The following is a 135,178-nucleotide window of genomic DNA, read 5'->3' as shown; positions in this document are numbered from 1 at the left end:
CGCCAAGAATGCTTTATAAAGCATCGACTCGAGCAAGAGAATGCCATGGAAGGGAAACTTAATTACTGCCACGTCCTTTCTTAATTAAGAGAAAATGTTTGGCGTATCTCGCGGAGATTACCGCGAGCGAAGCGAACTTCCGTTTGCATTACCATCGCGCTTGTTTTCTCACGATCGAAAACCCGATCCAAAACTAATCTTGGCATTTTTTGCAAGAATGTGCTTGTTGATTATGCCAATTGAATGCAATCACAGAAAGACCCAGCATTACCATGTAATTTTCATTATTTCAGTGTAAAGTAATAATAAATATTTTGTGTGTGTATGTGCAATACCACACGAACTAAGTGCAACAAACAGATATTGTTGCGATCTAGATATTGATCACGATAAAGAAACAATCATTTTTATTCTTCATGTATCACTGACTCGAAAGCTTTGCTTTTTTTGAAAAAAAAAAAAAAAAACGGAGTATTTACCGTAAGTGAAGTCAGTGCGCGAAAATGCATTATCCCGAAGAAAGGTTCTCGAAGACGGAAGAAGAAAGGGACAGGGAATAGCACAGAAAACATTGCCCCACGGGGCAGTAAACATAGTGACAGGACGTGGCAATATTATCAACGTGGCGGTGCACGTGGATTGACATTGTTTGAAGAACTTGAAGGCAACTTGCGAGTCGCCGGTTGTAAGGAGCGACGTGAGGTTTGCAAGGAGGTAATACACCGGCCGAGAGGAACGAAGGGCGTAGAGGGGTGAAGGAAGAGAGTGAGAGAGGAGGGGGCGGTAGGGGGCAGTGTGGCGGGTTCGACGGCCGGCTGGTGGCCTAGTGACCGGGACCGGTTCCCTCCGCGGTTCCTCCTTCCGCCTTCCTTGCAAACGCACAACTGCATCATCTCGACTCACCTCGGCTTCGTCCTCTCCCCACCGTCTTCTCTCCCCCATCTTTCTCTTTTCTCTGCGTCTCTCTCTTTCTCTACCAACCCTCCATACTCATCTCTTTCTCGATCCGACCTGGTGCGCGCCTTCGCGCTCGCTCCTCTCTCGTCTCCTCTCTCGTTCGTTCGTCCGACCGCCGTCTCTTCTCTCTCTTCGCCGTCATCCAACTTGGTCTCCTCTCTTCTTTCGCACGAAAGCGTTGCCACACGCGCAAAACGGCCCACCGCCTCTTCATTCCTTGCTGCTTCCCTCCGCCGCGGCGACGATGCAACGCTTTTCTCTCGCTCTCACCATTCCGCGTCTCGCGCTCAACAGTCGGCTCTGTCTCTTTTCCTTTTTCGTTTTTCTCTTTCTCACCTCGCGATGCAGAGGTCATGCCGCGTATTCGCTTCTTCATTCTCTCTCTCTCTCTTTTTTTGCCCTCCTCCTTCTTCTTTCTCCACCCCCTAGCCACCTCGTCGCCGTCTCGTTCTCTTCTCGTTTTCTTTGCGTAGTTCGTTCAGTGATCGGGTTGTGGCCATATTCAACGGGTGGACACGCAACTATTTATCCCACGCGACGAACGTGGGCAGTCGATGGCGAGTAGGAAAAGACGCTTCAGGACGAGCGGACGAGCGTTAGAAGTTCCGAATGGAAGCCGCGATCCATCTCTCGTGCGGCTACCAAAGAGAGATCTTTAAATTTAACATGGGCGCTGGTCTCGAACACCTCAGTCAAGGACTTGAAAGGAAAAGTAGTTCTATGCAGAAGAAAGAAGAGTAGAAAGAGAGAAAGAGAGAGAGAGAAAGAGTGAGAGAGAGAGAGAGAGAGAGAGAGAGAGAGAGAGAAAGACAGACAGACAAACAGACAGAGAGGAAGAGCCGGAGGGAGAGATCGCGAGAGAAAGAGGAAGAGACGATGAGTCTAAGGAGGAGGGGATTAGGGGGGAAGGAAGTGAAAGTACGAAGGCCTGTGTTACCGGCGCTTCCGAGATTTCGTGCTACCGTCTTTCTTCCGTCTTCCTCGTCCTTCCGCGACCTCCCCTCCTGCAACCGTTGCTCTGTCGTCCGCGTCCTCGCGCTTTCCTTCCCCTGTTTACGTTCACACCTACGGTTTACGAGAGGACTTCGCCGATAGTTTGTAGGTTCGCACGTAACGAGCGCCGGCACCCGCGTGCGCGCACCGCAGAATGGAGAGATAACCGGCTGTTACGCTCGCGGAAGGAAAGTGATTTTCCCAAGGGCGCACCGACCTCCACTTAAGAGACTGCGCACCTTTCTCAATACAATTTCTGCGTGTTTTTTAAAGAAATTCTCATACGCGCGTTGATTGTTTTCTTAGCAAAGTACAATCCAGACCATACAAGAAAGAAAAATTACAAAATGCAAAATATAAAAAATACAAGTACACACGTACAATCAGTCACAATATATCTGCGTACAATTGTAATGACGCGAGCGCGCGATGCATCTGTTTATGTTACTTGACATTAATTCTACTGTCGAAGATACGTCGTCATTTATGATTAATTACGGCTGAATAATACTACTGACGGTTGTCTTTTTGCCCATTGATTAACCGTACCGATCGTGATCGTTCATTGCGCGTCCTCTCTCCCGATATCCCGTTCCTTTGGCCTGCTTCCTCGAATGAAAAAGGTAATCAAAGACGACGCGAGCGACGCAGGTCCGTAAAGGAGGGCGTCCGTTAGAAGGAGGATGTCGAAAAATCCGTTGAATCCGTGACCGGGGAGGACGAAGGACAAAGTGACGAGAGAGGTGTGTGTGCGATGTTCCGGGTGAGATGTAGGTGAGGAGGAGAGGTCGAAAAAAAGGAAGAAATGGGCCGTGGTCATTCGCGCAGCCAAACTATTCTTGGGCAACGTCGTAACGGTACATATCCAACTCACGAATACGCTTTAAGGCCCTTGTCCGATCGTCTCGGAACAACTCCATCCGAGCGATTTGCCGAGGCTCAACCTCTGATATGGGCCGTGCACGTTGGCGGTTCATACACATACTCCTTGACCCCCGTGATTCTTTTTCTTTCTCTTTCTTTCTTTCTTTCGTTTCCTTCCCCTCTATATCCCTGCAGTAAAGTCAACATGTGGCGAATTGAACTGCTTCTCAGGACAGTCACGAGACCCTCTCAAACATTCCCGGGCCAAACGAGACGTGACGCGAATAGTACGCGTGCTTGTGTCACGCATATGTACACGTTTGAGTTCGCGGAAACTTAACTTGCTGATAACCGAGCGTTTGCTATAGATAGAAGCGCGCGAGTCGATAACGACGAAGATCGAGATCATTGATCTCGATCGAGCATAATCACTGATGTAGCTTTGCGCGAAGCTTTCGAAGTCGAGTTTGTGATTGAACAAACATTTGACATAATTTCACATTGTGCGAAAGAGTTAAAATCGTCCGTCAGCAGAAATTTCTAATCACTTGATTTGAATGAGAATAAAGGCAGAATCTGCAGATAATCCGTCAATGCTAATGCGCGTGCTTAAGATGACGTGTCTGACTTAGACTTAGAACTGCGTGCTATTGACCTTTACGCTCAATGATTTGCCACAGGCTGGCGTCGGTTGTAAAGTAATTGACTGAATAAATTATTGTGATTCGTGATAGTACAAATTGCGAAGATTGCGCGCATTTGCATTATCCGCGCTGTTGGCCGTCTCCTAACATTTGTCCGACATTGTCCGCCAAAACTTATTTGAAAGACTTTATAAGTAAACATATCTCCGAGCAATTCGGAAAAAAAGTTATTGAAATAAATATTGTTGGAAATACGATTCTACACGCGTGCGTACAAATATATCATAGCGGTAGAATAAAATATAGTTTGATTTTTTTTTTTTTTTTTTTATGGAAACAAACGTTAGCTCGCGCTAAATTATAGTAGATGTTTGTTACAGAAGAGAGGAAATGTTTTTTATACACGAGGAAACTCCATCAAGTCATACGTCACAGTCGCACGGATTCAGCATATGGCAGAATCTTCGTGTGCGCATTGACTGGAAACGCAAGAGCGCGCCGCGATATATCCTTCCACGATCCATCGAGATAAAGTGGCGTACGTCTGAATATCGAAAAGACCGCGTCATCTCGTCGCTATATTACGGCAATAAAGCCTCGTAACGTACAATATATACGTGAACGTGCGGTGAGTTTATACACGGTGAATTATAATCAACATTAATTTTGCGCGTCGCCCGATGCGAAAGTTTATCGAGATTCAGGGATTCAGGAATATTTGTTTTCTCGTGGCTGTGCGTATCGTTAACATTGTTGCGTTCGTCGTTGTGACTTCACCTCCTCTGTACACACGTCTTTTCAATGCAAATGTGAATTTCAGTGATCGTTCGTGCCCGTTTACTCGCGTTCGTTCGCCCGCAGATATAATAATCTGTTCTCATCGAGATTTCCCGCTCTTATTTTTCCGAATGATCCGACTTGTTGCAAAAATGAACGAATGTTGTGCGAGACGAAAAGAAATAGAATTTAGAATCTAGAAATAGAAAACAGAAGATAACAATTTATCGAAACCTGAGAAAAAGAAAAAAATTCGTATTATTCTGCGAAAATTGAGAAATGTGACTCGTTATGATGAAAATCGGACACTATCAAAACGCGAGAGACAAAACGAGAATCGCACGATTCTTCACGATTCGGGCCCGAACGCGCGCTGTTCTGTCACGGGCCAGACCAGGCGAGCGCGCTGGCAGGCAAGCGAGCGAGCGAGCGAGCAAACAAGCGGGCGACCAACAAGCAGGCAAGGCAGCGTCGCGGATTGTCGCTATCCGCGGATCGGTATTCTCAGAGAACAGCGGGAGAGTCTCGGCTGTCTCTCCGTGATCGTTCTCCACGGCGCGGTGTCCGGGCATCCCTGCGCCGCGGAGAGAAAGAAGGTTAACAGATAGACGGAGAAAATAGAAGAAAAGTCGCGGGAGACGAGGATGCGAACGCGCGCGCGAGAGGACAAGCTTCTCTCGCTCCGAAGAGAGCGCCTAGTGTACATTGGCGACGAGGAACCCGGCGAACACGCTCTTCATCTCGTTTTCTCCCTTTCTGCGCCTCCTTGCGTCTGTCTGCCTCCCGCCTGCTGTCCTCTCCTCATCGCGCTTCTTCCCTCGTGGGTCTGTTCTTCGCCTCCTCCCCGCCAACCCCCCTGCGCGTTTCGCTCTCCTGCTCGCTCTGTGCAAAGTAAAGAGGAGCCTTGGGTCGTTGACCGCAACTCGCCGTGACCCAGTGCGAGTGCTAGGACATTGACTCTGCCAACGCCATCGCCATCCGCGATACCAACCAACTTCCCCCGTCCCTGTCTCCCGCCTCCTCCTCCTCCTCCTCTTCCCCTCCTCTTGTCCCCACCGACATGCCACCTCCACCTTCCCTCCTCCTCCTCCGCTGTGCTCGACCTCCCTCGCTCCGTATCGCCTACCGATTCCTCTATACCTCGTTCGGTTTACACGACTCGCACCCTCTCCCTCCCTTCTTGATACCCCTCCTGTCCCTTTCTTCGTCTTCTCCTTCTCCTCCTTCTTTTCCTCCTCTTCCTTCTGTTCCCTCCATCTTCTTCTCGTCTCCTCTTCTGCTGCTCTTTTTGCCCTTTTTATTCATTCGCTTCCTTCTTTACTGTCCCATACCAGGACACCGCCACGATCGATTCGCACGATTCCCAGTCGAAACAAGCGGGACGCGCCGGTGATAGCACGCCGGCTGCATCGGGCTGCATGCGCGGTCGGCGACAATCACGTGTGCATCCGCATACGAGTGTACATACATCGCTATTCGCGCCAGAACCGCGTCCAGCAGTCCCCCGTGTAAATTGGGCTCTATTTATGGCGGAGGGTTCGCCGACGGGGTCGATTCGCGGTTACGGTACCTGAACGGCGCAGGTGACGCGAGACCTCGTAAAAACCGTGACGAGGGTCATACGGATAAATTGATATGGATTTCAACAACTATATATGTATATACATATATATATATCTTATTTTATCAATACAAGCTTAACTATCTTTCTCCCTCTTTCTCTGTCTCTTATACAATGTGGTCACGGAAATCAGAAAAATACAAAAGTACTTTGGAGACCGTGAGGTCCGCGAGAAGACGGTCTCTCAGCTTTGACTGACTTTTAATACAATATTTACTTGAATTCTTATTTACATAGGAATCATACATTATTTCTATCAACTTTCTTAGTTTTACATTTATTTGCATATATAGTGCAAATTTATTCCGTTAAAAAATTAATGAAATAAAAATACCGATAGTAATAAATAATCGTATATCAAGTTGAAAAAAAAAAAAAAATTTCGCGCGGACAGCAAATTCGCAAGTGCGATACGCGACTTATTGAGTCGTCTCGCATCTGGCGTTATTAAGATCTCGCGTTTAGTTCTTTGACTATCCTTAATTAGTCAGATTTGACCAATCGTAACGATCGTTATAAAACGTTTCTTTTATTCGATCGTGACAGTGAACCTGTCCCTGTGAGTTTATAGTCAAGTTCGCTCTGGTAAAACGAAAAATTTTCTCAAGGTGTTCCACGGTTCCGCGGCTCAACAATCCAGAAGTCGAAGCACGGGTCGCGCGCGCGCACGAGTGAGGAACCGGAGAAGGGGGCAAGGAGGAGGGATTGACCCCCGCGTCGGCTACGACTTGCAGTCAGCTGACTCGAGCAATCTCTCAGCTGTGAGGCGGCATATCGAGGCCTTCTGTGAGATATTTATCGGACTCTGGCATAACAACACGCCGACTTGATCGCGATGACGCCTGTACCAAAATATCCCTGTCATTGACCGGATGACTAATGCGCAATCGGCGAGTCCCTGACATTGGCATTATCATAACCGGGCACTATCTAGTATCTCGAAGTATTTAACTATTGAAGCTTTACAGGTAGAAAATACATATACATGTGTGTACGTGTGTGCGCGTGCGTGTGTGTACACTCAGTGGCTAACATAAGAAAGTAAATGTTCGATCATTTGCATATACTCGAAAACTTGTGATATTTCCATGTCACTTAAAAAAGAAAAAATTACAATTAAAATTGTAAAAACATTTCTTGGGACTCAAAAACATATATTTATTTCAAGTAATTAGTGTTTTTATTTGCATTCGTTAAGTTTAATATTTTGTAAAAATAGTTTTGTAAAATACTTTTTGAAGATACAATCGAGGACACGACCATTTGCATTTCAGAAACAGAGATGTCTGTGTGCGTGGTGATTCGTGATATTTTACAATATATAAATTTTCAGGAAGATGAGATAAGAGAGAGAGAGAGAGAGAGAGAGAGAGAGAGAGAGAAAAGACCGTCTAGTATATCGGAATGATTCTTATCCGAAATGATTCTGCTTCGGTAGATATGCGACGCAACTGTAGGCAAAATTTATCTCGCGCGCGAAAGACAATGATCTATCTTCACCTTTGCCTCTCCGTCTGCGTTCAAGGGGAGGTTCGAAGGCTCGTCCTTCGAAACCTGATTTTCTCCGTTTCACTTTCACGGATGCGCGGCGAACGCAGGCCACTCCGAGCTGGCGTTAAACTTCCTCATCGGTGTGTCGGATGAAGAAAGGCGAGAAGGAAGATTGAGAAAAGAACGAGAAACGAAAGAGCAACAAAAGTCGCTTTGTTGGTTCTCGTTGATATTGTCGTCAGCAGAGAAACGGTTTCAGCGACAGAAAACACGAGAAAAAAAAAATAAAAATAAAAAAAGAAATGTACCTAAAACCAAAAGAAATGTTTTTTTTTTTTCCAGTGTTTTTTACCCTACTTTCTGCTAATTCATCTGTCAACAAATCAATCATAAGATTGTCTAGAGTTACGCAGTTGTTTGTTCTTTTTTTTTTTTTAAAAAAAAATTCGTTCAAAGATCCACAGTAATCCGATAGTTCTCAAAACTGAATCTCTTATTTAAAAGTATCATTTTTTATCAAAATAACAGCGATAGTTCTAAATATAGAGTGTAACTTCTCAAGTGTAATCTAGCACAGCCACGCGCAATTATACATATTGCCTAACTCGATTGGAAGAAGTCAGTGGCTCGTACCTTGAATCATACCAGGAAGCGAGGGGCATCCAATTAGGCAAAGCCGCCAACAGGAAGACCCCTACTTCCCGATCGTAAAATATATCCATCCCGATAAGCGGTTGGACCAGACTCTGTCCTAATGAGATGCACGGGGAAAGATCTCGGCTTTCGCGTCACGTTTCTCCAACCCCCGTGCAACGACGGCGTGTTCTCTGCCGGCGCGGACACGGCCGCACATCGCCAACATCGTCGTCGCGCGCAAGATCTGAATTGTGGATTCTCGGGAGACAATCGTGATCTTTTCGTTTTTTTTTTTTTTTTTTTTTTATCGTTTTCTAGCGCACTTCACTGAGAAAGACGATCTAATCCCGTGAGTCAGATCCTGCTCCTCTCTGCTCCCGCGCACATATTTTGAGGATCGAAATGAATCTCGAACCTCAATGCCACGCACGTTCCCCCGAGATCCGTTTCGCGTCCGCGCCATGACGCATACCGTTATGCATTTTCGGCCCGAAAAGGCGGAAAGGACCAAAAAAAAAAAAAAAAAAAGAACCACAGGAGGGTAGACGGAGAAAGAGATCGAGGGAACGAGACGGAAGAAAGAAGCGTTTTCGGCACACATATACGCGGCAAAAAAATTCGTGCATCCTGTGCTCTGACCCCTCGTGGTCCTTTTGGTACCGTCCGGTCGAACGATCGGACATGCTACGAGAGCATGTAAAACGTTCTATCCCGACGGCTTTCTCCGTCGGGGTTGTTTTTTTTTTAAACGTCTCTTTTTGCACATCCCGTCGTGTGTGTGTTTTCGTACGGCCCGCTGCTGTCTCACTCGCATCGCGTATTCGATTACGGGTGTCTCGTGTTACGGCATCGAGCGCGTGCATCGGTTCGCGTTGTGACTACATGTCCCGGATCAAGAGCATCGACAACCTCTCTCCGATGTGTCCTCTCAAGCGTATTGCATTTCATATATTTTAATTCAGAGAATTTTGCGACGCATACGCCACGACGCGATAAATGAGATTACGAGATAAATTGAATTGATGATTCTCTCTCCGTTACAGATGAAATAACTTTAGAGATTTTAATAATACAAACGCGCAAAGTGATTTTACATGCGGTCTCGTGCATCGTAAAAAAAAACGAAATTTGCGTTTATTTCTTATTTTATTTATTTGACAATTTTGTTATGAGAGAGAAACAGATTGTTGAGTTCTGAGCTTACGGTCAGACGCTAGTAATGGTGCGCGACAAAAGAAGCGCCGACACATTCGAGCGAACGTGAATTACTATCGCGACACAAAGAAGGAAGTCAGAAATGCACGAGTCGAGCGAGACAGTTCGGCAACGCATACAGAACGAAGTTTTCTTTTCGATTTTTCGCGCTTCTGGTTGTTCTTCTCGGTTGAAACACGCCCGCGATCCGCCAGGACACGGTGTATTTCGATCCCACTGCCGTTTCTCCGGTAGACGATTAAGTCCACGAATGTCCTCGGTGGACCGTCGGATTCTTATGGTTTCGCGACGATGTTCCATTAAGGCCTTCGTTGTATTAACAATATGCGAAGGTCACCGTGACACGGAATTCGACGGCGAGGTGTACGCCATGCGGCACGGGATGGCCTTCCACGTGCGGTTCAGCGTGGCGAACTGATCGGGGAGCCGGAATATCTCCCGGTACGATCTCGCGTACGGAGTATGACACCCCAGTCCTTCAGCATGATACGCAGTTTCCCGTATCTCGTGTAATCTGAAGGATTTCTCCGTCTCGTGTTATTTTGCCAAAAAACTAATTCGTAAGGTGTATGTCTAGTTGGTGTGCTTCATGTACGCTAGTATTATAATTGTAAGACCTATCCCACTCTGTTTTTGTTCGTTTGCATATTGTTTTAAATATTCACCTAACGCGTGATGCGATCGTTCTAATGATCCGTTAGATTGCGGATGAAAAGCTGTCGTACGGAATTTGCGAATTTGAAATATTTTTGCTCTTTCTTCATTAAATCACTAACGAAATTTCTTCTTTGATTAATTAGAATGGCTTTAGGGGCGCCTAGTACACAAATAAATCTACAAAGGCTTTGGCTATTGTCTCGGCAGTTTGATCTGGAAATGGTATTCCTATGCAAAATTTAGTTAATTGATCTTATGCGAGGTCAGTATGTATAGATTTCCCCCTTCTCGGTTTCCGGCAGAGGTCCTACTATACCCATCGCGACTTTGTCGAAAGCTGATCCTAGTGTATCGATAATTATACCAAGTTGTTTTATTTTTACTCCAACTTTTTCAGTTGACATTGTTGAATACAACGTTGTACATCTAATTTTAAATTTTTCCAGCAGTAATTGTGTTTGATGCGGTTATATGTTTTATTTACTTGGCGAGAAAAGTTTCAATCGATCAGTATCACGCAGCGAAGGCAGATGTATCTGTGTGTGTGTGTCGATCGTTTGCAATTTGTATAGTAATAATTTATCGAAATCGTGATACGTTCGCGCACGACGTATATAAGTAGATATCTGTACGCGCGCACGTCTCGAGGCATCTTTTTCGCGTCCGAGCACGTTCGGACATTGGCAATTCTCGTGCACGCGTAAAAGACTTTTATGTGTTTGCGAATCGCCGAAAATAGCTACACAATCGGAACCGGTTTTGGTAGAATCTTTGCGATTTCCGTAGGACTACGCTTTGGCCGATGTAAGAAATGCAATTATGAATCTCTGCAAATTATCTTGTTGGCATTATTGATCTCGATCTCCCTCTCCCTCTCTCTCTCTCTCTCTCTCTCTCTCTCTTTTTCTCTCTCTCATACCTTCGTAATTTTAAGTCAAGCATTTAAGAATTAAAAACAAATTGTTTTATGCAACGATACGTGATTATTTTAAAGATTAAGATGCTTATAAATTATTACGTCACACAAAAATGCGATTTGATTTTTTCCCAGCGTCTTGTTTATAAATATATATTTGTTTTGTAAAGCTTTTTTTTAAATAAAATTCGACAAGGATATAGGAGCGCAGTCAAGTGACTTGTTAAGAACCTTCTTTCTGAACGCATACCTGCGGAAACATAACGCATCCGCGATCATAAAACACGTGGGGTTAACGACGTCATTAAAGCATGCGGTGAGTTTCGAGCAATCGTTGCTTCTATTATCTCGTTTATGTGACAGTGTGCGCGAATGTGCACGTGCAACACACACATATCGCTCACGTACATCTGCATTTAGCATCGGGTACTTACCGAAACACGCATGTTCCGTCATGCAACGCGATCGTAACTTGTTATTCTAAGAGGATTAACTTTGAGCTTACTTTTTTAATGAGGTTAATCCCGAGAGAATGTAACCTGACGAAGTTTGAAAATTGTCTTTATGCTGTTAACGAATCTTTGACGTCTTTTTTTCTATACAAAATATGTTTTCACGCGTAACGAGAAATGCAAATGTTCCGATCGACGTTTTCGCGAAATATTCCTCGCGTTGTGCAACAAGTGTCGGAAATGTCATAAGTTCATCGCATTAATTAACGCGCTTCGATCATAATTAGTCGTGATTGACCGATATCGGTAATTAGTTGATATTGACGCGCAACGTGGATGGAAGTTCAATAAAGCAATCGCTAAATAGCGGTGGCAAATAGGTCGATGAGTCGTCAATTTAGTCATATTGCACGTATTGTTGTTGATTATTCGGTTATTCTCGCGATATTGTTCATCGCTGTAGAGTGTATGACACGGTTTTTTATACGCAATACGTAATGTAAGCGGAATTTTACACGTTTGTCAAAGTACAAAGAGTTACGTAACGAGAGCGCACGAAAATGCCCTCAAAGTACGTATACACGTATTAAGTACACACGTATTAACCATACACGTATTAAGTTGCATCGAATTTCCGTTAGGTCAATGATAATACAAAGAAAGTAGATAGACACCACACATCGACGGTTACGGTCAAGGACGTGACGTCAACGAAGTGGTGGTGTACAAAGTATTTAGGTCGAAAAGTCACACTGTTGTACGTTCGACCAACGACATGCGAGAACTCGATGACGTCTTTCAGAGTCCGATTTTGCGGTGCCGCCTTCCACGCAAGTCTCTTCCACCGTTTTCGAACGAGAACATAAATTATCCCGTCGGTCATCTCTTTCGTTTGCTCCGCTCGTTTTTCGCTGGGCTCGCTAATTATTTGAATTGCAAATTTTGCGGCACCGAGAACGAAACATCATCCGTTACTGGGGCATTAGGCTCCGCGACTCGAAAATTAAATATGCGAAATGAATCGATATTTCAAACTCGTGTGAATCGACGGGAAGATAAATGTGCTGTGTCATTCTGCGTTACCGTTCGAAAATAAATACGTGGTTAGTTAACCAGAAAATCGTTTGTTCTTTGAATGAAATTTATACTTGCAGTCATACTAACGTCAAAGTGACGTTCAAATAGTTTTTTTTTTTTTTTTCAATATATATACATATAAAAATATAGTATTTACAGAGGAAAATATTTAGAACAACTGCAATGTATTTGAGCAAAAGTTATTTCACTTTATTACGGAAGAACCTTTGCCTCTCCTCCGAGCCTTTCACTCTGGAAAGAAATCGATTTCCCAGTGTGACGTAAAGACAGGAATATAATATCCTCTCTAACTTCTTACACACGCGCTTATTCATTGTAGCCTCGTCACTACGATGGAACGTAATCTTTGTTTGAGGGCGTTAAATTTGCGGCACACATAATTGAAATGCATTTCTTCCGCGTCACTGAAAAAGAAAAAAAAATTGCAGAATTTTTTATTTTTCTATATAACAAAATAGACACGCAAATTTTTATCGCGCAATTAAACTAAATATCAACTGCCTAAACTAATCGAAATTATAATATTTTTTTCATAAATAAAATTCCACGATTTGGAGAGAAAGAAAGAAAACGAATACGAGAGAAAAAAAAAACAAATTAAATTCGCGTATGCGCTCACGCGATTGCTTCCTTCATCGCAAGGGTCATCCAGTATCCTCTCTCCTTTTCTTTTCTTCTGCTTCTTCTTCTTCTTCCTCCAACCCTTGGCTCGCTTCGTGTCGTCACGAACACTCGTGTCGGGCCGTATAACGCGCGAAGCGCAGGTTACATAATTATTCCAGCCGTGCCTCGCGAGTGTTTCTTGGCCAATGGGACTGTGGTTCTATGGGACAGTGGACGGTGTCTCCATAGAAGCCACGCCTCGTGACCCAGACTCCCACATAACTGTTCTCGAAACATCATCGGAATCGACGCAACGCAGAAGGAAGGAAAGTAGCGTTGGTATAGCAAGAGAAACGGGAATGGAAAAAGACACGCGGAGCTCACCACGTAGCGCGCGCCCAGTGTGTTTGCCTGTCCTCTACTTATCGTAATTACGATGATAAAGATACAAAATTAACATTTGCGAATTCCATCATCGTCGTACGGTATATCCGATCGTATGTTATTATCGTAAATATCAGAATTCGCAATAATACGCCGATAATACTGTAACGCAAATATGTCTAAAGAGATTGACGTTTATACCGTGTACGTTTATTAGACGCAACGGTAAATTTCGATATCGGATTATACACAAATTACCGTTCAATTCGAATAGTAGCTTCTAGCAAGAGTGGAAATTCAAAAATTTTCTTTTAAATAAAATATGTTAAATATGTTAAATAAAATATATATAGTGTAGAAATAATTAGTATCTTAACGTTTTAATAAAATTATCATCATTAAGTATCATTTTTAGAGATAGAGGTGGTTGAACGATACGTCAGTGACAAAGAGGGATATAATCCCGGTCGTCTATTTTACGCTCGTAAAAGTGTTTCTTAGGCGGCCGTGCCAAGCATTCGAGTTCCAGTGCCAAGTGGCCGGTTTAATGGCACGTCCAAGGTGTGTCCACGGCAATTCAAGGTCCGTGATATGCTGTCGCGATTCTGTTATCACTTCCCAGGCAACAGTCGCTCCCATTGTTAGACCGACGATATTTCTTCGGTCGCGCACCTACACGTGCGCACAAACGAGATATTACTTTTCCGGTACTTGACCGCGTCTTTTCTCATCGAACGTCAATAAGATCGTGGGCGAACCGGAGACGTAAAACCACAAGCGCGCTCACACAAAATTTTATGTAGTTTTTTACTTTCTCTTTCTTCAAAACAAAAAAAAATAAATTTTGTCGAAAGTTTTTTAAAGAAGATAAAACAAAAGTGTTTTAATATTTCTTACAATAAAATATATCATGAAAAATACAAAATATTGTTCTTGTACTAAAAGGACACGTGCTGGCGCGACAATATCGGAAAACATCGCAAATGTGTCGAAGAATCTTCCGCGCACGGCCATCCGTCAAATTAAGGGATGAAAAATGTACAAAGCCGAGAGATGTTCATCCTTCAATGTCCCATTTTTCTGTCACCCACGCGTGCGCGCGCGTGGTCCTCCTCCTCCTCTGTTCGTCTCCCTTTTTGTTCCTCTTGGCTTCGCGCCACCATGGGTCACTTCGCGCGGCCACTCAATGGAGAATATACGCGCCGGCCACTCAGTTGAATGGAGAAAACGCGTGTCCAGAGGATTATCGAAGAATGCGCGGACCGAACTTTTAGAGCCTTTTTAGTCCTCTCGCCGTCCTTTGAACCCCATTCACAGGAATACTCGAGCGTGCCCACCACAGGCCCACGATCGCCCGCGATTACATGACAGCTGGAAGAGGACGTATGACGCGTCTAATTGCCAATTAAAAAGACATTTTTCGTCGCAGGCAAGCTGACCGCCTGAACGGACAGCTTCTCGTTCTCAATGTATGCCGCCGATCACCGCAAACATTCGGACATCTGCATTTCTGGTCAGTGTGAAACCGCATTCGTGGGGTTAAACGTTTCTTTCATCGCGTTTGGTGATCGCGGACTTCATTCGCCGCAGGCAGCGAAAGAATTGTGATGGAAAGTTTGAGTAACACACAACTCACTATAAATTCAAACGTTTTGCGATTGATACTCGGATTAAAATTAAAAAAAAAAAAAAAACTAACTAACTAAACCAAAACAAATTATAGATCTCGTGGCAATTTGCACAAAGCAGCAAAACTTGCAGTAAGATAAAAACAATAAAATCGTGAGAACATCGCGAGCGCGAATCTCGTGACGTTTCGCCTTCTCGATCAGATATCATCTGTAATTATTCCGCGTTGAGATACGACAATCGAGAGTTCTTCTCTTCGCGGTAGAATGGTCGACGCACGCATTGCAATCCGCGTAACATCGCGTGGGCCGTGCGTGAGTTACGCTGCAACTTCCGGGTCGATTCCAGTCGTCGATCTCGCGGATCAAATTCGATGGTTACCAGGAAGCGATCGATTCGCTCCGGCGGAGGTGCGTGCGGTAGCCTCTCGCTCGTTCTCGTCGAGTCTGCTCGATCGTCGTCAGCGGGTCAGATAGGCGTGGATGGCGTGGCATATGGGCACAAAAGGAGCCGAAAGAGCAGCGGACTCTGCCCGAGAAGAATCTGCCCCCTTTCTTCCTTCTCCGGATCGGCCACCTTCTGATCGCATCTTTTTTTTTTCCCTCATCACTTTTACCCGGTCTCCTCCTACTCTCATTTTTTTTTCACCGGAAAACCAGTTCCGAGGCTAGATGCAATGCGAGATACGACGGGCACCCGGAAGGAGAGGCTGCGGCCAAGAAGCCCGAAATTTCGTAAAAAGGGTTCAGGAAAATAACAAAACGAAGTGGGAACCAGCTGCCCTCATTTCCACGGCTAGAAAGAAGACGAACCCGAGGAAGAAAGGGGTGAATGGACGAAAGAACCGGCGAAAGGGGATACTTTTCTTTCCCCGGAAGAATACGAAGGGGGATATCTTTGCCCGAGTCGCGCGTATACGTTTCCCAATTCTTCTGTTTGCGTCGGGAAAATTGTGAGGATCCGGAGTCATGTGACGCGTGCCGCGGCACGCGAGCGTCCGGAAGCGACGCGACCGATCGTTGCGTAGCGAACGATCGGCGCGCAGGGAAGAAACTTTAGAAAGGAACCGTAGAAAAGGTCGGGTCGGCTCCGTCCGGATCGTTGTCCGACCGTTTCTCGTGAAGCTACGATTTATAGGGATTTACTTTCAATCGCGCGTAATTTACTTTCAGTCTTCGCGTAATTCGCGCCTTTATCGCGCCTTTCGCACGGCGACCACAAATCATTCGGTCTTTTGCGCGTATACTGTACGAAGTCGTCAACGTTCTACCACATCGTAAATCTTGCCAACACCCTTTCCGACCCGCTGTAAAAGCTTGTCTCTTTCGTTCGTCGATATTTTCGAGTTAGCCGATGCGCGTAATTTCCCAAGCGATAATTTTCTGGCTCGCGCGCGCACGCAAACGTTTCTTGAATAATTACGCGCACGACAGAATCCGTCGCGGTTAGACTTGATCAAGACGTTCAACGTTTCCATTCGTGCTCGGATCGCAGAAATATATAGAACGAGCGCAAAACGATCAGTTCTCCGTAATTATTGTTTACAAATTTAAAAGCGAAACGTAAACCTATATTCGATTTCGCGTTCTTTGCCGATGTGACCAAAGAGACGACTGAATCAAGAGCCAGTCATAAAAAAGAAGAAATTTTTACAAAAAATGTTTCGAACTCGTTCGCATTCGATGAAAACAAATCCGATGCTTCGGGGAACGTGCGTGTGTCTTTGAAGAACGCGGCGACCACGGTGAACGCGGAAGAAGAGAGATCGCGACGCCTGGTCGCTAGTCCCTTTCCAAGAGTAGGTTAAGGCCCAAGGTCCTGCTGTCGTCTCGAAGGCGATCCCCCGGATGCGAAGGATATACACGCTCGCGCGTCCCGCGGCTGCGACCTACAGACTCGAGCCCCGGTGGGCACCTTATACCTAACTGTACCTACATTCACGTTTGCAACGCGAACGAACGGACGTACACCGGACGCATACGATGAACCGCCACCGACGACCCTGTCTCTCTCTTTCTTCTCTCTCTTTCTCTCTCTCTCTCTCTCTCCTCTTCTCCTTAACCTTCCTCTCGCTCTCACTCTCTCTTTCTCTCTCCTCTATTTCTTCTTTCCCCTCTTTCTTCTCTCCCGTTCCCTGTTGCGCGTTGCGCATCTGCACGTTATATACCGCGGCTGTTTGGCGATGCACACATACGCCCACTAACCGTATAAGCCGCGTGTGACGTACACATATGTATGTATACGTGAGAGTGCCTTTTATGTAGGAACCTACATGCGTAAAGGCCTGAACTGTGCCTTCGGAGATATGGCCCGTTACTCCAGGGTGTCGCGCACTGGAGCCAGTTACCGTGTTACCGCAATTCAGGCCACAAGTCAAAATACAGTTAGCCGCGGCTGCGTGCGAGAACCGCTCGGTTGCACGAAAAAGAAATCCGACTACCCGTCTTCGTTTGCCGTGTTGTCATCGTCGTCGTCGTCGTCGTCGTCCTCGATGCTCCCCGCTCGTCGTTCATACGGAGAACATCCGGTTGCGAACCTACTTGCACGCCGAGGGCGCACGTCGGTGTTTTCATTCGCATCATGACAAACTGGCTTTGCCAAAATTGACCGCGGAACCTCCCGCATCGGGCTTCCCGACTTAAGCCCGGGGAGATCGTGAGAAATACTCGGTAGAGGCGAGAGAGGCGCAACATTGTAATATGGGATTTTTGCCACTATACCGTTCCTTCGGTGTGGCTTACGAAAAAAAAAAAAAGTAGGTCTCTCGCCCGGGGGTTTTCTTTTCTAGCACACCTTTCGGTACTTTCTTCATGGAGCGCGCGATTCATGGGTCGAGGAGGAGAGTGTTCTCTCTCGAGTATTCAAGTTTATCCGTTATACTGACCTGTAACGAACGGCGTGTATACTCGATACTAAACGAGCACACTTCTTTCGAACACAGCGCGCTCGTAACTGTACTTTATCTTCTTTAAATGTTTAATGTATTTTTTTCTTTTGTTCCGAGAAATACTTTTTAAATGACGGAATATAGCGAAACGGATCGCAATGCATGACCTTTGTGTATATAACATGTAACGCTCAGTTCTCCGACTTTCTCTCTTCGTTTCTTTGCGCGTCCGTATCGTAAGAAACTAGGCCGGTGAAGTTCAATGTTTGCTCTGCAAGCTTTAATAGAGCTATCAGTCTCACCAGCCGCGGACTCCAACACCATAGATCAGTGCCGTGAGTGTTAGTGGCACGTTACGCGGACAACCGAGCTCGTTTCTACTCTGTTCGATGGTGTTACGCACACTAGCATAAAGTAATTCGCACGCTCTCATGTTCTTTTTAAGAAAACGAAGTTAACATACAAGTAGTACAACAAGTTCTAACGATTAAATTTTCAATTCAGACAGTTTTATTTATTTATATTTATTTATATTTCTTTAAGTGGTTTTTTATATATTAAAAAAAGCAATAGTTAAAACGTAACTTAACAAATTGCATCGTATTATGCAATAATTATTAGCCCGACATTTGTTTGCGAAAAGTCGGTAGCAAAAACAATTTCACCGGGCGAAAATTTCTCGTCTCTTCATCAATAAATGTAAATATACGAAAGCATCTCCTCGACGCTATGAAGAGCGGCGCGAGGCGCTTCAACGGGACGAAAGGTGAGAACGAGAAAGGCAGAAAGAAGTATGTTGCAAGATTGCAACACACTATACATGATGCCGGGCCATACACGTGGAGAAGCTCGAATTTTCAAACTATACGAGCGCTCGTTTGTGGCTGGCCTTCTTTCTGCTCTTTGCCGTGCCCATCGTCGCCGAAATTCTTCTCTCTCTCTCCGTATTTTCTTGCTCGCGGGACACGAAAACTTTGTTCGCCGCGGTGGGAGGAAGTAAGATGCTTTCGGTAATCACAACGTCGACGACGCCGACACGCAAGGGCTCGGGCATGGCATTCCACGAACGTCTTTTTGTGGCTTTATATATGTATACGAACAGAGCGAGGAAAAGCAGAGGGCAACGCCCAATTCGCAACCTACGGGACACGGCATTGCTATAGTCCCTCCGGGAGTGGGCGTCCCGGACGAGGTTTACTATTCCTAGACCGGACAATTGTTTCGCCGCTTACGACTTGCGCGGGAGGTTAACGACACTCGCGGTCTGTCGAAACATCCCAGCTGAATATCATTTGTTGGCCCCGCAGAACCGAGTTTACCGCGAGTTCGGACCTCGTCGGGGGCCTCTCCCTACTACCCGAGGATCCCTGTTCGCGCTCGTCTTTTGGTCGTAACGAAACAATCGGGACCCTCTCCGCGTCACCTTGCCTCGCCGCGCATCGCCCTATCCCCACCGAACGCATGGCCCGGCATGCACTCGATGCACCTGCATGCATCGAATTCGTTGCTCGTGACGACGACACCGCGATCATAGACGGTGAAAACCGGCTGGCTTTCGGGACGAGGAAGTGTCTCGCACACAACACAATCCCGCCCACGTACGCGCGTTCTCGCGCAATGTAAAGCAGATGTTGCGCAACCAGACCGATACGATTCTTTCCGCGCGGCACGAAATACTCGTTACCGGTAAGAATTCGGGCCCCCGGTAATTCTCGTTCGAGAGGCGAACAGGAAGAAAGTGGAAATGAGTTTGATACGTTGCAACACGCGACGTGAACAAAAATGTTGCGCGCAAAAAGTTGAATATAGTGGGCTTTTTATTAGTTTATCTAGAAATGGGCGGGACGTTTTTGCAATCTAAAAAACATAGTTAACCAATATATATGTACACGGTAACCGCGAATAAAGTACACGACGAAGAAATGGCGCGCAACTTTCATTTGTTCGCCGGAAATTACAAATGTCACGACGGTCGTATTGCGTTTTCTCCTCAGGATAATCAACTACCGCAAGCGCGTATCTCCGCGCGTTATCTGCGCGAAAAAAATTGCGTCGAAGAAAGCCGCGTGAAAGTCACAGTCAGCGTATAACGCAAAATAATTGCGCTCGGTGATTCGTAAGAGTAAAAGGAGGAAGGAGGGAAAAGGTGACGTGTGTAGAAAAGAGAGCCTTTTCCTCTCGCGTGAGAGCCTTTCATCGCCCGCATCGATGCAAGCAAATGAATCCGCAAGATACACCTTGACACTGTGCTAGTTTCACTATAGACTCCCACATGTGGCTGACTATTTCTATTTTTTTTTTTTTTTTTCGGAAAACATGTGCTTATAATCACCAAAGTCAACAAAACTTTTCTTCACAGAGATGCAAATTTCTGAACCTGTGTCACAAAAGTAAGATCGTGTAACTCTATTGTTCGCAGTATAGAAACGCGTGTTGTTTCAAGTGACGAAAATATTGCCTTTTGTTTTATTGTGTTTCTTACCTAACCTTCTCGTATATATTCTTTCAAATTCGTTTTAGCTTTTTTTTCTAAGAAGCAGCCGGTCTAAAAAGGATCATGACCGAGCGGAAAGTTTTTTTACAAGCGTTTGTTTTTTCATCATCCGTTTCTGTTTCGTTCAGCCTAGAGGTCAAATCTAAACAAAAAGCGGTCAAAACTATGTGTGGACTTTCGTTTCTTTCACTCTCTGCATAATCAGCATCTTTATTGTCGCGAATTGCAAACTACGCTACGTCGACCTCCTCTTTCTCTCTCTCTCTCTCTTACCGATGCTACGCACGCTTGCTTATCCCACATCGCACGCGCGCACCACTCGATCGAGATTCGACTCGCGTGTCGATCACGCGTTAGGGACGAACGCGTGCACCAATACATTACGAGAAAGCGATCCACACGGATTTCTTTGCACGCGACTAAAGCGGCAGTGAAAGCACACACATGCCTGACATGTGTTATTTATATATTTAAAAACAATGTGAGTAAGTGCGTATAATATAATATTTCGAATTTTTTTTTAATGAAAAAAATAGAAGAAAATCTATGAGAAGCCAACGTGCTAAATTAGTGCGTTTGAATTAATTCAATCGATGACATTAGGTGATCTTTTAATTATCGTTCTTTTTTTATTCACGCGACAGGTACACAAGCAGCGAACAAGATGAGCACGCGTGCAAGACGTGCAGGTGACTGATTTCACTTTCTCTGGCGAGGTAGGTAGTTCTCTCTCTTCTACTTTTTTTTTTTTTCTACACGGGGAAAGTAAGAGAGAACCGTGAGAGTGCACTCTAAAGATGTTAAAAGTGTCTCGAGAGCTCCGGATATGCGAGTTTCTTTTATCACAACGCGCGATAACGCGCGGAGTTTCTCCTTTCGCGTCGTTAGATGTGAAAATGTCATTAGATTACGATTAATTTACGTGGAATTTACTTTGACGTTTTATCTTCTCTCTCGTAACTTCGAGAAATTGAAAGGACACAACACAGAAATTCAATGACAAGTAAAAGCGAAACTTGAGAAAAACGTAATTTACATTTATTTGTGACACACAGAGCGTTATAATTACAAACTTTTTAATTGAGCAATTAAGTATTATACATAGCACAAAGCTAGCTCTCTCGTAAAAGATGTCTCAATAAAATAACGACAGGAAAAAATGTTCACGTTTCAATACCAGCAACCACTTTGCGTAATTGAACGTTGAATAAAAAATAATCGTGATTGATGACATTAAATGCGAAATCAATATCGTCTCTAACATATTCTCTCGTTGCAGGTAATCTTCTTAGAAGTGCGATTTCTCTCCCGCAAGATTTCTGCTCGTGACTAATCGATTGGATTACTTTCGTTAAACGACCAATTACTTTCGTAAGATCATACACGATGACTAAGAATCTATGAATAACTAGCTACATTCTTAGTCACATCTTGAAAGAAAAAAAAAAAAACATGTTGATTGATCTGTTCCGCAGCAGCATCTTCTTAAACATGATTTTCCTTTCGATAATTCAAATTATTTTTATCACGAAGTCAACAGAATTTCTATTTCTTTAACTGTAATTGTTTTTTTTTTTTTTTTTTTTTATAAATTATATATTCGGAATCAAAAGAAGTACATACAACGAGATACTCTTCGCGCGCGACGTTTATGTAGATTCTCTATTTGGATATTAAATACATCGAAACGCGATTCTGATTCAGGCATGCGACGCCTCGGCGATCAGACCTTGATCATGACACGATGTTCCCCCGATACTTCGAACATGCTAATCCCACAATGGCCAAATCTGTTCGTGAGCCCGAGTTCAACGATCTCTGCCGATTTTCGGCTGTATTTCGCCAGGCGATTCAAAAAACTGACGGGAACCATCGCGCGAACTTCACATCTCATCTCGCCTCTTCTTCTCTTTTTATCTATCTAAGCATCGTTCCGTCTCTCTCGCTTTCTGCATCCCCTTTGGCTTCTCTCTCTCTTTCTCTTTCTCTTTCTCTCTCTCTCTTCCGCAATTTATCCTTCTCTCTCTTTCTCCTTCGCTTCTATTCCTCGTTTATCTCTCGACCGAGAGGGTCAACGCACTTAGTCTAACGAGCGGTCGACCAACCTATCTATTCTGCCTACCTACCTACCCATCTACCTACTTATCGTCACTTATTCACCGTCGCTCAAGGTGTTCACCTAGCACCTCGAATTGGTGGGTCGCCTGCATGCGGCATAAATGCCACCCGCTTTGGGCCTTGTTACCTTCCTCCTCGCGTGCCGCGCTAGATCCCTCCCGGGAGTAGAACGGACCCTGCGATAATTCGTACGCCCGTATTGGAGGAAAGGAAACGGCGTGGCGCACTGTCAGGTCAGTGATCCAGCTGGAATCGATTCGCAAGAAAGACGGTAGGAGAAGTGCGAAGGAAGTTCTCCGAGAGAGCGCGGGGACAAGCGGGGAGATGACTATCGTGTACACGCGGGCGGTCCTTTTTTTTTTTTTTTTTTTACTCTCGCTAAAAGAATTCATTATTATCAATCAATCTTTCTTCTCCGATGGGAGAATGAAACAGCTGTCACTTATCACCGATCACGAATTTTGAATGAGATCGATCTGTATAATGTAACTTCTTTTATTTTTGACGAAGAGTCGACTTTCGTAAAAAAGAGCCGCCGTTTTTCGAAAGACGCCTAAGTAATGACTGGTAAACTAAGATTTTTTTCCGAATGTCCGATTGTAATTAACAGTTTTTTTTTACAAAACTGTATGATACTCAGTGTTTTTAATTTTGTATAAAATTTAATTAATTTACACATTGCTCGAAAAATACGATATAGATATTATATAAGAGCGCGAAAACATGACGATTTCTGAAAACGAAATCGCGTGCGGTATCAACGAACGAAATTCGCGGTCGGATCAGCATTCGCGAACGCGAGTCTTGGCAGATCGTCTCGGGACAGGGTGAACGGCCGACCTAGAGGCTGCGCATTGCATCGCGCTGAGAGCGGCGAGTTCTCTCGCGGGAGTTTTAACCGAGGCGGGAATGAAACGGAGCAGAGAGCGACGACGAGAAGGCGCGTCGCCGGTAATACGTAAACATGCAACTTGTCTTCTCTTGTGAGACGCCCTCGAGGGCGCGAGAATTAACGCACGATTACAAACGTGCGTATATTGCGCGTGCGTACGAGGTAAGCAGATTTCGAGAGTCACACTAATGTTAAAAAGATTCCTCGAATTTTTGAGGAAGTTCTTTGCTCTCTTTCGAGGCCGTTCTTTTCGGTGAATCCGAGCGAAATCACCGAACGTGACGACGTGTCGTCCGCGATTTACGATGTAAATATTATGTCATTGTGGGAGAGACACACAGTCCTTAGAAAATAGTCGTCTAGTCGCAAGACCGTGAAGTCAACTCGAGTCGCGAGAGGCGGAGTGGTTAGGTCAGGGAGAGCCCGGCGCAAAACTTTGCCACGCACATCGGCACAATCGCCTCGACAACTCGAGCGAGCATCTCTGCTTCTCTCACTTCTTCTCTCGTCTTCTTCTCGACTACTCGCTTGCGCTCTTACCTGGTGTTCTCCGTCCTTTCTGGTTCCTCTCTCCCTCTATTCGTCCGCCTCCCTCTTTATGTATATTCCCTACCTTGTCTCTTTTTCTCTCTTTCTCTCTCTATCCTCGATTCCTCTTGTCCTCCCTCGCCTTCGCACCTTTTCCACCAACGTCACCCTCTTTCGCGTCGTCTCCTCTTCCTCGTTCCCTCTCGCTCTCGATCTCTCTCTCTCCCTCCCTTTCCCGGCGTCGCCCTTCCCTCCGATTCTTTGCCCTGTTTCTTTCACATCCTCCTCTCATAGTGTCTTTCACTTTTTCCCAGCTCGCTAGTGGAGCAACTCGAGCGTCGACTGAGCGTCGTCGCGATGATACCACGCGCGTCTGGAACTTCTGAGTCCTTCGACGACCTAGGGTCGTCTTTAGCTCTATGCCCGATTAAGATCGCCGTTCCTTAACTACGACAGTCGAGATGGCTTTACCGCAGCGCGCTGATAAGGTGACGCATTTCCTGATTAAACTGTGTGAGAGACTGGTTTATTCTGTGAAAGAAAATTGCCGGATGCTGCAAACACGCGCCACATTTCACCGAAGTAAAAACCAATTTATGTTTATAAACTTTCAGCCTGTTACCAATTAATTTCGTTACTTTATATGTGGCGAGATAAAGAGATAAAAGAGGAAGTAATTAAATCGATCTCGGACAAAACCGGCTAAATATAATTTGAAACTGTTCGAAAACTGTGAGAATTCAAAGATTTATTTCATTTTTTACATGCTAAGTAGTTTGGTCACATTCTTCGAACTTTGAAAAAAAAAAAACTTGAAAACCTAACCATTTTCATAAAAAAAAAACTAATCATTTATCGCGGATTAACTAGTGTATGTACATTTAATTAAGCACTAAAATATATAAAGAGAAAATTTACGATCACCGATAAGAGCGTGGACAGAATGTTTCAAGCAGATATTTGCCATTTGCAAGTAAAGCGAATAAGCTGTTTAATTACTAAGACAACAAGCTTAAACGCTTTTAACTAAAGTCAAATGATAGTTGAGTTCTCGAACGAGATATCAAACGACTCGATTGAATTTATCTGAATTTATGGATGTTGTACGTTTAAGAAGAAGTTCACATCAAAAGACGCGCGGTGAATCGAAATTGCCCGAAAGCATAAATTGGACGATCTGACGCGCGAAACGCATCTTCGCGCGTGCGAATATTGACGATGCAAGAAAGCGCGGTTTTCTTAATCTCTGTGGCTATTATTTCATTTCTTAATACCCGACGTAACGTTAATTGATATTCGACCGCACGATCGATCGAAAACTAATCGCAGGAGGAAGTGAGAAGTGCGCGCAAGTGGCGCGGCGCTTCAAGAATCTACATTTCTTCTCGAATGTGACGTCGCGAAGATGCAACGAGGAGGTGCATACGCGGCCGCAAATAAATCGAACCTTGAGAATAATTTGTCAATTGAATGAGTTTGTGAAAAGATAAAATAAGACGTTTAGGCAAATTCGAACCAAAACGCAAGATGTTCGTATAAGTGATTCTTGACATAACACTTTCAAATAAATAAATAAAATGGATCTTACCAAAATTGTATAATATAAACATTATATAAGAAAGCCCACAGACCACTCACATAGTGTGAAGCATTATCTCACTACTTCCCGGCAAACAACCGAGGACAGTAAAACACACGCCGCGAGTTTACAAATTGTACTGATCAAATTTTTCACGAGCTAACATATAAAACAATTCCTCCCCCCTTTCCTCCTTCTCCCCACAAGGTTCCACTGTCAAGTTGCGCAAAGATATGTAAACAAAAGTAGGTTTTCGATGCAACGATTATTATGTTTAAATTTTTTCAATAAAAGAAAATATAGTCTAAGTTTTTCATTATAGAGTATTTCAAAAATCGATCTTTTGAAATAAAAATAGTATCCAGAATTTTCGCATTTTGTCAGTTGAAGTCATGTATTCAATTTGTGTTCAGTATTCAGTAACAACCGAAAAATATTATCACAGTATTTTTATTAATCTGATTTCTATGCTCCGTAACAGTTTTAATTTCTTTTTTATTTGTCTCACATATGTAACGTTACAATTCCTACAATCTTGATAAGCTACATTCTTGTTTTGATCATGATCCAAAGGATCTTTTAGAACATTGATGTATTTGCTTAATCTATTCAAGCTTCCATAAATCAAACGCGTATCTCTTTTCTCCGAATCTCGCAGACACAGTTCGCGAAAACTTATTGATGTAAGGAATAACAAAATAATCTAAATTAGATTGAACCGAAATCTAGTCTGAATTATTTTGTTATTTCTTACATTAACCTTGGTGAGATCCATTTTATTATTTTTTTGAAAGCTATGGTAATGTTTGCGTGTGCTGTATGTCTCTTACATTATAAATTGTGGCTCGTATACTGACGAAGATCTGAACGAAGGAATCGAAACATCTGTAATTTTTTTGAAATTAAATAAAAAATCATTCACACAAACATCTTGTGTTTTGGCTCGGATTTGTTCGAGCATCCTATTTTATCAAGTAATTTATGATCATCGTATTGTTTTTATCTCTTTCTTTCCCGATCCTTCTCTCATCTGAGCTTCTTCTCGCAATGCGCCTTTGGTCTCTCCTTCCTTCCCGTTCCGTCACTCATCTCTATCGCGCTCGGGCATGTAGCAGAAGGACGCGCCACCCCTCCAAACGAAGAAGCGGGATGCTGCTGGTGGGATGAGTACCAAGTAGCAACGAGTCATTCACCTTTTATCCCAGTAACACGAAGTCGTAGCCGCGAGCAACTATACGGACGACAAACTACAATCTGCACAAGCACACCGCGCCGCGCGACGTATCTGGGTATCTTACTCCGGCCTGTAACAGGCCGGACTGTGCTTTAATTTGAATCGGACGATCAGATGTTGGCGCGCGTCTTCTCATTCCGTTAGAAATGTGTCCCCTTCGTTTCTGTATATTGCGGCGCGTGTTGCACGCGCGCGATTTTGCGTCTCGCGACCAATGCGCCGGAAACCAGTTGCTATTAAATCAGCAATCCGCGGATGAAATCTTTAATTTCCCCACTTTTTAGACCGCATTTAGATAAAATAAATCGCGGACGTGAAAAAAATGCATGTCGTTGAAAAATGAAATTCCAATCTAACAAGACGTTACGTGTTTTGCGGAAAGCGCTCATCAAGGATGATGTATCGAGAGATATACGGTCTTGATTGGTCCTCTCTAGATGCTATGTTTAGTAATATTAACAACAACGCGTATTTATTTCACTTGCGACAAGTATAAATTATTTTTAATAAGTTGTATGTAATGTGAAGTTATATGAGATATAAATAAACCTTTGCGCTTAGTTTTTACGTTAGATAAGATTTTGATGTTGCACAGACTTGAGAAATATTTGTAAATTCGAAGACTCGGTTGAGTACCTACTAATTTACTATGCATGAAATTTATAGACTACAGAACCTATATATGTATAGTATACACGAATAGGTTGTTTCGACAAACCGGTCGTATTCGTATAAGAAGAATAAAAAAACGTCGTAGATACTCGCTGCGGAAGCACAAGATTCTCTTTATTCTAAGGCTAGGGCAACATAAACGAAATTTTGTTTGACATATTTTCGTAATATATTGCTTTTAATGATTACATTAAACTATTTTATTGAAATTTTATGTAATACTCTATATTAATGTGTATCTTATTGTTATTTTTGATTAACTCTTCCCCGACCTACTTATAAAAAGATCATTTGGATCATGAATTATTGTTCAATTGTTCTCTTGAATAAATTTTGTACATGAATATTTGCATCTTCGAAAATATTTCGATAGATTCATGTCCAGCTGGTAATCAATACTGATCACTGGCAACTAATGTACATCCGAAAAATTCTTCTGGATCTGTCGACATTGTATCTCCTCTCTTTCGAGCTTCTCCCTTCTTCGTGGATCCGGCAAATCCCACTTTTCCCCACGTGAGGCCCCATACGGACCCTGTGGGGGTTGGGCCTGTAAACCGAACGATATATCGGGGGAAATTTTCCGAAAGCTCGATCCGAGTGCCAATTGCCGCTGTAGCCGGCAGCGATGGCCAATCGGCGTCGTCTTCAGTCGGACAGGTGGGGGGCAGTCGAGACTTAAGCGAGGCCACTCGCTGTAGAGCTGTCAGAGCTCTGTGGGACACGGTCACGCATACAGCAGCCGGTCCCTTCACAGTTTTTCCGGTAGCATCGACCGCCTATCGTCGATTGTCGTCTTACGAATCGTGCGGCATCTTACGCTCGCGCTCGCCATTGTTTTTCCGATCAATCCCGCTGCATTTGAAATTAATTCAGTTCCGCTCGCGTACCCGACTGTACATTTGACGAAATTGTTTTTTTTTTGTCGATATATTTCCGATATTTCAAGACGTGCTTGGAAAAGATCAGCCGTTTCAAAATACTCTAAGTGTCAGAAGTGTGCTGCAACGCTCCGATAGTTTTCGAAGAGGAGGAGAGGAACCGAGATATGGCTTGTCAATTGGATCCTACTGGTCTCTACTAAAAAGAAAGACGGTAATTTATCCACGATCGAGCAACAACACACTTCCGCTTTTAGTGTTGTTCAGAGATCAATACCGTCGACATGGCATTAGAAGGATTGGACCCCACTGGTCTATATTGAAGTGACGATAATTACATCAATATATAAATATCAATATATAATCTGCGTTTCTACTCGTATTTTCGTATCTCTGAAGGTGACATTCGATTGATATTTGATTAAACTTGTGCAACAACAATGGCTGGACTCGATCCGACCGGTCAATATTAAGAAGAGGACGAAAAGAAGTCGAGGAATTTTCCGGAAGAGAGAAAGAAGTTACGCGCACGTGAGAAGATACTTCAAGGTCGCGATATGGCTGCTATTGGAGGTCTCGATCCGACCGGACAGTACTGAAACATCAAAGTCCTCCGCAACTTGGAGGAAGCAGCAACATCTTTGTAGCTCGATGGTGTCGATGATGGACGAAGTGAGAGGGAGAGAGGAGATCTCCTCCACCAATCTTAGGAGACTACGATGGAGCATCCATATTCGCAAAGGACGACATCGGAGGTTTTCCATTAACATGGAACGCCAATGAAAATGCCGAATCTGCCTATACATGGTGAGTTTGTTTAGTTTTTATTTTGTTTTATAAACATACTACGGACTAATTAATTCAACTTGGAAAGGAAGATTATTATCGCACAAGGTTTTTTTTTTTTGGTGGACATATCATTCTGCGTCTCTTCTCGGAATTTTTTTACCGTAGGAGCAGCAGCAACATTGTCGGACTCGATTACGACAGCGTAGCTTCTTGTCTATTCTCGCACGTGATCGCTGTGGCACTTACGTAATCTATAGTAGTGATTCGCCCGTGCTCATGATCGGGCCGCGACTACTCGCGAGCTACTCTTTCGGCGGTCAACCCTCTCCCACTTCTTGTTGAAGTCTCCGCTCTCCTTCTCGCTCCGATACGGCTTCTTCTCTCCTCTTGCCGTCTCGCGACGTAACCGTGGTCGCGCCGAGGTTGCAAAAGAAGGGAGGAAGACCTCTTCGAAGATTCGCTGACCCGCGCATGACCGACGATCCAAAAGGTGGAGAGGGAGACGGTTAAAAGGAACGCTCTGCGGGGTGGAAGGACGGGAGGAGACTTTGCAGAGAGGAGGGACTGTCTGATTCCTTAACATTACGTCACGTCATCCTATCGGCACCTAACACCGCGAACCCATTGGTTACCGCGATCCGATCGAGATCTACGAGATGTAGAGTCCCCTTGGATCCTGAAGTGCTACCGGTTGTCTAATTTTGACTGACGTCAAGTTCAACATTAGAGAACAAGGCTGGAGAAAGAGGGAGAGGAAGAAGGAGGGGACCGATCTCGGGCTCTCGCATAGATACGTGTCTTATCCTCTCTACCCGGTTTTCCTGTCGCGGTTTCAAGCAAGTGCCCCTCCGGGAGTCAGTCTAGACCATTCACCTCGGCAGAACTTGCGGCACGTAGCCCCGAATATGTTCCGGTGTGCAATTAGACGTGCTGTAGCATCGCACGTTTTTACCGATCGCGACTGTTTAACCCAACGTTCCACAGGTGTTTCTTTGTAATTTTTGGAAACAGCACGTACCAACAACTTGCTAGAGCCAGTCACACAAAAATATCTGCTATCTTAAACCCACGATCACGTATCTCGTTTCTTCATCAAATAAAATACGCCGATTGAATTTTGAAATAAGATTCACTTCTCAACAAATAGAAGAAGTTTAAGAAACTTTTACGATCTTGTTTTTGATATTTAACGACGTTACTTGACGATATCTAATCGCGATGAAAAGATAACATCGCAAACACATCGTGAATAATTGTGATGCGAATAAGTTACGGCGCGTTCGCTCTTCGTCGACGAACATCGACGATAATAATTACAAGCGCAACTAGACGTCTTCGGAAAAGCTATTCTAGAAAATCCACGCAATCTGTCGCGCTTCGTGTGTTATCGACTGGCGTTTGTGCATCGCGTCGCTTTCGCAAAGTCACGAAATTAGTCTCGGTCCCATGGGAAAGACAAGACCCCGATATAGTGGGTATATAGCCGAGGAGGAGGTCTCAGCCGACTCCTCACATGGCCGAGTTCATTGACACCACCTGAGCATTTTGGGCATTCACCGTCCCGCTCGCGCGCGCACACCGCTGATCGCGCCATCCTCGTCAGGAATAAGCGATCGTTCTTTCGCTCGTCCGTCCGCTCAGTCAAGTCCGCTCGGTTGGCCACCGTGTGCCTCTTCCTCCTCGATGACCGTTTCGAGGGATCCCCTAGGTTTTCGCGGAAACGGGCCAACGACGACGTGCGATTCGTCATGTCTGCGTGTCGCGCGCCGTTTGCGTCCCGATCGATTTCCGCTAGATTTCTGAACCGGTCGCGGAAAAACAACACTCGATCGAACTCACGGGAGGTAGATTCCTCGAGATTTTCTTCTGCGCACGGTCGTACGCAGAACACTAAACCTCTTCCGGGTGCGTCCCAAACCGTTCGTTAGCTCGGGCGCGCAAAGTATACGAGAGCAGTGCGGCAATTTGCCGTGATTACTCGACGAATATTTGCACGGCGCGCGCGATATGTTTCCGAAATCAATTTTTTTTAAAGAAACATTTTAGTCTTATATTTATTTTCTTAATTAGCGATTATTCACGTATAATTCAAGCATAAATTACTTCCTGAAAAGAGCATCAACACACACGCATGACAAATATTTATTATTTCAAGAATATTTCTTTTTTTCTTTCGCGCTCTTTCTTATACTATCAGGTATCAGCGCGAATGCCTCTAACCGTGCGCGAACTTGAGACAATCGGCGCTACTCTCGTGGTACTCGTAGCACAATAGCATCGCGCGCATCCCGGGAGAAGAACACAACCTCCGTTCCCCTTTACTTAGCGCAACGTACACCGGAGGCGCCGTCGCCGGTTGTAATTTCGAACCGCTTCCGTTTATCCGCCGTCGTAATGTTTGCCTCGCCGTACGATCTTATTACCAGAATAATAGGCAAATAGAAGTTGCGAAGATGTGCGAGTGCCGCTGCTGCCACAGCACAGAAATACCTTGACAGGCGGGGAGAGAAGCAAAAGAAGACGATGGGAAGGGGATAGAATGACAGAAGGAGGAGGGAAGGTGGGAGAAAAGAGAGAGAGAGAGAGAGAGAGAGATATCACGCGTGACCTAGGACAACATACCGCGCGACCTGCATGCCAATCGTCTCTCTCTTGCTCTTGCATATGTGCTCACACATTCTTTCATTTCTCTCTTGCTCGAACGCTCGCGGTTTTCTTCTCTCGTGTGTCGCGGCACACTATCGTCCATATCTCTCTTTCTCCCTTCAAGCTTTCCCCCTCGTTTCCCCGCCGTAATAGGCGTATCGAATTGGACCCCTCGTTCCGCGATCGTGACGCATCGATCGTGGTGGTTTTAGAACGAGGCGCCGCGTGATGGCTATCGAACCCAGCATAGGCAGACGTCGCTCGTGGATTTTGGCAGGCAGACATCTGCGCGGGCAACGCACCTCGAATAACAATGCGCGGTTGGCATCGTTATTTGAATTCGTCAGGACGTTGGTTTCGGACACGCGAAGGTGGCACTCTCGGCCCACGTACGCGCACGTGAACTCGCCTCGACGCGCAGAACGAAAAAAATCAAAGAACGCTTTATTCGACGAGTGATCAGTGATATTAAATATCTCCGTCCTTCTTCGTTATTTCTTACGTGTTTTTCATTTTCATTTCGAAATGGCTGATTAAGTTTCCGGCGAGATCGCGTGCGCGCATTTAAGAGACGTATGATTTATTTCGTGTGTTTATCGCAGTACAAAATAAAACAAACACGAAGTTAAATTTGAAAACAATTTTCTCATTTGTTGATGTACTTATACGTATATATTTACACATGGAATATTTATTGTGTAAATATGTAATAATTTAGTGATCGCGCGCGTTTGATTTTGCACCGATTCTCTTCCACAGACCGCGTCGCATCCCTTGAATAATGCAACCCTTCGAGAATTATCGTCGCACGTGTCCGACACGTGGTCGTCCGGTAACATTGTCGCGTGTGAGAAATGCCGATGGCCGTCGAATACTGTCATTTACTAACGATCGACATTGAACGGCTTAAACGTCGTGCGCATAAACTGCTGCAATAATGGGATAAACTGACTCGGTTACAATTAACATCGCCGCGGGATCGTTAAGTCACGATAGTCTCGTTCAATTGCACCGAACGAGCGCGCAATATCATAGTTTAGCGAGAATATCCCGAGCTACGACGAAGGATAATACATAAAGATGCGTTTCTACGAGAGGAGATCGCGCCGGGCATTACGATCGTAGACACCGGCTGTCCCCCTTTCAAACCTCCCTATCTCTTTCTATAGCGAGCATCCACGATCGTTCTTTTTCTCCTACACCGCCACCTCCTCTTCTCATCTTCCGTCATGTCTTCCTCTTCTTCCTCTTCTTCCTCCTTCTCCCCTTTATTTCTTACTCCAACTTCTCCCGTTGTGGTCGCTTCTTTTTTCAACAGTTCTTCTTCTTTTTTTCCCCGTGTCCAGAAGATTTTTGGAGGTTCGTTCACCTCGTATCTACTTGTTCGGACTCGTCTACTCCTATGGGAGTCTAGTACAGTCGCATACATTAATCGATGTTCCGTACGTTCGCATTCAACGGATGTAACTAATTCAATAGACCGCTTTTTATGGGTTGTATAATTGATTTTGTGAATCACCTGCTTCGCACGCGCGAGGAAACAGAAAGAATCGACGGGTCGCGTGACAAGATATTTTTGAAAAAGCGTATCGAACATCATTAATGTACCTGAGTGTACGAACTACGCCGTTTATAGTTGTATATAGTTGATTCGAATAACACGCGATCAAGCTGTCCTATTACGCAGCGAACCAGACGCCAAGGTTTAATTCGACATTCCTTAAATTCCTCGTAGTTATCTTGCAGTTCACTGCGTTCAATCTCCAAATCTATTGTTCTCTGCTTGTTTCTCTCTCTCTCTCTCTCTCTCTCTCTCTCGCGGCATATAGCACTATCGTGATCGCTACCAAGCCGATTAACAGCGTCGTCCTTCCACCGATCGTCGATGATGGTGACGATCCACGACGACGATTGAAGAAAATGTTATTGCCAGCGCGCGACGCAACGATGGTCGATTTTATCTCTTCTCGATGTTGTCTCATCGTCGTTCGTTCGCGTCGTTGATTCCCGCGTGTTCGCGACGCGTCACAGCCATCCTCGTTCGATTCCCAAGTGCGCTATTCACGCGATAAAGGAATCTTCCCGTTCTTCGATAACCGCCGACCTTTCTCGAGCGAGAACGTGTGCACGCGCGCATTTGTCAGCCCTTTCGCCGTCGTCCATTCGAGCGCGAAAAGAATTTTCGAAAGGCCAATATCGTCCGCGTCTCGTGCAACGACTCAGCCCGGAGGGTAAATGGGCCAGGGCCGTCGCTTCGTTGGCTCGTGCAACACAAAATTCCCTCGGAGCGTCCGGAGAACATCGGCGCCGCCGCGCGCGCGCGCGCGATAGTTCGTCCCATGAAGAAACGATATCACGATTATACCAGGCAGTCATCATCGAGCGGCATCTTAGGATGTGTTCGATGCATCGAAGGTCTGACCAGGCAAGCGGCATAATGCCAACCAGTGGCATTTACGGCTGTAAGACCACCTTTGCCTCGACTCCTTCTCTCCCCGTCTCTGTCTTCTCTCTTTCTCATCCCGCTCGTTCCTTCACGCTCGTGCACTCTCGCGTCTTTATCTTCGTCTTCCTCTCTCCCGCTCTCTTTTTCCTCGTTTCTCTTTCTCTCTCCCTCTCTCCCTCTCTCTTCTCTCTCTCTCTCTCTCTCTCTCTCTCTCTCTCCTCTTCTCTCTCTCTCCTCTTCTCTCTCTTCTTCTCGTTCTCTCGCGGCGCGCACGAGTCTCGAGCAGCAGCAGCAGCTTCTTTAGCGTTCCATTACCGGCATTCTATGGAATGCATCGGTCTCTCGCAACACCTACGAGGACTAATCTTACTAATGTAAGTCCGCGGAATTGGCCTTAAACTTTTGAAGACGAACGAGAAGCGTCGCTCGAATTGTTCGATTTCTTCGGTCGACACACACGTGTGTCGGTCGTTCTACTTGTGAGTTCATCCACAAGAATGTGTCTCGAGTTCTTCTCGGCGCATAATAGAGTCGAGTTACTCCGAGTTTTTTTTACCTTTGTCATACAAATATTTCACCTTGAAGATAAAACGAATCTTATCGAAAATTACTCTGCGAGTATCTTGCTGATTACACGTGACGATAAAAAAAAAGATAGAATATTTGTCACAATTGTCATGTGAGATCTTATTTTCTATGACTAAGAAATGTAAGGTTGTGGAAAATGCAAGCAATCACATCGCGTACTTCCTCAACTATTAGAGCGCGATCCTTGGCAACGATAATTGACGCCGCTATCTAATGCCCAATGACTATGAAAATAGGCCAATCACGACGATATTCCCGACGCGGATATTTCAAGCGGACCTATATAAAGGTTCTTCGTAGCACAATTGTGCTCGTTCGTAGTGTGGCGGTGCTCTATGGTGGTAGAAGTGCCGCCGGCGTTGGTGATGGTGAGCGGATCGCCTTGACGAGAAAATCACGTGACTTGCAGGAAATGACTCGTTATATAAAACACTAACGATTATCTCGCGTGGCGCTTGTGCACCGCCACGTCCGATCCGGCGTGTTTTAACACGACGCGAACCTGGCGCGATAGATAAGCGATTGTGTGTCGCGTTTATCGCGAGTAGAACGGACGCAAGGATAACGCGCAAGGAGATAACGGATAACGCCCCCGCAATTGCGATGTGATACGGCGCCACACGCAGAGGCAAGAATGCACGAGCATCCCCCGCCCGCCGACTCGATCCTTCTCAGTCGGGAAAATTCTGTAGGAGCGACAATCAAGGATAACTAGAGGCGATTATTATTGCGACGTGTTCGGAGAGATTCATTGCTCGCTTGTGTGCTTCCTAGGAGGCACGCACGCGGAGGCGTAAGAACCGCGCGAGTTCGAGATATAACGCGCGCGCGCGATATGGTAAACCGATCGCGCTGCATCCGCGTATATCTGGAACAGCGAAATGCAATCAGAGAGATCTAGGCCTCGGCAACGCGAGAAAATCTACCGGAGCAGCCGGTGTCGGGTGCACGACGAGACGCCAGAGGTGAAGCCGTACGAAAGTAGGTCAACGTCGACTGGGTCCGAGAACCAAGTTCAGGGGCAAATGCAGCGCCATGCCCGGAGCCACGAGCTGCTCTTGTGCCTTAGGTTAAGTTCTCTCTTTCTCTTTCTTTCTTATATATCTTTCCAACATGCACACGATGCGCGCGTGCACGTGGATATCTATATCTCTTGCTCCCTCGTTTGGAGAAGAGAGAACGCAAAGAGAGACAGAGAGAGTCCACGGGAAGAGGCGGACTCTCTAACGGACTCTCTGGTCTGCCTAGTTTTATTTTTTCCGACAGACCCACAGGTCTGTGTGGCCATTCGTTCCGTCCCTCTCTCGTCCGACTTGGACCCTCCCTCGCACGCGTGCACGCGCGTACGTGCGCGCTTGCGACGCTTCGAAGAAAGGAACAAGAGAGAGAAAGGGATCGGTGTATATACCTGCACTTCTCTCGTTTTTTTTTTTTCTTTCTCCGCTTTGGCCGATCTTGGCCTAGGCCTCGTCGACGTTACTTAGAGAGTGCTTTCTCTCGAGCAAACTGGCGGTTCATGACACATTTTCGGCTGTGAACTTGGCCCAGAAATGGCCGAGTTAGAAAGTGTAAGTGAAACCCTTCGCTCTCGAATAACCGTTTCTAGCCTCGGCGATGGTTCGACGCGTCCGCTCAAGACGACTAACGTCCTCCTTCGAACGCCGGAGGCGGACGGTAACTCGGTCGCACAGTCTTCGAGCTACTTTTCCGAGACTAACGGCGGAGACTGTCCGCTTATCCGAGTAAGGGGTTGAGAAAAACGCGTTCTCTTCTGCTTCACATACATTATTTGAAAAATACAAATGATTGTGAACAAATTCGATTAACAAATTTTAGCTTTTCGCGCGATTAAAATTTTAAGCTTTCGGCTCGTCGTGTTCGTGCTGTATTTTCTCTTCTTACGCGCGCGAATTCGTTTGACATGTACGTTGTTTTTTTCTGAAAATCAGCGCAATAAACCACCACGTTTGACTTTTTTGTTCGAGAGTCGTGCGCGCGCGCGTGAATTCGTTTCCCAAATCTTTTGATTGTATTGTCGCTGATACACACACGTATGCATCAAGATTACTCATGACAGTTCCTTCTCTTCGTTCCTCGAATTCTCTTTCGCTCCTCGCGAACGACGGGAGGAGCAAAAAAAGAGGATCAAGCGAGTGAAGTGACCTCGGCAAAATCGTCACGAAGGCCGACGGGCGCGTGTTATGCCTGTAGTAACCAGCTGGGGAAGATATATCATATCGATTAGTAATAAAACGCGCGCCTATCCGCTTAGCAAATATACACAGCCGGCCCGTGACGATGGGTATGGAGTAGATGGTCGGTCTCTCATGTACTCGCGCAGAATATATACACACGTTGCCAGCGGGTCATTCGGATCGTCTGGTTTACGTCTTTGTAGGTGTGTACGTTTTATGTATACACGTGCGCGTTCGCACATTTCAATCCACTTATCGCGCCGCAGCGAGCGCGACTTGAATCGCGTGCTCTCTCGCGAAACGATTATTGCGCACCTTTATGGCGTAACCTCGGTTTCGAGCGCGTGGCTGGTTTTCAATCTTTCTTTCTCTCTCTCTCTCTCTGTCTCTCTCTCTGTCTTGGATACAGGAAGCTGTAGGAAGTGCGCGGACAATGCTAATGAATGAAGGTGTAACGGCAGCGCGGCAGAAAGCTTTTGTAGTGTAGTAGGCAGGAATCGGTGCCGTGAATATTACATACCTGCACATGTTCTTTTCTCGCCCGCCGACGAACTGTCCCTGAGGATACGCGATCGGTTCGCAAGGGCGTGGTTTACCTATGCAGTTTTTGCCCGCCTTAGAACGCACTAGACGGCCTTCGCTCGGATCAAGATATTCCGTTCGATTTTTTTCTTCTTCTTCGTGTCACACTCGGCGTAACTATTTCACGTTGTGCATTGTTCGCGCATTATGTCTGTTACCCTCCGCGAACACGCGTTCGTCACGCTTCGAAATTTTTCTTGCTCGCGTGACGTAAGCGGAGAGATGACTGAGTTTGGTATTTGCGCTCCGATCAGAAAAAAGCATTGAAAGATATGTGTATGTAACAATAGTAAAAAAAAAAACAAAAAGACTATTGCTGTGTTGCCATGGTAATATTCCTACAGTTGACATATAAGTATAGTTGATAAGACGCTTTGCTGACATAATTTTCTGGAACGGATGTTAATCGGCTATGCTAATAGGATTTATATTCTCGCGGCGCAAAATCCTACGTTATTAATGAGCCTTGAATTAATGGCGTCTATTTGTTTCTTTCTCGATTGCTTCAGGAACCGACCAGCAACAACATCACTGCCGATGAGTGGCTTCGTTGTTCCTCGTCGCGAGGACAGCGGGGACAGACTTATTCTTCGAGAACGAAAGGACCAGGAAACTTTACACTGCCATGGAACTTCGCCACCTAGTCGCCTCTTCTTTTCCTTCGTCTCTCGCGGAGATCTACGATCTTGAGAGCAAAAAGTGCGTACATATCATCACCGGGAGGAATCGTCGACACTTCGAGACGACACTCTCACGATTCCGCGAGACGTGCAGTCTCGATGCCCAGGACAAGACGCTATTTTTTTCTTTTTTTTGTATTTATGTGTACGTTGCGTTGTTACATCGCGGCGAATACGGAAATGCAGCCGAAGTCACACAAAGAGAACAACGCTTCAACGTCTCCGTTGAAATCGCCGAAAGAAGAAGAACAGTCTTGTCGTTACTGTTGAACGTTTACTTTATTATCACTATTGCCGCCGCTGCTACTATACTACTACTACTACTACTACTACAGCGGTTACTGTTCCGCCATCGGTCGAGACATTTGCGCGCACGAACATCACGCCATTACCGTTATCGCTACACTATCTCCGTTGTTACGACTAATATGGCTATCTCGTTGCTGCATTTCTTTTCCGCTGCCTCAAGTGTCGATATATCTGTCGAGCACAATTGCATAAATTGGAGAATATAGAGCTGATTATTTATAAATGCAAGCATGATTGTTTCTACTTTTAGCCACGTAGTATATTTGTATTGTATAAACCGACGAGAATTATGCAGGTAAATTTAGAAGAAACGTTACATCGCGTGTGTGTGTGTGTGTGTGTGTGTGCGTGTGCGTGTATGTATGTGTGCGTATTGATCACACAGATCCGCTATAAACTGTTTGCGATGCTAATTACATACATCGCGTTTAAAAACAGAGAAGAGCATATTAACTACTTTGACAACAATAGTAATTTTCAAAGAAATAAAACAAATGTCAAATTATAAATGACGATTTAATTTTGATGTAATATTGATTGCTGCTCATTACTGGAATTATCGAGAATTTCAAACACGTACTTCGTTTTTGCTCCTTCTCAACGCGCAACACGCGTTACTTTTTTTTTTTTTTTCGTCGAAGAAGACATCCTCGTATGAACAAATCTCTGATAATAAAACGGCATCTGTTGGATGGGATGTATTTGACAAGATCGATCCAAAGCTGAATCAACACAATTTAGCATCATACTAATTTTAATAATTTCGTATAAATTGCGAATATACATACATAACATAATTCTCTCACATTATAACATACATATATATATATATTTTTTTTTTTCAATAAAAGTCGAATAGATTTGCAATTAAGTTGTCGAAGGGTTACTTCCGAAAAAAAAAAACATGTACACAACATTCACACAAGACTCACACGAACACCGGAAAATCATTATCCGATCGTTCGCGCTCGCGCGATGCGTGGCGCGACCACGCGCTTCGGAATCGCGATCGCGAAGAAATCGATCAGGCATCTTCGCGCGATCAGGAAGCGATCGTTGCATGCGTCGGTCGCGCATTGTTACACATAACTTCTTTCTCGGTTCTGTGTGTTGTAATGCGCGATCCGCGCGTTTCAAACTACGACGACCGCGTACTTTGCATTCCTCGCATACATCGACTCGCTTGGTGCGCGAGCTCATTGCGAGCTCGGCTCTCTAGCACACGTACGTAAGTACGCGAGTAACACATAGAAACATATAACATATACACACATACCGAGACATAAACCGTGCTTCTCGGCAAGCCGGAGCGCGTGTTTTTCATCCACATATATGTGTACGAGTTACCGTATTTCTCTTAATTACCACACGATCGAGTAGCACGTAGGTAAATGTTTTCGTTCTGTCTCTATTCCCCTTTTATACTCGCTAATGATTATTCTAATAATTTTATTACACTTTTTCTACCACTATTATAGTATTTTTATTATAAAATAATTGTATTATTATTATATCATACTTTTTATTCTATTATTATTATTAATAATATTATTTTTGTTTTCTTGTTACTCGTTAAGTGTGTTTCGGGACTCTTTCTCTCGCGGCTCTTGATCGTTAACGCCGAATTCTGCAGCGTAGGTTCGCGAGTAAGGAAGCGAGAGAGCGATGTAGGAGGTGGTCGAAGAGATGGTGTGTCTGTTTTTTTTTTCTTTTGTTTTAGAGAGAGTGAGAGAAGCGAACGCGCGTGCACTGAGAAGAATGAGAGTGTTTTCTTTTAGTACAAATCCGTGTGCGAGAGACAAGCGGCACTGAAGGAGAAGCGAAGAAAAAGAGATAAGAGATATATATATATATATAATATATATATACACATACAATATAAATAAATATATTTTTGTACCTTTTATTTCGAGAAATATTATCGACACTTCGAACAACAACGGAAAACTCTCGCTAGCCGACGGCGATATACGTCGTGTGTCCGACAGCGAAAGAACTCATTGTACACATCTCTCTTCTCTCTCTTTTTCTCTCTTTCTATCTTTCTCTCTTCTCGTCATGATCCTCGTGACCTTTCTCTATTGGAACGCAACGATCCGTACGGCCGATATGAGTTCGTTACTTGAGGTCACGTTCGGAAGAGCGCGTCAATAGTTTCTATTATTAAATCGCCGCCGATTGTCGCCGTATAAGTATATCTGAACGTCACCCCGACTAAAATTTGCGGTGTGTTATAGTCGGAAGTCTCCAAAAACAAAAAAAAAAACAAACAAACAGAAAACAAAACACTGTCCCTTAAATTAATTAATATTTTCTTTTTTGTTCCCGTGTGAATCTTATAGGTAAAATTGTAACTATTTGTTTTTTCCTCTTTTTTATACGATAAAAATACTAAGTGCGAGAGAAACGAAAAATAAAGAGTATGAAACGCCTTTTAAGCTTGTTGACTAGTTCTTCTTGTTACCTTCTTTTTTCTTTTTCTTTCTCTCTCTCTCTCTCTCTCTTTCTCACCGATTCCTTTACATCGACCTTCAAGGAATTATCCTGCATTAGCAATACAAGTATTTCGCCGTCCGTGAACGACTTCTCGACTTTCTACGATTGAGTCATTTCTTGCGCGCGCGATGATCTTTTTCCGACCTTCTTTCCTTCGCTCCCTCTCCCCCTCTTCCCCGTCTTTTTGACTTTTTCGCGAGCAAGCAAACACACGTCGCGATTCTCTCACTCTCATGTGTTTTACGGTATAATTTCTAAAAATAAATATTTCTTGCATCTTTTTACTCGAACCTTTGCGTAATGTAACGTGACACCGGTGAAATACGAACGAGCGACGTTGCGTCAGAAATAAAAGAAGCGGTGTAAGTATAGCACAAATTGCGATGGCAGCGCAATCGTATTTCACCCGTGAGATGCGGCTGACTTGGCTATCTATAGAAACCAAGATATTTTCATAGGTCAGGAACGTATTTATGGACTTTGTCTGTGTAATCGTTGGTTACCAGCTAAATTGCACAGCGTTAGCCTTAACCTTTAGAAAACGAAGCCTCACTCCAAGTCTTTGCTAACGTTTTTTTTTTTTTGTATGTCTTTTAATTTATCGTTTTTCTTTTTTATGTGTTTTATTTACGATCGCGATCATGCTTTTTTGTCACGGTTTGTGGTTCTATTTTTTTTCCTCCCCCTCCCCATCTTTTTCGTGGCTCAGAAACGTTGTACGCAGAAAACGCTTCGTCGTTACGAGCACCGGCGCTAATCGCAAGATATCGAAGGATCGGCGGCGCATGGGGCACGTGGCACGCACATCTCTTTTGTTTTTGCAGACCTCCAGGCGACTCGGCACTAGGTTACTGGATTCTCTTCTCGGGTTGCTGCTTCCCCTTCTGCCGATGCCCCCACCATCCTACTATAGGCAATCGCCCGGTTCTCTTTCCCTTTAATCCTTTCGTAGACGCCTGGTGTCCGTGAAGTATTCCAGATGCGGAGATGCAGAGTTTCGTTTGCGTCGCGGGATCGATTAATCCGCGTTTTGCGCCTTTGATCAATGTCCGCGATGCGACAGCCAGTGACGCGCAATGAAACTTTTTCACTCACAAAACTATTTAAAACGTTCATTAAAGTAACGAACTTTCATTTAAATTTAATCAAAGTTACACTTTGGAACTGCGAAGTCAACAATTTAGCAACACGTTCGCGTGTATAAAAAGAAAATTACATTGTAAATTAAATAAAACTCACTCTCTCTCGAGCTAAAAACATAGATTCTGAAATTGTAATTTTGCAATCGACGGTGTTGAATATTAAACTCTTTCTAATAAAAGCGTTGCGTTCTAAAGGATGAATTACAAATGCGTGCGGTTGAAGTTTACCGTATTAAGCAGATATTTTTACTTTATTCTTACTTGTACACAGTCAGTATATAAATCGTAATTACCGCGGCGAGTGCAATAATGCGGCGCGTGATTGTTGCAACCAAAGTCGAGGTCACTCCGGCAGCATTTCTTACAAAGAAACTACAAGATTGCAAGATAATAAAGTTCTTTTTTCTCAATTGCGATGAGAAACGATCGCCTCGCAGTTTATTAATGGATCTCCGCACATCGGCGCAATGTTACATGTTTATTTGAGTTGTTTTTGCAAATATTTCTGAACAAGTAAACCGCCGATAGTGTTACGCGATTAGACAAAACCGCTAGATTAATATTCTCGCGGATTTTATGTGTAATATGTACACGAGTCGTGAGCTCTGAATTAACGCGATTCCTGCCTTGAACTTAAAATGAATCAATAGTCTTTAAATCGCCGTTTTTCCCCCGTTCATGGTCGTATGCATTTCTATTCTACGTTTGTTCTCTTTTTCGTGTTATAATATACTTTTAAAGATCCCAGGTAAGTTCGTTGTTTTTTTTTCTCCAAGAGATACCGTTATGGGATTCTGTGAAGAGAAAAACCATCTCGATGACGATCTCGAATAGCGCAGCGAGAAGCATCGTAAAACATAAAAGAACGAAATACATAAAAGAAAACGATAAAAACAAAACAGAAACAACAAAATTTATATGCAAATGATATCTAATCAAATTTTTGTTTTTAGTTCTTTCTTGAAGAAACTTTTATGCACTATCTTACGCTTTTGAACAGCATACTTTTTATTATGTTTTATCTCAATTTTTAATAGAAATACATTACAACAACAATTTATTATGTCAAGTCGATTTATTTGTGACCACATAGTTTTTACAGGATGTTAATCGAGTATAAAAAATGTTTCGAGTTTGTTTAGAAAAAAAAAGTTTTCAAAAAAATTAATCGCAAGCAATTATTTTACTGCACAAAATTACGATTGTAATATGTACGTTGGTTGCACGTGCTCAAAAGTAACGTGATGTAATTTGTCGATCGAAGGCAAACGCGCGCGTGGCTTGTGACCTTATAATCTCAGACTCGCTTGACGCAAACTTGAATAAAATCTTGGAATAACCGGCAAAATGCAATAACCTGGGAAACGTTAATTGGAAACTATTCTTTGCGCAATTGTGCTGAACTCTCTAATGTAATCTTTACATTTCGTCCTCGTAACATAACAGTGAAAAAACAACAACAATAAAACATGATTTCCCATACACGTCGAGATACGAGTATATTGTTGAATGCTATACGGTACGTCAGTTTCTCGCACATTAATTGTTGCACTGTTTCTTGCGCTGTTTTCTAACAATTCTAAAGTTTTATCTTGACGTTAACATCGTGCACATCACGATGCGATAACATTTAACTGAAGTTTATCAATTTGCGATGTAAATGATGTTTGAGGCCTCATTGAGAGAAATATTTTTCTTGTGAATTTAACAAGAGAGAAATTACAGTAATGATTAGAAAAGAAATAGATATATAAAACTTGTGCGTGAAGAATTATATTTTTAACCTTGAACTTTCTTTGTCTATTGGAAAAGCGGTACTTTCGTCATCGAAGACTGTGAGAACGAATCTGTCGAATCTATCGGAAACGATCCCGGTCTTCGAAACGCGGAAGCCGCGCGTAGATTACATGGACCACAGTTAGACGAGGGTTGTGAAGAAGCGGGAGAAATGGGAGGAAGAAGAAAAAAAAAACGGAACGCCGTAACCGCGCCACCGCTCAAGGGGCAGCTTGCCGACGAGCTGGACCTAACGGGACTTCCGTAACCGCCCCTCTCCGCGGAGGGTAGGGGATTAAAAAACCGGAATGAAAAAGAGATTCGGGTACCGTCACAACCCTTCCGCATACCAGTGTTAATCGCGAGCCATTTGGAAAGCATCTTTCTCCGATCCGGTTCTCTTGGCAACCCCCTTCCTTCTGCTTTTCCGGCTGGTCCACGCCGCGCACCCCGGGGATTCAAGGAGAGAGGGAGATCACCGATTTTTTTTTTTTTCATCTTCTTGCCGCCGCCTCGCGTCGCTTCTTCCAGATCGCGACCAGACCACTGAGAAAGACTCTTCCTCCACCAGGTGTCTGAAATTTCGCCAGCTGTGTGCTCCTCGTCACTTCCTGCTCCAAAAAGCAATCGTCTTGAAAATACTTTGACGCCGCGAAACTTTTTAGTTCTCTGACCGCCGCGTGTTTTTTTGCTGCGTTATTCAAGCGCATTTACGCTGGTTTCAAATTTTTTTTCTATAATCACACAATTCGGTAAACTTTGATGACTAAAGATATCTTAAAAATTTTCAAGTAATCTAAATATTCGCACTTGATACATCAGAGAAGATATACAAGTTGCTACATTTGTTAATATTATTTCGAGTACTTTTATATGAGAAAAATTTAATCTGACGAGCTTAAAATCAAGAACTTTATATACGTAAAAGAAGGATAATGTAACAGAATTGATCATATCTTGATAATTACAATAGAGACTCGCAAAAACAAATGACAGTGTAATAATCCAGCGCGATGAACATGTTAATTCATGCCATCACAGAGTGTGCTCATGGCCAGCAAGTTGCATAATATCGACGCTGACGTGAGAGATGTTCAATATTTAAATCATCATCTTACGTCTCCAAATACGGCACGTGTGCCTCGCGTTAATTTGTAAAGTAATGGCACAACATATTAATAAAACCAGATATCCGTATATACATACTGCGTGATGTTTGGCAAATCAACATTCTTTCTCGATGAAACGTCGTTTTTACAAGAATGAAAAAACATGTAATAAAAAAACACAAAAACATTTTACTTTTAAATATTTATATCATAAACATCGAAAAGACATGTACAGATGAAATGTCAGTTTTCAATGTTTTTTCTTGACAAAATAATAATTTAACTTTGAAAACGGATGTTGCAACTATTCAGAATAAAAAGTGCATCAATATATATATATATATATATATATATATATATGTACGTAAATATATAAATTATAATTTTATTTTCACGTGACTTTTTACAATATTGTCTCATATAAGTTGTTTGTAAATATGTGTCTGAATAATTTGCAAAGTTATTCTGTTTAGATATTAAATCTCTCTCACTCTCAGAATATGCATTCTATTTTTAGCGTCACACACATTCATATATTTAATTTCTCCTTTACTATCTGTACGCCGTGAAACACGATGTACGCACAGTCGTTTATCTTCTCTCCGACAGCCGATGAATCTCCCGTATCACTTTCGGTTTTAAGGAAGCCTCCTACAACGCACAGTACATGCACAGGAATGTATAAAATCCGTGACGGCACTACGAAGGAATCTCCTTTCGAATCCACAAGGAGCGAGGACGACGAAGAAAGCTCAAAGGTTGCCGTGCTCGCTCGTCCACGAGCATCTTCCACCTTTAATGACGGAGGTGTTGCCTTTACTGGATCGAATCATCTCGCGAAGACTCGCGGGAGAGAGAGAAAGATTGACACCGTTGAGCGAATATTTAAACCCTATCTCATCTCTCTCGATCTCTTTTAGCTTCCGATCTCCGTCTTTTCCTTTCCTCGTTCGCTCGGTGTTTTTCTTCTCTTCGCTCACCGTCGTCCGTTTTTCCACTGTCTAAACCGCAGATAGACTACGCCGGGGACCGCGCTGCGCCGCGAGCTCACTGACCCCTGAAAATATGCGGATAAGCGGAGGAATCCTCTAGTATCCTAAGCACCTCAACATTTCATGGCGTACCGATGCTCGGGCGCGATGCGTTAATCGTCGAGATGCGAGCGTATCGCGAATATAAACGATATTGTATGGTAATCGCGCCGTTTAGTTATTCGCGATTAATTTGTCTGTCGCGCGGTCGTTGTTGCGGGGAAGCTCGGTTGGAGCACAACGCCGCTTGCGATGAAATAATCGCTGTAACGTTCGATATGTACAACACGCGATGCACATCCCGATCCTTATTTCGCGGCGAGATCGATGCGCCGCGCGTTGACCTCGCGCTCAAATGAAGACGTTCGAGAGACGCTTTTCGAAACAACACAGTCGCGATTCATTCGTTCGATTAATTCGTCCGACCGACGCGCAGGACGAGAACGCGATGCATTACGATGAAGATTCACTTAGGATTTGTAATTTATCATCGGCGAGCGGAAGGATCGAATGCCGCTCGTCGAGGACGAGTTGAACTCGATGAACCAAGCCGGGTGGCTCCTGCGTATCGCCGGTGGTCCACGCAGGGAGACCACGAAAGAGCGCGCGATTCAGAAAGCGCCGATTGCACTTAACGAACACGAAGCCCATTGATCGGTCGGTGGTTACACGGCCATTTCTAATCGTGCGTATCGCCGCGTCTAGACATTAACGAGAAGGGCATCGATGGTCAATTCATTAACGGCGCCGAACCCGCCTGTTTTTTCTTCTCGATTTACCGATATTTAGACAACAAACAATTATGATTTAAATTTGACGAGAGAGAGCTAAGCTTCTCTCTGATTGCGACACTTTTTTAAATTAAATGTAATATATAAAAATAATTAAATGTATATATATAAAAAAATTTTCTCCTCAAATATCAATTAAATTAAATGTTAGCGAAAATAGTTTCTAAAATTAAAATTATAATTCAATAGATTGTAAAATAGATATTATAATTGTAGCTTTCACGTCTGCTCGATTATGTAAGTTGAAGGTCAGGGTTGTGAGGAATTCCGTAGATTTATTGGCTCGCAACGCGCGGCGTGGATTCGAAAAAAGATCCGACAAAAGAAGAATCGAGTCTAGGAAAAAGAAGCACGAGCGGCAACACGTCCGGCAAGGACGATGCCGGCAACAAGTTCCTTTTCTCTCTGTAAGAGATGTCGGAAACATGCACCTTAGCAGCAGTTCGACTTCGCGCTCCCGCGCCAAGGCCGTTACTTATATCAAGAGCTGAGTAAATTTTGTGTCCTTCCGCAAACGTCGACCGGCACAACTTTTTTTTTCGATACCGATCGCGCGCGCGGGTCCTGACGAGATATTTTCCCCGGGACAACAATGTACCTCGGCTCATCTCAAATTCTCGCGTGTTTCTCGCCGTCCATCTCCGTTCAGATAGCGATCGGCCGATCATGAGAGGATTCCGCTCGTTTAGAAACCTTCTCGAGGGGGAAGAGGGGGAGATCGACACGCGTTCTCGTTCTGTCGTTCTATTTGTAAAAACAAGAGAAAGTCAGAGATTGCAAGCTCTTTATGACCAACCCTTCGTCCCAAAAAAAAACCTATCGATCGGACGGTGAAAGAATCGAGAGACAGAATAGAGTCGTTAACGGGTGCCAAAATAAATAACTTAAATCGCTTCCGTCGGACTATTTTACCTGTCTCTTGAAAGTTGCGCACCTTTCTCTCACGCAGGTCCTATTATCCGACACTTCGTCCGCCCCTCGTGCTTTCTCTCTTTCTCTCTTTCTCTCTCTCTCTCTCTCTCTCTCTCTCTCTCTCGAAAAGTCGTTATCGATGGTATTTGAGCGGGCGAAATATTGGCCGTGAATTCGGCGGCCTAGTTCACTGCACATCTGTTACATCTGTGAAAGAAACATGTTGGAACGTGCTTTCCTCGAGGTAAAAATTCGCTACAGCAGCGGACGCACGTCGAAATGCCACGTCGTTCCAGAATTAAATGTCGCCCTGTGCTACATAATTGCATTATGCAACGATGTTATTCCAAGAAAGCATATAATGGGACAAGTTTCTGTTACTTAGCCTCCTTTGTGCTTCTGGCAGTTATTTTTTTTTTTTGTAAAACGCGGACAATGATTTAAAGTAAAATCGTAAAATGTCATAAAGCTTTCGACATGTTGCATATAATATATAGATATTTGTCTCTTCAAGAGTAGAAAAAAAAAAAGAAAGAAAGATATACGTTTATGTGTTTTGAATGAAAGAATTGAAGGACATTAAAAATGAAAAGAAATATTAAGTGTCTTGAAACTATCTTCAAAGAATACAAGCGAGCACAATTCAATGCGCGCAATTGCATCATTTCTAAATTCATGCAATCATTCCTAAAATAAAAAAAATCACATCTGGAAATAGTTGTTGCCAAGAAAAAAAAAATACCTGAACGATGTCACACGGTCGATTGCGACTCGCATGTTATTTCGAAGGTCACGTTGGATATAATTGTTCCGGTATGTCTGGCTTAGGACATTTCTGCGTGAGTCCGCAGTTAAAAAGGCACCGGGAAAGAAAAATTCGCGGCGACGTACATACGTTACGCGTCAAATGTCACATCACGTGCCATTAAATGTCGCCGTGTACGTACGTACGTAAAGTAATGGTATTATTCAAATAACCAGTCATATAATTATGGTAATTACACGATGGGGAGTTTCACAGTAAACGCGTAGCGTTTCAGTAAAACGTGCGAAAAATTTACACGCTTTATTAAAATCCAATCGATCATCGGTGAACACACTCTCTCTCTCCGTTCGCGCAAAAAAAACATTGTTAAATGAGCCGGACGATGTGTACGAAATTGCACAATTTGTTGGCAAGCCGCAAGGCGTCATAAGCGCTGCGTGATGGATCCCGCCGGGTGTCGAGAGACATCGAGTATCAATTTCACGTTACATAATCGAGGGAGAAAGAGAAGCGCGAGATGTGAGAAGAGAGAGGCGGAATCGAAGTACGCGTCCCGTCCCGAGCTAAGCCACACAAACTTTCTTATTCCGCCCCGTAGCTTCGCTTCCGGTTGTGTAACAGGCGCCTACGCTGCGCACGTTGCATCCACCGCCGTGTTGCATCGTCCTCGTCTCTCTTCCGTTTCTCTCTCGTTCTTTTGCGTGCGCGCACTCGAGCACCCTCGTTGCGCGGCTCTGTGTATTACGACAAAAGATCGCCAGTTTTATATGAGCTTTTTTAATAGAACTCGTACAAAAAGGGAGGGCGCGCGCGCAAAAGAGAGAGAGAGAGACAGAGAGAAAGGATCCGCACAGCTTGACAAACGCCGTTCTTTTTTTCAGCCACTAGGCCGACTGTCCATATACCAGAAACAGGGAATGCAGGAAGTAACGTATCCTGCGAGCAATCGTTTAAGGGTCGTCGCGACACGGAGGCACGCTCTCGCCTAAATCAATTTGACCACCTGGAGAGAGAAGGTGACGTAAGGCATCTGTATCGCGATCCGTTTTCGATATCTTTGTGCGACACGTAAAGAAATATCACGTGAAAAATTACAAGAATTTAATTACGCGTGCAAATGGTGCGTTCGCGACTATATAATACATCTATAGCAACAAGCATCTACGTGAACGCCATTGTTGTCAAGTATCGCGACGTGTTCGTGAGAAACGTGCTCGTAGCGATGCAAAGAAAAAAAATTTGTATCCAAAGAAATTGGTCCTCACTGACGAATGTAATCGTTCGTTGCAAAACTATTTATAGTGACGACAGCGGGTTATTCACAGACCTGTGTAATTCAGATCGCAAATGAGTTGGATATACGAAGAAGATGAAACGCGGTTTTCCGGCCGACCGTGAGAATGTGGTTGCGCCGGAGAATATCTTTGAGATCGCTCTCCCTTCGGAGAGTTTCGGGACGTAATAAGGACGATTGTGGAGAACGGAAAGACATTTTTCCAGGAAGGGTTATACGGAAAATCTTCCTCTATTTCGGCTTTTCAGGTAACGCGTTTATCATCCACAAGTTTTGAACTCGATTAGTTTCGGCCTTCATTGTCTGATGTTTTATGGAGGGACAGAGGGAAGTAATTACCACACACACACCATAAAGAAGATAAAAAAACCGTAGAGATAATTATTTTTATAAAAACATTATTTATTTTACATCACAGTAAAAACTATAATTTATGCCCTAATTTACATAAATTTAATTTTTACTTCGACACTTAAAATTTTCCGACGGAAGTTAAAAAGTGCTGTAAAAAATTTTTACTACATTCCATCGGAAATACTATTATTATTTGTTAAAAGTTGATAGATGTTACGTCAAGCATTTGGAAACGGTTTTCCGACAGCTCCGCTTGCGTATAAAAATCGAAAATGTTTTACAACGCGGAAACGTTGGAATCATGAACTAAATTCGCGCGAAAGAAAGATGCCAATATGCATAATGATGCCAATTATCACGCGTAGAACTTGATCACGACGCGAGCAATTCTTTTCTGTGTAATCGCCGTGGAACGTCATATGCGGGTACCCGGAAACTTCGTTCAACACTGCTAGATCCATACTATGATTATTAAAATAATACACGTACTTTCAGCAACATTGTTAGCGTAATGGTGGGTTTCACAATCGTGCACGATCTTGAGGATGCGATAAACACGCTTTCTAAAGTGTATGTGCCCCAGTCGGCGCAGGATATTGGCATGCGCCACAACAGCAGCAAATCACTCACGTAAAAAAGAGATCATGCGAGCAAAATAGATGCATCCTGTTATTGATATCGGTTTTATAGATTCTTTGATCTTGCAGCATTCTCGAGCGATAAGAAATCTGGTTTTCGCTCTTCAATAGGTTTGGAAGTCTTCAGTGAAAGCTTTCATTCGCTTTCACTGACAGCTTTACGAATGCGATTACAAACCGAGATGGTAGAACATACAAAATCGATTTTCTTGTGAAAGAAAGATAATGTGTGAAAAAAAAAGTAAAAACCGAAAAACTTTCACAATTATTTTTAGGCGAGACAATCGAAAAATGCTAAACCGATGTTCTTTTGTTCGAGTATAAAACGTTTAAATCTTTTTTGCTATATTATACACAATATTGCTTGTTTCATTTGTCCTTCTATCTTGCACAATGAAAACATTTTTGTCACAGTAGGTTTTTTCACAAAAAGGATAAAACGTTCCCTAAGGGGAAAGATTACATTAGGTAAAGAAGTTTTCAATCTGTGAATCGAATCTGAAAAGAACGATCTTCTAATGTGAACAAAAGGATTATTGTCCGGTGAACAAAATTAAATTAGGTATAAATGTTTGTGTAATATGCACAAATCGTAAAAGTTTTACTGCATTCTCAACTTTCAGGATACACCGTAGAGAGAGACAACGAATTGGCTTCATATAATATTATAAATCAATCCTGGTAAGAACAGTTCAATAAATAATGTTAATGCAAAATGTTAGTTTGAATATCCTAAGGGCTTGTTAATATTCCAAACCCCGTACATACACATTTTGCACAACTTTGTAATGCAATTAATATAATGTAAAATATTTTTCTACTTGGTGATATTACGAAAGTAATAAGTTATTTGTGAAGTACACATATTAACTTAAAAAATTAAAAATCTTTTATATGATATTTAAACAGATTATCTTTTTTGATATTTAAGCACAAACATGTACTTATTTATGTAAACGTTATTTTTAATAATGTGTGTGACAATATGAAAAAATATTATTTTAATGAATTTAGTTTTTTTTTGTATTTTACAAAAAACACATTACAGTTCTTAGAATAAAAAAAAATAAAATACGTAAAATACGTTAAATTTCAATTAAACTAGTATAACTTATGCATATGTATGAAATTTACAGCAAAGTGCAAAAGATGAAGACAATAAATTGCCTTGTATAGATTGCCGATATTACTAGTATTTATACATGAGCGCCATCTCATGTTTTCTCTCCACAATTGACTACCATATATTTCCACTAATGTTACCAGCTAAAGAACATAGTGCATACACTAACTTTCATTAAATGTTTAATAAAATAATAATTTTAAGTAATTATAATAGTTGCTTTTTTAATTATATAGTTTACGTAAATTTGAAATGTGTTTTAAAAACAATTGATATCGAGATAACAATAGATTTTATATGGTGACATGGTAATCATCTTAAAGGGGCTTGATAGGACATATAACAGAAAAGTTGACTTAAAGAAGTTGTATCTCAGAGAAGCATAAGTGTGTACAGAATATTAAGTTTTTTTATTTATTTTTTTTTATTTTAAGGGATGCTTTTATTAACAAATACATAGATAATAATAAATAATCTCGTCACACGATAAATAAATAGTCGATGATGTCGCATTGTTTCGCGACTGTAATTGACGACATATTTATTTATTTATTTATATTATTATCAACAATTGTGACCGTCGCGATAAAATACACTTACAACAACTGTCTGTACATTCTGATGGAAAGATGATAATTCTAATTATCTTTCGGCGTATGTGATACACTCAAAGAAAGAATTAGCAAATGGCTTTGTCGATTTCACAAAAAATACTTAATTTCTACAAAATAACACACGTTCTACGAAAAAATGTTTTAATTAAAATTTTCAATTTAATTCTACTCGCGCGCCGTAGAAGATACTTCGCTGTCAAACTTGATCAAAAATTTAATTAGCTCAATTAAGTCTTCGATAAGTTTTAGTGTTAGAAATTCGACATCAAGCTCGAGTTTTGCCAAACCGACAAAACGATTCTACGATTATAGCCAACGCGCGGGACGTCGACAGTCTTTGAATGTCAGGCTCTCGTTAACTGACTCGTCTCGTCAGCACCGATCGTGAGATTAGCATTGCATGGTTATTTTTGGCGTGCGTTTCTTTGGTCGTGTCTTAGGTACCGACGTGCGATCGCGGAAATCGCGTTTGAAGGCAACGTTAGACGATCGATGCGTCATTAGTGGGGCATTAGAACGACTTTTAGTTGTAACTTGTTGAGCTGCTTCCGGACGAGGACGACGCAGAGGAGCCTGGCGAGCTGTAAGAACTCGAGCTGCTGCCGGGCGCGTAGTAGCTGTAAGCAAGATTTTGGGCTTCCACACCGTTGGTCGGCGTCCAGACGCGGGAATACGGTCCGTTGCCGTCCCACGTGTTGACGGGATCGTAGCTCGACGGTGTCGAGGACATAGGTGGAGCGCCATATGTCGATGCCGATTCCATAGACATTCCTATATGATCGAGATAAAAGCAAAAATTCAAAATCTTTCTAATTTTTTTTCAAACTTTAATAAAAGAACAATATTTCAAACTTAATTAAGCAAGAAAAAATGATACTTAAAGATATATATACAATTTTAATATATTGTCATATTTATTTAGTATGTGTTTATATTAGTAGTGTATCTATTTATTGTAGAATATTGACACCAACAAACAATTCTGTTATGTACGTACCCATCGGCATCATCATACCGCCTTTCTTGAAGAGCTGCAAAGCGACGAATCCGATTACAATGAGAAGAGCGAGCTTCGACAGAACGAGAGCCTTCAAAGCTTTCAATCCGATAATGGCGACAAAAATGGGCATTAGAGCCTTCAGTTTCAATTTCAGCAGCAACAAAAACGGCAGCAGAAGTTTCTTCTTTAGAAGTCCACGAGCTTGATTCGTGGCTACGTCGTTATTCTTGAACTCGACGTCGAGATCGGCTAAATTCCTGCTGGGTCTGTATTTCAAACTGGCGTCGACGAAGGGCAAGTCAATTCCGTATTCGAAGCTCTTCAGATATTTCATGGTTCTAGCGACGATCGCCTCGTCAATGGTTTCCAGCGACCTGGCCTCCGTGACGGTTCCAAGCTTGTTGTCGAGGTAACCCAGAACATGATGCTTGAAACAGGACGTCCAGGATTCCGCTTTCACGCACTCGTTCAAGGAGCTCGTCAAGAAATCCTGACTGGCCGCGCACGATCCAATCAGCAGAACAATCGCGCTTATCGATGCTGTCGGTCGCATGTCGATTTGTTTTTTTTTCTTCGTCGTCGCACAGAAAATTTTTTAAATCGCTCGCGTTTGTCCTTCTGTCTTCCTGTTTCTTTTGTGAAGACTCGCGTTATACCACGTGGTTAATAAACGCGACCGATTCGTCCACTCGAGACGCGAGCGAGCGATGATCGGCAATCGAACTGCGACTGACAGAGGAGTAGCCCGCGTCTTTTATTTAATTTGTCCCCCTTGAATCTATGTTATTAGGTCGCACATGCCGGGAATAGTCGATCGAAGGGAAATTATTCAAATTTCACTGGCATAGAGTGACATACGTACCTCCATATCTTCCCGAAACCCCCGTGACTTCTCCTTACGTCCATTCACTTAAACGCGCGCATAAGATGCAATGCACGCGTGTACACACGTATTGATTGTCGCGTACGTCGTACACGATGGCATGCGACGGCACACGGGAAACGGAACTTGCGCCTCGGATCTTTTTGTCTTACGCTCTTACTTGGCTCGTCGTAAACTTTCAGGCGTCGGTTTAGCGGTTCGCGCACCTTCTATGATTACGAGAATGATGTCTAACTGTCGCCGCCGTTGTTTCTAGCAAAAACCACCAGGTGTATCGTATGAAAATTAGTTTCCTTGAAACGCACGAGATTTATTATTGATTTGGTCTGTTCTATAAGCTACGGTTTCACGTTAGTAAATGAGTGTGTGAGGATATAGTCAAATACAATTTACATGTTGTGATATGTAAAATGATTAAAGCAAGAAAATATTTCCATGGAAATTACACATGTCACATAATATGTTAAAATAGTGAAATGAGAATTGTTTTGGAACGGCTTCCAATTGACTTTCATAAGAGAGGAAAGTGACACATTTGTATGTAGATTTTTCTTAAGTATCTCATAAAGTCTTGAGATGATGACATATTTATACGTAGGTTTATTTTAAGTATTTTATAAAATCTCAGATCTAATTTATGAAAGAAACAATTTTTTATGAGTTTTTAAAAAGAAATGACAACTTCCGGAAGTACATCTCATATGTAAATAAAAACAATAGTCTTTGTTGAAGCCAGTTTTTGAATATTAAAATATTCAACATGCATGTTATCAAGGTTTAATTGCGAAATATCACATGTATTATATGTAGTTCTACGTGAGCCATTGGATTTTACTTTCTATTTTTATAAACATGTAGAAATTTGGTTTCAGAAAAAAATGCTAATTTTTAAACAACTTACATATTGTAGAGTTTGTATGCATAAAAAGGAGAAAAAAATATAAGATAATAATTGTCTTTTTATTATTGTAAAAAATTAGAAGATATAGGTCGGGATATCACATAGAGTTTCAAATCTTTTATTATACAGGCGACCGCTTTTAAGATCCAGGATCCCGCAAGTGTTTTTCTTGCGCAAAGCATCATTGTTTGTTTACTCAAGAATTGCTGACTCGCCAATTGCTCGTAAAATTCATACAAATTTAATTACTAGCTATGTCACACATGCCTCATAATTAAATTTTTACTAAAAAAGAAAAGTACTAAAAAGAGTGCACTTTTGCAAGGAACCAACTTTAGAGAGAGAGAGAGAGAGAGAGAGAGAGAGAGAGAGAGAGAGAAAGTTTATGGTTTTTTTAATCAAACCATATCATAACTAAAAAACTTTTCAAAGTGCAGGTGTTCTGAAGACATTCTTCTTGCTTTTTGTGTAAGTGACTGTTCTTATCACTACCTAGACCTGTTATTAGCTATTATTATTGTGATAAATTCATGTGTTTAAATAGAAATAAAATTAAATTAAAAGTTGCAAATAAAAAAATTATTACTATTTTATATTGCAAATGACTAAACAATGAGTAATTTTCATTTACATTTTATTATAAGAATATTACTTCCCTCTTTCAAGGTAAATAAAATGTTTCTCTCTTCCGCGTTTATTAATTGTAATAAAATTAATAAAAAAAAAAAATACTAAAATATCTGTATCTTTATATATTTTTTCGACATGGTATATTTTATATATTTATTTATTTTATCATCTATTTTTTTCTTTCTCTAAAAAAAGTAAATTTTGATGTTGATGAAAGACGTCAGAGGCGTTAAACAAACATGGTATATAAAAATGACTTGCGGTAATAATTTATTAAATATACAGCACAAATAGGAAACTAGATATTTTACAAAAGCGTCGATAAGACAATAATGATATTAGGATTGCGCGTGAGCGGAATATGCGAGATTCTGAGCGAATTGCGACGACGACAGCTGATCCTGATCCTGGAAAGACCTGTACTGAGCTTGATATTGCCACGGTCCATGAGCGATGGGTGCAGCGTGACCGTCAGCGGCAATTTTCTTGCAGAGCTGGAAAATGGCCATACCAACGGACACGATGAAGCTGAAGAACGAGAGCTGCAGAGCGTTCCATGCTTTCAAACCGAGCACTCCTATAGCCAGAGGAATCAGAGTCATCGCTTTCAAAAGAACGAACACCAGAATAGGAATGACGACTTTCTTCAGCTTGGATCTGCGGGCCTCATCAACGGCACGGCCCTGGCCGAACTTGAGGTCGAAGGTGAGCTGATCGTCCTCGATGTTGCGCGAGCTCACCTTCACCGTGGAGTCCAATGGCAGTTTGAAGGTCACGTCGTGAGAAGCCAAGTAGGATTGCACGGTGTCGAAAAAGGAAGTCTCTCCGCGAGCGGACACTTCCTCGACGGGGTGCGAGTTGCGTGTGACCTCCATCGTGTCCGACACCTAAAAGTACCGGAGGATGAAAATCGATGTAAATTTATAACAAGAGAATCTTGTTAAAAATTATCAGACGCGTCAGCAGGAAATAAAACTTATAATCGTAAATTGAAAAACAAACGAAAGCTCTTTCAATTATCCTGAAGCGTTACCATAATTTTACACTTGCCTTGAAGTTATCCTTGCTGAAGATCTGGTCGAGCAGATTGAACACTTTGAACTTCATGCACGCGATCTCGTCGTTCTTCTGCGAGCACTCGGACCTGGACTGGCCGACCATTTCGTCCATGGCGCTTTTCCAATTTTCGTTCTTGGCCGGTTGCGCGGCAGCGAACGCGAGCAGGGTACACAAGACGAAGAGCTTCATGTTCGCGAGGGGGGTAGGTTATCCGTTCGTGAAAAAAGGCTCCGCGCTATACACCTGTATGATGAATGAGGACGATCGCGGCACGACGACTGATGCCAATGGGTTGGGCAGTACGGTATTTATACGAAGGCCTATCGTTGAATCGCACGACGCACGTCAAACAGTCGCGAAGAATACGCCCCCACTTCGGACATGAATTTTCTTTTCGTTCAGTATGGTCTTCGATTATTGAGGCCTCGCCACGATTCACGTCGCGACTACTTGATGAGGGAGGATAGACGAGAAACGAGCGTGAGAGGTCGCGCGACACACGCGGCACGCGACATCGCGAATCCGGGGTAGCAGCGCGGCTTCCGTCGATGTGCCAATAGGTCATACTTTTTGGCTCTTGGAAACGCGATGGAATTTGTGCGATATTAATGGGTAGTTTGCTTTCTACAAACGATATCGAAAGACCCACTTATAACGATGGATGTTTGTAGAATATTTTTTCAGAAGCATGACACGGAATTCAATTTTTGATAACGAACGCATCCTGACTTTGTAATCGGATTTAATTCGTTATGACCCGAGCGAACGCGGAATTATTGCCGAGTTAATGATTGGAATTACATTAAAAAGTGAAAAGCGTTTCTTCATTGTTTTGAATTTCTTTTATATGAGAGATATGTATCAACAAATAAATAAATAAAATTACAATTTAACTTTTGTGACGTAATAACTTATTGTAATATTTTTTCTTTTTAGCGTATTTTAACAATATATACATTGAAAATGTAAAAATTAGAATAATATTATAAATATTGAATTTCGCTAAAGCTTTCTTTTGCTAAAACAATATGAAAGTTTTACATTCTTGAAATTTAAAAAAAAACCTGATAGAAAATATTTTATTTGTTTTTTTATTAATTTAATTAATTTTATTTATAGCAAATGATCGGAAATCTTGCATACACTTCTTAAGAGTCTTTCATCCTTGACATCGAAACATTGCCGTAACATTGACATTGAATCGATCATTGATTCACATCACGATCATGACTTTCCACACGAACGCGTCGTTAAAGCTCCTTACTGTCTTCGCTCTCTCCGTGTTTGTTCATACCGTCATCGACAGCTCGATCTTTTGTAGACGCTGCTAATTTCACCCTGTCAGACCTAATTAAATTCTCGCTCCCGATCGAACTCAAAGTAAAACAGCGTACATCAGCGATGCGCGCTGCGTATGAATTTCTCGTGTGAAAACGGACTACTATCGAAGACACTTGAGTCCTCTGCCCGACTTCTTCTTTGTCGTAACAATGAAACGGCAATTGGAATTTTGGGTCGAGTTTGCATAAACATTCAGGCCGTACAGCCGATGAAAAACGTCGCGTTTTCGTAGAATTACTAGTTCTCGTGATTTTACTACGATTTGTTTATTGTTGACAATTTAATTGCTTGGCAACAAAAGCGTGTTAAAAGCCGCAAATCGTATTACACTTTCGTTTCTTCTTCAAAGATGTAGAATTTTGATAGAAAATATTACTGTTTAAGAACTGAAGAATATATATGTTATAAAACGAACAAGCTGCTGAATTGAAGCAACTTTTTTGATAAAAATATGACACTGGTAATATTAAAAAAAAAAAAAAAAAAGTTTACGTGTTCTCTTTTATGACATGCACGTAACTACTACGTTCTAATTATGGTAATTTAAATGTCTTGTTATTCAAACTGCATTGTAATTAAAAAGCGAAAACATAAGACAAGGTAAATAAAAAACACTAATCACTTTCTCAATTTAAAACTAATACTTTTATATTTCTTACAAAATATTACTTTTTACTCTCGTGTTATATTTTTATGTCATTCGCGTCTCTTCGGAAAAAAAAAATAAATTACATTAAATTGGAGAAAATGGAAAGTAATCGACAAGACTCGTTTAATGAAATAATATCAAAAGTTTTATTGTACAAGAACATGCTAAACACACACTAACACGATGAATAAATATTAAATAAAAGATCTACACGACAGAGATGATGAGGCGGTCAATTTCGTTCTATTTCCTATAGGCCCTATAAGGTCCTTGCGGTGCGGTGTCCCAGTGAGGTGGGTGCTCCACCGGCGGGTGTCCATAGTGAACAACCTCGTAAGCGACTTTCGGTTTGGTCAACTTGAAGATCATCATTGCTCCGCTAAGAACCAATGACAGGAGGCCCAAAGTCAGAGCCTTCCACGTCTTCAGAGCGATTAATGCGAGAGCGAGCGGTACCAAAGCGGTCGCTTTGAACTTGAGACCAAGCAGAAACGGTATCATTACCTTCTTGACAAAACCACGACCTGAAAATTTTAAATCAATTTATTTAAATCTCTTTAAAAAATCTCAAAATCTCTGTTTGACGCAAAATTAGATTTGTGATTCTTAGATGTGTGGTTCTAACGCGTGAAACGCGAACGATACACAAGAGAATGTCAAATGAATGTCAAGATGTAACGTGCGATTACCTTGTCCGCTGGAAGAGTCACTTAGGGGAACTGTGAGACTCTTTGGCATACTGTCGACTAAAGATCTAGGAACGATGTTGGATCCGGCAATGGCCTCCGGCAGTTTTGCCTCGAGCTGATGGCTAGACAGATACGCGTCTATTTTCTCGAGCATCAGCGTCCGCAGGAGTTTCCTTTTGGTCGGATTCGCGGCGTCGTATTGCGCGGGATAGCCCTCTTCCGTGTTATCCTCCGATGCGTCACGGGATTTAACCACCGCTAAATCCTTCGTAATTGCCAATCTGTCTTGTTTCACAGCGTCGGTGAGGTAAGCCACCACCTTCGGTTTAACGCACGATAGCATAGATTCGCTATCTGCGCATCTGTGACGTTTACAAATTCGTGTATTCGTGTTATAAACTGTGTTTGTGTTTAAGTTGCAATAGTAATTCGTAAAAGTATTCTTTGATAATTATAAATACTCTAAATATGTGAATATGGTGTGTTACAATAATTATAATGTATGTCTACCTGTGATAAATTTGTCGCAGAACATTGACGGTAGTTTCCGTTTCTTGCGCACTAGTGAGGGTAGCCAGAAGGGCTGCGGACACGATAGTGGTAAAGATCCTCATGGCAGCACCCACCGATTTACCAGGCTAAACACCGAATGCCAGTACGAACGAACTCAACGGGGTTTTATAGCCGATGGCAGCCGCGGACGGCCGATGAATTTTGATCAGAGACGTGTTGTCGGCTTGGAAAGAAGAAAGCCTCATTATATCTAGGGTGTCGATTTTCACGAGCTCCTTCGTCTCTCTAAGACAATTTCGATTTCGAAGTCAGCATGAAATATTTGCCTCCATTTTTGGATTATAACCGCTACATGTATTCAGGTGAACTATGTTCAAAAGAGTTTTTGGTTAAGTCATAAATCATCTAAATATATATTCTACATTTTTTTTCTTGTTTTTTTCTTTTGTAAAATCACGCAAAGAAAATCGATATTAAAAATATTTTAAGAAATTTAATTTATAGTTTTTTCATTCATGTTTCGATTTGTTTTTTTAGATCTAAAACTTTAGGGAATATTAAAATACGAGTTTGTTTTGCTTTCTTCTGTTAATATGTTTCAAGTTTTCTAACATTGTTAATCGTGCGAAGCGAAAAAACATTTTTGACAGCTTTCTCGGATTTTTGTTTCATAAAATAACAGTTTTATTATACACATACAGTTATATTATATGTCAATAAATAATCTACGATAACATATGTATGTTTAATTTGCCACAAGTAAGGCTTGAAATGTCTTTATTTATTAAAATAATCACTATTGACTTCACGCGTGAAAAAAAAAAAACTATTTTCTCAGACATATTTAAAAAAATATCATGTTAATAGATAGGTATTACACAATAAAATATATTATTCAATTTGTTACAAAAGAAGACTCTAAATGTATTTGTTATTTAAAAAATCATAGCAACGATGATGTTAATTATGACATTTGTTACTTGTACGTACGATTTTATAATGCAAACGGTTAGAAAAATAATGCATAAATAACATAAACGTTGATTTATAATATTTTATTACACTTAAATATACACGATCAAAATAAATAATTTAGTATAATATGCTTATTAATTTTTTACACTGTATTTTAATAAAATAAAATTAATAAGATAACATTAAATAATAACATTTGCTGGGTATGGCACCCGAGTATGTAATAATAATAGTAATTCTCTAAAATATTAAGATTAAGAAGTATACAATACTTTTATATAGCTAAATCGCAGATATAATTATTCATCGCGCGTTTGTTTCTTAACTACTTTTTACATTAAATGTCGGACATATTGTGTACACTAATACATACAATATTTATGAGAGAAGAAGTTTCATATATATTTTCATGTGATTGTTCATACGCGAAATCTTATAAAGTTAATAACATCACAAACTGCAGTTAAATAATTCTTCTTACACAAATGGTAAACAACTTTTGCAATGTGTGTAATTACATTTCATGCGTTTACGCTGTATTTGTTCTCTTTTTTTTCATCTTTAAGATATTTGTTTTCAAGAATAATCAAATAAATTAATAATATTTTTGTTAGATTCTTGACACACTCTATATTCGAAGTACATAAATATTATCTAACAAAATGCCACACAATCCAATATTGTATCAATGTTATTATCTATAACTATAGATATACATATATATTGATGATATTTGTAGAGACTTTTTTGACAACGTGTCAACAGTCCATGGAAGCTTTGATCACAAAATCTCACCGATTTCTCTTCAGTGTGTCACTAACTCTGAAGAATTGGCATAAATTATCATAAGTAACAAAATCAATTAACTTTACATTATTATTAAGTATTATTGTAAATTTCTACACAGAATACTTCAATTTCTGTTTTTTTTTTTTTTTTAGTGGAAAGGTTTTAGAGAGTTCTCGCGTGTACGTACATGGCAGTATTACAGTTTTTAAATATTGCATTTATAACAGTAAAACAGTCAGTTTTCTTCTTATCATTCCCTCGGAAGGCTTATTGAGCAAACGTGTAAGTCTAACGACGGACATTTTAAATTCGTCGTATTATAAATATGCGCAAATTACTAGAAAAGTTCTACATTCATTCGATGTTGCTGTGACAGGGATACGTTCTGAGACAATTTCCACCTTCTTGACCTAGTCTGGCCGCGTTTAGATATCTGAGGAATTTTTTCGAACTCTCCGTCACGTCAGAAATAAGCTTCAATTCCTCCGGATCTCTGAAATCATATGCAAATTAAGCTTGGTAAAAAACTTAATGTAATCATAATAAAGTTAATCGTGATTATTGCGCGAGTGACGCGACGCGCGCTAATATCTCTTTGAAAGGCGCAATCATTCCAAGTCTTAATTAACGCGCTCGTTTCAAGCCGACCCGATTCGCGTAGCTTTCTTTGCTTGTTATGTGAATTAATTCCACAATACACAAACATGTTTTCGGAGTCCGCGAAGTAATTTTTGTCCACAAAAAAAAAAACTTATTCTTGGAGATTTGAATCAGTGTAATTGTGCGTAAGTGAGCTATCTGCAGATCGTTCCGGATTTAATAAAACCGTTCTATTTATTTCCGGTTCGTCGAGTAGATGGCACAGTTGAAAATTATTTTTATAATTTGCGCCGATTGCCAGTGAAAGAGAATGTTAAGCGAGACAAAGCTGAATAACGTTACACTAACGTAAGATTTATAATCGGAATGACGAAAAGCAGTAAGAAGAGGAACGATTATTTGAGAAAAAAAAACAAGAGTAGCGGAAATATCGAGCAAAATTGAAGTACAAAGCTGAATAAGTCTGGTTACGATGTGCAATCAGAAGCAGCGATAAAAAGCGGCAAAAAAAGGAACGATGCGACGGGAAAAAGAGAAAGAGAAAGAGAGAAAGACAGAACCAAAGTCGACCGGTGACCCGATTTAACGCGATTCGGAACGCAGGCGGGCGATCTCCACCTTTCTCTTTTGTAATACACGCGGTAACTGAATCAATAATAAGCCACTCCGCTGCATTTTCTTTCGCGTACCTGGAGAGCTCGTTCGACACGATGTTACTGTGCGGCGAGTAGCTCGCTGGGTTTTTGTACATGCTGCACACGAGCAATTCCCGACAGATCTCGTCGTGGAAGCTCAGCTGGTCAAAGATATTTTCCAGCCGGTCGATTATCGGCCCGTAATAGTCATCATCTGTTTCTTGTCGCGAGATCGATATAGTCGAGCTCTTGGAAGACGCGACAGGTGTCAACAGCCTCTGCGGATGAGGAACCGGTCGCGCGTTTGTCGCGAAAATCGTGTTGTACGGCGTCTTCTTCACCGGCGTCTTCGAATTCAACACGGAGATCGTCGGCTGAGCGGGTCGCCGATTGTGCTTGATGTCGTTCACATATCCGGAGTAGGCCAGATTGTGCGCGTTAGCCGAGTTGTCCAGGTGAGATGACGCGATCGGCTTTACGTTCGGCGCGTATTGCGGCAACCCGTACGGACCCGAATATATCGAGTTCGCGAGAGGTGAAACAACGCGGTTCACGATCTGACTGGCCTCTTCGTAAGGTTCGTCGTAAGGCTCGATGCCCCATTCCTTGAGTTCCTCTACGTCCTTCCGGTATTGAATGTGAGGATGATCGTACTCGTCGTAGCCGTCTAAATCGTTGTGATGACGATGATAAAACGCCGGGACCGGAACCGGAACTGGCACGTGATGATGGTGATGCGCTACCTGAAAAAAACAAAATTTTAGTAAAATAGTTTTATGCGAATATATCTAAGAAGGAAGAGAAAAAAAGAGAGAGAACAAAAACTGTGCGCGTACTTGATGATGGTGATGGTGGAACTTGGTGGCGTGGTTCGAATAGTAGCTGGAGCAGAGCTTAAAGATGTGCGCGAACGCCGGGATGAAGAAGAGCAATAACTTGAGGAAGAGTTTCTTCGCGGCGCCAACACCGAACAGGAACGGAATGACGAACAGAAACTTTACTTTGATTAACTTGATAATCAAGAGAAGCGCCAGGAAGCTCGTCAATAATTTATTTTGTAAGAACTTTTCTATAAAATAAAATATTAAATGTATAAAACATTACGCGTTCTCTATTGCTATAAATTAATTGTAGATATCAAAACACACGTTTCTCTCTTACTAAATTTTTTGAACAAGATTCGTCCTTCCTGTACGTCTTGAGTTCCGAAATCCACTCTGAGAAGAGCGCCATGCTCGTCTATCTCGCGCGGGCTTATCTTCACGGTGGCGCCTTCGAAGAAGAATTGCGGAAGTTGAAGTTCGTAATTTCTCGTCGACAAGAACTTAACTGTTTTCCGCCGGAGAGCGTTCGTAACTTCCTCAAGCGGCGATTCCGGTTCTTTAAATTTTCGATCTTCCGTCTCGTCGTCCGCTTTCTTTTCGCAATCTTCTGCGTCGACGTCATCCACGAGGTTCTCGCTAACGTCGTTACGACTTTCCGTTAATTTAGGACACGTGTCGTAGGTGACATTTGTGTTCCTCGTAAGTATCAGACCGTCGAAGACGGTGATATTGTCCTTCTCGATGAAGACGTTGTCGAGATACGTGTACGCGTTTTTCTGTATGCACGAAAATGTCACTTTCTTGTTGCAGTCCCTAAAAAGCCCGTGCCACAGTTCGTTGCCCGTTTCGTTGATGCTAAGCTTGTCGAGATTCAGGAACTTCGCGTACATCCTGAGCTTGTCAGCGCTGAACAGTTCCGAATACGACGACGTTATCGAGAGACACAACAGAAACACCGTCGTTACTCGATACATCTTCGAAATCACTTGATTAAAGTCAAAACTACGTTTACTTTTTTTTTTTTAATATATATATTCTAACTTCGTTTAACTTGTGAATGACCAGAAGTTTGAGGTAAGATCCCGGAAGTAATGCACGCTCTGAATCACCATCTACCGGCGTCACTGATCAACTACTTATCTAGTAACTAGAACAGGTGCACTTTTGATTTCGCGTGAGAATCATCGTCCACGTGCCGCGTCGGATTCTTTGGTTTCTACTCGCGTTCATCATATGTCTTTCCTATTTATCGGAGATCTCGGCTGATCAGCATCGGACCTCTCCCACTTTCTGTCGCCGAAAACTTCTCGACCTTCTCCCACTCCCTTTATCGGCACCGACGGTTCTCTTCTTCTCTTGTGTTAGTTCGTTTTGATCCGGCACATCCGTCGCACAATCGCAGATTGTCGCACTTATGTTTCATCGCAGATTATCAATCATCACGCTATTGATCAGTATTTGTCACTGTCGCGCATCATGTCTTTTGTTTTGACCTTTTGTCTTTTCTTCGTTTGCCTCACTCTTTTTTTTTTTGTCCCTTTCTTTCTCACACTTCCGTCGAGACGCGCTCCGTTCGATCTCCAGCTCCGCACTAACTACGAGTCTCTCCGTTCTCGATTGCAATTCACCTGAGCGTCAAGTGTGTCAAAGGCCCTCCTACTCCGTCGGCAAGCTCCGTGGAAGGTCATTATCGTCTCCTCTCGGACTGCAACCGGACAGGTTACACACGCATGCTTAAGACCGTTCGGCTTCTGGCTCGAATCCTGGCCTACAGTAAATTGGGCAGTGGGGTATGTTTTGAACGAGCAAGTGGATCGGATTGAACACGAGTGTTACATCTGGTTAGATTATCGAGATTGAAAGAGATTATAAAATAATGTGAGGGGAAAATATAAATTTGTATTTTTTTTTAATATAAATATTTAGTCAGAATTAGATGCAACATACTTGAGAAGAAAGTAAAATGTAATTCACACATATGTACGTGTACATGTAAGACCTGTTTTGGTGTATTTTCAATACACAGATGCATACATGCATGATACAATAGATTTTATATCTTCTATCAGATATCTTGATTATGTATACTTATTGTATGTTATCATATAGAGATGATAAAGTGTAATTAAGATTTAGCATGTTATATAGTGTCGCCTTACTTACGAGAAAGCTAATTATGATTGTTCATACGCACACATGATCTGACAGTTAGACTTTGCCTTGTTGAAAAATGATGATGATAAAAAATCTGCCCGCGAGCTAATATGTGGTTGATTCATCGTTAAAAGTAGGTAGTTATTTATGAGAAGTATACGTTAGTCTATTATATTGTTCAATTCTGCTACAAATGTAGATTACTTTTTCTTTATGTTGTGTTTCAATGTTAGTAATTTATATTACTTGTACAAAGTTTATCAAGATAATTAAAATAAAAGTAAAAAAAAACATATAAAAATATATAATTATGTAAATATATTCATATATGTGTGTAAATATATTGTTATATTTATATATTTTTTATATGCGTAAATATAATAAAAATTATAAATAAATCATTTTTGTGTTCTATTTTTTGTCTCTTTTTTAGTTTTTCTTTCACATATTTCTTTTTATACTTATTGTTCATAAAGTAAATATGTGTCATGGCATACATTTTTTCTTTCATCCAAAAACCAGAAAGATCAAAAACAAGAATAAATATACATAAAGATTAGACAGTAAAACTAGATTTCTGCTCAAATGTACACGAAGTAAAAAATTAATAAACTACGTAATATTACAATTTTATGTTTGTTTTTGTATCTATTTAATATATTTCTTGTCTTGCTACCGCATGTCAAAATGTGAACAAGTCAACTGCAAAAATATTGATATGCAGATAATACTCGAGTACTTTACTTTTATCTTTTGTGAGCGAGACGCAATGTTAACATACTTTTACTTTATAAGATATCTTACAGCGTCACTGAAGAATCATTTATTTACTCCGGTTAAAAACTTGCTTACTCTTCATCGTCTCTTGATACGCTTGAACATAAATGAAACAAACAAGCTTTATGTTACCTATACCTGAATAAATCTTTTCATTCACAGATTCCGATAAAGTGTGTTCTCATTATTGCAATCGGCAATTCTTTTTGAAATGCATAGAATATATTTTTCAATTTATTTCTGATTAAATTTGCAATTAGATATGTCTTCTTTTTTTTCATTGAATATTAGAATCTTTGGTGATTTCAAGTATATATCGCAATGACCTAGTAATCTTTTACCGAAATTGTTTTTATAAAAAAAAATGTTTTTATAAAATTTCACGAATATACTTTTGCAATATTACAGAAGTTACTGATTTCTTAAATTTTTAAATGTTTAAGTATATATTATATTATAAAAAAACATACGATAGCAGATAGATTATACTTAAAAGGAAGAGAATACTTGCTTACTTTATTTTTTTCTTAATACTTTTTTTATCTTTCGTAAAAAAACTGATACATGTTTTTTATGATGTTTACTTTGACAATGAATTGACAATGAATATAACTCAATGTTTCGAAAACCATCAATGTCGAAGAACACATAAAGAAACAGGAAAAACACCGTTCAAGGTAATCGGGTGGACCAAGCGTGGACTGACGAGCGCAGTTCGACCGGATGAATTCCATTGACCCACTAATGAAAGGCGCTAGGTAGGTTGAGGCATGTGACCGGCTTACGCCGAAAAGCGACGAATGGATTTTTTTACGCACATGTGCGTGTTTGTCCACACAGAATCGCCGGACACAAGAATTGTAAAAATTTCGTTCCGCCGTGCGGATGTGTCTTGTCTTTGTTCGCGAATGCAATATATAACGACGTGTGCATAAGCACGCGCGCCGATTTTACTTCACTTCTCTTCTTTGAGAGCAGTTCTCGATACCCATGGAGGAACAAGGGGCTCGTTCACAACATTCCAGTGTAACCCAGTTCCGTCCTTACCTATTATTTATCAAGCATAATAATGCAGATGCGCGACAAACGTTGCCAAGATGCTTTTTCTCGGAAATGAAGACAATGTTATGAAAATATTCTCACGCTTTCAGCTTTAAAGCGATATCTGCAATTTAAAACTACTTTCAGTGTAATTATTCAAAGATTCACAAAGCGGTAAATTATGTATGAATAAATGCGACACACATTAGCATATTATTTAAAGTGTTTAACACTGAGCGTTGACCGCTTAGTAGAAATCGGATGTGTTTTTGGAGCCAAAATAATTAGTTTTGCGCTATATATTAAATTGTTGCTATTAAATAAAAATAATTTTGCAAATTCTTTGCAAACATATTTGCTTGTTTTACTTAGATGAGTAAAACCAATTATTCATAAATAAGATAGTTACTGGAAAAACTTAATCGTCACATTCAGATATGAATGACGTGACGTCATTTCAACGCGTTAAGCTGCAGAAAATATATTGATAAAATAATTGGATAAAAGAACTCTGCTTCACAAGTAGTGTACAACGCGTAAGTATAACTCAAATTAATTTTTAGATTGAAACTTAAATTTCGCATTATTATGTTGTACCGATGTATGATTTAAAAGGATTTATAACTTGATGGATTGTTGTGATAGCACTAATTTATAACGTATTGCAACATGTGCGCGCTCTCTTATCTATCTCTTCGTTAATTACTTCTCTTACACTGCTTTACAATCTCAAATGAAAGGAAGCAATTTGTGCCAGTCTAACGGATTAGTCGTACCACACGCAATATATTAGAAAGTATTTCAGTTTACACGTGGTCGAGAAAATTGCCAAACCAGAAACGCAAACTTTGACTTCAATTTTTACGACAAAAAAAAAAAAATATTCGTTTGCGTTGCATCGGAACTGGTTTGTTCACACATGCACGAAGTGAACCAAGCAACTGGGACACGTCACATATTCACGGTGAGTAAAAAAAAAAAGACATAAATCTTTTATTCGAAAAAACTTATTCGCGCCAAAAACATATTGAACGATCTTTAAAATAAAATACCAATTTATGGGGAAATGCTGGGCATACCGAGTTTGATGATTATCTTTTTAATTACTTCAGTCTCTTAGAAGTTCTCTAGATTCTTAATTTTCCTACTTTGATGAAAAGTGATGACAGTGTCTCATTCACTTGCCTACCTACTTCTTTCTACAAAGCACAGAAAAGCATGTAAATACAACATTATCGCACCATCTCAGACGGAACAAATGATATATTGTACACGGTATGTCTGACATACCGAGATCAACGTACAATTTCCGTTACGTCAACTTTGAGAAAGGAATATATCTTTCGTGACAAAAACTTCTACTACTGATAAGGAAAATAGATCAAGATATGCGCAAAAAAAAGTATACTTTCTTGTACTTATATTAGTATAATATTAGTTAACGTTTTAGGAATGTGAGACAGGAAATAGATAATATTCACAAAGTTTCTTTGCACAAAGACCGATTTCTTACAAAAATAAATCATATTTTGCACTTATTATTCTGTTGCAAAAACAAAATCACGTGTTAGGCTTGTTATATTGGTTTTTTACATATCCGAGTGTAAATGTCGGAATAAATTATCACTTAGACTTGAAGCATCTCAGATGAGGTAATGCAAGAAAGTGAACCCATCCTTGCGCACGTTGCACTGTTACTATTTCCGGAACAGTGGGAACCTCTTTTTGTCGAGCGAGAAGAACACTTTCACCAATTTTCCTGATCGGTCGCGAAAGGGAGCGGAGCGACCGATTGTATCCCGTTGATCAGTAGGTTATCTAACGGTGAGACCAACAAACAACCTCGCGGTTTGAAGCGGCCACTTCCTCATCGAAGGAATTAAAAGAGAGCGGGGAGAGAAAATCAAATGCACGGCCATAAATGCTCGCGAACTGTCCGACAACAACGGCTGACGTGAATCGGCTTTTGCCGTTACTCTTTTCAAATCAGATCGCGTTGTCACTGAAAAAACTACGTGTCGCGAGTTTTAAGCAAACGGTCAATAATGTGGGTCGATCATCGTGCGAGTAAAAAGCTCCGGGGTCACTTAAGAATTTGGTCGCGTGTAACGTTTGACATGCAAAATATATTTAAATTTCTGTGGATTTTTAAGTAGTCTCCATTAAACGGTAGAGAATATAGTATATTAATTCAATAATTAATTATGTATACAAACATGTGGAAAAATACAATATCGATAGAATCGTTTTTTTCTTCTTTCACTGCAAATTTAAATTTTAATAGTGGGTCTTTAGCATGATAACTTATATGAATGTGACGTGAATACAATAAGCCATGAAATATATGTACTCGCACATGATCATGAAAAAAAAACAACCGTTAAAAAATTTCAATGTGATTTATAGTATTTTGTTCAAAGATATGGATATATATATATATATATATATATATATACATATATATATATGTTTATTTATTCATATCCAATCTTGAACTTGACTGATTTTAAACATCCTTGGACACCTGGTGTCGACGTTCCTCATGTTGAGGATTTCTCGATCGGTATTACCAGGTGTATGCTCGATAAAATGGGGATTTCGTACATCTCGCACAACATTCAGAAACGTTCACTTGAAAGTTGTAGAGGAAGAAACTTGAAAGACTTATCAAAAGATTGCGCCACTTCTTTGCCGCCAGAATAATAATAATTATTATTATTAGCTAAAAAAAAATTTTTACTACTTTTCTAATGAAATAAACCTTCTGTTTCACATATATTTTATTATTCATTCCTTATTAAAAAAATATACACATATATAAAATACTGATAGCCATAAGTGAGTAATATAATCTAAATTCCACGTATCAAGGGAATGTCTCTGGAGAGTGGTTCAACTTGCTGAGATTCGGTTTTCGCGTTTGAAGGCAATAAAACATTATCGGACTGCACTTTTTCGTCTGTGGCTTGCCACTCGTTCATGTAGGTCATATTTGTGTCGTAAGTAACATCAGGCTGATCTGTACTTGTTGTTAGATCAGCGTTCTTCTTTTCGATCACTTTAACGATGTTGGTAAGCGGATTTTTAAAACCAAAACTCCTGCCCATTGCGTTCACTGACGAGTCTACTTTCAAGTCATTTTTTACCGATTCAAAACTCGAATTGGCTCTTTCATGTTCGATCGCATAGTTCGTTCCGTTCCAATTGGAATTCGCTAAACTCATGTTTGAAATCGGCATTTCTTGATAGTCCTGATAATCGGGATAATCGATGCTTTCTGTGTTCGAAGTAGCTTCTCCTATCATGGGAATGTTATTTGATCCGTCTGCGGCTTCCGCCTTAATCACATTGTCGTACGCTGATGTCATCGGCTTGTGGAAGCTGCGACCCCATCCACCTCCGCCGTAGCCGCCGCCGCCTCCTGAGGGGGGACCATAACTACTTGGTGGAGGTGCACCGTAACTATCACTAGGCCCGCCACCTGAGGGGGGACCATAACTACTTGATGGAGGTGCACCATAACTATCGCTAGGCCCGCCACCGCCACCTCCACCCCCGCCCGAGGCTTTTGTAAGAAGCACGATCTCTTTCAGTTGTCCTAGAAAGTGTCATGAGGTTAGCGATTGTTATCGCACGCATAAGGGTGCTTATTAATTTTGTGTTACTTGTAAGTTTGTCGAATTGTGCATTTGTAAGATTGCCTCGTATTATAGTATTTTTCTACATTGTTAAAAAAAAAAACTAAGTTATGCATTCTGGTAATATTTTGACGTGCTGCAAACGCATTAAGTATTAGTAAGATTATTAAAAGATTAATTATATAATATCAATTTTGATGATTAGGTGCGCAGATTGAAAATTAAGTAATACCTCCTCCTCCGCCGCCTTGCCAAGGTCCACCGCCGCCACCTTTTAATTTCTGCATCAGCATCATCATAGAGACCATCAAGGACATACCGCCCATCATCATACCTTTCATTGCCATCAATCCTGTTAAACGAAATTTGATTACTTCCTATTACAATGGTACGCGCAATTTATAAACTTCAGATGTTTTATTTGAATTATACGAACGTTCTGCGTAACGATCAAATAAATAAACACATTACCTACGAGCTTCATTTTGGCCATCATCATCATGCACATCATCATCATCTTACATCCGCCTTTGCCTTTACCGCCTCCGCCCCCTTTCTTTCCTCGTCCTGTAAAAAAATGTTTTTGAACAATTTAATTTAGACAAACGATAATTTGAAGACTCGTCGAACATCTTCAGAACGACTTTCAACGCTTGTGTTCTAATATCTATCGCGCCAACCTTCTGCCACAGCTGTGTCATCCATCATGACGTCGATTTGATTCTTTTCTCGTTTACTGTTCCATCTGGGTAGCGTGATACGCAGAGTGTAAGAGTCAAAGAAATCATCCACACTACGTTCGATACTGACGTCCGTGTTGTTCATCGAGCGAGCGTTCAATCTGCGTATCGTTCTGCTTTTCACCAATTTTATATCTTGTCCGAGCAACGTAATTTCGTCGAGACTGTTAACCGTCTCCAAATAACGAACCAGACGTTTTCTTATGCAGTCAAGCGAAAATTCGATTATGCATTTCCCGATGTCTTTCACAGGAAAATCTGGAAAGTAATCGTTGTTTTTGTTCTTTGAATTATCTCTGACCAATGGGACCACCTTTACGTCGACTTTGATGCCTCCCTTTCTGAAATTGAATATCTGACGTTCGACCGACGTCTTGTGGAACCCCGTGTCAAGGATGTAATCTTTGACGCTTCGTATATCATTTTTCTCGTACGCATTCGCGTGGATTGCGCACGTGATCAACAACAACAACGGCACGAACATAAGTTCACGCACTTTTACACAAGTGAGAAATTATCGGCACCGACGACAACGACGACGAAGATAACTTTCGGAAGGAATCATCGACTGACACTGACTGTGGGTCATTGCAATCGTTTATATACAATGAGATTTATGTCATTCGTGGTATCCTCCCTCAACGCTTTGTCACGATTGTCATTATTCGCAGCGAGACAAGTAGTCTTCTGATGATAAGCTTGAAAAAGGCGGGTTTCTATTTAATCATTTATTGAGTTTCAACAACGGCGTGCGAAGTAAATAAACAGAACGCTTCCGGATGCAGTAATGAGATGTAGTAGTGAGCTTGTAACACGCTGACACGATTATAAGAAAATTCAAAAAAGAGACACAAGATAGTTCTGTGTTCTACTTGTAAATTAATTACAGATTTAAAGCGAAAACGCGCAGGAAGCATTGAAAAGATTACAGGTTTTGGAAGTAGAATATGAAAAAAGTAAAAAAACGGTGATCACTAATTGCGACTCATAATTTATATTCCGTATATATTAGTTAATCAGTATCTGTAGTATTTAAGTTTTAATAATTGCAATTATTTCATTATTTTTATTTCGTAATTATCTTTCTTTTTTTGATAATAATCATTTACAGAATTCTTTAGTTTTATATATTATTTTTTCACAGATATATTTTTTCATATTGAGTAAAAAGAAAGGCCAATGAAAACCCGAATATGGTTGGTTGTATTTATTGTGTTTAATGATACTGGAGATATTTCGATTAAGGGATGCGGTCTTTATCAGTGTTAATATTCCAACAGAAATAAGATGTCGGCGCGTCATTCGAGTGTAGTTAAAATATTAGCATTGATAAAATACGTATTTTTTTGTCAAAGTATTTGTAGTTGTATTGAACACTATAAACACTTGTAACATATTTTATAACTGTGTTCGAACTTCCTTGGCTTTTGTCTTTATTTAATTTTAGAATTATTTACTATTTATTAGATTAAGAAATTTTTTCATTTTAAAAAACAAAGTATGTACATGTGACAGGTTCTTATTCCAAAAAGTAAAAGTCAATAAATATTATATAATAAACTATATTAAATTTGTTACCAAAGAAAAGACGTTAAAACGTCTCAACTATCATTGAAACTATGCGTGAGAAAACATTGCTTGGCGACCTTCCTAGACTTTTTTTCCCGAAAAGTAAAAGTCTTTTTACATGTCAATAAATATGATAAAAATTTTTTAATTTGTCACAAAGAAAAAGTCTGAAACGTTTTCGTTGAAACACATCTTTTCGCTCGAACATTTCAAACTTCAACGACATTGTGTATACGTATATAGTATACATGTATAGTATACTAACTTATACTTCTATGCATTGCACCTTCAGAATGGCAACACTTCATGATCTGCCGCAGAAGTGATACTCTAATTGGCTATCGCAAGGCGCCGGTCTCTTACATCGTGTTTTTATTTAGTCCGTACATTCACCTTCAGAGGTGAGATGTTTAACCGTGAAAATTAAATTACCGTAACAAAGAGGGAATGCAAGTGCAGACTTTTCAGCGCATGATACACTTATCTACGATGTACTTATGTCGGGCAAAGTGAGAAGTGCTCATTGTAACACACAAAATTCATGATGACTATCGTCGAGATACTTAGCTGAAGATAAATTTCATCCCACACACCACATAATACTCAGTCGTAACGATAATTACAATTAACAACAACAACATACGTATCTTTACAAATCTGTTTTTTATTTATTACAATTTTACAGTAACAAAATAAATATTCAAAAATCATGTACATGATTCTGAGCAATTCTCGTGCAAAACGACGATACGCTTTCTCAACGAGTATTCCGATCGGAACTGCAGTGGCGCGATCGCAATAAATACCTATGTGACTATAAATAATGTGATAACTGTGAATCGATGAAGTGAGACGAGATCTTGAAGAGACGAGTGAGTGAGAAAAATCAGGTAAATGGCAAGGAAAGAGAGATAGAGAGAGAGACAGGCAAAATTAAAAAAAAGAAGATGAGGGAGTAGTGCGAGAGGATGAAGAAAAACGGGAAATTCAGTGAGGTAGAGATGTGCTAAGGTGTTTCGTAGTGTGCCAGCGAGCGCGGACACGTCGTCGGGAGCTGATTGATCGGGGGTGAGATTAATTCTATAGAATTGATCTGCGATCGCGCGCGTTGCCGTACTTAAGTACGGCCTGCTGGAGAGACTCTTGGACGGAATCGAGAGATCTTCCGTATCCGGAGTGTCCGTATCCGTGACCGTGATGTTCCTCCGAGCTGTGCGTGTGCGAGCTCGAGTACACCGGTTTGCTGACAATTTCATACGTGGTCTTTTTTTCGCCGCCGTGCGCCAGGGACTTGAGCCCGATGATAGCCGACAACATCAGCGCCATGAGACCGGTCATCAGAGCCTTACCGGCGAGAAGAGCCAACGCGCCGAATCCCATTGCGCCGAGAGTTCCCTTCATCATCATCAAACCAGCCATCAGGCCGTTGTTGCCGCCTTTATCCTTCTTACGTCCTAAGAACATAAAATACGTTTTAAAGCGTACGATGAAGTGTACAGAAAAATTGTCTCGCATCAAACTGATTATCTGAATGTCTGTATTATTGTTGTTACATAACAGATACATAAACAATAGAAAAAATAAAATTTATCGCTCTCTAACCTGTTTCGACATTTTGATTTCCACCCAAGCCGAGTTGCGCGAGCGCCTCTTCATTGAAGTTCCTGGCGGCTTCGAAGGTCTTCGGATCGAAAAGCTTGATGGAGAGCGAGTGGCTGTTGAGGTAACTGCCGACCTTGTGCACCAGGTAGGCGTCCAATCTCTTCTCGACGTCGTTCGGGAAGTCTCTCGCCAAATTGGCAACTACCTCCGACGTCGGGACATGAGTAGAGCCGTTTTCTTTGACAACAGATACTCCTGGCAGGATTCCGATGTCTTCCTGCTCCGAGAGTTTATCCAGGAAGGATACCACGTCCAATTTGAGACATGTGGCACTATACGATTTCCCGCAATCCTTGTTCAAATTCGGCGCCAGATGTTCCGGCATCTCCTCCACCATTTGTCGCGAGGTGCGTCTTTCGATCTCCGCACTGGCGCATTTCGCAAAAAGAAGCACCAGAAAAAGGAGGTGACAGCGTGATAATTGGGCGACATACGTAATTCTCTTCATCGCGGATTTTCGGATTTTTTTCCTTAGGTACCCGATCGGAGAATTTGCGAGGGTTTTTTTTCGTCCCGGGTCTACGGACCGCCAGCAGCGCGACGATATCCTCGGAAGACGAAGGACCTTGAAACTGACGGACGAGACGCGTAACGTGCACTGGGCATACCCTCGGATAGTTGCAGTATATATAGAGCGAGTCACTGGATAATCCTTTTTCCTTTTTGCCTTTCGGTCGTTTCATACATTCTCCATAGTCGAGAGCATCGACGACGGAACTCTCTTCTTTGCGGACGTCGAGAAGAGGAGGCAGGGGCCTCCCGCAGCCGGCCAAGTGATGGCGGCGAGAGGGAGCGTCAAATAGAGCGGAGAATTCGAATCTAAGTCAAATTTACGGAAAAAAACGTTACCAACGGGTACGAGAGATAATGAATGAGAGCGAAGGCACCAGTTTAATCGTTACGATTAATGCGCACACGATCGAGTTTCGACGATTGATCTCCATAGGTAGGCGTCTCGTTTCTGTAATTTGGCTGATATCACAAAATGCTTCCCGCTATTAAAAATTTAGAAGTACTAAATAAACTACTTATATAAAAAAAAAATAAGCAATCTCTGTGTGTACATGTCGAAACTATAAATAATATTATATTAAAAATTTAATTTAAAAGTTAATTAAAATATTATATTAGTCTCTGTATATTATTCTTTTATAAAATTTTTTTTTACAAAATAACAAGCGCTTTTAAAATATATTTTTAAACGTAAGATAATTTCTCTGCATATTCTAGAAATCCAGAAATAGGTCTGCGAGATTGTTACGAAAGGATTAATATTCTTTTTTATATGTATGAAAAAGAAGTAAATTGCAGTGAACCGCATTTAAAGAGAATCAAATCGAGTGTCCGAAACACGCGTTAGTTACAAAATCGACGAGCGTTTGTATCATCAGCGCCCGATCGTCTGTCGCGAGGTTACTTTCGGTTTCAAGAGCGAAACCAAAAGGACACGGGTGGACTAATTGTGCGCACAGTTCGCGACACGAGTGCGACTCGGATTTTGAAATTTAAGAAGTTTATCAATAAACAAAATATCATATAAATTATTATTGCAGTCGAGAGGCGAAACGTGACGGGAGTCCTACTTTAAATCAGCCCAGTTTAGCTAGAGCTCGTTGAAGATCTGATTTTCGCGCGCCACGCTCGAGCAACGGCGCTTCAGACGGATCTGCCGATGTGAAAGTACGCAGTCGATTTTCACGAGGCAGCTCGATGGGGATCGCTTATCGCGGTTTCGCGCGTATATATGCACATACACACGGAGGCGAAACGCATGCACAACGTCGCGATATGACGCGCTTGCATGCTCGCGCGTCGGGCAGGTGTGTCGACTTAGAACGGACTAGCCTTCTTCCCGAGGCATCTATTTCGCGATTTGTTGCTTCCTTTTCGCGCGCCGTGCCTTCCTTTCGTTAATAATCGCGCGGGATCTCGAGCACGTCGTGCCGTTCACATAGCTCTTGCGAAGCTATGCGCGACAGTCCGCCAGCCGATGACAGTGGGCGTCGGCTTTGCGCTTTCCTAAGCATCGCGACGAAAAGGATGAACTGGAACAGCCGTTAAAAACACACCGTGTTTAATTCGTAAATTAAAAACTATTTTCAATAATTTACAGATTAAGCACGATTTATAAACATAATGTAATAGATTGAATCTGATCGCGCGTGAATTCATTCATACAATGCATTCATTCTGACATCGCAATTTATAAACACCTTTTCTCTCGTATGGAATCTCAATCAGAACAACGCCACTATACGATCAATGCTTCCTGTTTTTCTTTTCTTGCAAAAGCGTATCACAGCAATTTATATTCTTATATATTGGTAATCATTGACTCTGAAACCGCAATATTACACCATATTTGGGACATCCGATGTAAAGTAACGCATAAAATAATTTAATTTTTTTTCTTACGTAGAAAAAAGGCAAAAGAAAAAGAAGAAAGATAAGTATATTATATTTTTATTTTTAAGCAGTATCGACTCACACACACAGTTTGTTCAAGCATGACTTGTCTGAGATACTCGATTATTTTTGATTGTCCATTATTTCAAATTTTAATGATATTTTTAATTAAGATTCGATTGATAAGGACTTGAAATAAAAGTCAAAACGTTTCGAAACATAAAGATTTATTATTTATCTGCACAACATCCTGCATAGGCTCTACATAGCCATAATTCGATTTGATACTTGAATTTTTATTTTTATTTCACTTAATGTACTTTTATTTATTTATTTACTTATTTTATTTTAAAATCGAGTATAAGTCGAGTACTAGTTTACAAGTAAATGTACGTATAAAAGTTAAATTGTTTTACAAAAACTAAGTATTTTAAATTAAAAACTTGATCATTTTTAATAAAAAGAAATTTTTAAATAGATTTTTTGACAGTATGTAATATTAAAAAGTTTTTTAACTACACGATGTTTTGAGAAATTGCACAGAGTGTTTCGTAGTAGGTGTACACTCACAAGTGCGAACATGACTTTACGACGAGTGAATTCATATGAAAAGACCGTGATCGTGCGTAGTGTAACGGCCGTGATTACCCCATTTTTCTGTGATCAAAATCGAGATAGTCATTGTTTCAAGAAAGTCGGATATACCCAACAATTTGCGACAATTCAGGGAAGTGTTCACGCTGGATTAGCGAAGAAAACGCGTCAATAATTTCTCCTCTGACAGTTACCGCGGCAAATCGCATTTTTATACACCGAAGTCTTTGGAATATCAGCGGTATATACTGTTAGGAATTTAGAGAAATGTATGTAACTCGAGGAAAAATGATCGTTTTGGAAAGCTGAAAATTGCCGACTGTCTGGAACATTGTTTACCATATTGCTAGTTGATAAACGGTACTTGCAATATTTTTACGGACGGTTTGCTTTCTTCTAGGAAAAAGCAACGTCCTTTCCTTTTTCGTCGCACACATGCTCGAGCATGTAAATTGTTATATTTTGTGAACAATTTGATGCCGCAACGTTGCTTTATCACAGAAAAATTGAAATTCCTGTTTCTTTACGGGAAAGTCGTTATCATTGTACGTGATCTTGGTATATACTTCTATATTTGCATAAGAATTATATATTTGCTTAAAAGGTTTAATAAATTCTCTCTCTCTTTGTTTCTTACAATAATGTAATATTTATCATTGTAATGATAAAACATAGTGAGATGCGTACTGAATAAACTTCAAAAATGTCGTATATTTATTTTAACTAGTCGCTTCAAGTACGTCATCTGGTTATATATTGAAATCATATATATTTTTTAGTTTTTTATATATAAATGTATATATATCGTTGTTTTGAAACAGGCATAAACTACACAGACTAAAACATAATTTCTAAAATTATATTTAGATAGAATAAAGATATCGTAGATATAAATATGTATATAGTGCGCATGTTAGTGTCGATGCGTCGTAGTGCGAAATAAGAAGGAAAGAAAACAAGTAGAATTACTACTTCTAGTATTTGATACCTGAGTGATTGCATAGACCTCTTTAATTTGAGAACGCATATCCGTTATGTACTCAAAATGCATCGCGTATACTTATACTTTCACATTTTTTTTCGAGGCAATCTCTTAAATGTTGCGAACTTTTCGTTGCGGCACTTAGTCCTGAAGAATGTAGTGATCTAACAATTGTATTACGTGCGTTATGATTTTTTTTGTAATAAATTATATTATATTTCAGATAACACCCTTGATGTTAATTTTATCATGACGCGAAATAATTTATTCTCTTTATATATATATATAAATGTATATTGTTTTACTATAAGTATTTAATAATTTTAACAAATTTAAATACATGTATAGACATAATACAATGTTTATAATTTTTTTAATACATATTTATTATTTATATAATGTATAAATGTACAATGAACATAATAAAATGCACGTATTATTTCAAATCTATGCAAAATATTTCGCCATTTTTTTACGGATAAGAAACAATTTAAAAACTTCTCGAAGAAAAAAATTTTGTTTTAAATTAGTGCATTGTTAATTTACAAATAAATATTTAAGAAATTTATATATATATACATATATATATATATATATATATAAAGTTCCACGTTCTACATAATCTGAAATTTAATGTAAATCTAATAACGTATATATATTTTACAGAGACGAAAGGCCTTAACATGAACGGAACCTGCGTTCCTCATCGTGTCCGCAACTTCTCGACGGTGCTGTCCTCTCGAACAGTTTATATATACCCATATTTGCTGTCCCACTCCTCTCGGAGTGACTCGACTAATCACAACCGATGCCGTTATTCCGGTCCCCACTACAAAGGCCACGGTCGTACCCTTGGTGGAGGTAAAGGAACACGTGGAGGCAATGACACACTGACCTTAATACTCGCGAGTAAAACTGAGGGGGAACCCGGCAGACCAATCGTAGCTGCGGCCTGCATTCCTACCCTTTCCTGGCACAGTGACCCCGTTTTCTTCCTCTTCCTAGTTCCCCACTTTAATTTCGTCTTTCTCCGCTACCTCCCACACTCACATATTACTCTATCTTCTCTTCGTCCGTGAACCTCCATCTAGGTCATTAGCCTTCTCGTCTGACCGACTGATAGGTATGAGAAATCCGTTTGTGACTATATATACATATGTATACATACATAGTTCTTTTTTTTCACACAATATATATATTTATAATTATTTACATTATTATACAATTTTTATCGTAAATAAGTCTCGTTTTACTGACAAGTCGCGAATAAGATATGTTTCCGGTGAACAATAGAAAAAAAACAGTTTTAATGATAATTTGCCAATAAAAACGACAAATAATTGTGTAAAAAAATGATTTTATTATAGTATCTTATAAATTGAATATATGCAGACATGTACAATAAATAAATAAATAAATGATATGAATGGCAAGTAAATGATTCGTGCATTTCATGGAATGTCATGATATGGATATGGTTGTTCACCATTATATTCTGGTGTCCAGCCTTTGTAGGGTTGATTGACCTCTTGTTCCGACCTGTGCCAGTGGTCGTGATGAATTTCATGAGGTCTTACGACCCCGTAAGTGACTCTCGGTGGCGGAGGTGGTGTCAAAAGGGCTTTCAAGGCGACCGCGCCGGAAAGCAAGAGCGACACAAGTCCCGCGCCCAAACCTTTAAGGCCTATCAGTGCGATGGCGGAAACTACGATGGGCAAAATGATCAATGCCTTTAATTTCAGTAGAAGCAACAGCGGCAGGATCATCTTCTTCAATCTTGTACGTGCTGTAAATAACACACATAACGTTTTGTAAATAAAAATTCAACGTTTTTTTTTTTTTATTAATAATAGTTAATACAGTTAGTTTTGTAGAAAACTCGAAGCACATCGAAATATAATTAAAAAGTACATATCAAGTGTAATAGAAATATAGAGCATAATTAATTAATATAAAAGCGATATCGATAATCGCGCAGGATACTCGAATGATCAGTCAGGATTTCTAAAAGTCCGTAACGGACGCTCATCATTATCCAGTCTACTTTCTTTGACACACGACACTCTCGTTCAAGGTCCTTCTTAGATGTCTTCTCGCGCGGTAGTCGTCCTAGAAACCCGAAATCCCACCACAGATCTACCTCGACCCACTTCGTTCCCACCTCCGGCATTTGTTTTCGCGGATGTGGTAGAAGTGGAACGCGCAGCTTTCCATGTACGGATCTTTTCGTTCCGATCGCTCTCACCTCCCTTTTTTTTTTTTTAGTTGGCGATGAATGCAAACGCGTCGCCGAATTTTTTTATTATTTTTTGAGTACCATAACAAATATTTTTCACGCTATGAAGAGATACACGTGTGAAAAGATACTCAAGAAAAAGATATTATGAATATTAAAAAAAGATAGATTAAAAAGACGCGGAGAATGTATGAATGATATATCGGCCACGAGATCGAATCGAAAATGAAGATGCGGCAAGGAATACTTTTCAACCAATGGGTCTCGAGATGCGTGAACTACTTAAACGCCATTGGCAGGACTTTAGAAAGGCGAGGCACTATAAGTTTGCGCCCAGCGAATGATGTATTCATACCAGATCAAAACGTTCGAGAAGAACGAGTACTCTCTATGTTACGGATTCACAAGAGTCTCACTGAATTCACTTGTATTCTAATGTCGCTATTACAACTTATGTTAGTCGTATTACATCGGTATGGAATATGTAATGTTCAATGTGAGGTACACGGAAGAAAGCATGTAATTAGATCACGATAGATAATTAAACAAGTTTAAAAAAAATTTAGAAAGAGAACAATTATTATTATTTTTTTATAAAAAATTGTATAGATAAAATAAATCCTTAAAAAATCCTTTCCTTTCCTTCTTATTACATGTTTGTAAAAGTTTACCAGAAAAATATAGATAACTGTAATGTGTGCGGATTTTGAATTTTGTATTTACTTATTCTGTCTAAAAATTACAATTTAGATGTCATTCACTGATGAAATTCACTTTCAGCACTAATATATGTCACGTGAACTATAGATTTTCAGTGCTAACCGTGAATAACGGAATGCAAACTTTGTTACACCTTAATCACTGTTTAAACATATTAAACTATATTTTTTTGAAATAGCTGCAGTAAATGATACTTGTCAGTATTACCATGTTTTTTTTTTAATTATTCTTATCGTATACACACACAGTTTTATCGTGAACAAATTTTCGACTTTTAAGAGACAAAAACTGCTCTAGTTGCTTTTAATTTTTAAATTTGGTACGACTTTTACTCTATTTGTTAAACATAAAACAATATTGTTATCATGTTTATCTTTTTTACTTAACAGTAATTTGTTTTTTCTTGATGCATCGTTTACCTTCGGAAGCTCCGTGTGTCAGACCTTTAAGTTCCACGTCGATGTTTGTTTGGCCGAGAGCGCGTCCGAATAAACCAGCGGTCGAAGTATCATCAGGAAGATTGATTTGTATTTTTCGTGTTCTTAAGAATTTCTCAATTCTGCTCACGAGCGGATCCGCACTTTTGTCCAATGGTTCTTTGTTTTCCGCGACCTTTTCCAAAGTTACCATATCGCCGTAAATGCCAATTGTATCTTTTTCATTGAGTTCGTCCATCGCTCTCGCGAGCTTTTCTTCCAGATGTTCCAGACTGTTCCCGTCCTCCGTGTTCGAATTGGTCATCGCCAACGTCACCACCAGCTGTAACGCCAGGATGATGATTACCTTGGTCTTCATCGTTACAAAGTTGCTATATAGCGTGACTTCAAAGTAATGATTTTGACTGTTCGCCCCAGGGCTATTTTTTTTCTTTTATACAATCCGTAATCGATAAGTGGTGGGGTCTTGCTGAACCATTTGGCAAGCAACGTGCAAGGGCAGTAGCGCCAGGAATTTTAATTCCATCGACTCTCTGTAGAAGACGGACATGGATATGCATGACACGAGACTCGCGTAACGTAAAATTCGCAGGCACAAGCAAATTTTCCTTTTATTCGCAGTCACTTTCGGTCTATCGGATCGTGGAAATTCCTTAAGTTTTCTTGAACTCGCAGTTGTTCCGATCAAAAAAACGTTCTACGAAATTTTCTTAAACGTACACAGTTTTATTTTCTTAAATATATATGTATATAATTCAGCTATCTTCTCAGCTTTTTTATCAGTAAGAAATCTGTCGAAAAAACGTGTTTTATTTATCAATTATTTTATTTATTCACGTGTATCTGAAATGTATTTGCATTGCGCACGAACACATTTTACAAATTGCATTCTATCATCTCTTTCGTGGTTAAGATTAGTACGTTATCTCCGCGTTCGTTCATGAGCATTCCGGTGAAAATTAGATTTCCGTGTCTCTTGGTGACACGGTATGGTATGTAAAACTTGTGTCCCGAATCATGCAGTCAGAAGACATTCGAACAAGAGAAATGGAACGTACGTCGAAGTCGGCAACTAAAGAGAGAGAAGGATCGAAGAGAGGACGAAGAGAAGTGGGAGTGTAAATGACCTGTAGGTATGTCCATATCCGATTGGAATCGCGTATGAGCTCGAAGTGCTCTGTAATTTCGCACGCCGAGCTGTCAATATTTCGCGCTCACAGAAACCAGTCACGTATGACGTTTTCTATGTATCGCGCTTCATCGAGTTTTTTTTTAGCAACATTAATTTCCCTAAAATAGAAAACTTTTTTGTTCTTATGTTTACAAATAAATAAAGCAGTGTAAGTATCACAAATACAGATTCTTTCTCTTTTATGTGAAGAATTTATTAAATATATATATACACACACACTTATTAAATAAACACACTAGAGATTGAATTACTCAATATATTACTCAAGATATATATATAAGTTACATAACATAAATAACACATTTAATAAATTATATAATAGATTATACGATTATAATTATACGATTTATATATTAATTGTTACTAATTTCTAGCAGTCATAGGTGGGACCAATGGCCACGAGAAGAAGTTTGCTTCCGTGAAAATATATGGCTCTCTCAGTATTTTCTGATTCTTTCAGGTCTTTTCATGTTAACGAATAACGTGAAACACCGAGCGGAATAAAAAGTTTAATTGTTAGCGTCCGGTGCGTGCGCGGAATATGCCAAATTGTGAGCGTCGACGTTTTCAGCATTGTTGAAGCTTCTGTATCCCTGTAGTTCATTCTTGTAGTTATCCGGTGTGAAAGGTGAGATATTATAATCATACAAGGAAGGCTGTGGCTCTTCTTTGTTGATCCATTTTTGAAACGCCATAACACCTGGGATCAGCAAAGCCAATTTACTGAGTACGAGAGTTTTTAAGACTAGTAAACTTAGACCGAACAAGATAGGTAGATCGAAGAAGACAGCCTTGAGTCCTAGTGAAGCAATCAGCGGGAAAAATATTTTCTTGAATTTGGCACGTCCTAGTCACAAAAGAAATTTTGTATAAATTTTATGCTAAAAAATATTAATTTAAAAATAGCGATAGACGGGATTGATTATTAAATATAGAAAAATAAGACTCGTATTGACAATATATAAGAAAGAGAGATAGATAGATAGAGAGAAAGAGAGAGACAAAAAGAAGAGTATTAAACAAAATATAATATCACTACGATCAACTTTTTCATAAAACAGTATAGGCTTAAGATAATCGCAAGTTTATCTGTACACGACATATAGTTTGAAAGTATAGAAATTGAAAAGTGAAATACATTTTACGAAGGAGAATAAGTGGTGTGTGCTTTAAGAACGAGTTTATCCGGAACAGGTCTGACGTTGTACATATAGATATCATGAAGGTGAAAGGCATACTGAAGCGCTTTTATTCGTTTATACTTATGACGTCGCGAATCCGTGACGTTAATCGTCTAGACATAATCAAGGGAAGGTGGTGCGATTGCGCAATCAAAATGTTTCGATTAAGGTGGAAGAAATGTGACTGCTCACCTTCCATTAGGGCGCGAGAAATCGATCCTTCATTGGGCATGCTGAGTTTCAGACTGTGACTCTTCATGAAAGAGATGGCCGAATTGCTCAGCATGTCTATTAGTGTTAGTGCTCTGCTCGTGGTATCGCTCGGTAGCTCATTCATAATCTCCACTTCGGACTTCTCTAAAACTCTGCCTCTGCTTTGGACTGTAATAAGTTCATTTGAAGATAAGAGAGAAAAAGCTACTATCATTTTACTAATTTTGATAAAAATGTACGCAAAACAAATTTAGACAACATCTCTTTGTAGTTTTTATTAGTTTGTTATTGTGCGTTTAATTGTTTACTATAGCAATAATTTTCTTTTGAAATTCGTTGAGAGATTTCAATCAACTTTCTATTTCTCTTTTTTTTTTTAAATATAATATATATATTACAGTTTTAAAAAATTAAACAAATATGCAAACATACTCGGTGTGGTCCGGACGAAAGTCACGCCGTCAATAACTCCAATGTCGTTTGATCGAGCCGCTTTGTTAAGATAATTGATAGTCTTCACAAGGAGGCAGCTACCAAACAGCTCGTTCTGCTCGTAACAATTCAGATTCTTGTGATCTTGCAAAGAGTCGTTCATAGGTCCGGCCGCGACACACGCGACAAGTACAAGACTCAGCAATCTCTTCATCTTTTTCGTGTAAAATCACTAGTCTAATTTATCGAACGATACACCGAACAGCAGCGGTGAAGATAGACCAGAACTACAATCTGGAAAATTTTCGGGACAAAGTGTGATCTGGCCCTGCGTTTGCTTCAACCTTTATAGGTGCACCGCGTGGTGTAGGACCCTCCTCGGCATTCCCCCACTCTGATACCGACAACGAGGTGCATGACGACGACGAGACGAATGACACATCATTACAGGTAGACGCCACCTCTCCAGAAAACTTTCTTCGTTAATTTTTTAAACAAACGCGCGACCGCGCCAGAAACGTGTCATCAACTTGAAAGGAAGACCCTGTCTAGAAGTCGCTCTTCCTACCGAGACATTTTACATCTATCACATAATTTGGTATTTCAACAAGCAAAAATGGCAAATTTTATTAAAGATTTCAGAATTTATTTCTATGGAGGAAAATTTTCAATTGCAATAAATAAATATGTTACATAGCTCGATAAATTCTCTTTGCCTTATAACTCAATTTCCTTTTTGTTTGTCAAAATTGTAGAATAAATATTGAAGAATGACAGTTTTACGCATATGACACTTTCTAAGTTTTTTTCAACTTACCGCAAATGGCTTAGAAACTCGACGACAAACGGCGATGACGGGCGCGCATATATTTCGCGCCTTGTTGCTATTCAACGGGTCGCGAATATACGCTTTTCTTACGATCAATGTGTGCGTGTGCATTTAGGCGACACTTAATGTCTCAATGTGTGACAATCTCCAGTAATATTTTTTTAGAATTTAAATACATAACAGATGTGTATTGTGCAACATAGTTTAATTTTTATGCTTTAGTATTTTATAAAAAAAAAAATTGCATAACATAAATTGCTGTGTCTAATTATTATTGACACGGCATTGACTTAGATTTAAATATTATTCCAAGGAAGGAATCAAAATATCTGTATTCCTACAGTCCATTTCCTTGCTGGAATGAGTCGGTGCATTCCCGTGTATAACCACGTGCATCGAGTCGCTTACCTTGACCCAGAGACACGTTCGGTAACACGTGAACTACAGGATTACATCTTCGACGGGTTTTCTGATTTAACTCTGGCTAATAAAAGTTTTTACTCGTTGAACTTTCGCCTTTACGAGTGTATTTATCTTATTGCTCTCATACGTAAGGCAAAATAATAATATCATTTATGCGAATTCATTCTAAAATTAGTTACGTAAGTGTTACGGACTTTCGCTGTAAGATAGAAAACTAATAGTTGATTCGCATTGACCGCGTGTGTAACTTTTCCCCGTGTTAACTCATCACTTCGACACATTGATAATTTCACGTTAATAAATATGTAATAGTGGAAGATCCAAAGAAATCGGTGTCATCGCGAAACAATAAAGAAACGCGCGTCGCCAATGTTGTTTTTTGAGTAGAGAAACGTTCGAAAAGGTAACAGGTAATCAATTCGCGGGTGGTATTCCATTGTTTTCGCGCCATAAGAATCTCGTTTAAATATTTAACAGGTACGAGCAGAGACTTCGTCATCTTCGTTTAACGGTATTCGGCCTGGTATAAGTACGGAGACAGTTTTGCGATTAATTTTCTGGGTTACGAATATCATTGTACAAATAGTGGATACTGATAGAACGACGGATGCGATTATTTCGGAAAATTCGCGTAGGACGGTTTATGTATGTATTCGTAATGGAAACGAAATGCGTTTCTTAGTAAATTTATTTATTTGTCGCAATACAAAAAATCAGTAATTACATTTTATTTGCTCGTGCGGTCACTAAGATAAATGATATCGAGGATCGCGCACAGTTTACATACGCACAAGTTTTTTTTAAATCGAAAGATGAGAGGTGATTATAGAACAGAGAAACCCTTTAAGGGTATTTCGAAGTATATTAGAGATGTAGAGAGCCAGCGACCTATATTCGGGTCACAGACTCTCTGTTATCTTATTTTTTTTTCTCGTTTTGTTCTTTGAGTGAATTATTGAAGATTTCTTTCTAGCTTTCTCTCATTTTCTGTACGAGATATTGTTCACGTTAACATCTTTATAGCACAAATAGTAATGTGTCTTACACATCATAATAAATGACAAATTCCTTTTGTGACAATTGAGAACAACAAGTTTTTTTTTTCAGAAAATTATCAGATGCGTTACAAAAATGTTTTGTATTTTTATTTAACAAAAAATTTATACATGGTTCGTATTTAAATTGTTATTAAAGACACATTTATTTCTACACGGTTGAATAATCTAGCTTTTATGTATAGTTGCAACGACGAGGATATCCTGTTTACAAACTAGTTCTTCTTGAACAAAACTTTCTCTCTTTCTTACATCATATCGGTAAAATGAGTTCGGAATGCATTCAGATGACTCATCTCAAGAACAATTTTGTTACGTAATAAATAAATAAATATATAATTATACAAATAAATAAATACATATACAACTATATGTTATATATAAATAAACTACATCTATTTATAACATCGTGTGACAAAAATTTCTGTTTGCAAGCTTCACTGTCGTTTGCTTTCACGAATGTATGTCATTTAGCGTGATTTCAATCACTACAGTTACAAGCATTTAACACAACTGTTGTGTGAAATTCTCTTTCATTGACGAAATTAATGTTAACTCGAACTTTCGCGCTGACATGGTTGATCTGTTCGGTAATAGAGATATATGCAAATATATTATGTTTATCATATATTTACTTTATCATATATTTACAATGTCTGATCTTCACCTTATTATTCACGATTTTCTACGCTTAGACGGTAAAAGTAAATAAATAGAATTGATAAAAAAACCTTATTTGTAGTACTAATAAATCGAAGAAATTAATCTTTTCTTACTCGTGGAACTTACAGTTTTCCTCTTGTATATATATATCTAAAGTTATAAAATTCTAAATAAATTAAAGTTAGAATATAGAAAAAATTCGAGGAACCAAAATACATTATCCAAAATCTGTAACTATTAATTTTTTCATTTCTTTCTACGTCGTTCTTTGTACAGTCTATAAGGCTCGAATTCCTGTATCTCGCCCATTAAATCGAATGTGTCCTGCCGTCTGTGCTTGTCATAGCTGTCTTCCTTGTGAGCGACCTTCTTTAATCCAACTATGGCCGCCAGTATCAGGCTCATCAAACTCAGCACAACGGCTTTTCCACTTAGAACAGCCAGTGCCTTTAGTGTGATGGGCAGTAGAATTGATTTTATCAATATAAATCCGATGATCATGGGCAGAATGTATTTGTTCAGTTTGTATTTCTTTTTACGCCCTGTAATTAATGACAATTTTCATCATACATCTGTATGTGTGAAATTTATACGATTTTTCGATGCTTCGTTACATTATTAAAACATACGGTAAAGAATCATGTTTCCACTTGACATCACGTGTCACGTAGATAATTCATTACATTACATTACAGTAACGTTCTATTAAACATACTGGCTAAGTAAAAAACAAAATATTGAAGTATATTAAAAAAGACGATGTTTAAATAGCAGGATGTACACATCGATCTTCATTGAAGTGTGCTTCACTTATTAGGCACGATCGTCACGGAAGTTAATAAGATGAATTAGAGTAGAAAGCACTTATGTTTTTGTATCGGCGGGTTCCGTAACCCCGTAAAAGCATTACAACGTAATGAATAACACGTCCATTAAAAGAGCGCAATTACACGCTCCTTTAACGGCATTTGATTAACACGCGATCTCGCAATTCTTTTTTTACGAATATTTATTTAGTCTTAACAATTGAGACTGAAATGCCACGATAAAAATTTGCTCTATTCAGTTTTTACGTTTCGCGTCTTCTATAACTGTAAATTCTATATTGTCCTGTATGTGTCTTTAATTTGTCTTATATTCTTATAGTTCATAAAAGTAATGAATAATTTATACAACGACTAAAAGTGAAATATTTGCGATATTGTAAGATTTGACAACAGTGTGTTTTTATCTTTTTACAAGCATCACTTCAATATTCTTAATTGCTTGTAAAACATATAAATGTAAATATTGTTTTAAGTAAATATAGACAACATACAAAACCTACTATAATGTTTGACCTATATAGAATATAAAATAATATTAAAATCTTTTTTTATCAACATGCAGCAATTAGGAGAAAGAAAAAAGTTGCCTCACGAGCCACGTCTATCCACAAATATTTACTGTTATCAGTGTACCTTCCACATCACCACACGATCTCGAAGCGGGGTAAAGTGCGTCAACGGCATTTAAGAAGCTTTCACCAATCCAATCTAATGTGTTTTTAGAGGCATCTTTCTTCAGCGTTTCTCGGTCCGTCTTTGTCACTGATGATTGCGATCCCTGTGCTGTAACGAGTATTGACAGAAAAAGCAGCACGTACAACGATAACATCTTTCTATCATCTGGAGAGTTCGTTTCTTTTCTTTTTCGTACGTTTTCCCAACACACCACTCGCTGGATAAGCCCAAAAACTTTGCGTATCTTGCAATCGCGACCAACTTCTTCGCCAATAATACGTTAACTGACATTCTTGCGAGACCGAACCATTAGTTTATATACCGGGTCCGTGAAAAGCTCAGAGAAGGAGACTACCTATCTAACTTGGTACTGATGCGTGACGAAGGATCCAACGTCCACTCCCGTACCTCCCGAGCTGCTCTACCTCGATCATTGGACGTCGGTGCGACGCTGATCGCTCTCGAAGGAATCTTCCCTGAAACATTTCGTCCGGGGCAAAGTAGATCGTTCTCCTCGTCCAAACGTCTTTGTCGTTATTGTCTTTCGTCGTGAGAGTGCCGCGACGTCCATTATCAATTGAGTTCGTTTCACACTCGAGCAGCCGCGGCACGAAGACGTTCCCCATTCGACGACGACGCGTCCTACGGCCTGTTTGTCGCGGAAAAGTAAACCAGAGGTAATGCAAATCAAGCTAATAGGTATATTACCGAAAGCGAATCCAGACGTCATGTCGATGAATCAGTTGAAATTTGATAAACGGCGTTTAGACAAATTGTTGCTTCGTCGATGTTACGCTGCTGCTCAGCTATGAAGAGATTGATGGTAATGGAATTGGAAAAATGAAATATCGAGATATGTCACACGCTGAACAGTATGCAAATTATAGTGGCATACGAATAGCCGTTTTATTGCGCAAGATATACAAATTGTAAGCATCATTTGTTATAATCGCAAAAACGAATTTATCTGAATGAAAAAACAACTTAATAAAATCGAGTGAACTGTCAGAGAATAGCTCATTTTTATTCAGATCATATTATTCAGATCATATTTCAGAGAATTTTCTGAAACTTAATATGTTTTGCGTGTCCCACTTTTTTCTAGCGCGCTTAAGTGTAGTGTATAAACTATTTTATAATTTGAATATTTGGAACGAGGTTATATATATACATTTTTTTTTTTTTACAAATCGAATTATATGTCGCTAATGACAAATTTCTCTTCTGGGGAGCATCCGTTATTCGCGAAAATTGCTACGGCCAGCGGCAATATAATACAGTAATAACAGTTTTACATGTAAGTAGGACTGACAAATGATATATCTATTACGCTTATAATAAAATTTACGATAATTATGTAATGTCAGTTTTAGTCTCATCAATGACAGATGTCTTCGCGTCGTTCATTTATCTTAAAACTTATGTCCGCACGTAAGTATATATAAAATATTATACACAGGTGTGTAATTCCGCACTCAAAAAACTCGACTAAACACTCACGGTATTTTACTTAAAAGTTATCTTACAGTGTTGCAGCTGTAGAAAACTAACGGTAACACACGACAATAGTGATTCAACGTGCGTAGCGAGAGAAGCACTCTCGCAACGTGCTCATCTTCCTTATTTCACCTTCCGGTGTGTTCTCTCTGTTCAACGCGACCATTGTCATTTGAGAGTTCAAGTTCGAGAAGGAAGCAGTCAAATTATCCCTTACTTCTTTTCCGCGAATCCGTAATACATAATATGTCCTAGGTGGCACATGAATAAAACTACCGTACCGATATGTGGGTTGCCGGCTTCATACACGAAGGATTCGACTAATGATGCTGTTGCTATTTCTGTTCAAACAGGTAATTTGTAATATAATTTTAAGGGCAATGAAGATTATAACTTAAGTTGAAACAAAAAAAAAACAAAACAAAACAAATGTTTTCAACGGCTAAAAATAACTTCCATTAGCGAGACGAGGTCAATGCGTCAAAAAAAAGAAGACGATTTCAATATCGGTGCGTAATCAGTGCATGCAGATTCTCTGCGATTGTAAATATATAGGTTTACTGTACGTGAAATTGCTCCGATGCGAGATATTATCCGAGTATGAGGAAAGTTGCGGCGAGAGTATACACACGTGATAATAGCTGCTAAATATTGGTTCGACAACACACAAGTGCGCGTGCGAATACGCGTGATTTTCAGAGCAGATAAGAACGGTGATGATTGCTGAAAGCGTTTTACGACCGTGTCATTAATCATTAGAACAAAATGGGCATGTTTCACGCTATACGCAACGCTTTGTTTCATCAATCTCGTGCGCGAGCGATCCGATGTATATTATTTCGCCTTTGTCTTAATTATTCAGCGAGTTATTATCATTTCACCGCTTTTTTCGCAGCTTAGCGGGCATTAAAGCGCATTAGCTTCTATCTCGTTCAAATAAGCAAAATTATACGAATTTATCGTGTAAGCTTCGACCCACGTATTGCGAGCAAGAGAACAAATCACTTTAACACTCCGTAGATAAGTTTTGATTATACGATCTCTGTCTTATTTGAATCTCAATGTTGCGTTACCTTATAAAGTTATTTTTAAACGTTCAATCGCGTTAAAAAACAAAACAAAACAAAACAAAACATCTATTAAACCGGTTTTAACCACATCATTACAATATTCTTATTACGACAAAACTGACATGCCAATATTCTCGCGTTATCATAAATAGAAAGTGACTAGGCGAGAAAGAGAGAGAGAGAAAAAAATGCCCGCAGATCCGAACCTATATACCTAGATACGCGTAAACTGGTGCGTTAAACGCAGCAAGAAGATAACAGCCTCGAGAGTTGCAAGGATCATTTGAAGTTGCCGTGGATTATTAGCGCAATAACCCGACGTGTTTGACGGGCGTGACCGAAAAAAAAAAATGAATCCCAGTCAGGATCATCAAAATCATCATTTGGGATCTCACGGCACGTACGCGTAGATTTCTAATTTCTTATCCCGCGGGTCGGACGCTCATTTGTATTGCTGGGTTGCGATGCGCGCAACATCTTAGCGCGCACTTGGGCGGAACTGCATGTTTTCGACTATTTTCGATGCTTCAGATAAATATGTAGCGGAAGGTAGGGTGCGGCGCAGTCCGCGACGACCTGTTAAGAGAGCAAGACGCTCCGACGAAAAAGGCAAATTGATATTTTATAGAAAATATGATTCGCAGAGTAACACAGAATTAAAAAAAAAAAAAAAAAGCGAATGAAGTGAAGTGAAACAAAATAATACGATTTTTTTACAGACTCAACCTACCTATTGTTTCAATTACTCGAGAATGAACTAAACAAAAGTAACGCTACAACAGTTATTTTTAGGAATTTTATTTTCCCGTGAAAATATCGCGTGTGACTTTCGATCGAAGAAAAACAGCCGTCGACTAATTTTACAATTATAATACGAAATTAATACGTGGAAGAAGAAAGTGCATGAAAAATTGCGTGAAAAAAAACCGAATTTAACGATTCTCGAGATAAGAGAAACCGGAGATCGAATCACGCGAGCGATTCGACACGACACGAGGAATTTCCTACACGGAAAAGAACCATTCATTTCTCTTCGGCCCGGATGTCTGCGCGGCGTAACTAAAAAAAAATTCGCGTTTGTCGCAAAACAACGGCAACGCATCCTGCGGATTACTTCCGTTCCTATAAGCCAGCCGCTTCGGTCTTCCACTCCTTTTCTCTTGACAATATGGTGGCAACACCCGGAGGGCACCTTCTTATCTACCACCGCCATATACCGTTCCGCGATATAGTCTGACATATATATCGGGTACTGACAATTTGGATCATAGTGTTTGCCGTATGCGTATATATCGCTGCCTCACCGGTCGCTCTGCTCATTTTTCACGGACTGTCGATTTTCCCGGCAACTGAAGCGTATACGACGCTAGTATCCGGCCGGTTTGTCGTCGGGGCATCAACGGCGGATCGGTTAGTTCGCGGTTGATCGTTGCACCGTTCATTCTCTCTTTCCACTAGCTTTATATATTTATTATAATTGATCTCCGCCAAAGACATCATAATTCTGTATCCGGAACGAAAGCTAACCGAGAGGGCTTGCAACGAGAAGGTATGTTGTCACGCGTCGATCTCTCGTGAGCAGCCATCTGTCGCGCGGAAGGAAGTGTTCATTTGGATGTTAAAAAAATTCAAAAAGACATTAAGTCGGATGTTCTGTGACCTGGTCAAATCAATGCGCGATGATGACAAGGATCTCTGACAATGAGATAAGGATTCCGAGATCGTGAAGACGAAACCGCGAGTAGAGAGATTCCGCCAGTGGATTTCCGGCGCGAGCCCGTTCTTCATGAACGCGTGGAAAGATGTTGTCGAGAGTTAACCTGGTCGCGATTCTGCTGACCTTGAATTGCGTCAGCCGGACGATGGAGTATTCGAGATCGCCGCAAGAGAAACGACAGGAGAAAGAAACAGCCGTCACTTTAGGTCAGAAGGTCCTCAGGTATATTGCGTACGGCAATAACACGCTAGAAAATCCGATTTCCTCGACCAATAGTCGCATCGCCAAAGACAGGAGGCACGTTCGGGACGAACATGGCGTGCATTCCAAGACCGAAGTGGAGGAACGAGGTACTTAATCAAAAGTAGCATCATAATACCTTGCTGACGTTGCGTTTATAGCGCAATACGCCAGCGCTGTGTATAAAACGTTGACACAAAAAAATGAAGTAGCGATCGTTACATTCGCGAATTGTCGTCTTGATGGAGCGTGATGATAATTATGATGAACAATACCGTTATATAACGGTATTATTTGATATAACACCTTTTATTATTGAAATATGATATATGTACGTCGATATATTTGTTTTTAAAGTACATTCTTAACGGTAGAGAAATTAATTGATGAATATTTCTTATGTCAAAGCGCGTAGTATTTTGTACGGTTTTTGTATGTTTTATATGGTTTTCGTAACACTTTTGTTTTTTTTTTTCAGATCGGCCGCGAAATAGGAAACGAAGAATGGACCGTACGATGTTGGCGTTGCTGATGGCGTACAAGCTGAAATTTATAGCTCTGATACCGACGTTGATCGGAGGTTTGATTCTCCTCAAGGGAACGACGCTTCTTGCGGGATTCTTTTTCTCGTTGTTCGCCGCGGTACTTGGATTGAAAGTGCATTGACAAACAAAAAAAAAAACGGGAGAAGAAGAACGTGACAGGAGGATTTTTGAAAGGAGCGCATCAAAATACACAAAGAAGTGAGAGTGATACATGACTTTATTTCGTAAAATAATTTATAATCGAAGTAAATTTATGTATAACTAATTATTGTGTTATCTCTCTGAGAAAATATCAAGCGCCTGTGTGCACAGAAGAAACGCTTAAAGGCCGAATTTATAATCGCTTCTCGGGTCAAACGCGCGCATGTACATCTCGTATACATCTCGTAGAATGCGTCGCATCGTCAAATACTTATTAAACATCGAGAAGCAAATTATTTTTCAATATTTTCGTAAATAAAAGATATAAGAAATTTTGCACTTATTATAATTATTGCAAAATAAATATTACGTAAATTGTAACATATATATATATAAGTTATTGTGTTATAATAAATTATCAAGAGAGACAGATTTTTTATAAAATAATGAAATTGATATTTTCTATTAGCTATATATCGATACTCGAGTTTTGAAATCGTTAAACTTATGACGCACAATTGTTTCTTTTGTTTTTTTTTTTTTTTTAGTAACGTTAACGTTAATATAGTTACAGATATTAAGTGTAAGTACTTGTCGGAAGCTACACATTCCAAAGTATACATACATATAACTAAGGTTATTTTATTAATCTAAAAATAAATAAGTGTGAGCATGTTATATAAATATAAATATACTCTTTATGTGTGCTGAGAAACGACTGCAAATTCGGCTGATAAATATAACAATGAAGTCTTTTCGTGCTCGACTTCGAGGCTGATCGCGTTCCGATTGTCAATAGAAAAAACGTGAGACCGTAACCGTTAGAAACTCGCGTGCGCGAAAATGATCTCTCTCTCGCTATCAATTCGCTGGTTTATTTGCCGGTGCAACCGGGCGATGGAAGTACAAACACACACCTGTCGTTGCAACTTCTTTTGTTTTACGGTTGCAACGATTTGCACCCGAGTTTTGTGTCCTGTACACATTTCTTTATTATGGGAATAATATCTTCGTTATGTTGCACGTATAATTATATACCCGTTCTGTTAATTAAATAGCAAGCTACGTCATTAATAACGAACACCGTTAAACAGAGAAAAGATCGACATATTAATTATTTTGATTATTTTTGTATCAACAATCACGCGCAGGAAGCGATCAGACTTGTAAAAATTTACACGGGACGAGACAGTTCGTTCATATAATAGACTTCTTTTCTATTTTATCCTTATTTCAAAAACTTTAGTCATATTTTTTTCACGACTTATCTACTTCCTCAACGTCACTGATACATTTTGTTTTTACACACCTTTTTTTTCTTCATTATTGCAAAACTGCCAAAGTACAAAAATTAATTTGTCAGTAAGAATAAATAATCAAATCTGTTTCTCGATGTGTCTCGAACTGTCTTCGCAATCGCGTACTAAGCTTGCTCCTTTAGATACAGGCCTTGCTCTCTCCCGATATTCGAAGATGCTCCCGTTGCTTCCTTTTTCCATTACCGTTGATTGCTCAGTGCTTCTGCCGCGCGCTGTAAGCCAGAGTCTGCGCATATTCACGATCGGCTTCCGTCATTGACGAAACAAGTGTGTCTCCCTTCAAGCTCCTGTCCCATCCGCCACCGCTAGATTGCCAGCCGCCGCCATGATGATCATTTTGCTTCTGGCTCAGTAGCTTCTTCAGACCGATGATGAGCGACAGCACCAAGGCAATCTTGCTAATAATCAGAGCCTTGCCCGCCAGCAAGAAAAGCACGCCCATAGCGATGGGGACCATAGCGGCGAGTTTCATCGCCATCCCCATCATCATCATACCCATCATCTTCTTCATCTTGCCGCGACCTTCCTCGACACTTCGCTTCAACTCGCCGGAACTTGTCTTTGGTAAGCTGATTTGTACGTTGAAGCTGTTCATTAGCGCGGCCACGCGTTCGAACAAGATTTCGTTGAGGATCTCGTCCGTGGCGCCGCCGTTGGTCCTGGCCAGAGTCTTCTCCAGATCGGACATTGTGTTTTTCGTGCCGTCGTCCAAGGGCGCGACTCGCACCAGCTCGAGATTTTCGCTGATCGGCAAGGTCTGTATGCGACCGAGCCTCTCGAAGAAGGCGATCGCCTTCTTCTTCAGACACGGCGTCACAGCCATATTGCGGTGCTCGCAATCCTCATAGATACGATACAGAGCGCGGTATCCTCGATCGAGAAATCCGTCCTCATCGGCGCGGACAGTTGCACTGCAGACTAACAACAGCAGCACCCACTTGATTAAATTCTTAAACGCCGACATTCTCGATAAGCTTTCCAAACTCACGATCGATCAGTATACGATATATCAAGGTACTGACCGAATCACACAGACACCTCGTTTATGTTCTTGTAATCACGCGCAGAGGAAAGACACGCGACTCAAAAATCCGAAGTGACTAGTCGAGAAGATGCGAAAAAGTCGCGCGCATCCACGAGCTGAATGATCCTCGACTAGAGAGAACTGGCGTCAGGACGAAGTCTCCGGGCCGATATATACCGAGTGTCGTGCCAGCCTCCTAGATACCATTCTTCGCGAAGGGGGTGATGTATATCTCTGTCGTATTAACGGACGGATGTGCACGTGAAGATACGCGACCTCACGTGTATGAGTGGATAATCCTCTTCTCCATTCTCTCTTCCCCTCGCGAACGCTCCTCTCTCGTCCTTTCATCCTCCTTCCTTCTCTTTTAGCGCGCTAGACAGCTGCTACGGCGGGCGCGCGGGATGACGGGGGTAGAAGTTCTCATGGTGGTAGAGCGCGATGAGCATGTGACCCCTTCTGACACAGAGACCCACTCGCGCCTCTCGAGATCGAGAGACGTCGCTGTGTTTGGTCGACGCCGCCACGCGATTCGTTCATTAAATTTCGCCGTGGATGTTGTGTACATTGAAACAAGTATGTGTGCATGTATATTCGTCTCTCGCGCGGCAACGTGATGTACATTGAGATTCGTATCTTACCGGCGCGGGAGGAGAAGCAAAAGTAGAGAAGACCAGAGGAGAGGATTGCATTGGCTGCGTACCTGGCACCGTGATCTCACTGACCCCTAACATAACGTGGAGATGCTAGAAACTGGTTCCAGGTTGCGGACAACCCGTGACCTTCCTATCGCCAGTTTTCCTGCGGCGCGCTATGACTAAGGATTATCAACACGGATGATCTACTTTCCCTGGCATCGGCACATCATTCTCATGATACTTCGCGTACGTGGATAATGAACAATTTGCGTATTTACGTTTAAATCGTTGCGTGAGTCTCTTTCTCTTTTCTCCAAGTTTTTTATAACATAACTTTTCAACCCTCTAAGAGATAGCAAGAGAAGTGAGAATACATTGCAAAAAAACATAGAAAAGAATATAAATAATTTAAGTTATCCTCGCCGGTTTTATTTTTTTCAGCTGGATACGTTCCAGATTTATTGACTTTGCAATGCGTAAAGCGAAACGAACAGAACAGTAACACTCTTCGTGATGATACGATCTTGAATGTTGCGCAACAGTAAATTTGTAATTGCGTAGCGCTCCGTATTTGTACAAATCGCGTTGTGCGATTACATATATAGAACGAAATCTCCGACGTGTTTTACATAAACCGACTCGCCGTGTTCGCGCATCACTATATATAATAGCAATAATTGGAAATTACACATGTAAACGTGAATGAATATTACGGAGTGTGTGTTGTATGCTTTATGGCACGTAATTACTTAATCTTTTTAATTACTATTAATATCTTTACCGTATAGTTTTCGTGTCACGTGTTCACAATTTATCAGACGAATAATAAGAAACACGTATTTTGTTCAACGACACTTGTTTCTGAATAGCTGCGTTTAAAATCATTCTCTTTTAAGATATCAATGTAAATTTGCGTGTAAGGAATGAGAAAATGGCAATTCGTGTGCAGAATCACTTAGAACCTCGGGTAAGAATTGACGGCGCATATAAGCTCGCGACTATTCAGACCAATGTATTCTATTTTCTCGTCGTATCACGTTAGTACCATGAAGCTGCGCGCATTCGTCGACATACTCGATCGAGGTTAGCGCGCATCTCTAATGCGACAACAGCCAACGATGCATCCTCCGTGTTGCCTACTTCGCGATTATCCCATAGTCAGTGCCGACGCGCGGGTCCACACACAGACGTGGTTTAACTGTATTAAGGCCCGTGCCACATTCTGAATGTGCGCGCAGTTATATTCTCACGAACGGCGCGAGAAATGGATTCCCCGGCAATGAGCTTACGTAGAGTACGCGGTCGGAACTTCCGATTATTATACGTTATCTGATACCGCGTGTCTCGAAAGTCGCGAGCGCGCGGTGAACTTTCGATTGTTCGCAAAAGTAGACAAGTAGAACATTTCAGCACAGACAATTTATCTTAATGACATCGCGTTAATTATTTCATTCATTTCTCAATGTTTAATTTGCGGAAGTTCGTCGAGAGAATAGTTTCTGAACTATCGGGTCGCACAATAACGCCCGTTTCCTTCTTCCGAAAATTAGGATAGCTCCGAGCTAGGGTACGTTCCCATTGGATCCCATTGGTGTTTAATTTTAATACTTATCGCCAAAAGCAAAGAAAATAACATAGAGAAGTAGACAGTCTAGAGAGGGACTTGCATAATAATGATACCTGTACACACAAAAGCCCGGTTATAGCAGAGAAAACAAGTTTCCGGAATAATAAAAGTGAGGCAATAGGTTAAACCGTCATGAGTGATTTCTTCGCGGGAGATATTTTAGATACAAGACCAGGACGTTTCTGCCTGTTATTAGATTCAGGTCAACGATCAGCAACAGGTGGTGATTCGCACGTTCTGGTGATTCGCAAGGTTCTGACTTGGTTTATTATACGGGCTCACTACTAAATCGCTATGTTTAATAAAGTAAAATCGACAATTTTTTATACCGTTCTATCAAAACTGATAGAGCGCGACTCGTGCGCTACGTGTATGAAACTCTATAATAAACGACAATTTAATAAAAAAAAAAAAAAAAAAAAAAATATACTTAATAAGAGAATGTATTTAATTTTTATTATATTTAATTTATCCAACAGACATAAAAAAATATGTCTGTACAGTCACGTACTTCGGATATTTTTAATGTCGTTAAAATGTTAAAACATTTTTTCTGAGAAATTGTTTGAGTTACGTCTCCGTCTTATGAAGAGGTTTAGGAAATTTCAGACGATAGTCACACTTAAGTGCGCGGAAACTGCATTCTTTCCTCGTTACATGCGAAAATACACTCTACGTGTAGCTGGTAACCTTCGGAGGGCTCGCATACTTTGAGTAGTGAATCGAGGATGCTCGATTGGCCCAGTGGCATACAAAACATTCGCCGAAGAAAAAGATCATGCTTTTTAAGCCTTATTCTCCACTTTCTGATGCGGAAGAATCGTGGGAGCGGGAACAAGTGAAAAGCTTATTCTCATTCACTTGGTGACAATCTACTTACCTTTTTAATTCGTAGCTCGCGCCTGCGTTTAATATGCAATCGTCGCGTGAGTAATAAAGCCAGAACGGTGTTTCTCTTCCATTCTGATGTAAAACTCGATGATGTTTCGTCGGAATTAGACATTTCTAATAATAAAGATTAATGATTTTTAATTAAAATACTGTAAACATTTTAATGAAACATTTTAAATATGACGAGTTAATCATGAGTGTAATAGAAAAAATAAGTAAATAAAACTAGAAAGCAATAAAAAACATTATTGTAATAAGGGAAACGTACGTACATCAAATCTATATTTAAATCGTTAATTATAAGCGATATTGTAACATGTAAATTAATTATGTATTTCACTCCCTACTTTCTGTAACAACGTTTCTATTGTCGGTCTATTTGATATAACAATAAATTTACATTTCTTACAAGCTGCAAAACATAACATCATGTTGTAAAAATAGCTTTCGCTGACCAAGATACTCTTTGATGCCGATATTCGATTTCGATAATTTTAAAATTGTTTTCACATTACTCTTTTCCCACACAATTTCGCGCATTATTTTCTTGGTTTCTTTTACTGTAATTCCTCTGCTTCTTTTTTATTCGTATCTACGCTACAATCGGAATTTTCATGTGAGCCAGTTTACGTCGTTGCACACACAATCTGCATTACTTCGGATGAGATTCACATCGACACGATGCGCATCGCTGAAATTTAATTTCTCTCACATGCGCACTCCATTTAACATTGTAACAACGACGGCATAATACTCTCTGTCAGTCGTACCTATCACGTGCGTGCAGAAACATACGGAACCTCACCAAGCACCGGTAGGAATAATTTTACGCGCATGATGCATCTTACCATAGATGCATTCACGCTCTGTATGTCATCACTTTGCATCGCCATTGCTACTAATTACTAGCTATCTATAAATATGACGATCTCGGTAAAACGCCAGTCCTAGTCGAACATGCTTTGGCGACTCTTCGTGTGTCTGATATTAGGCGGTTTTATCGCCAGTTGTTCTTGCGAGCCCGTGAACAGAAAACTTCTGCAAACTTCGGACGTAGACGAGTGTGCCGGCAATGAGGGTGACATATCCACGTGTAACATCAACAGAACAGCAATTGCTTCTTCGTCTAATCGCAGGGACCAAACGCGGATCGGTAGAAAGAAACATTTTACTGACAATGAAGAGATAAGTGAAGGTGAGAGAGAACATTGTTTTACTGTTTACAAAATTGTTGTACAATAATTGAATAAAATAAACAATTCTTTTACATCATTTTAGACAAAAAAGAGAGAAAAATACTCTACTAAATAAACAACTAAAAGAAATTATAGAAATAAAAAATATAAGTTTTACTGACTGTGTTCAAACACGCACTATAAAATTGTGAATAATAAATTTTAAGATTTATTTTAAAGTTAAATTCTTAGAGTAAATAACAATTACTTGTACTAATAAATATTTTACATTTTAGTTTCTGCTCGTGGCAAAAAGAATAAAAAAGGTTATGGCAGAATAATATTCTTGATGATTGCGGCTATGAAGGGAGCATTAATTTATGGACTTTTACATGGAGTCGCAGCTCTTGCAGGAAAGGCAGTGTTGGTTGCCAAAATAGCTTTAGCGATTGCCATTGCTGCACTTATAAAAAAGAATGGTACGTAAATACGGTAGGTAGATTAAGTTTTATAAAGTAAATAAAGTGAAACTATTGAGGTGTGACATTTATAAATTATGTAATATTTGAGGCGTGAACGTTTATAAATTAACTTCTTCAGACATTGTTTTCACATTTTATTTTATACTAATTTGATTTGCTTCCAACAAATTTAACAATAAATTTGCTTCTGTATGCAAAACGTGTCTTTTAAACACATTTAACGGTATATAAAAAAAACCTCTTTATTTTCTGTACTTTTAAAAAAATCTTTTCAAAATCAACTTTAAAACAAAATAATATATGTAATAAAACCTAATATGTATAATATTATATATAATATAATATAATATAATATAATATAATATAATATAATATAATATAATATAATATACAATATAATATAATATTGACGTGTTCATAAAACTTTAAATCAGATATTTTATTTAATCTCAATTCTTTTTCAGGTCATGAAAGTGTCTCTTATGAAATAGTAAAGCATCCACATACTAGTTACGTACAAACTCATAGTTCAAGTATCGATTACGATCATCGTAGTGACTACGGAGAAGAGTTGGACTATAATCATCGAAATCGAAAGCGACGACATTTCTTTGACAGAGATAAATCTCAAGTATCTTAATAACTAATAACCGACATATAAAATATATATAAATTATTTTTAAAGTTATTTATAAAGCGTACTGTGTTTTACTAAAGTGTTTGATGTTAGAAAAAAAGTTACCAATGTAAATGTATTTAATTCTTGTAGAACACCGTTTATACAGATGCATCCATCTATAAGTCTTTTTCGTTGTATAACTATGCGTGAAAAACATTTTCAAATCTTATACAATTTGCATGCATTAAAATATTTACATAGTTTAAAAACATATAAATAGTAAAACCTATATATTAAAATTATAAAAGATTTGAAAGTGTAATATATTCATAATATGATTACGTTCTAAGATAAATATGTTGAACACAAATAGATTCAATTTCAAGCTACATCTTATATTGTAAAAAGATTTGTCACTACATCAAACATTCAAAATTATGCAATATCATTAGTGTGTAAGCTTGCAAATACGGGTAATAATAAATCATTCACTAATATCCTCCCGGTACATATTTTATTTCTCTTTGTACAAAATATATTTCGAGGATTTTTAACTGATTAATTTTATAACTGGTAATATTTAGATATAATACAGAGTAGTTTTTATTTTACAAAATTGTGTATATATGTTAAAAATATATTATAATACATCATAAATTACAAATATCTTTATCCATGTATGTATATATGTATCTTGCAATATTTTAAATTTACATTTGCATTTTAATTACTGCTGATTCATGTATCGGAAATAAAATTGTTAAACTGATAAGAATTCATGCCAAATTCTTATGTCAACACTTTATTATGGAATTAATCATAATTATTAAAACATGATATTTCAGTATAAAAAATATTTTTATTATGCAAAGTAAAAAGTCATGTTTTTTTAATTATGCAGTGATCTGTTTCTTTCATGCAATATTATACACATTATAAAAGTTAAAAACGAGAGAATTAATGTACAGAAATTTAATGTTATTACATAGCTAGATAAATAATAAATAATACACACTATAAAATAAAAGAAGAAATTTCTAGAAGTTTTTATCAGATACATATTAACAAAGAACATATTAACTATATCATAAAGTTGCTTAACTACAGCATATGTATATATTATAAAATTATATATTTCATAAAGTTTTTCTACATTATATATCAAGTGTAACTCAAGTTGGCGGAACGACTTCCATTGCTCGTTGCCAACCGCCATATCCGCCACCACCATATCCGCTGCTGCCGCCACCTCCATGGTGTTCCGACGCTGTTGCATAAATTACTTCATGTCCACCACCTCCGCTCGATACGAGCTTTTTTAGACCGACTATCGCGCTTAAAACTAAAGCCATCTTCGCTGTCAGCAACGCCGTACCAGCGAGAAATGCTATTTTTCCGTAAGCTAGTTGAGCCATCATGCCTAAAAACAAACAATTGATAAACAAATAATTGATGATTTCATGAATAAATCCAGAAGGTTCAAATTTATTTTCTTAATAATTGTTTTTAGTTTTTGAACTTTTTTAACTTTAAACGTTAAAATGTGAGGGAACAGATATGTAATAAGAACGATTTTCAAAAAAAAATCGTCGTCTTTATTTATATTTATACATTTTACGTAAAAAATACTCACCTGCTAATACAGCACCCGCTACTATTAGATACCCATAACCTTTCTTTTTCTTCCTTCCTGCAAAGATTTTAAATATTTTATTTTTTAAATAATGTTTAATTATATTTTCTTTCAAAAATAAATATTTTCTATACTTTATGTATATTTCGCAGCAATTTATGTTTTTTTTGTTGACACAAAGAAATATTGATTATAAATTATTGTAGATTATGATTTTTATCACGTGACGAATAATTTAAAAACTTTTTTAAAGTTTATCTTTAGTACTATAATTTATTAACAATAACTCCGAAGTGCCGTTACCTTCAAAAGCATTTCCTTCAAAGGCATTTCCTGGTATCGTTAATTTCACACTTCTCGACGACAAGTACTCGTAAAACTTGTTGTCCAATTTCTGATCAAGACTCAGATCCGTGCTATTTTCCGACATCATCGAATTATATTTCTTCGCCGCGTCTGAGTCTTTGGTTATCGAAATGTAATCGTTAATTTTGTACACGGAATCATCCTGGATCGCCGAGTCGAGTATTTCTAAGGCACGCCGCTTGAAGCAGTCGAAGGTGTTCTTTTCGTTCGTGCATCGTTCGAACAGCTTGACGTATTCACTTTTGGCGATCACCACATTGCAGAATATCGCGAGACAAAGAAAACATAAAATTCCAATTGTTGAACGCCGCTTTTCCATCGTAATCTTCTGTGACATTCACGCGATTGTCTTTGTTTCCAGAAGTTCTGTAGCCGTTTCCACCACCGTTATTTCTTTTTAACGTTCTTCTTCCTGTACGTAATATTTTATTGTATCTTCTCCGCTTCTGGTTAGCTGGTCAGCTCAGTAAATCTCACCGACTACTACTCGCAGAAATCCTATCGCATTCTGACTTATATAAGTGTGCACCAATTTGTGGTCTCTCCTTCCCAACGTCATTTAAAATTCTTAGTATACACGCGCTCTGATCCACGCGCTGTTTAACGCTACAACAACGGGAGGAGAGGCTCTCTTAACTAAACAATGTCGTACAGCCCCGTAGCTATTGTTCTGACCTGGTTGTCAAACGAGCCTTAAAACTCCGCCGCGCCAACTATCGTTAATAGCGACGTATTAGGATCACATCGGAATGCAGGTAGAACGAAACGATACTCTTCGGGCCAGACGTGATTGCAAGCGCAAAACCAATGGAAATCGTAGTAGAATTATCCGCCAGTTTGCATGCACGGCTAACCTCGCGTGCTGTCTGAGTACAACGGTTATTACATTACGGGTTTATTTGTTTTCATTATACTGATAAAAAGCTGGTATTTTAATTAATTTGGCCAGAGTTTATTACTTCTAAACGATACAAAGTGAGATATGAATCTTAACATGTGATCAATTTAAATTACATACCTATTATTTTGCACACTATGTTACGCTTATAATATCTTACTCTCCTAAAAGTGGAGAAAAGAATAACGATATTGATTATCGAAAAAATTACGAAACATTACGCTGCATAAAAAATGTGCATTTTGTTTAAAGAACAATTTTTTTGATGTTCGGCAAATAAGGAAAAAGAAAACAAACATTCATTTACATTGAGAACAATTAAATAATTATAATAATTATATGTCGAAATCATGAAAAGATAACTGTTACATAAAAAAGTCTAACTGTTACATGTGTAGTACAATACACTATACAATACACTAATCAAGGTCAAAGAACTTATTAACGCAGCAGCCAAGATACTGTTAATCTGACACAGATTACGCTCCGTGACGAGCTACATTCTGTAAACAACTTGAGCAATTATACGGTAATGGACTTGATTAACGCTGTCCACTGTGTGTGTTCAGTGTATTTAATTTCTGAAGACTTTTTCCAACTGCGCGCTATTTGTCATAATAGTCACAGAGAGAGAGTTCCGTGTTTTTGCAATTCCGCGTGTGTCGTCTCGGTGAATTCCAGTTGCATCGACATCGATTATTATATATGAGGCCAAGTGTTTATTATCCACTTTACTCTTTCCTACTTTAATGACACACACTGAAAGTAATTATCAAGAAGAAAGCGTACGTGCGAATACGAGCTTTTGTCACGGTCCTATTACTCATTATCACTATCAACAGAAACATTACTTTTCTTTCCAAAATAGTATCTCTTTTTCCTTTTCCTTCCAGAATCTCGTTTTCTTCAGTCATCAAAACTCGCATCTGCAAATGTGCAGAATTTTAGAGGCAAATTGTTTTTTTTTTTTTTTTCAATCAATGTTATAACCGAAAGTAATTTTAATATTTAAGATTTCTTAAATCTTTCTCTTTATTTAAAAAAACTGCAAAATTATATCTTAAAAGAAACATAAAATAAAAAAAACTTTCTCGAGCACTGATACAAATGACGCATCCTCACGTTCGATGTTACACCTGACAGAGGATGTTACGCGTTGTGTGTGTTTTTGCATGACCGTAAAGACACGGTAGTATATTTCCCTTTACGAGTAAATGTGTTTCCCGGATGTAACAATCACCGTTCCTGCGGATGGTGTAAGGCAAGAGCGACGGAAAAGGGGAAAGGAGAAAAAAGAGAGAAAGAGAAGCGGTACAGTTAGACGACCGAAAGAAAGGACGATGTAATAATAGATTTGAGAACAATGAACGTATCGCGGAGTGAAAATTTCAGGATCACGGTGACGATCTTCATACTTGCGGTCAGGTATTTGAAATCGACAGTAAATTCATAATGAAGAATATTATTGCACATTACAGACGAGAAGAAATGATCGTAATCATTCTGCTAGAACGATATACCGCACGTCCTCTTTCTTTATTAATTCGATTCGCTTCGATACCGTGAATTACGTTGCAAAACCTGTTTACTATAATGAAACGGAACTCTTGTGTAAAGTATTTTTTTGTGTGAAAATATTTTTGTGGCCAAGTTACGTAATGTTGTTTAGCGAAATATATAATTAATTGTATTAAATTTTACGTATCATAAAATTAATCATTATTAAAAATTTTAGTAAAAAAGTTTTTATTTTTAAATGTTTATACATTATACTAATATAATAAATTTTAATAGAAATTTAATATAAAATAATTACAACTTATCCAAGGAAATATACAACAAAATCCAAGGAACAATACACGAGATCTAGAAGACAAATGTTTAGTTTAATTACAATTTTCCTCTGTCAACATATTAATTATTTTAAAGCGTGTTACACTCAGTTACTCTTTAGCCCAAACGAATTTCTTTGTATTTTGTCTGTCTTGTCCCGAATCACTGTCTCCTTCGTAAACGTTGACGACTTCTCGAATAACGTGCTGATCATAAGGAACGAAATTCTGCAACATTTTGTAAGGCCGTTGCGGGAAGTGATGATCGTAATGGGAGTATATACCCGGCGGCATTTCTTGTCCGTATGCGGGAAAGCCATTGAACCCGTTCGGAGCGTAAGGCGCTGAGGCACCGGAAAAGATCGAATTCCATCCCAGGAGACCGCTGAGAAATAGCGCCACTTTTGTGAGCAATAAGGCCTTTTTGGTCACAATAAGCAGAAAACCGAACATAAGTGGAATCAGTGATGCCAGGTTAAATTTAAAACCCAAGAGAAATGGCAATAACACGTGTTTGGTCAGCTGTCTTCCTGAAATGACAGAATTTGACCTTGAATTTTACCAATCAAGTGTATAGTCTTGATCGTGCTGCCTACTGGAGAACGTCCCTGGAAACAGCTGGTGCAACGTTTCTTAACCGAGATAAGAAGCTCGAGAGAACGGTTCGGTTCCGTGCTGAGCAACTAAAGTAATTTAATGTAATAATAAACAACAATTTTTTCAAGCAATTTTTTTTTACAATTTTACGTTACTTTTTTTTTAGAAATCAGTTTGTAATGCTGTCACTTAACTTTTACGTTATGTCAGTTACGCAAAAGTAATTTTAAATAAATAACAATAACAAAAAGACAGAAAAAGAAAAAAGAATATTATTAGAACGTACTTTGTATTTTCAATTTTATTTCAAAAGACGATTTGTCAAAGATAGATACACGGTAACAAAAAGCTGAGACGTTTTCGAGCGTTAAAATAAAATAAATCTAGCTCACCAGGACCAGACTGTCTATCGCCAAACGAGGCGACTCTTTCGTTAAGAACAAATTCTAGCACTCCGTCTCCGTTTAACATTGGTCCTACGCGCATCTGCAATCCGGGATATAGATTATCCAAATTCCACTTGATATTACGACGCTCCATCAATCTGGTAGCCGCCTTTACGATATTCGTGAAATCCTTGGGATCGTAGTCCAAATCCAACAGGTCCCTGCCGTACCCCTCCGCTCTGTCTAGCCGTATCTTTCCGACCTTCAAGCTATCTTTGTCATTCAACGACTGTAAAGTGCTTAAAATACCACGATTCGCGCATTCGAATGTGCCGTGTTGTTTCTTCGACATACATATGCCGAAAGTTTCGCCGAAACTGTAGGACTGTCCGTTATCCAGAGTGTCATCGTCATTCTTCGGCCCCATGATCACCGTGATGCTCGTGGACACGAGAACCAGCAGACACAGATAACGAAGTTCGCTTTTCATCCTGAAGTTATAATTAACTACTCTCACGTCTCAAATAGAATTTTATTCAAGCGAAACTGGACGTGAATGTGTGTGAGAAAGAAAGTTGATAAGATTCGAATTGAAGAAACGTTCTATGTAGACGACACACTAAGCTTTCCTCGTTTCAAGATGACAGGCACAATATTATTTACACTGAAAAAAAAAAAAAAAAAAAAAAAACAAAACATGAGTCTATCTACTTTTCACATTTTTAAACTTTGTTGTAACTTCGTTCTCTTTTTAACTGCAATTAAGTTTTTCGATCAATGATAGAGCTTGGATTTTTATATCGCACGCGAGAGAACACAGAGCGACACAGGTTCCCGTAAAACTACTGATCATCCTGCACCCGCGAACGCTCACCTATATAGGCGTCAAGGTGGTTCACACACGACAGAACAATTGGTTTCACTCGGTAGATTTTACAAGCAGCGAAAGTATACTTTGTATTTCGTGCGTGTATACTGACGCTTGGTCGATACACCGGATGCACCCGAGGAAGAGTAATTTCCGTCGGCCGGAGAATGGAGCGTCGGGAAGATCGTTATATCGTCGAATTGATGGGAGACAACAGGGTTGATGGTTTAGACAAGAAAAATTGGGAACGCAAGTAGCACAGATATAATTGTCGAATTTGCGTGGCGAATGTGGAACGAACATAATTCGCATCGTTCGATCAAACGTTTGAACAAAACGTGTATCGAATTGTATTAATTATTTCTAGACCTTAGCACATCTTGACTGTTTTAATATCTACAGACGCAAATTGTATCAATTGACATTAAGTTTAAAATTTGAAAATCACTTTTTTTTTAATTTTACAAGATGTTGTATTTTCAAACTGCTAAGTTTAATAATTTAATTTTATTTTCGACAGGTTTCACGTTAATACGCGATTCTACGTTGAACAGAATTTGTAATTTTTGCAATGAAGAATATTTCTAAGAAAGGATATTCGAGGAAACACTTGGATGTGAAGAAAATCACAATCGGGTTTTAAAATATTATAAAAAAAGAATTATAATATTAAAAATTACAATTTATTTATAAATAACATGATAAGTTACATGATGATCCCAATACGGGGTGATATATAAATAATCATTGGATTAAATCTGGTGGTCCCGTGCGAGTACTGACTACGAGCCGTTCCGCGCGCGACACGAAAGACTCTGAAAGGATACCACACGAGTATGAACGAGGAGGCGCGACTTTTGTCTTCGTTCTGACAGGTTCCATTATACTGAAAGTTTGAGATTCTCATAATCTCTGTGTACACACAGTCCATGTCATTGTCGAGTGAGGAATCGTTGGAATGTACATCGAACTTTTCGTTCCACGTCAATGTGACATCCCCGTCGATTTTGTCAGCTTCGTCGAGTCATCAAGTCACTGTCGATAAATCCTTTTTTTTTTTTTTTTTTTTACAAAAATCCAGAGCTCGTTGTCTACTACGTCTAACAGTCATTTGTCCGCGTAGAATTCGATCAGTCCGATCGTTCGCATCGGCGTCTTTGTTGTTGAGCTGAACTTGCTTGGATCCCTGAGAAGCCGAGCCACGCCGCCCTCAGGTGATCGCCGGGTTAGGGACAATCACTTTGGCGAATAAAGGTAGAAAGTTAGAAGAAAGAGAGGTTGTACACGACATTGAGCTATTGAGAGGGTTTGTACGCTTTATACGCGAGATCAGAAGCTACCGCCGATCTCGCCCAGCCGTGGTGGTCATGGTGAACGTCGTGTCCGTAGTCGTGAACGGGGTGAGCGACGACGTCGTAGCTTGTGTGTTTGTGAGCAAGAAGTTTCTGCAGACCGATGATCAAGCTGATGATGAGAGCGATTTTGCCAATGACGAGGGCCTTGAACGCGATCAGAGCCAAGGCACCGAGAGCGATTGGAATAAGAGCGGCGGCCTTCAGTTTCAGAAGCAGAAGAATGGGCAGCAGGGATTTGACGATCTTCTTCTTTTTACCGCGAGCTGAAACATAATCCCGAAATATAAACGTTTTGATTGGTTTTGCGATTTTTCTGCAAAAAAAAAACAAACTTGAAAAATTCATAAAATCGTAATTTGAGAAAACTCTCGTTTTCAAGTCACTTTACCTTCATCGAAGGAGCGAGAGACGTCCTCGGGAAGACTCAACTCAACGGTGTGCGTGGACAAGAACTTGGCAGCTCTATCGACAAGAGCCTGGTCGATTGCTGTCTCTTTGGCGTCGGCCTCAGCAGGTAAGGTACTTTCAATATCATTGAGAGATCTTGCATCAGCTTGGCTGTAAAAACAAAAAACCCGTCCGCTTATCACTACTTCGCTAATTCATTTGCATAAACGTATCTTCCATAGTACATTAGCAACTTTCTAATGCTAATTTTACGATGATCAAGTTTTTCAACGGAGTAAAGTACCGGTCTCGTTACATCTTTTGCTCGTTAGAGAAGTAATGAAGTGAGAGTCTAATTCTCTCTAACCGGAGTGGACTGAATTTCACTGTTTATGGAACAATGACAGCTTCTCTTACGTACTATATACAATTATCTTGCGCACTTGAACGTAACAATAAGCGCAGAAATATATTTCGTATATACGATTTTCATTCACCACATCAATCATATTGCCGCGTGTCTCACGTTTTCACTCGATTCGTCGCCGACTATCTTTTCGATAATCAGTCATCGCGATTTATCCGATCACTATCCCAAATAAATCCTCGATGTGTTCCTTACCTGTTCTTGGCCTCCTCGGTCTGCACAATCTTGAAACCGTCAATGACTTCGATGTCGGCCGAGCGAGCGACTCGGTCGACGTAACTCAGAGCCTTCAGTTTGAGACACACCGCCATGCTCGATTCTCCGGAACAAGAAGCGTATAAGTTGTAGGCTTCCTCAAAGAGCGAGGGTGACGGCGCTGCGGCCGCGTCGTCCGACATCGGTGCAGCGAAGGTCGACACCACGAAGAGAGCGCTGAATATCGCGAGTTTGAACATGGTTGACGTTAATAATTCTTGCGGATCTTCCGGACGAGACGAGTGCACTTGAGACCGATCTTCACTTCTCGCGCTTCCTCGCGAATTCCTCTTCTTGCTCTCTTATTCCGTTTTCTCGCACGTCGAACGCTCGAACGAGTACGGCGATCGTATCTATACTGTCCGAAAGAATCGCGATTGCTGCCTTTTATCCTCATCGCGAAAGCGCGAAAGGGGCCCGCGTACGTTTTTGAAATTTTGATGGCCCCCACCGAGTATTGGTCCCCGCCGGGGTTACAATCCGTACGAGCTATTGGTTCTCCTTCAGGCGGTCGTGTTCCGTTCGTGTCGTGTGCGTATCTCGTTGACGCGCTTCTACACACACCGGCCTGGTCCTTCTCCATCGGTCTCTTCTCTCTTTCGTGTGTGTGCCTGTGTGTGCCTACTTACTTAGGTCATTTGTGTACACAACGGGTGTGTTGGCCACCCGACGAACCCGCCCCGTGCGGCGTGTGCGTAAGTGCGAGCGAGCGCGCGCGCACGCACACACACTCATGCTCGAGAGAAAGAGAGAGAGAGAGAGAGAGAGAGAGAAAGAGAGACAGAGAGACAGAGAGACAGAGAGAACGCGGAGACGGAAAGGAGAAGGAAAGAAGAGAGAAAAAACGAGAGAAAGATGATGTGTGCCTACGCACCACTGGCCTCTCTTCCTCTGGACAAGATCGGACCGCGATCGAAAACCAAAGAGACGTTTCGGCGCGGGTCAAAGGCACCGAGAAGTACCGATACCAAACGGTAAGAAGGTGAAAATATGAATGTTTCCTCGGTAATATCCGAAGGAAAACGTATTTGTTCGATCGTCGTTTGTATCGTAAACATTTGTTTATCCGTTATCGAATGTAATTTTTATCGCACCCCAGTCACTGTGCAAATAATCACCGGAAATTTGACGCGAAACTATTTTCCTAAAAGATTCAGGTGTTACGTTTATCGTTTGCATGCTAAATATTATTCTGGTGAGGGTACAGCAGCTGCGACAGGAATTGCCTACTTGTCAAGAACTTTCAAAGAGAGACACATGTGCGACGCTATGCATTGAAGATGAATAATCTGCGATAGCATGTGAATTTATTTGACATAGTCTACTCTCTCTGAATGGCTCTTGGAATGACTTGTTGAATAGCTCTTCTGTCATAATTAGTTTCTACATACAGGATTTAGGGAAGCGTCTGTGTTTATTTTATTATTAAATTAAATTTCTTTTCTTTCGCGAGAGTAGAAATTACACATGTCTGATAAATAATAATGCATTTCGAGATTTAAGCCTCGCAAGCGATTCGTGACAATTGTTCGAAAAATATCGTGACGCAATTTACAAAAGATCTCGTGTCGCGGAATGAAGTGGTATACTTGGGCCAGGTACTCAGAATATATAAGAGTTGTCTTATGATTTCGCTTTCGACAAGGTATATTACACCGGGTGCTCACTATATATCAGCACATAAATGATGCTTCTTACGCCTCCATATAACTTTCCAACGTGCCTATAAACGTAATCCGACGATGTGCATAAAACGTCTTGCGATTAACTTCTTACGACGCGATTCGTTATCCTCCCAAGATTGTGACATTCCCGAGACGTTCCTTTTCCCGCGACGACGCCCCCCCCCGAAAAACCTCACCGGTAATCTGGGTTTCGGCATTTTTTAGCATAATTTTAGATCCAACGTACATCTTCTAATAAGATGTCCCAAATTTCGCTACTAACAGTTATTCTCGGATTAAACATCACGTGGCACTGTATTCCCGTATATTCGATACTCCATTCCGCTCTCGCCTCGTTTTACTCCTCTCGTTTGGTTTTCTTTTTCTCTTTTCACGTTCTGACCCATTCATCGTATTAAATCCTAATCAAAAGGTGTTCGTTAAGATCGTCTTCTCTTCGACATCAACTACTTCGATCGATACCATACGACTATAGTCAATAGGCTTTGAAATTAATGTATTCCGATGGCTGTCGCGCGGAACGTTTAACGGTGTTTTCACATGGAATGTGTGTGCACGCATCGCACGGTTTCGATCATGTGTGCGAGTTGGGCCTAAGCCAGGCTTCGGCCGTTCAGAAGGACAGGCAGACCGTGCCTCGCCTCACATGGTATATCGCGCGTCACCTGTGACCATGGTATATCGCTGTGACCCGCGGGCTTTTTAGATAGAAAAAAAAAAAAAAAGATGGCAAAAGGGAGAAGACGTATATACTCAAAAGTGTTTCATTATAACTGCCGGCACGGCAAAAGCACAGAACTCGAACTGCCAGACTGACTTTCTCCGCGCTTCAAGCTCGAGAAGATGATGATTCGAACGAAAATCTCTGCGCCGACTGAACACGTGACTTTTCGAATAATTTTAGCACGCGAGTTATCTAAACGCTAGCACTTAAGCTTTCTCTCTTAAGAAAGATAAAAGAACGAGTCGCGACGAGAACACGAGAAGAATATTAAAATGATATTTGCTAAATAATGGAACAACATTTTTGTTTGAAATGTATTTATTCTGAGACTTCTTTGATATATGTTAGTATTTATATTTTAATATATACAATGACATAAGATATTTCTTATTTTTATATTTAAACACACAATATACGTAGTTATAACAAAATATAAATACAATAAAGAACAGATCTTTTTCAAATGTAAATAAAATTAACAAATCAAAATCGAGTTTGATGAGTCAAAACGTCTCTGGCATCAAATGAGTTGTTTATCTCGGTTCCGAGTTTGATTTGCCGCAACTAACTATGGACCATCAATAAATCTGTGGCATCGAAGTCGATTTTGATTTTTGATTTACAAAATCTAAATTTTTTCCGTATAAATACTGTGTATATATATTTTTCTAATAAATTATTAATCTTTCTCTTTTCTTAGCATAATATAGTATTGTTAGCAATCTCTCACAATGAAACACGTAACACGCGTCTCATGAAACTTTCACTTTGTTTCCACAATTTTTTTCTCAGCTTATCGCACGAGAAACATTTTTATTCTCTTCGCGAATCGGATTCCGGTTGATATGTATGCGGACGCATCGGCGTATCTTCTTTCGGGATAAACAAATGCGAAAGTTTTATACCGTTCTCTCTCATAGATTCTATATTATATATAGCGGATACATATAATATCGCAAAACTAAGACGCTAAATCCGGATGGTACATCGAGTCGGGTGGCAGCCATGCGCGTTCCTGGTGATGGAACACTTTCCTCTCGTTGACGCCGGCGAGAGTGAACTCGTCCGAGGATCGAGGTCAGGTCAAGGCCCCCACGAAGTGAAGCCTTCGTACCTGAGTTCTCGCTCTGCTGCCTGTTCTGCGTGTCTCCCTTTGTGTCTCCGTTTCTCGCTTTGTCTTACTGTTTCTTCTCGTTCCGTTCGCGTTCCGCGAACAATTCTTCTTCGTAGCCGCGCTTACGAAACGGGAAGCGGATAACGCGGCAAAGTAGTGCGCCAAAAGCGAGAGATAAGGTCTACGCTTACACAGGACGAAAACTCGTTTCCTCGTTTATATTTATCCATTACGCGGATTATCAGAGCGTTCTTTTTTGCTTTCGGATTATAATACGGGGTATGCAAAAGGTAAAAGAAATATACTCGTAAACGTGTGATTTGTGCAACCGTTATTTGCTTTATACATGTCCTTACGCGGGTATTGATCCATCTTGACTTTCTTTAAACATGTGAAATACAAGAAATATGGAGTAAAAGAAAAGAGAGAAAAAGAAGAACATTCCGCATCTTTTGCCGGCGTGAATGAACGAAATGAAAGTTTTCACCTTCCTTCATCGCCTCTTCTTTTTTTTTTTTTTTTTTCGATCGCACTCATACGCGCGATTCCGCAGGATCTCGCCTAGCAATCAGCTCCTCCCTGCCTACGGTTCATTAAGAAAAGGCGAGGCGAGGCATTAAAAAAGGAATGAAACCGCACGAATGAATGAACGGGAAGCAACCGCGTCGGAATGATACACTCCTCGAAACACGTGAACGGCGAGAAGACCAGGTAGCACGAACAACTCATTAACAGAATAGTTAATAATAGTTAATAACTACCTTACAATGACAGCGCAAGCGCACGCGCGCGCGATATACCGCAAATATACGGGTATTCTTTGTTCTAAATTGTTTACGCCGCACCAAAGAAAGTAGCGATATTAGTACTTTCACGTGAATAAATTTGTGCTTAACATAAACTCGGTGCTAATTCTCGCGCACCGACCTACATAACATTCTCTTTGTCCGGTTCAAAACATCTATATTTGTTGTTGCGCACAGCAATGCACGCAGCAGCAAATTCTAGAAATAAACTCGAGTATGGGAACGCAATCAAAAAAATTAAAAAAGAAAGACGATATTCTCGGTCCGTAATGCGCAAACAGCAATATTAACGTTCTAGCGACAATAAAAACGATGAAGAAAAGAATGCGAGGGATTATTGAGGTAACTTTTGTAACTCGAACATGGAAGGGCGCGTATCAGGAACGCGCCGGATCACCTGGTCGCCGAGTTCTCGAGAAGATCGGACGAATCTTCGGGCGTGAGAGACAGAGAAAGAACGACCGGTCAGAAAGAAGAGAGACGGAAAAAGGAACGTGGACTTTGTGAGACACCGGGAGAGAGGTGGGGGAGAAGGGACCAGGAGACATCGACTTTTTCTTCGACACGGTAGAGAGTGTTAGACGCACCTTCAAAAGATCGCGCGCGGATGCTGACTGGCCTGATCGGTCTGCTCGGCCTGGTTTACTTCCCCTTGGAGTGTGTGTCCACTTCGGACTGGTCCGCGCGTCCTACGTACACGCAGACAAGCCGCGCGGCGCGTTTACACGCTCGAATACGCACACCGCCGAATACGCGGACGGATCGAGAGTCGAACAAGTGCGTAAGGTGCGCGCGAACACGTCAGGTTTCATTCGTGCGTTTCTCGTATGTAGGTGATGCTGCTCTTTCTCTCTGTGTATACCATCGTCATCTTGTCCTGTTGCTCGCTGTTGCTCACAACATGTCTCTCTCTCTCTCTCTCTCTGAGAAAAACAGACAGAAAGAGAGAAAGAGAGAGAGAGAGAGAGAGAGAGACAAGCGGAAGCTCGAAGACGTGTGTATGTCTTTGATTGTCTAGCATCGAGAGATGTCGAGTAATCGCGACCAATCCTATATACTCGATTCATGTGGCTATAAAAGCCTTTCTCTGTCTTGTATCTCTGCCTCTCGCATCTCTCCTATCTCATCGTTCGTCACATCTCGTTGAGCCTTACTTTCGATCGAGTCCCGAATCGACGGGCCATCAGTCGGTCAGGCTCCAGTTCCTTTGCATGCCTCGGCTGTTCTCTCGTCTCTTTCTCACTCCCGATTCTTCCATGTGTTTCGCTCTTTCTCTTTCTCGCTCTCTCTCTTTATCTCGTTGCCTTCTCCTTCTCGCACTACGATTATAGCGGCGACTTCCGTTAGTTTCACCCGAATTTTAAGCATCTCACAATCGAAGCGAAGACACGACGCTGGCATTTCAGCACGCGCGCGAGTGCTGAATATAAGATTATAACTCCGACTAATACATATCGAGATTTCGGAATAATTAGCCACTCGCGTATAATCAGACACGCAAATTTCATTCATGGATTTATTAATGAAATCTCGAAGGCGAAATAATGTAGACATATACACACACACGTATTTGATAATAATAATCTTAATTTATTTGCGTATTTATATAAATATACAGTTACATATATGGTGTTTGCGCGGCGACGAGCGTGTCGCAGCAGTCTGTACGTGAAATAATAAATACTGAATAAAATGATCCGTGCACGACCGATCTCGTATGTGCGTTGATTCAAGGTGAACACAGATGGGAGAAGAACGAGAAGGTGTATATTGATGTGAAAAAGAATTGCCGAAGAGAGAAGTTCGGAGAAGATTATTCACAAGATGGAAATAAATAAGAGAGTTTTTTTACGCGAAAAGTGAGAAGGGAAAAGAACATTTATGCGAAAAGAATAAGAACGATGAGAAAGAATGATGTTGGCAAAAAATTATTTTCCTAAGTTGACGGTGGTTTGTACGCGGAGTAGGCCATTTCGTGCCCCGACCTCGCCCATCCGCTCGATCCGTGTCCTCCCCCGACTTGAACTACCTCGTGTCCGTGATCGTGACCGCCGGACACGAGTTTCTTCAAACCGATGATGGAAGCGAGGACCAGCGCGAGTTTGCTCACTATCAGCGCTTTGCCGGCCAGAAGCGCGAGAGCGCCGAGTGCCAGAGGTACCAACGTACCGCCAATTAACAGAGGGATGGCCAGAAGACCGCCCATTTTGTTTTTCTTCTTACGACCTAGAGAAGAGATAACGCGAATTAAAAAGAGAGATCTATTACTTGTTCAATAAAAAAAAATTCTAATAAATAATAAAATGAAATAAATATTAGGTACTTAAGTTTTTTAATTTGTGTTTTTAAAAAATTGTGTGAGCGTTGTGTTAATGCGACAATTTAGATTTTTACCTTCTTCGGTAAGACTGCGCTGAAGTTCTTCCACATTTGGTAACTTCAGCTTCAGAGTGTGACTCTGGAAGAAGTTGATGATCTTGTCGAAGATCATGCCGTTGAGAGTGTCTTCCTTATCCTCCAGCGCTCGCGGTAAACTAGCTTCGATTTCCTGCAGCGATTTTTCCGGCTCGGATTCGTTGGCGGCTGATTCGTCGCGAATCAGAGTTACTCCTTCGGCCACATTCACCTGCGCACTTCGAGAGACCCTGTCGATGGCCGACAAGAGTTTTAACTTCAGACAAGGACTCAGTTCCGCATTGGAACATTCCTTGTATATCTGATAGACGTAACGCAACTCGCCGAAGACACCGGTGCCACTCGACCTTGCAGTTTGCTGTTCGTTGATGGAATTGGATGTGGGATTAGTATCGGCGGATCTCGCGGAGACCACCGTCAGTACTACAGCCAAACATACGCAATAGCGTGCAAATCGTTCCATTTTTGTATCTACAGAAGAAAAATTAATGCAACAGCTTATTACATGAGCGAAATTTTATGCGAATAAATTTTAGCGAATAAATAGTTTTTTTAGTATTTTTTAAGAAACACAAATGAAACAGTTTCGAGTTTTATTGCTCAATAAAGTTCTATTATTGTCTTGCCTCGTGTCACTAATTAAATAACTAAAATTCTTAAAATTTATCAAAATTTCCAGAATTATATCGTATATATTGTTTCAATACGTTGATTTTTTTTTCATCCGGACAGCATTGTTTCGAATAATTCGAACACTTTTGTGCATTATCTTTTTCAGAATTAATTAGAGTTACAATCTTAATTAAAGTTTTAAATAAATGTTTATATATGTGTTAACCCGCGTGTATCACAGAACATCTCTATGAGAATTCATCACTTTTATCGCGTTTCGTCGAAGGACCTCGAGTCGCGCTCCCCAATCAAAAACACTCGTGTGTACCTTCCGCGTTACGAATCAAACGTCTCTCGTCTTCTCCCTCGAGTCTGTCCGCGCGGCTACCGACTTCTGATTAAGTTTTAACACGCTGCGTGTGCCACCGGCGAGATGCGTGGTATATACCAGAGAGCACTCTAAGTAGACTGTACGTAACGGCAGCCCTGCCCAAGCTCTATATATCTGGTTCTGGTGTACCTCCGTACCGTGCAATATTCCCCCCACCCGATGTGGTAGCGGTGTACGCTACTATTGCGCGACTATTTTCATACTCTCGAGCATTGATTTGAGAACGGTCGCTTTGCGCGGAGAACGACCAACCACCCGGGAGAAGACGAGAGTAGAGAGCAGAATTCCTCCGGAACGGGGCGCTTCATGATCTCCCCGGATCTGCCTCCCACCAACTCGCCACGTGCAATTCCACGCGCACCTACAGCAGAATTTTGCTGTTCTTACACTTTGCCGTTTTTTTCGTCAGTATCGCTCTTGTGATTTTTTTTCGCGTTAAATTTTTGATATATTACTACCGGTTTAACCGCGTATCCGCGTTGTTCCGTTGATTTTCCTTTTGCGCGCCGCCTACGCACCGATGTGGTTCGATGCTTCTGTTCCGTTCTTCCCTCGAGTTTTCTAATCTTTTGTTTCGGTTCGCCGACGCAAGACGTTCTAAATAAGATTGAAAATGAAAGGCGCGTCGCGCGAAATAAATTTTTGCCGGCGAGATACGCTCGCGCACCAGCTGGCGGAGGACGCGCGAGCCGAACGAGATAACATTAGGTTATAGAAAGCGCCTTCGGTGCCAACCATTGATATATTTGATCGCAGGAAGCGCAATAAAACGTAAAGTGTGTTATTAGCACGAAGTAAGATTACATATATATATATACATGTGTTCGCAGATAGGTACGCAACTATTAATCCGATTCTTTATTCATTAAATGGCAAAAATAATTTTTGGAAGTCCGTTGTTCCCGTTTCTCTCAATAAGCCATTTTAATTATCTATATCACGCGATTGTATCAGAAAAAGTAGAATTTTGAGATAAAATCTCGATTTCTTCAAAAATATTTTATAACTTTACTTAAAAAATTCTCGCAAGAAAAGTGGTAAATACAAAACTGTTTGAAGGATCGATATAGAATTACGATAACGTGTCGCCCACAATCGAATACGTGTATAATCGCATTTTGTTATTATTCGTCAAGCAATCGGACATACGGTTCGGCGCGTCGTTGACACTGAACTTGTCGACGATTCTCGCGACGCCTGCCTCAGTGACTATTAAATCAATGTGACAATGTACGTTCTACTTTTCACTCAAAGATCGCGCATAAACGTTTCCCTTTACGCGCCAATGTAATCATGTCATTGAAAAAGAGAAACGATGAATCGGCAGGTTTATCGGCATGTATATACCGTTACACGCGTTATGCGCAATTTCTTCATCCGATTAATCATCTAATTCGCATGATGCTTCATCCAACCACCCGGTTCCTCGTATACATCCTCGAAATAACTCTTTCGTCCGATTCGACGTATGTCAGCGGCTTTAAACTGGGTCGCGCCAAGTGAAAACGCAGTTGCATGCAGATGCACTTAGACCATTCGCGTTACCGGGACGAAAGAAACGAAACGGAGATCATCACGCGAAGAAAGAAATCGCCGAAGTATCGATCGCAAGGTTGTCATTAAAACAAAGTGTTTGCTTTATCGCATCGCGTCAGCCCCTTCACCTTCGTTAACATCGCGTCGAGATTGTCGATGCGTGACGTTTTCATTGAGCAGCACGCAAGCTACGTTCTGCGCAAGAAAGCATATCACTGGATGCAGAAGAAGGTGACGCTTCTTATTCTTCTTCTTCTTCTTCGTCTTCTTTTCGATTTGCTCTCACGCGTGGTTGCGAGACCGACCACGCGATGTGTCGCGGACACAACCGGAACTTGCCTGCATAACGTTGCACGTTACCGATTTCTCGCGGCAACGTGAAAATGATCCTCTCGTGGCGAAAGCGACGGACGCGAGATCTCACCGGCGTTTCATTTGTCAGGTAAGCGCAAAGTTAATATAATAATTACGCGCGCGACTTTTTCGTTTCCGGTTCGCGAAGCCACGCGGTCCTGAATTCCATTTTGCACGACCGTTTCGTCGTACGGTGATTTTCCGCGGCGACTCGATACGCGTGGCTTCGCGGCCAATGAAACTGTCGTTATTATTGTGTGCGTACCTCTTTTTTTTTCCCCTAAGGCCGGCTTCATGTGGGTAAGAGCGGAAGGAGCAACGTTATCGCGGTATGCAGGTTACAGGTTGTACCTGGCTGCGTATGCGCCCGGTCTCGGAGGCCAATTACTGGGTTAAGTTAAGATAAGTATCGCGAATGTTTATCGTGATTATTGCACGCTTGTTATTCGGCCACGTATCGGTGAAAAATGTAAGAAAATCTACTCTCCCGTTTTTTTTTAAATTTAATTATTAACTTTTAACATTAATTGTAGTCTGATTAGCAAAGTCTGGTTATATTTTCTGTTGCTCCAAAAACTCGGATATTGTAAAAAGAAGCCACTTTTTTTAAAATATTAATTAAATGTTACATATATATATATGTGTACTTACCTAATCTCATTTCGAACCAATAGAGACGCATTCCACTTGTATTAATTAAGTTTTTTCGATTCTTAGAACGTTTCCGACAAGTGTACGGTAAAAAAAACGAGTAAAACGTATAAAAGAGAACGGTATAAAATACTTCTGCATATATATCGTAAAGATCCGCGCGTTGCTCGTAATCTCGTATATATTACGCGCTTCCGAGCGTTAAAACGATCGTGCTGCACATTCTTCGACTTACTTTCGCCCGTGCTCCTGAACTTTACCCTATTTCATTACGAATCTATTTGCTGGTAGAGAAAATGTGGTACACATCCGCGCATCCGGTGCGCCGATCGCTACTTCGCGCTCGATAGACCGCGTACTTCACGTATCTTACGTTACGCATTACGGCTACGAGTGCAAGTGCAGTGTCGTGTATAAATAGAAGACTCGGTCACGGATAGCGATCACTCTTACGAGAATCGCCGAACAGTCTTACGTGATTGGAGGCTCAATCTCTCTTTGGAACAAGACGGAAGCGTGTCTCTCACATTTTTCGTCTTTTTATTAGAAAAAAAAAACAGGAGGTGTCATAATGGAAGCACACAGTCGAACATTAAATAAATATTAATAATATAAAGATACAACGAATAAATAACGTAACTCGCATACATCTACATGTATAAAACAATGAGCATCTCCCAGAGGTACTGGTGACTGGCCGTGAAATAAATCGACCTTCGTGTGTAGAGTTAACTAAAAAAAGAGGGAAGAAAGATAATAATAATAAAAAAAAAAAAATGGAAAAAACTTAGAACGTAGATGTTTAAGGATATAAGATCACATGGAATAGGAATCAGTAGGAGCTATGAAGAGTTTTTGTTTTTGTTTTTGGATAGAATGAATTACGTACACACAGTAGGAAGTTAGATGAGAAAGGAAAAAAAGAAAGAGACAATCAAAGGACGTATTAAGTGAGGCAGACGCGAGTGCAACGAAAGGGAAGAGAATGATCGTTCGAGGGAAACGAAAAGAGACGAGAGGTGCGAAAACTTTCTACGATTAAGCCTGTGCTTGGGGCTGGTGGGCGCGGTACGCGATTTCGTGGGCGTCCTGCGGTAAACTCCTGGCCCATCCGTGTCCGCTGCTTCCGTAACCGCCGCCGAAGTCGCCGCCGCCGCCGCCGTAACCGCCGCCGCCGCTGTGACCGTCGTCGTGGGTGACGACGTGACTGCTGCTGTGATGCGGATGCTGAACTACCTCGTAAGTCACGTGCTTCTGATGAGAGAGAAGTTTCTTCAGTCCGATTATGGCGGAGATCACGAGGGCGATCTTGCCTATGAGCAGAGCCTTGCCGGCGATCAGCGCGATCGCGCCGAGTGCCAGCGGCAGCAAAGCGGCCGCCTTCAAGGCCATTGCCATCATCAGAGGTCCAAGAATTTTCTGCGCCTTCTCTGCAATGTTTCGCACATTCGCATTTTAGTTTGTTATTATTATTCTGCGTTTTTGTTTTTTGTTTTATACGTAAGCGTGGCTTGAAATTGAATTCTCTCTAGCCTCTTTTGATTTTATTTTTGCCTACAATACTTTTTGTTTAAACATATGATTGATACGTTTTTATGACGCGAAACAATTTGACACATGTTGGTAAACTTGTTTTATTACGATGATTTAATACTTAATAAAAATGTGATTTGTTACTACTAAATGTAGGATTTGAGCACGGACCGCATGAAAGGTTACTGCTGTCATTACATTCTTTTCACACTTCTATAAAAGAACGGGAATTCTCTACGATGATGTAGCGTAATGAACACGTTTCAATGTACGGTTGTGCTTCGCATTGCCAATTATCCTATTACGAGATATGCTATCAGAATATACCTGTTTTCACGGAGCGAATAAAAAAATAATAATCGGTTTATAACGACGTTGTTTAAGAAAGAACTGTATCTGTCTTGCGTGTGCACGTTTATTTGCACGGCGGTTTTATATTTATACTTGAAAAAAGAGACATTAAGATGAATTACAAAAACCTCTAGGTCACCTTAAATTGAGAGATACTTATTGTTCATTATCTATATAATAATTGTTTTTAATACAATATATATAATTTATCTCTATACAAAAATTTATCAAATTGTGCGATGCAAAATATTGTTAGCAATATAAAAAACTGTTTTTAACATCAGATTATTTCACTTTGTCATAATTATATATTATTTTGTGTTTATGTGACAAAAGCGATAATTCTAAATAATTTGTATAAAAAAAAAAAAACTTAATCTCACGTTTTGTTCGTCGAGTGGCAATAAAATTTTTTTTTCTTATAAAGAGATAATCGGTTGTGCCGAGATGCGACGCGATACTCAGGTAATTGTTCGTGCATCATTACTCGGTTCCGATAATAATGGCTTTGTGTAAATCACCGCCCTCACGCCAACTACGGAGAGATGTCAGCATTTTTTTAAAGTGGAATAGACGAAGGTCAAGGCGAAGTATCAGCAAGGAAAGTATGTCAAAAATCTTGCGCGGCGGGATCTCTCTCGATCTCTATCTCTCTCCTAAGCTTTCGGTATCTCGCTCTTTTCTCGATCCTCCATCGACCGACGAGATTCGCCGAGGGGAAGCGGAACCAGTTTCTCAGTGGGTCAACGTCTGCGACCGGTATCGGCTTCCTCGTCGTCATCGTCACTGTTTCGCACAGCGACGAAGAACGCCGAAGAGTTCTCGTACCGCAGCTGACGTTGGCCTGATGAACCTTGATTACCTCTTTGGTATGCTTCTAGCTCTTTCTTTTCTATTGTACTTCCATATAATTTCGAAAGTTGTTCGTCGAATACAAGTAGAAAACGTGAATTAGCACAAATATATTTTTAATATATGCAAATATCTTTTATACATTAATTTATTAAAATGTTAATAAATGTAACTGTGTAAGTTGTGCAAGATATGTATGGTAAAACAAACAACTTTTCAAAAATATTTTTAAATAGTAACACAAATGGAAATCTTGTATTACTCAGAATGTAAGTATTAAAGGAGTGTGATATTAAGAGAGAGTTTAATTGAACAAAAAGCTGATGCACACGACTTGATTAAGAATAAATCGATTACTGTGCCAGTTTCGCTTTCAAAACGATCCTCTATTTGTTAAATGCGCCGTTCCGTTGAATAACAAACTTAATAAAACATAATTAGATATCGACGGTTACTACTACCGCAACCGGTTTTGCATTATAAGCGCATCCGAAGAAGCTGCGATCTTCTCTTACATCATCATTTTCACAAAGAATATAAAAATTTTTTATTTCATATACTTACTCTTCTTTCCTCGACTCTCGACAGCGTTGTCGCTGAAATCGTCGAAACTGCGGCCGACGGACTCGAGCGCTCCCAAAATGTCGCTGCCCTTCAAATCAACCTTAACCGAGTGGGTTCTGAGGAACCTTCCGAGACGATCGAATAAAAGCGTTTCGAAATCGCTAGACTCGATAGATCTGTCAAACAATGTAAACATAGATATTAACTCTTTTGAATCGAGTGAAATTCAATGTTTACGTTATTTCTCGTAATCCTCGAGAGTTTTCACAAAAACAACGAACCTTGGTGCACCCTCGCCCTCGGTATTCGTCGTCTTCACGACCGTGATGCCCTCGGATAGCGTGATGTCCTCCTTGTCGGACAACATCTTATCGACGAACGTGAATACTTTGTATTTGATGCAGCTGATTGACTCCTTTTTCAGACAGTCGGTGTATATGTTCGTCATCAGGTCGTTCTCACTTGCGCCGGTCTTCTCACTGGTCGGCAAGGCCAGGGTCGCGGTCAACGCCGACAACCACAACAACGTGACAAAATGCTTGGCCATGATTCACCGAGAGTGCGCAACTCCGCAACGCGTTCTTGTAGCGAACGAAGTGTATATCCTCAAAACCGCGTGCTCCTCGTGGCCCAACGTGCTGGCGTTCGAACGTAGTCAGGCACGCCAGGATGTACCGATGCTTGCCTCGTGTGTTACATCTAAAAGAGGTTGCTTTGCTTTTATACCGAAGTATCGCACACGAGGGGAGCCCTCGTAGGTTCGCAGGCCACCGGGGATTCGCATTCGCGTCGTACGCTCTCTCGTCTCCCTCCTTTCGCTGCTCCTTTCTCGTTACCCCCCCACCCCTTTCTCTCTCTTGCTCCATCGAGTGTGTCGGGTGCCGCAAGGATCTCCCCACACGCTCTTCTCTGACTTTTCTCCCTTCATTGGGCCTCCCTCTCATTAACCGGCTTATTTCGGCAAAGTAAAAACCCACCGAGGTATGAAGGAGCGAGAAAGATAGAAATTAAAAAAAAAAAAAAAAGAAGCAGAAATATGTGGAACACAATAGAATACGAATTTCTCTGCGAGCATCTTGATATATATATCAAGATATTTTATTGATATCTTTCTACTCTCTCAAATTAAATTTCGTTTAATTGGCCCACACGAGCGCTCTTCTTCTTCGTATATTTCTTTGTCTGCGTGTATCCGACATTCGTTCTCACGCTGTGTGGACCTACTTCGAGCCGCAACAATTCGCGATAGAAGGAGAGCCCCTCCAAGTACAGTCCGGGATGAGATTCGACGAGGGAAACTCATGACAAGGGAAATCCATGAACATCCAGGACGACGGAAAAAGTATATACGTAGGATCCCATATGATTTGCCGCACCACTTCACCTGGTCGGGTATGATTATTTCGAGAGTGTTGTGGCGACTCGAATGACCAGGACTCCATGTCGCGATGACGTGAGGCGGCTAATCAAAGAAAATTCTTGCGAGACTGCGCGGTGGATCGCTCGCCGGTACAATTTACGGAACGAAATTCCAGGACTTGTCAATGCGAGTTATATAGCTTTTTACATTTCTCCAGTTTATTCAAACAACGCCTATGGTTGCTCCAGATATCCAACGAGGTCGTGTATAGTTTCGATAAAGGTACGCGCGACATCGTCCGTGAACCCGCGTTGGCGGATGCGATTACAACCTCCATTAGAGACGACTGATGACTCATATCTCGCTACTTCGGCTTGATTAATTCGCTTTGCTACAAAGTAGCACAACGTAACGCGCGAGAAGTCTAGATACTGAGTTGCTTACGGTAAATTGTAATTATTTTCGTTCCTTTACGTTACTTTCTTGGCTACAATGGAGAGTTATGAGAATAAACCGAGAATTATCTTGCCACCTGATCTCCTAATTTTTCTCCCATGCGATATTCATCAATCGAAATGTACGAGAGAAACAGAAGTCTCGCGTCTCATGTACGCTCGCTACATTGTCGTTGTGGTGCAAACGGCGGTGGTTAATTGTCGCAGGTGATGGCGGGTCCACCTCCGAAAAATTCATCGGCAGATGATGAACACGAGATATTACCCCTGGAACGAGGTCGCTCACCTATTTATAACTGGGTCGAGAGTTGGGCGATCATTTCGGTCTCTTTCTCTCTTTTTCTCTTTCTCTGTCTCGTGCCTCCCTCTTCTTCGTGTCTGTCTCTCTTACTCCTTTGCGTTTTCTTGTTCCTTCCCACGGTAAACGACGTTCTCGATCCCGACTTCTCTCGGGGATCAAGATCCCCAAGTACCGCGAGAGCGAATGTCGCCTTGAGCGAAATCACACACCTGACGCGGTCTGTAATCCGGCGGGTTCTTTAAAAATCCAGGCGAGAAACGAACAGAGCGCACCGAGCGGGAAATCACACCTACACATCTCTTAAACAAAAGCGAACGTCTTGCGTGGTGTTGTTTTTTTTTTTTTTTTTTTGTACGTAATTGAATGAATAAGCAATCGATGTACTCATCAATCTCGTCTCTTGAGAATTGCGATGAATAATCAATGTTGATATTTGTACTTGCGTTTTTCACACATTTCTATATCAAAGTATGCCGTGTAGTTTCTCTTTCTGTTTTTCTTTTTGTTTATTTAATACATATGTTATATAATACATGTATCATAAAAAGTTAATTAATTTTTGTTGAAAATATATTTTATTACACCACAACATGCTGTTATATAAACATAATGTCACATCAAATTATTTAACAAAATTGAATTATAGTAAAACATTTTTTTATATAATTTTCATCTCTAGGTTAAATTATCATGCATTAAATTACCATGAAAGTTGCCGAAAGTAGTAGATTGCTCCATCAGAAATTCTTCATATGTGCCGCGGGGAAAACAGAAGGAGAGATCGATGCTGGAGAACGAAGATGAGAATTACAAGTGACGAGAGAAACCAGGCTTGCATCGTGACGCTTCTGTGTGATATCAATTAGTCAGATTGCCGAAAACAATTAAGGACAAGAGTTCCAATTAGATTTTGTTGTAGCGGATATCTATTTCGCGCAACAATGTAACCCTGGCCTTACTTGGATTGTTGAAAGTCACGGGAAAGGTAACGGTCGCCGGCGATTGTTTTGAAATCGCTCGGTGCTTGGTTAAGTTCAAGGTGTACAAGCACCGACACCTCGCAGACTACAAACCTATCCGGGTCTCTTGATTCTCGATCGTGAGTTTCTTGAACAGTCTTATACTCTTTCTCATGTGAAATCGTGAAAAATAACGACGAACGACGAGTAAGATAAAAAAAAAAGAAAGGAAGAATTTTTTTTATAGCAAAACTTTAACATTTTATCAAAAATAAAGTTGAATTAAATTTTTATCAAAACTATAAACTTTTCAAACTTTTAACATTTTTGCGCAGGGATCTCGTGATGAGATTCGTAATTAAATGTTACACGCGTATAATGTTACTTTGTACGCGCTGAACACGTGCGAGTGTGATCAATGACGCCGATGCAACGACGCGACGATACTTACGTGCGGCTAATAACGACCGAGGAAATCGGCCTATCGCTAAGAAATAGTAACCTAATGACGCATGAGAAACTCGTGAAACTAATCGTGAGAATCGTACCTAGATATAGATGCGAGTAAAAGACGCGATTGCCACGAAACTTTACGACTCTCTAATAATGAAATGCGCTCCGCGCTATGAACGCGGAGAAATTCCGCTTTTGTGGGCCCGAGGAACGGATCTATTCATCCGCTCGCACATCCGTGAAGCACCAATTTTCATGATAGTTAGTTAGTTTATTCAAGTAGTTTATTCAAGTTTATTCAAGTTCGAATATTTTCGCATCCCGCGATTCAAGACAAAAGATCATATTTTGTATAACAGTAAAATATCAAATAAATCCAGAGCGAGAAAAAATGTATTCTTATTTATAATAAAAATAAAACTTATACAAAATATGTAACATGTGATAAACACGTATATACTACTTTATGTTTAGTTTTATTGCAAACGAAAGTAACTCCTCTTCCTCTCGAAGCAATTTCGCATCTTTTTCACCGTTGTCCTTTCTGGAATCACGTCGTGATCGTCGCTACAGAAGAACATAACGAGGCGTGACAAACGCCTTTTTCCAACGTTCCTCTCCGCTCTCTTTTATCTTGTGCTACGATATCGTGCAAATAATTTGTTTCTCCGGCGCGTGTTACCCGCGCAATTTTAAAATGTTTCGTACTTGTGCATTTTTTTTTGTTCTTCCGACAGGAATTATCTAGTAAATTATAATGCCTGTCGCGTGATGACGGAGATTCTTCTTTCGTAGCGAAAGAGATAAATCATAGATCTCATTCTCTTTACAACTTGCTATTAATTTATTTTTTTTCTCTCTCGACGGAAATCGCACTTTTCCCTCGCGCAAGCGCTAATCACCTACCGCGGTGCAGCAGCGATCGTCCTAGAAAACGTCAAGCCGGCGCATACCCTACTATTGTCGAAGTAAAATTCTTTTTACTGTTGTCCGGTTGGGTTTTAACGCGGCGACGAAGAAAAGAAACGCGCTATTTCGCCTCAACCTCCTTTCCAGCTATTTAATTTTTCTTCTTCTATGTGGGACTTAGGAACATCAGTCTCGTAAGATTTAGTAGGATGTGCCTGTCTCCTCGACCCGATTGAGAATGACGAACGCGAGTCGCGACCTTACGAGCTACCGCGGATCGAGGAAACAACTGCGGCACCGGATGCACCTGAGACACATCCACTTTCCCCTGTGACCGCGGATCCGAGAGTCTCAGTCGCATTTCCATCTCGTCGACTCGAACGATTACCGCGCGCACAAACTCGTCAAAAAGAACAAAAACGCTGTGTTAACGATTTCGAATATAGTCTTCTTTATGCAACGCGGTCGCCGGCGAGAGTTTCGCTTGTGATAAAAAAAAAAAAATGTTTTGGATCTTCCTGGAAGACTGGAAAGTCACCGTTACCGGTGATTTCTCTTTTTCAAAGAGCCTTTTCGAGGAGCCGGTTCATGAATGATCCGAGAATTCGAGGACGAGGACGAGAGGAGGCGTTATTAAAAATATAAAAAGTACTCTCTCTTAAATTTGCCAATTATTATACATGAATATGTATTTATTCAAGAATAATTAAAAAACTTTCACTGTTGATAAAATTCCAAATTGTTTAAAATTTGCATAAAATCGATATATTTATTTTTTTTTTATTTAATCTAATTTCCTTTTTTTATATTATTTTTTTTATATTATTTTTCTCTCCGCAAACTACGCGTAATCAATTTCAAAGACTAAATTTACAGGAAAAGAAAATGGAACGATAATATTTTTGAGGATATGTGGACATTGACGTACACACAATTCGAAGAGAGTTATTTTATAAATAATATTATATTTATATAAATAATGCACACATATTACAGATTTGTAAGAATGCAGCTTATATTGTGTTTCATATACATCGTAATGGACTAGATGTACCTACGATTAATCAACTGCGCTGAGTGTGTTCTGCTACAAATCGCACTAAAGCTCTTAAAGTCGCAGAAGTCGCGATGCCGAAGTCGTGACGCATCTGTAATATCGAACGGTAAAACCGTCGCTTCGCGGCGGTTCCTGTTGAACAAATGTTGCGACTAGCCTCTTAGTTTGATTTGATTTACATTTTCTTTGCTCGTCTTACTCGCAGACGTGTGTAAGTACGCGAGCTGGTGTGATACTTTATGTACATCGCGGCGGGACTTGGATATCCCGTTCACTATTTAATGATAAATAAGAATAAATATATTTACGATCGCAAACAATGAAGACGCAACGCGAAGCTCAGGTTATCAAACTTCCGTCGATATCCTATTCTTCCCGTCTCGCCCGTTGTTTCAATGAAGAGAAAACAGAAGAGAAAGAAGAAATAGAAAACAATAAGATTAAAAACAAAGAAGACATTAGAAAAAGAAGAAGATAGCGTCAAGAATCGCCATTAGTGATGATATCCGGAATACGCCTGGTTGTGCGCGTAAGATGCATGTTCGTCCCAGCCAGAAGAAACGGGTGAGGACCATGCGGTGTTGACTGGACCGGACCATCCGCTCGCGACCGGTGCATTCCAGCCGTTGTTGTAAGCGGTGAGGTCGTGATGATAGACACTGCCACCTTTGCCCGACCAAAGCGCCTTCAAGCCAATGAAGGCTGAAATGGCGAGGGAAATAAGAGACGCGAAGATCGCCTTCTTCGCTATAATGCCGATGGCAAAATACGCGAGAGTCGCCAGAAGACCGAGCTTCACTTTCGCGGCGATTAACAGGGGAATAAGATTTTTCAGTTGTTTCTTCTTGCCTCGAGCTGAAATTATTAAGAAATTTTATAATCCTTGTCATAATCCTTGTTACGCACTGATCTAAAGAGAGATAAGTGTGGAAAGTATCGTATAAACGTAACGTCTGGCACTTACCTTCAACGACCTCGTCGACAGCCTGGCGAATCTCGGGTGGCACAGACTCGCTGATGGCACGGGCCGATTCACGAAGCTTCTCGAAGGCGGGCGCGAGATTGATCTGTAAGGAATTGATCAATTTAGACGTGCGATTTATTTTAATTATATTGTATTTTCACATAAAAGTGTTCGTTATAAATTTAACAAGAATAAAGTCTCTGACAATTGTTCTATGTTACAATTAATTTTTTAACTTACCCTAATACTACGTCCGGTCAAGAACTGTCCAGCTTCATCGTTGACGAAGTTCTCGAGAGTGTTCTGTCTCGCGACGATGTCGTTAGCGGCGTTCATCTCCTGATCGTAAGCGAGCGCCTTGCCGGACCTGGAACTACCGGCCTCGGCGTTACTCTTCACGAGACTGATTCCGTTCACAAGTTCGAGCGTATCCTTGGCGAAAAATTCCTTCGCGGTTCTGTACAGAGTTTTCTGCACGCAGGATATGCTGTCCTGCTTCAGACATTCGTCGATGCTTTGTCCGGCGATGAGCACGACCGCGGTCGTCAGAATCAGCAGCTTTGCCAGTAACTTCATGACTCCCAGCTAATTACACAAGATGTTAAAAAAAAAAAAAAGCACTGTAGTCGCGCACGATTATATAGACGCGTTTTGCGAAGGATAATGACCGGACCTACGAAAACTTTTCCGAAAGTTGTTTCGTTCGTAGTCAAATTTCGTATGGTCCATCGGGCAATCTCTTTACCTTATATTTGGAGGTCCCCTTCCAAACCGTCTCTACCGATGACCGCCCCACCTCTTCTGTCTTTTTTTTCCGTGTGGTATGCGTGAATGCATGAGGTCCCGTGTGCGTTGTGCGTTCCTTTAACCGCACGTATCCGCCCAATAGACGATAAGTGTATGTACATCGTGTCCTCGACCACGCCGCCGCCTATCGCGACACGACCTGTGACCTACCTTCGACGAACAAATAGAGATCGGACGTTTAAGTGCAGCGCCTCGGGCAATAGTAAAATCGCTTTCTTCCAATACGTACGTAGGTTTGCGTTGCAGCAAACTTGCAAGTTTTAGTTAAACATACAAATATTTTATTCACATATCGCAAACATATGAGCATAATGAAAAGTAACGATTAGAGATTAACTCAACGTGATCCATTAAATGAATAATTGTATTAATATCGTGAATATCACGTATATTTGTACAATTTAATATATAATACACATGATATGTATTATAAATCGTATGTTAGAGATTACGAATGTACTACGTTTAAAAAATTAAATTTATTTGCTCTCAAGTCAGCATTTTCCGTTGTGTCCTGATTACCTTACACACTTACGCGTGTACAAAAATCGAAGACTGGATGGGACCCAAATTTCAAGAATGTGCTAAATTTCATGCAAACATACTTTCGAGAGAAGTTGCTTTACACCTGAGTTCCTGTCTTAACATTAATCGACTTTAGAGGAACAGGGACATACTTAGTGCATACCTGTCACGTTTCAATATTTATTATATATTTTTAACTCACGCATAATGAACAATTTGCGAGAGATGAGACTTGGCGAGATATAATTTTTCAAAATATTCAATTAGCCACAAACGTTAGCTATTATTATTCAACGTAGAAAGCGTATATAAATGAAACGTTTAAAGAGAACCAGTTACGGCGAGGTTGGTAATATATTCTTGGTAATATATTCTCTCTCTATGGTTTCTACAAACAGCAATAAACGTTGTCTAATTAACCCACGTTACGTCCTTTTGCGCGTTAAGTAAAGAAAAAAAGAAATCGGGATAGTCCGACGAAGTAATAATGCGACTTCCGCGCCTGATTAGATTGTACTCGTACTACTGAAAAACCTCATTCGTGAACTATTATATCGTGTCCGAACGAGCAAGCGAGCGATATCTTCAAGTAGCTCATACGGTCTCTTCGCTTGTTGCTAACAATTGTCGTTGAAGTTTGCAGAGAAAGAGCCTTGAAATTATCGTACTCTCTCCTTATAGACGAGGAAACATCCTTCGTGCGCGTAATGGCTGTATTGCGATTGAACGCTGGATACGAAACGCATCGGCATGAATGAAAGAAAACTGGTATAGATCAAGTTCAAACATCCCGGATCTTCGACCTTCATCGCGGCGCATGCGGACACCACTTTCTACTCTGACCCTCACGACTCTCACGGCTCTTGTTGTCGGATAAACGGCTCTTGTCGTTTTCATTTCGTTCGTTCCAACCCGCGTGCAAGACGGAGTTGCGAGCAGGAAAATCCTTGTCACACTCAACGGGCGTGGGTTCAAATTACGAGAAAGTAAAATCGTCGATGGTCCGTGACTAATGTCATCAACAACGTGGCAAGTGCCGCGTCTCTTGATGAGCGGTTTACCGACTTGCAGAAAAATACAAGCAAACACACCGTTACGAAGTGTCTGTCATTCGAGAAACGAAAATTATTATAAAAGATACAAAGAGATTCTTTTTATAATATTTCAAAAATTTCACGTATCACATTTTTGTGTGCAAAATTTAATTTCTTTTTCTCTCTCTCTTTCTTTTATTATTTTTAAACTTCTGGAGATAAAATATACATATAATGTATACATTTTATTTTTTTTAACTATATTTTATCTAAGTTATAATCTCGCAAGATTCTCTAGCACTTACTTTTCTTTGTTATTTGCATATTACACTGAATTGTT

The 135,178-nt window shown here is 40.5% G+C and overlaps 16 protein-coding genes and 1 long non-coding RNA gene across 17 annotated transcripts; 3 read left to right on the top strand and 14 right to left on the bottom strand.

The window, feature by feature from the left end:
* The first annotated feature begins 28,039 nt into the window (after positions 1-28,039).
* On the top strand, positions 28,040-40,896 carry LOC109855110. The gene is made up of 2 exons (XR_002250264.1): positions 28,040-29,029; positions 37,978-40,896. It is a non-coding gene; the product is annotated as an uncharacterized LOC109855110 (long non-coding RNA).
* An 11,297-nt stretch (positions 40,897-52,193) lies between these two features.
* On the bottom strand, positions 52,194-54,221 carry LOC109855129. Its single transcript, XM_020428994.1, has 2 exons — positions 53,501-54,221; positions 52,194-53,274 (listed from the first exon to the last, which is right to left on the bottom strand). Exons 1-2 carry the CDS (start codon positions 54,054-54,056, stop codon positions 53,027-53,029), a joined length of 804 nt encoding a protein of 267 aa, XP_020284583.1. The 5' UTR covers positions 54,057-54,221; the 3' UTR covers positions 52,194-53,026.
* A 1,941-nt stretch (positions 54,222-56,162) lies between these two features.
* Positions 56,163-57,240, bottom strand: LOC109855130. The gene is made up of 2 exons (XM_020428995.1): positions 56,968-57,240; positions 56,163-56,804 (listed from the first exon to the last, which is right to left on the bottom strand). Exons 1-2 carry the CDS (start codon positions 57,163-57,165, stop codon positions 56,256-56,258), a joined length of 747 nt encoding a protein of 248 aa, XP_020284584.1. The 5' UTR covers positions 57,166-57,240; the 3' UTR covers positions 56,163-56,255.
* Positions 57,241-59,092: 1,852 nt separating this feature from the next.
* LOC109855120 lies at positions 59,093-60,533 on the bottom strand. Its single transcript, XM_020428981.1, has 3 exons — positions 60,166-60,533; positions 59,656-60,017; positions 59,093-59,490 (listed from the first exon to the last, which is right to left on the bottom strand). The coding sequence occupies exons 1-3, from the start codon at positions 60,267-60,269 to the stop codon at positions 59,210-59,212; spliced, it is 747 nt and encodes a 248-aa protein (XP_020284570.1). The 5' UTR covers positions 60,270-60,533; the 3' UTR covers positions 59,093-59,209.
* Positions 60,534-61,287: 754 nt separating this feature from the next.
* Positions 61,288-65,664, bottom strand: LOC109855134. The gene is made up of 4 exons (XM_020428999.1): positions 64,329-65,664; positions 64,004-64,236; positions 63,222-63,910; positions 61,288-62,425 (listed from the first exon to the last, which is right to left on the bottom strand). The coding sequence occupies exons 1-4, from the start codon at positions 64,963-64,965 to the stop codon at positions 62,287-62,289; spliced, it is 1,698 nt and encodes a 565-aa protein (XP_020284588.1). The 5' UTR covers positions 64,966-65,664; the 3' UTR covers positions 61,288-62,286.
* A 5,147-nt stretch (positions 65,665-70,811) lies between these two features.
* Positions 70,812-72,890, bottom strand: LOC109855122. The gene is made up of 4 exons (XM_020428983.1): positions 72,282-72,890; positions 72,073-72,168; positions 71,834-71,953; positions 70,812-71,561 (listed from the first exon to the last, which is right to left on the bottom strand). Exons 1-4 carry the CDS (start codon positions 72,823-72,825, stop codon positions 70,816-70,818), a joined length of 1,506 nt encoding a protein of 501 aa, XP_020284572.1. The 5' UTR covers positions 72,826-72,890; the 3' UTR covers positions 70,812-70,815.
* Positions 72,891-74,554: 1,664 nt separating this feature from the next.
* Positions 74,555-76,184, bottom strand: LOC109855111. The gene is made up of 2 exons (XM_020428966.1): positions 75,513-76,184; positions 74,555-75,364 (listed from the first exon to the last, which is right to left on the bottom strand). Exons 1-2 carry the CDS (start codon positions 76,018-76,020, stop codon positions 74,991-74,993), a joined length of 882 nt encoding a protein of 293 aa, XP_020284555.1. The 5' UTR covers positions 76,021-76,184; the 3' UTR covers positions 74,555-74,990.
* A 4,619-nt stretch (positions 76,185-80,803) lies between these two features.
* On the bottom strand, positions 80,804-83,342 carry LOC109855118. The gene is made up of 2 exons (XM_020428979.1): positions 82,930-83,342; positions 80,804-81,340 (listed from the first exon to the last, which is right to left on the bottom strand). Exons 1-2 carry the CDS (start codon positions 83,303-83,305, stop codon positions 81,006-81,008), a joined length of 711 nt encoding a protein of 236 aa, XP_020284568.1. The 5' UTR covers positions 83,306-83,342; the 3' UTR covers positions 80,804-81,005.
* Positions 83,343-84,357: 1,015 nt separating this feature from the next.
* On the bottom strand, positions 84,358-86,267 carry LOC109855123. Its single transcript, XM_020428984.1, has 3 exons — positions 85,966-86,267; positions 85,513-85,701; positions 84,358-84,986 (listed from the first exon to the last, which is right to left on the bottom strand). The coding sequence occupies exons 1-3, from the start codon at positions 86,177-86,179 to the stop codon at positions 84,649-84,651; spliced, it is 741 nt and encodes a 246-aa protein (XP_020284573.1). The 5' UTR covers positions 86,180-86,267; the 3' UTR covers positions 84,358-84,648.
* Positions 86,268-88,398: 2,131 nt separating this feature from the next.
* LOC109855137 lies at positions 88,399-91,063 on the bottom strand. Its single transcript, XM_020429009.1, has 4 exons — positions 90,846-91,063; positions 90,634-90,698; positions 90,396-90,545; positions 88,399-89,477 (listed from the first exon to the last, which is right to left on the bottom strand). Exons 1-4 carry the CDS (start codon positions 91,061-91,063, stop codon positions 89,182-89,184), a joined length of 729 nt encoding a protein of 242 aa, XP_020284598.1. The 3' UTR covers positions 88,399-89,181.
* Positions 91,064-94,301: 3,238 nt separating this feature from the next.
* On the top strand, positions 94,302-96,011 carry LOC109855121. The gene is made up of 2 exons (XM_020428982.1): positions 94,302-95,071; positions 95,440-96,011. The coding sequence occupies exons 1-2, from the start codon at positions 94,807-94,809 to the stop codon at positions 95,625-95,627; spliced, it is 453 nt and encodes a 150-aa protein (XP_020284571.1). The 5' UTR covers positions 94,302-94,806; the 3' UTR covers positions 95,628-96,011.
* A 166-nt stretch (positions 96,012-96,177) lies between these two features.
* LOC109855116 lies at positions 96,178-109,677 on the bottom strand. The gene is made up of 6 exons (XM_020428976.1): positions 109,141-109,677; positions 108,267-108,681; positions 105,359-105,756; positions 105,056-105,112; positions 104,613-104,842; positions 96,178-97,960 (listed from the first exon to the last, which is right to left on the bottom strand). The coding sequence occupies exons 1-6, from the start codon at positions 109,622-109,624 to the stop codon at positions 97,160-97,162; spliced, it is 2,385 nt and encodes a 794-aa protein (XP_020284565.1). The 5' UTR covers positions 109,625-109,677; the 3' UTR covers positions 96,178-97,159.
* On the top strand, positions 101,930-104,049 carry LOC109855119. Its single transcript, XM_020428980.1, has 3 exons — positions 101,930-102,341; positions 102,618-102,800; positions 103,268-104,049. The coding sequence occupies exons 1-3, from the start codon at positions 102,104-102,106 to the stop codon at positions 103,441-103,443; spliced, it is 597 nt and encodes a 198-aa protein (XP_020284569.1). The 5' UTR covers positions 101,930-102,103; the 3' UTR covers positions 103,444-104,049.
* A 1,374-nt stretch (positions 109,678-111,051) lies between the features above and the next one.
* On the bottom strand, positions 111,052-112,790 carry LOC109855133. The gene is made up of 3 exons (XM_020428998.1): positions 112,367-112,790; positions 111,746-111,915; positions 111,052-111,620 (listed from the first exon to the last, which is right to left on the bottom strand). Exons 1-3 carry the CDS (start codon positions 112,624-112,626, stop codon positions 111,298-111,300), a joined length of 753 nt encoding a protein of 250 aa, XP_020284587.1. The 5' UTR covers positions 112,627-112,790; the 3' UTR covers positions 111,052-111,297.
* Positions 112,791-118,330: 5,540 nt separating this feature from the next.
* Positions 118,331-120,277, bottom strand: LOC109855131. The gene is made up of 3 exons (XM_020428996.1): positions 120,111-120,277; positions 119,150-119,641; positions 118,331-118,981 (listed from the first exon to the last, which is right to left on the bottom strand). The coding sequence occupies exons 2-3, from the start codon at positions 119,631-119,633 to the stop codon at positions 118,692-118,694; spliced, it is 774 nt and encodes a 257-aa protein (XP_020284585.1). The 5' UTR covers positions 119,634-119,641; positions 120,111-120,277; the 3' UTR covers positions 118,331-118,691.
* Positions 120,278-123,237: 2,960 nt separating this feature from the next.
* LOC109855136 lies at positions 123,238-126,726 on the bottom strand. Its single transcript, XM_020429008.1, has 3 exons — positions 126,296-126,726; positions 126,015-126,190; positions 123,238-124,144 (listed from the first exon to the last, which is right to left on the bottom strand). Exons 1-3 carry the CDS (start codon positions 126,559-126,561, stop codon positions 123,753-123,755), a joined length of 834 nt encoding a protein of 277 aa, XP_020284597.1. The 5' UTR covers positions 126,562-126,726; the 3' UTR covers positions 123,238-123,752.
* Positions 126,727-131,410: 4,684 nt separating this feature from the next.
* Positions 131,411-133,175, bottom strand: LOC109855117. The gene is made up of 3 exons (XM_020428978.1): positions 132,713-133,175; positions 132,473-132,575; positions 131,411-132,363 (listed from the first exon to the last, which is right to left on the bottom strand). The coding sequence occupies exons 1-3, from the start codon at positions 133,046-133,048 to the stop codon at positions 132,002-132,004; spliced, it is 801 nt and encodes a 266-aa protein (XP_020284567.1). The 5' UTR covers positions 133,049-133,175; the 3' UTR covers positions 131,411-132,001.
* Between the last annotated feature and the right edge of the window lie 2,003 nt (positions 133,176-135,178).

Source organism: Pseudomyrmex gracilis, unplaced genomic scaffold (assembly GCF_002006095.1).
Source record: "Pseudomyrmex gracilis isolate BER0280 unplaced genomic scaffold, ASM200609v1 scaffold_81, whole genome shotgun sequence".
Lineage (NCBI taxonomy): Eukaryota > Metazoa > Arthropoda > Insecta > Hymenoptera > Formicidae > Pseudomyrmex > Pseudomyrmex gracilis.
This window is presented reverse-complemented; position numbering and strand designations above follow the sequence as displayed.

Excerpts from the sequence above, each read along its gene's own strand:
- LOC109855130 (XM_020428995.1), bottom strand. The coding sequence starts at position 57,165 with ATGAAGCTCTTCGTCTTGTGTACCCTGCTCGCGTTCGCTGCCGCGCAA. Across the intron at positions 56,805-56,967 it reads TCAGCAAGGATAACTTCAAG|GTGTCGGACACGATGGAGGT; the intron begins GCAAGTGTAAAA and ends CGGTACTTTTAG.
- LOC109855133 (XM_020428998.1), bottom strand. The coding sequence starts at position 112,626 with ATGTTCAAACTCGCGATATTCAGCGCTCTCTTCGTGGTGTCGACCTTC. Across the intron at positions 111,916-112,366 it reads ACCGAGGAGGCCAAGAACAG|CCAAGCTGATGCAAGATCTC; the intron begins GTAAGGAACACA and ends TTGTTTTTACAG. Across the intron at positions 111,621-111,745 it reads CTCTCGCTCCTTCGATGAAG|CTCGCGGTAAAAAGAAGAAG; the intron begins GTAAAGTGACTT and ends ATTATGTTTCAG.
- LOC109855111 (XM_020428966.1), bottom strand. The coding sequence starts at position 76,020 with ATGAAGAGAATTACGTATGTCGCCCAATTATCACGCTGTCACCTCCTT. Across the intron at positions 75,365-75,512 it reads AAATCAAAATGTCGAAACAG|GACGTAAGAAGGATAAAGGC; the intron begins GTTAGAGAGCGA and ends TTATGTTCTTAG.
- LOC109855137 (XM_020429009.1), bottom strand. The coding sequence starts at position 91,063 with ATGGGGAACGTCTTCGTGCCGCGGCTGCTCGAGTGTGAAACGAACTCA. Across the intron at positions 90,699-90,845 it reads GAGGTAGAGCAGCTCGGGAG|TTGGTCGCGATTGCAAGATA; the intron begins GTACGGGAGTGG and ends TTGGCGAAGAAG. Across the intron at positions 90,546-90,633 it reads GAGTGGTGTGTTGGGAAAAC|CACAGGGATCGCAATCATCA; the intron begins GTACGAAAAAGA and ends TACTCGTTACAG.
- LOC109855117 (XM_020428978.1), bottom strand. The coding sequence starts at position 133,048 with ATGAAGTTACTGGCAAAGCTGCTGATTCTGACGACCGCGGTCGTGCTC. Across the intron at positions 132,576-132,712 it reads TGACCGGACGTAGTATTAGG|ATCAATCTCGCGCCCGCCTT; the intron begins GTAAGTTAAAAA and ends AATTCCTTACAG. Across the intron at positions 132,364-132,472 it reads TGTCGACGAGGTCGTTGAAG|CTCGAGGCAAGAAGAAACAA; the intron begins GTAAGTGCCAGA and ends TAATAATTTCAG.
- LOC109855118 (XM_020428979.1), bottom strand. The coding sequence starts at position 83,305 with ATGAAGACCAAGGTAATCATCATCCTGGCGTTACAGCTGGTGGTGACG. Across the intron at positions 81,341-82,929 it reads GACACACGGAGCTTCCGAAG|CACGTACAAGATTGAAGAAG; the intron begins GTAAACGATGCA and ends TGTTATTTACAG.
- LOC109855134 (XM_020428999.1), bottom strand. The coding sequence starts at position 64,965 with ATGTATCGAGTAACGACGGTGTTTCTGTTGTGTCTCTCGATAACGTCG. Across the intron at positions 63,911-64,003 it reads TCCACCATCACCATCATCAA|GTAGCGCATCACCATCATCA; the intron begins GTACGCGCACAG and ends TGTTTTTTTCAG. Across the intron at positions 62,426-63,221 it reads GTGTCGAACGAGCTCTCCAG|AGATCCGGAGGAATTGAAGC; the intron begins GTACGCGAAAGA and ends ATATGATTTCAG.
- LOC109855131 (XM_020428996.1), bottom strand. The coding sequence starts at position 119,633 with ATGGAACGATTTGCACGCTATTGCGTATGTTTGGCTGTAGTACTGACG. Across the intron at positions 118,982-119,149 it reads GCGCAGTCTTACCGAAGAAG|GTCGTAAGAAGAAAAACAAA; the intron begins GTAAAAATCTAA and ends TCTCTTCTCTAG.
- LOC109855122 (XM_020428983.1), bottom strand. The coding sequence starts at position 72,825 with ATGTTCGTGCCGTTGTTGTTGTTGATCACGTGCGCAATCCACGCGAAT. Across the intron at positions 72,169-72,281 it reads TGACACAGCTGTGGCAGAAG|GACGAGGAAAGAAAGGGGGC; the intron begins GTTGGCGCGATA and ends ATTTTTTTACAG. Across the intron at positions 71,954-72,072 it reads GGCCAAAATGAAGCTCGTAG|GATTGATGGCAATGAAAGGT; the intron begins GTAATGTGTTTA and ends TTCGTTTAACAG.
- LOC109855121 (XM_020428982.1), top strand. The coding sequence starts at position 94,807 with ATGTTGTCGAGAGTTAACCTGGTCGCGATTCTGCTGACCTTGAATTGC. Across the intron at positions 95,072-95,439 it reads GACCGAAGTGGAGGAACGAG|ATCGGCCGCGAAATAGGAAA; the intron begins GTACTTAATCAA and ends TTTTTTTTTCAG.
- LOC109855123 (XM_020428984.1), bottom strand. The coding sequence starts at position 86,179 with ATGAAGAGATTGCTGAGTCTTGTACTTGTCGCGTGTGTCGCGGCCGGA. Across the intron at positions 85,702-85,965 it reads TTTCGTCCGGACCACACCGA|TCCAAAGCAGAGGCAGAGTT; the intron begins GTATGTTTGCAT and ends AACTTATTACAG. Across the intron at positions 84,987-85,512 it reads TTCTCGCGCCCTAATGGAAG|GACGTGCCAAATTCAAGAAA; the intron begins GTGAGCAGTCAC and ends TTTTGTGACTAG.
- LOC109855119 (XM_020428980.1), top strand. The coding sequence starts at position 102,104 with ATGCTTTGGCGACTCTTCGTGTGTCTGATATTAGGCGGTTTTATCGCC. Across the intron at positions 102,342-102,617 it reads CAATGAAGAGATAAGTGAAG|TTTCTGCTCGTGGCAAAAAG; the intron begins GTGAGAGAGAAC and ends TTTACATTTTAG. Across the intron at positions 102,801-103,267 it reads TGCACTTATAAAAAAGAATG|GTCATGAAAGTGTCTCTTAT; the intron begins GTACGTAAATAC and ends ATTCTTTTTCAG.
- LOC109855116 (XM_020428976.1), bottom strand. The coding sequence starts at position 109,624 with ATGAAAAGCGAACTTCGTTATCTGTGTCTGCTGGTTCTCGTGTCCACG. Across the intron at positions 108,682-109,140 it reads CGATAGACAGTCTGGTCCTG|GAAGACAGCTGACCAAACAC; the intron begins GTGAGCTAGATT and ends CTGTCATTTCAG. Across the intron at positions 104,843-105,055 it reads AGCGGGTGCTGTATTAGCAG|GCATGATGGCTCAACTAGCT; the intron begins GTGAGTATTTTT and ends GTTTGTTTTTAG.
- LOC109855136 (XM_020429008.1), bottom strand. The coding sequence starts at position 126,561 with ATGGCCAAGCATTTTGTCACGTTGTTGTGGTTGTCGGCGTTGACCGCG. Across the intron at positions 126,191-126,295 it reads GAGGGCGAGGGTGCACCAAG|ATCTATCGAGTCTAGCGATT; the intron begins GTTCGTTGTTTT and ends ATTGTTTGACAG. Across the intron at positions 124,145-126,014 it reads CGAGAGTCGAGGAAAGAAGA|AGAAGGCGCAGAAAATTCTT; the intron begins GTAAGTATATGA and ends GAAACATTGCAG.
- LOC109855120 (XM_020428981.1), bottom strand. The coding sequence starts at position 60,269 with ATGAGGATCTTTACCACTATCGTGTCCGCAGCCCTTCTGGCTACCCTC. Across the intron at positions 60,018-60,165 it reads CTGCGACAAATTTATCACAG|ATGCGCAGATAGCGAATCTA; the intron begins GTAGACATACAT and ends TAAACGTCACAG. Across the intron at positions 59,491-59,655 it reads TGACTCTTCCAGCGGACAAG|GTCGTGGTTTTGTCAAGAAG; the intron begins GTAATCGCACGT and ends TAAAATTTTCAG.
- LOC109855129 (XM_020428994.1), bottom strand. The coding sequence starts at position 54,056 with ATGCGACCGACAGCATCGATAAGCGCGATTGTTCTGCTGATTGGATCG. Across the intron at positions 53,275-53,500 it reads CGGTATGATGATGCCGATGG|GAATGTCTATGGAATCGGCA; the intron begins GTACGTACATAA and ends TCGATCATATAG.